This window comes from Uloborus diversus, chromosome 1 (genome assembly GCF_026930045.1).
Source record: "Uloborus diversus isolate 005 chromosome 1, Udiv.v.3.1, whole genome shotgun sequence".
NCBI classification, from domain to species: Eukaryota; Metazoa; Arthropoda; class Arachnida; order Araneae; family Uloboridae; genus Uloborus; species Uloborus diversus.
The window spans coordinates 230,615,836-230,760,014 of NC_072731.1; the positions used below are offsets into that span (position 1 = coordinate 230,615,836).

A 144,179-nucleotide genomic window follows, 5' to 3' on the forward strand; every position below is an offset into this window, starting at 1 on the left:
CTGACGGACGGACGGACTGACAGACTCTCTGACTGAGATTAATTGACTGACTGACGCACTGACTGACTGACTGCAAACTGACTGACTGACTGACTGAGACTGACTGACTGACTAAGACTGACAGACTGAGAGTGACTGACTGATTGAGACTGACTGACTGACAGACTGAGACTGACTGACTGACTGAGTGACTGACTTACGGACTGAGACTGACTGACTGACTGACTCAGTGACTGAATGACTGACAGACTGATTGACGGACGGACTGGCAGACTGTCTGACTGAGACTGACTGACTGACTGACAGAGACTGAGTGACTGACTGACTGAGACTGACTGACTGACTAACTGACAGACTGACTGACTGACTGAATGACTGACTGAGACTGACTGAATGACTGACTGAGACTGACTGAATGACTGAATGAGACTGACTGAATGACTGAGACTGACTAACTGACTGACTGACTGACAGACTGACTGATGGACGTACAATTTGACCGAGACTGACTGACTGATTGACTGAGTGACTGAGACTGATTGACTGAGTGACTGACTGACTGACTGACTGACGGAGACTGATTGACTGACAAACTGCCTGACGGACTGACAGAGGGACTGACTGAGACTGACTGTCTGACTGACTGATTGACTGACAAACTGCCTGACGGACTGACAGAGTGACTGACTGAGACTTACTGTCTGACTGACTGATTGACTGACAAACTGCCTGACGGACTGACAGAGTGACTGACTGAGACTGACTGAGACTGACTAACTGATTGACTGAGACTGATTGACTGGCTGACTGACTTGCTGACTGACTGAGACTGTTTGACTGACTGACTGACTGAGACTGACTGACTGAGATTGACAGACTGAGACTGACTGACTGAGATTGACAGACTGAGACTGACTGTCTGACCGACTATTCGACTGACTGACAGACTGACTGACTGACTGACTGACAAACGGACTGACTGACTGACGAGGACTGACTGAGACTGTTTGACTGACTGAGACTGACTGACTGAGATTGACAGACTGAGACTGACTGTCTGACCGACTATTCGACTGACTCACTGACCGACTGACTGACTGACTGACTGAGACTGACTGACTGAGACTGACCGAATGACTGAGACTGACTAACTGACTGACTGACTGACTGACTGACTGAGACTGACTGACTGACTAAGACTGATTGACTGACCGACTGACTGACTGTCTGACTGACAGACTGAGACTGACTGACTGACTGAATGACTGACTGACTGAGACTGACTGACTGACTGAATGACTGACAGACTGAGACTGACTGACAGACTGAGACTGACTGACTGACTGAATGACTGACAGACTGAGACTGACTGACTGAGACTGACTGACTGACTGACTGATGGACTGACTGACTGACTGACAGAGACTGACTGACTGACTAACTGACAGACTGACTGACTGACTGACTGACGACGGACTGATATTGACTAAATGACTGACTGACTGACTGACAGACTGACTGACGGACTGACAAACTGACTGACTGAAACTGACTGACTGACTGAGACTGACTGACTGACTGACATACTGAGTGACTGAGACTGATTGACTGACTGAGACTGACTGACTGACAAACGGACTGACTGATTGTCTGACTGACTAACAGACTGACTGACTAACAGACTGACTGACTGACTGAGACTAAATGTCTGACTGACTACCTGACTGACTGACGGACTGACAGACTGACAGACTGAGACAGGCTGACTGACTGACTGAGACAGAGTGACTGACTGACTGACTGAATGATTGACTGACTGATTGACTGCCGGAATTTTGTCTGTAATTTTGTTTTTGTTTTGAATATTGCTTCCTCGTCAAGCATGGGGAGGGATCAGAATCATACGAAAGATGTAGAAGAAAGGCCACAACATACTAGTTTCTTTTTCTTTTCTTTTTTTTTTTTCACCTTCAAATCTGCGTGACTTTATTTTTTAATTATTTTAGAACCTGGTCGCCGTTTCTTTTTTTGCTCCCTCTGCGCAATTTTTGCTGTTTGTTTTCGCCCTCGAATCTATGCTTACGAGCGCTGGTCAGGGGGTACTTGCAAGAGTGTACTTTTAACCCCTAGCTTAAAAAAATTTAATAAATTGAAAATTGAAAAGCTAATAGGAATAATTTAAAAACTACAAAATACATCATAAAAATTACTAAACTTATGTTCATGTCTACGAGCGCCAGCAACGGGTGCATTCTCACTCCCGTTGACTTTTAACAATAAAATAAAATTAATGAAACAAGGTCTACAAAATACTTAAGAAAAACTACAAAATACATCAAGGGAAATATGGTTCTCTTTCATGCCCATGAGCATCGGCAGTAGGCTGCTTAAAGAAAGTGCACTTTCAACCCTTGGCTTTTAAAAATAAAATTAGTTGATTTTAAAAAGTAATATCACTTTTAGACTTTTTTAATATTAAATTCCTATTATTTATTTTTTACTTTTTGCTAATCTTTCCTTTACTTAACTTAACTTTCTTCACTGAATAGTTTCAACAAAGATAAAAATACAACTCACTGTTCGCTTTAAAGAAGCCCAATGGTTCTAGCGCTTAGCGCTTCCACGCCACAGGTCCGGGTTCGATTCGGGGGGGGGGGGGGGGCTTGGTCGACACAGCCGTTCATCCCTTCAGTTGGTTGATAAAATGAGTAGCAAGCATGCTTGAGAACTAAACACTGGGGTGCCTACGTTATAGGCTGACCACCTAACCGGAACATCTGCTCTTGCAATGGCAAATTAACTAAGGGTCGGTAGGGGCAACCGCCCCTTCCGTGACCGTCATTTTCTGAAACTAATCGTAATAGAATTGAAAGAAATATACTAGCAATCGCTACTAATTTTAATCAAGTACATTCCACAAATTTGCTTTAAATAAATTTTAGAAAGTTAGTGTAGTCGAGGATGGACAGCGTTACCCACTTTTTAATTTGAACCTAAACTCACCTCTTCCCCTTTTTTCGAATTTTGATCATTTTTATATTTCCATATGTGTGTTTTCAACTTTTTTTTTTTCCAGGACTACACTATACTGGTATGATAAGACATTACTATGATTCAGAACAGATGTTTCCAATCCTGGTGGTGATCGCTTCCAAAGAGGCGATTTGACACTAAAAGGGGGTGAAAATTCGTTAAAGGCGATTAGTATTTGAAAGACAGGATAAGGGGGAGGGCATTTGACTCCTTGTCCCTCCACATGACGGGTCTAGGGGGGGGGGGCGGTTTTCAACCGCCACTCCCTTGAATAGACTAAATTTACCTACAGCCCTTGATCAGGAAAACTGAGATGGGCACATTAGTCCTAGGCCCTCATGGGCTGTCGTCGTTTTACTGACCAGGAAACATCCACGATCAAGGAAATTCAAAAAAATTCCAAATTGGTGGCATTCGAAAGAGCATTGGAAAACATATTTATGGCACTGAAACTACGTGCCCTCGTGACCACGTTATCAAAATATGATGTCTTAAAAATTGCCGAAATTTTTAGTAAAGTCGCCAAATTTAGCGAGTTTTGTTCAGAAATGGAAGGTACGGCGCGAATTCAACATCTGCATCTGACAAGACATTTCACTTCCATATTTGGTCACCACCAAAGCGCGTGAGAAATATCGCATTAATTCTTTACTCGGGGTGACTACCCAGCTAGCACACGAACATTGGCCCAACGTTATCATATTACATTGGACCAGCGTCGGCATCTTACGTCGGAACGTACCTTAAAACGGTACGTCGGAAAACGGTTATCCAGCGGTTGGTTATTGGTAAGTTTCAAACGTTATTCTAATGTAAAATACAACTGTAAACTAACCATTTACAAACGTAATTTCGATGTAAAATACAACGTTCAACCAATGTTATTCCAATGTAAAATACTACAGTAAACTAACCATTTAAAAACGTAATTTCGATGTAAAAAGCAACGCTGAACCAACATTTTCTAATGTTGTTCCAATGTAAAACACAACAATAAACTAACAATTTCCAAACGTAATTTCGATGTAAAAAACAACGCTTAACCTACTTTTTCTAACGTTATTCCACTATGAATTTCAACGCTAAACCAACTATTTTCCAATGTTATCTATAACTGTAGCATTTCATTAATAAAATAAGTATTACGAGGTGCTCTTAAAAGAGCTAGTGTAAAGAATAATTTTTCAGTCATATTAACATAAAATGATAAAATGGCTGAATTTGACGTACAATTTATCATTTCTCTATCATTTACAAACGTTTCAATAAAATATGAACAAAAATTTCAGATATTGAAAATTCTTACCTTTTATTTTTCTGAATAATTACTCGAAAATTATCTTCATAAGCATACATTAGTTTCTTTTTTTCTTTTTCAGGAAATATTAATTACCAGCAAGGTTATTCTTAAGACAGAATAAAATTTTTACTTTAAAATTCTGCCATGAAAAATAACCTAGCTTGTTTGAAGGTTCAATTTTGCTTTGACCTGAAATAGGAATTTAAAAAAAAAAAAAACAACATACACATACACATTCAGTTAGTAAATCTTCATAACAATTAAAATGACGTGGGTTAAACTTGAATATCATGAAAAGTACTTATTTTATTGTTTTGCCGAACTATTATACTCTCCAATATCATTCAAAAGTTCATGTTCATTGATTTTTTTTTTCATTTTATTATTAGGGAAGGAATTTTAATGTATTTTATCCATCAAAGAGAAAAGTTCATTCAAAGACACAATTTTATTTCTATGGTAAATTGCACGTGTAATTTGTATGATTAGCAAACTATTTTTAAATATTGTGCGTTTAAAATTACCGAAGTTAAACAAAGGAACAACACGAAATTCTGAAACGAATTCTAAGCATTCACAAAATTCTCTAGAAAAGCTAGATAAAGCATCTATCAAAAAAAAAAAAAAAGTTCGAATGCGCAAAAATTTTAAGAATTTCGATTCATCGAAGACCCTCCCCCCCCCCCCAAAAAAAGAGAAAATACCCCTAGAAACAATCTCCCCCTAAAAACCCCTGCCAAAACGAATTTGTAGAAAAAATTCAAGCAGTTTAAAACGAAAAAATCTGGGCCTGCACAGCCACAATGATTTGTCGTGCTTGGAAAACAAATTAAAGTAGAATACTTTTAATAATCACACACACACACACACACACAAATGTTTTTAGTTTTAAATTTATTGAAAGGAAGAAAAATAGTTGGAAAAACTAATTGATTTACTTTGGAAGACTTGAGTACTTGCGAGGACTGAACACCCGCCGTGAGCAAGTACGACACGTGTGCTTGTGTATGTGACCCTGGAATGAAAAAGAAAATGGCTATATATGCCCCCGGCGCACTCCTCCCTCACCCCTTTCAAGTCCTGGGTCTCAACAAGACTGCAGAGGCGGGGGGGGGGTATGGGACGCATTACGCACGCTTCGCAGAACGCGCAAATCAGCAACGATCTTGCAATAAATGGGCGTAAATGTGAAACAGGTTCGAAGGTTAGAAATAAGTTAGGAATGCGTTTAGTCGGATATAGGTTGGTTTTAAACCATCCTCCGATGCTTCGAACGATCGGATGAGCGTATGAAAAAAACCAATATCTAACCAAAACATATTTTCAACCATTGCGATGCATTTTCAACCTTTCTCCAACGTAAATCCGATGGTTTGTGCTACCTGGGTACCAAGGCGCGGGGTGTCGTGGCACAGATTGCGGCATTGAAATTTTTAGGGGCTTGTGTTCCGGGATATTAACGTGCAACTGTATAGGGGAAAACGCCACAGCCCGAAATATTTGTTTTATTTTATTGTAAAAACAATGGAATTTTTTGGTATTCTTAAGACTGTCTGTTAAAAAACTGATGTTTAAAACTTTTATGCTTCTGCGGGTGAAATATTTCCACTGAAAGAGTTTATTCGATGATGAAACTGTTTTGAAAAAAATATGATAACCGTACAGAAACGGTAAACACACTTTAAAGTCTTTTTTTTTTTTTGAAAAGTCGTAAATCTGAAGTTTTCAACAGTATCTAAATACGAAGAAAACGACATTTTTAAAGATTTCAAACCATGTTCTCAAATTAAAAAAAAAACGATTTCTGTCAGTTATTTCCAGTGTGTTTTTCGTTATGTGTATCGTTTTCAAGTTATGTGTAAACCCTCTAACAAGTCAAATAAAAAAATAAAAAAAACTGTATTGATTTTTATTTTGCTCGTATTTGAATTCCCTTTTAACGTGAAACATAATTGGTAAAAGTGACTTCAGTATTTTTAAAAATGATTAAATAACATGCAATATGATGTGCATTTACGTTATAGCGACTTTCAGTTGCAGTGACAGACTTTTTCGAACTACAGGGGTTGTTGTAATGAACGTCGACTATAAAATTTTTGACAAGAATCTGTTATGAAGTAATTTCCGACATCGTTAGTTTTGCTGTGCAAATTTTTGACATTTACTATCCGTTGTTTTCTTTTTTTTAATTATTATTTTTTTCGATTTTAAATTAAACATTTTCGCTAGCAGTGGTCAGACAATAAAACTACATGAATGATAATAACTTTTGAAAAAATAAATAAGAGCTGGGATACTACAATCCATGATCATGTTCTTTCAACATCAAAAACTATCCATTTTATTTTCAATATATAAGCTTTAATAAGCATGTTTTTTTTTACTTATTCATATTAATTCTCGTACATACTTATTAGTTACTTACAGCACATTTCATTACAAGAGTACAAACTTAAATTAGTTAAGTAAAACACACTTGAAATGCACTTAAATTCTGAAATGCATTATTATCACGATTACAAAGTTAAATCCTACGTTCAATTTCGTTATAAAGTTGTAGCTCCTCTGGATAAAGCTCACTAGTTTCCATTTCACAGGCTTCATAGTTACTTTTTAATTTTACCCGCACAAGTAATGGGTTAATTCGAAACATCGTTTACGCGCTTTGCAGATGACCAGAAATGGAAATGAGAGTCTTGCTAGACGCAGGCGATGAAATCACGTGGTATTTTCCATTTCTTGCCAAGTCTTTAAATTTGGCGAATTTTCGTAAGATTTCGACAGACTTTGACCCCCCATATCTCAAAAACAAAAGGACGAGGGCACACAATATTTGGGTCAAATTTTTTTCTAAAGATACTCTTTCGAATGCGACCATTTTTAACTTTTTTCATGATTACTGAACTCGTGATGTTTCCCTGGTGAGTTTGGTTTGGTTTATTAGCCTTTAAAGTAAATAAATTTATCTATATAAATAAAACAAAGAATATATGTATAATATAGTATATGTGTATGTATATATCTTTGTATGTTCTCTATACAAATCAACAGTTTACATCGGATCTCGACCAAATTTGGCAGGGAGGTATTTGGGCACCCGAGAAAGAACATAGGGGGGGGGGGGGGAGGGGGGGCTCAAACGCCAAAAAGGGACTGAACTGTTCGGATTTTAATTTTAAAGCCCGAAAATGGCATTAAATGGTTCTTTCTACCCAAAATAATTATCTGATTTCTTTGATTCAGGTCCCATTCGAAAGTCCGCGAAAAACACCCATAGAGTTCCTTCATTCCCTTCGAGTTTCAAAAAAAAAAAAAAAGCTATAAAATCACCGGAAAAAAATTTAAAAAGCACTGCGAAGCGTAATGGAACAGAAATTTTAAATCGGAAAATTATCGTTTGCGCGATCTCATTTTAAATTAGCGTTCAGAAGGTTGCCACTTTTTTTTCTCAGTTGTGAGTCACTTAATATTTTTTTTTTTCTGAGGTAAAATTTTCCCTTTTTGATTATTATTTAGCGACTTATCTTCTTTCTTTTTTGGATTTAGTTGTATTTCCGGGGGGTTGCTTTTAATTTTTTCGGGAACTTTTGATTTGCCGTTTTCTTCCTTTGAGAATGCAATTTGACGGGAAATTTCGTATTAATTTCTTTTTTCTCTAATTGAAGAATGATTGTTGAACACGCGTCACTTTGCACATTTTTCTTCAAGATCTATAAGCACAAATCTCAATTTGATGAGGAATTTTTTTGAGCAATCACGATTGCCTATTGCTTTCATTTGACTGTTTTGATGTGCTATCATTTTATTTTCCCGTCAGCACCCTCTGCAGCATCACCGTCGACCGACTCCTCACGATGCTGCTCCTTTAGCGAAAACCGTCTCCAGGTTGCGTCAATATCCTATACTTACACTCATACATACACGCACGTACAAACAAACACATACACAAACAACTACCCACACACTCATGCCTGCACACAGACACCAACACGTATGCCTACACACAGACACAAACACGTATGCCTACACACACATAGACATTACCCCCCCCCCCCCCACAACAAACACTCATACACACAACTACCCACACACTCACACCTGCACACACACACTCGTGATTGCGAAAAAACATAATTTGAATTCCACATGTCAAAATTCAAATTAATTTTTATTTTTTCATTATGATTTAAGTATTCGTGGAAACAAGGGAGAGCGATCGCCCCTCCCTTGAGGGATCCTGAACCGGCAATTTTTCCGAATTAAGGTTTTAAAGCGCCGGTGCATGGCCAGTGTGGATAGATCAATTTGATGATGATAAGGAAAGGCATGAGGTCAAAAGTTTCCCCCTGGAAGTTTTTCCGAATCGAAATTTTAAATAGACAATTTTAAACAATCTTTGGCATGTTAGGAGGAGGTATTTTGAGGCCTTCTTCCGGGCATTTTTCAAAATTTAAGTCTTAGCTGTAGGCATCTCAGGCAGTTTTACAGGAAAAATGGATTCAATGACTTGTGAACCTGAAGTTTCAAAAAATGCAGTTTTAGAGCTCGATTATATATTAGGAGAAGGGAGTTTCGAAACATCCCCCTTGAATTATTACGAAATTGTAGTTCTAAAACGCAATTTTAGAGCACCGCTTTCAGCGGGAAAAAAGAGGAAATAGGCTTGGGGACCCCCCTTGGCTAAATCACTATATTTTAGTTCTTTTAGATAAAATACTGCGCTCCCCCCCCCCCCCCAAGGCTGTGTAATAAGATACGTAGTAAAATATAAGTTACAAAATCAACCGCCTCACAGTGGAGTATTTGACTGAAAATCCTGGCCAAAAGTCCAAAATTAAAAATTTACCCGATTTTTATGAATATTTATTCTATGATAGTTGACTAACTGGTGCAACGATTGGCCCCTGTTTTGTAAACTTGAGTCACGTACAATTGCTCATAGCCTCGGTGAAAGATGAGATTTCTATAAGAATTTTCGCTTTTTTGTTACGTGTCAGCTTAATTATTACGTTTCAATGTATATTTTTTTGTGGCTTTCTAAATGAATGGAATTGAAGCAAACCAATTTTACGGTGTAAAGAAATGTCAGGGCTTAGTGCTACTTATAAATCAAAGTAAATATTTTTGTTTTCTTTTTGTGAAAAAAATAAGGAAAACTTGGTACGTGGGATTTTTAAAGGCTTTTCGCCTTAATTTATAACTAGAGAAAGTTTTTTAAATGGGTGTCGGGCTTGGTCGGGCTGTTTTGAAAGTTGCATCGTATTTGGCAAAGTCTCTAGTGCTTATTTCAGCAAAAAAATCTTCCGCCTACAACTGACCTTTTTTAAAATGATTTTTTTAAAAAAAAGTGCATAATCCGATTTTTTTGTGACAAGTCATGATTTTAAACTGGATTTACCTACAAAGATTTAATAAATTTGTAAAAAGTTATCATAAGTACTACTGAATGAAGGGATCTACATATTTGAGCGCACAAACAACAATAAAATTTCAGACACGAGTTTCAGGTTTACGAGAAACCGCTTCATCAATGTATAAAGATGAAAGCTGTGGAATGAGAATCATCCAATTAATTTCGAAAACGTTTACCTTTATGCATCGCAAAAGAGATTCATTGCACCCTAAAACATGTTTGCGTTCATTCTCATGCACGTTAGTGAGTTAATAAATTAAATTATTTTGTGATCTCGCTAAGAAAATTTGCCCTTCCTTGAAATTGAGATAGATTTTAGATAAAATAAATAAATATTTATATTTTTTCAGATCATTGCTGCAAATAATATGCCGGGGGAGGAGGGTCTTTTCCCCCTTATACGTAGCAAAAGGGGGAAAATCCCCGCCCCCATTTGCTAGCGTTAGGAGACAATTGTAATTGTCTCCTAACGCTAGCGAGCTATCCACATTTAAGACATTTTACCTACTCATTGTGAAATTGAAGTTATATAAAATTTTAGTTCCTAGTTTTTGTTCGTACAATTTTTAGCGGGACACATCACGCTATGTAAAACTAAGGATCGACCCAAGGAACGAGTACAATATATATAATTCAAAAACAAAGAGCTTTTGAATATCCATTTTCGAGTGTTTTTACAGTTATAACATCCTAGTTCATTTATTTATTTTTTTACATCAGAAAAAAGGTTCTTTGTAACCCCGAAACCTTTGTCTTTTTGTGTATGATTAACTCAGGGTTTTAATGATTGAAATCGAACGGAAAGAATAAAATAGATTAATTTTTTGGTTTCAAATTTGTGTTTTGTACAGAATACTAAGATTTTTAAACCGCTTTTTGTTTTTTTTCCCCCCCTCGAACAGAGTGCACTTAATTACATATCTTCAAAGGAAACAGCCATTCGCATCGAACATGTTCACTTATCACTTGCCTAAGCATTATTGGCAAGGAGCCAACCGTGGTATCCATTCCGGATCGAGTGAAAATTATTGAAAATTTTTATTTCTACTCATTGAAAATAAATTCATTATAAATCAGTGAAACTACATAACTTCACCTTTTTTGCTGTAAATAAAGGCAAGGTGTTTATATTATTTCCTTAAAAAGTTTCAGAGCCATAACGTTATTAGAATATTGGATGCAGGAATTTTAGTTAACATTGATTGAATAATTGAAAAAAGTCGAAAAAGTGACCTCCCTTTGTAAATTCTTAGAAATTCGGTTAATTACGTTAGAACTTCAAACAAACCATATTCTTGAAGAAAATTATTTTTCCTATCTAGTGATGCATTGTGTTTTTTTCTACGTTTACTACTATCGTTTTTACGGTCGTAAACATACAAAAGTCTAAACAGTGGATAAAATATTAAATATTTCATTTTCTAATTCAAATTTAAAAAATCGAGTTTCAAATTGTAATATCAAACCTTTCAGACAACTCTGATAGTTTCGCTGTACAGCGCACAAACGCACACAAGAAGGAGCACGACCGAGAGCGACCGGTTAGTTAATCACGTGACAACTAATGATCACGTGCTCCAATCAACTGCTTAGAATAATAACCGCTGCAGTAACCGGTTGATCATAGAACGACGCGGGCGGTTAGTAACTGGTTACTTACCGGTTGACCGGTGAGGTTCGTCGAACGCAACCATGGGTGTCGCCTTCGGAAGAGTGAAAATTTCAAACTAGTTTTTGCCAGGATTTTCAGTCAAATACTCCACTGTGCGCCTCCTCCTTGAACTGCCTTTTACCAGACGCGGTTCGAAAGCCCAATTGTCACTCCAGATGTCCTTTGAAGCTCATTGATGTAACTCATTCTTAAAGCATATTATTATCGAAGTTTTGGCAATTACACATGTCTTGTTTACATTTTACTCTTCTACGTAAGGAGGTAAACTAGGATTTTTAATAAGATCTATGTTTCATTTCGTTCATTGAAAAATGTTTTTGTTACAAACAATTGACCTAACTTTTATTTGAATAATTTTCTTGATGTTTTCCGTATTTATTTGCTTTTCTATCGAAACAAACCATAAATATGTTACAGCATCTTAACTTTATCTTCACGATAATATCCATATGAAGTTTATTAATGAAATTTTCTTTAAAATTTCCATAACATTTTTATTGGTTTTGTCACAAAACATTTGTGAAAAGATGCATTTGATTTTATCGTAGTATTTATTCTTAAATATAATCTTAATATACACTCTAAAATAAAATCTTAAGTTGTGAATATTATGTAAGGAAATAAGTAATTCCATGACATTACAGCAAAAGCAACCCAAAAGGTGTTATTCAGTTAGTTAGGTAAAAAGTTGGTTTTATTAAATTATTATATACAGGCAGGCAATACACGGACAGACTGGTTATGACATCCAGATACTACTGTTTCAATCATTGTTATGGACTCATCAGTCTGGAGTAGTTAAAAACTAGTAGAGGCATTAGCTGCTTAGAGGCCTTCTCATTGTATCTGAGATTACCTTGAAACTGGTGGCTAAAATGAAATTAGCACTCTCAAAGAGAGTCCACAAGCAATAGTGCGGTTAAACTCAAAAAATTGAAGCAAAAGCTCAGGTAATAAGCAGTAAGTATCCACCCTTAAGCCACAGCTAAGGAAGAATTGCATGTAATATACCTGCAGCCCAGTTATGACACCCAGAGGCTGTAGTTTTGTCCCTGTTTTGCACACATCAGCCTGGAATACAGTCAAATTATGATATACTCATTCGAACGCATATTTTACAAAATTAATCATTGAATTTTGTTTGAAATTCCGCCATTAAAGGAATGGATGGTAATCTTTTAGTGATTATTCATTTTGTTAAAAGATTTTGGCCATATAATCATGAATTCATTGGAATTAAACATTTATTTATCTTTTTCCATAGAGAGTCAAGTGCCAAGTTGTATGTTCAAGATGGGATAGCTAATGAGCAAACAAGTACCATTGTGCAATGATAGTAATGTTCAACTGAGATTCTTATGCCCAGATGATGTGCCAGAAGTAAAGAAACTATGCACAGAATGGTTCCCTATCGAGTAATGTATATGTTGTTTTATGTACATACACACACGTTAAAAAAGAAATGTTTCTCCTTCATTACCGACAAAACTAATTTGTAACCTAAAACTGAATGAAAATACAATCTTAACTGGTCTTAAGTCTGAAATAGTATAATTTTTGTTGAAAACAAAATGTTTATGAAAAAGAAATACTTATTTGAACTGTATGTTTCAAAAACCAGTAAAACATCAAGCTCTAAAATTTTGAAAAAATATTTTTAGCATCGTGTTAAAACTTTAACGTGAGGATTACAATATTTTAACTGGAAGAGATATTTAGGTATATTTCTTCTCATAAAAACTGTTATAAACACTATTTAATTATTTAATATAATGGTATAATTATAACTTCTATATCTAATATATAGAAGAAAGTATTGGATTTGTGAAACATTTCTATTTTTAAACTTTGATTGCCGGATTTGCCCTGTTTGAGGAGCATCGAGTACATTTGGAACATTTTTGGAAAATGTCTGTTTGTATATGAGTCGGGGGTTTTTTGTGATCGTCTTAGAGCAAAAACTATTGCATTAAATCGAACGAAATTTGATACACATTTGGACACCTTTGTGAATTGTTGCCCATTAGTTTTTAGCGTCAATTCCTTCAAGGAGGGTAGAACAATCATAAGTTTTCTCCATTTTGCATACCTGCTATATCTCAGGAAGTAACAAGGCAGAATCAAGCAAAATTTGTTCCATATGTTGACCTTAAAGGGTACAGTTGCTGATTCAGTTTTGCTGCCAATAGCTCAAGAGGGGGTTGAGTGTTCGAACATTTTATCTTGTTACTTATGCCTTAGTGAGTGAAAGTGTTATTAACTCAAAACATATTTTATTACTACAAATGGAATTTTCTCACAAGTAAATCTAGTTGTATCACTCCTTGGTTTAATAAGGATTAGCTCTTGTTGAAGTCATCCAGTATATGTCTTGAACAAAAATAAGTAATGTAAACTGTTTTTTAACTATTCATACACTGGTGGACAAAATTAAGAGATGGAAGGTATTTTCCCAAGTATCTCGAGAAATACTGGAAAAAAATTAATGAAATTTGGTATGGATATAACTTATAGTAAGACAATAGTGTGTGCAAAGCAAAAATTAAATTGTCATTCATCGGCAAGAGTTATTGCCAAATGTCCAATGTAAACTGAACTTCAGGATGAAAGATGGCAATGGAAGTGAGGCTTGTATGGAGTGTGGTCACCTCTAGTATGGTGTATGGTCATCTCTAACAGATAGATAGCATGCACAACGAGTATACGTGCTGTTAATGAGAGAGTTAAGGAGTGCTTGTGGAGACCCTCCCACTCATCCACCAGCATGATTTTTAACTCTGGAATGGTTCTGGGTGAGGGTTGGCGTATCGCAATAGCCCTCCCAAGAGCATCCCAAGCATGTTCATCACGGTTAAGGACAGGAGATTTGGCTGGCCAATCCATTGGATGAATATCTTCGCCAGGGCCGATCCTAGCAGGTGTGCAGAGTGTGCGCCGCACAAGGGCGGCCAAAGCAAGGGGCGGCCGCAGGCCGCATCATATAGTTCTTATAATCAAGACAAATTCCTCAAGAATTTCTCACAAAATAACTTATAATAAGTAGAATAAATATGCTGATTTTTAAATGTTCAATTGTCAAAGTATGTGTCGATTTCCCGACAGCATAGCATAGTTTAAGAAAAATAAAATGTTAGGGAACATTGTGTTGGTTTATTGTCCATTAATATCTGGGTCATTCCAAAATTAATGCAACATTTGGTGTCCAAGACTTTAAGTTGTAACCCTTTCCCAAATTTTATTCCAAAGTTAAATGTAAACATTAAAAATGATAGGTCAGACATATTTTTCTTTAATACATTACTAAAATTTTAGAAAAAGTACATTATTTACTTTTAAAATTGGGTTATTGAAATCGAGTCCTATAAAAAAGCCATGTCCCAACAGCACTTCTTTAATTTTAAACCTAATTTTTTTCATGTTATTAGTGTTTTAAAAATATGATTTTTTTTCTTTTCAACTCTTTGTGAACTTGATATTATACTAACATGTTTTTAAGGTAAAATTTCAAATTTAATTTTATTTTATGGAGGAAAATCTTGTGTCCCCTAATTTTTTGTCTCCTGTGTTACTGCCTCCTTATTCTTAATATTATAATAAGAATTTGTTACTTAAATATTGGCAACAATAGCTATACATGCACTTCTACAAGTTATTATTCATGTTTAGTAGCCATTTTTTTCACATGTGCTTTTTTGAAGAATTCCAGGTGAAGAAAAGAGAACTTTAGAGGTAGGTGTCTTTTTGATGTGTCCCCTGTGTTACTATTAAATATTATTAATGTTTAATTATTTTTTAGTTTAATCCATGTTAAAACTTTGAGGTTGAGTTAAAAGAAAGAAAATCATATACTTTTGCATTGTTTCCATGAAAACATTGTTACAGGGGGAACTTTTAATACAATTTTGTCCCCTGTGTTACTAGTCCCCTGTGTTACCATGATCTTGGTAACACAGGAGACAACAAAGTAACATAGGGGACTTAATTGTTTCTGAGCTTGTTTTGTAGTTAAATTTTAAAAGAAAAAAAATATTTAGGTTGAAAGAACATTCAGTATTTATTTTTAATTATATGAATATTATGTATGTTTAATAGAATTCAATTAAAAACTTTTTTCTTTGGTTATATCCAAATTTTGTCAGAGATTGTGATAAAAAGAAACAAAGGAGGGCTAAAAGGAACGTTTTTCTTCTCTTAGACTCTATTTTAGTTTCTGTAGTAAGAAGTTTAAATCTTTTTTTTTTTTTTTTAAGTTATCATTAAATGAGTTCAGTTTTGGTACTTAAAAATGTTTTTAATGGAAAAGAGCACTAGTTTTTTTTTTTTTCGTTTGTTTTGTTTAAATTTCAAGAAGTGTAGTTTTTAAAATAAGCAGCAGGATTTTAATTTAATGTATCTGTCTTAAATAATGTATCTTAATCTACAATAATGAAATTTTTAGTAAATTTGCCCCTTTTTGTTGCAGATAATGGCATTAACAGCTGCTGAAAAGCAGCGTCGTTATAGAGAACGAAGGAAAATAAATAAAGTAAGGAAGAAAAGTCGAAACAAAAAGCACGTGATAGATATCATGCAACAAAACGGTTAAAGTCTGATATGTCTGCTAGAGAACTTCGATTAAATAGAAGAAAATGGCGTACAAATAAGGCCAAACAAAGGAGGGGGAAAAAGCTTGAATCTACATTAATATTTTCACCAGATGAAGGCATAAATAAGCGCAGTTGCACTGGTAGGAAGAAAATTAGACGAAACAGAACAAAGCTTTATAAGGATAATTTACATCTTAAAATAGAAAATAAAAAATTAACACAAAAGATAGGAAAATTAAGGAAACAAGTATATAGAAAGAGCATACCAGATAAAAATAAAAAAGAAGTTTTGAGTCCTCGTTCAAAAACTAAACAGTTTATGAGAGCAAATTTCCCTGGGAAAAACTCGCCTGCAACTCAAAAAGTTTCAAAGCAACTCCTTAAATATAACTGTTTAACTTATTCAATGACAAAACAATATAAAAATTTGCAGGAAAGAAAGAAGAAATCACTCTTTAAAAAAATTGTAACAGGCAAAGTGATTAAAAAGTACCGTATTATGAGAGAAATCGGTTTTGAAGCCATAGGTTTGAAATCTAGGATTCAAAGAGCTATTGAGAGAGAGAAACGGACCGTAAAAAATGGAAGTGTTCAGGATTTCTTTTTAAGAGATGATGTAAGCAGAGCAACAGCCGGCAAAAAAGAAACTGTTACAAAACATTCAGAAAAAAAACAAAAGAGGTACTTACTTGACACTATGAAAAATTTACATAAAAACTTTCTTAACGAAGGTGGAAGATGCTCTTATTCTTCTTTTGCTGCAAGACGCCCATTTTACGTGGTAGCCCCCTCTATTGAGACCCGAAATACGTTTTTGTGTAAATTACATTCCAATATTAAATTCAAAGTAAATGCTCTTAAGAAAATGAAAATTTTGAAAACAGATAATTATAATAGCTTAATAGAGTTGACAGTGTGCAGCACAAACTCAAAAGACTGCATGTATAGGGAATGCCCATCATGTGACAAAAAATGTGTTCCTTTAAACATTATAAATTCTGACACTCTAGTTGAATGGTATGAATGGGTTTACCAAAATGAGTCCTACGAAAAAAATAAGAAAACTATAACTGTGAAAAAAGTTACGAAGGAAAAGATGACTACTCCAATTTCTGTGTTGGTGGACAAATTCCAAGCTGAAATAGTTGATTTCAAGAAACATGTCCATAACATTCGAGAGCAGTATAAAGCTTATAGAAGTTGCATTGACAATCTGCAAAATAATGAAGCTACTTTGCATATAGATTTCAGTGAGAATTATAATTTAAAATTAGCTGAAGAAATTCAAGCACATCATTACGGAGCGTCTCAAAATCAGATAACTTTGCACACTGGAGTATTACATTGTGGTAGTGCAAAACAAGCAATATCTTTTTGTACTGTATCCTCTTGCAACAAACATGATCCTAGTGCAATTTGGGCTCATTTAGCACCCATCATGAAAATGATTAAAGTAATTGAGCCCAATATTGATACTGTACATATTTTTTCCGATGGTCCCTCCACACAATATAAACAAAAAAATAATTTTTATTTATTCAGTAAGAAAATTTTCAAATTTGGATTCAAACGAGGAACATGGTCCTTTTTCGAATCAGGACATGGTAAAGGTGCCGCTGATGGCATAGGCGGAACACTTAAGAGAATAGCTGATCGAATAACCTCATGCGGCACAGATATATCTGATGTGTACAGATTCATTCATTTTCTGAGCAAGGCAACGAAAATAAAATTATACGTTGTTACAAAAGAAGAAATTGAAGCTGTTCTCCAAACGCTTCCTAAAAATATTCCTGTTCTCAATGGAACAAGGCGTTTACATCAACTAATTGTTGAAACAGAAGAATTTCTTCATTATAGAGATCTCAGTTGCTTCTGTGGGATAGAAAGCAAACGAGGATTTTGCAGTTGCTACGGCCCTAAAAAATTCGTTTTGCGTGTGACTCAAGGAAAAGTCGGAAACAATTTGGGATTGCCGCAAACATCACATCAGAACCCTACTAAAAAAAAATTAAAGGTATCTGATGTCTATTCTTCAAGTAGTAGCAATGATTCTTCCGAGGGTAGTGATGCTGAGTCGAACACTTCAACTAATTCTTCTACTGTTGAACCGAAACATATAGAGGAACCGTCTGTGAAGAGGATCACAACTGGGACGTATTTGTTAATTCGAATAATTGGAGGGCGAAAATTAAAGTCATGTTATAAATACATAGGAATTGCCCAAAGTGATGTAGAGGAAGATGGGGAAATTCAAGTTATGTTCCTAAGGTCAACTGACGACAGTGGGAAAAACTTTATAGTGAAAGAAAATGACATATCGTATATCAATTTTGATGATGTTTTAGGCATTCTTAAAAATCCAACTTTGAAGATGAACGGGAATAGATTGTATTATGAATTTAATGTACCCATTGATGTATATGAAAAATAAATTGTTAGTTCGATTAAAACCCCACTTTTCAGAGTGTTGCATTCAATATGTCCACTTGGTTACTTTGATGTCTCCCGTGTTACCGAATGTCCCCTGTGTTACCAACATGTTTTTTTAATCTGGACAAAAGGGAAAAATTTTTTTTGAAAATCAAATTAAAACATATGCAATAACTTATTAGTCCAAGTAAATATTAATATATTTTTACTGTATTGATGTGCTTTTTACTGAGCTGCATAAAGTTTTACATTGGGAAAATACAATAAAGGTAACACAGGGGACATAAAAATCCCATTTAAAGAGGAAAAATATTTCACAAACAAAAAATTATAAGGCAGAGTAATAGTGCATTTATATCAATGTCTTAGAACCTTAGAGATAGTTCTTTACTTTCATATGAAAGCATGAAAAGAATTATTTAATAATGGTAACACAGGAGACATTTTTCAGATTACATGGTTACATTTCTAAGTTTTATGACTAATATTTTTTAAAAAGTGTGCGGCCAATATTCAAACTGTACTCATGTATATATTTACAAACCTCTCAAGCATTATTTTGATTCTATTTAAAAATTTTTTTTTTCTTTTTCCAATTCTTGAAAGAGACCTTTATTTTTGGAATGACCCATCTACTTTTTACACACATTCGTCATTTGGTTGCAAAGTTTGTGACAGAATCGGCAATCAGGCATGGATACAGGAGAGGGGAAAGGCCCCCTTCTGAAGCATGAAATGGTAGAGTCTAAAAGGAGCACCGAGGGCGGCCACTAATGTTTGCCCCCCCCCCCCCCAAGCTTTTATAGACCTAAACAATGAAGACATATTTTATTTATTAAAAAAAAAGCTATACGGATTAGATACTCTCGCAAGCATTTCAAACAGCAAACTATGTAACAAACTCTGTTTAACAATCGTGGATGCGTGGAGAGAAAGTGGAAAATTGCGACTCCCTTGAGAGTAACATATATGAATGACGAACTAAAATGTTTTACTTTTCCCCCTTTACGACAATTTTTCTGATTAAAATCTTGAATGAACTGCTCGGTTTCAGATAAGGTAGGAGGACAGAGCCCTTGCCCCGGGAAGCAAATTTAAATGTAGCTCCAAAACGAAGATCCAAAAGGATGCCATGACCTCCTTGACAAACTAAAGAAGGCTTAAAATTGCGTTTCTAGGACTTTACTTTCGGAAAATTTCGCTGGTTGAACCATCGACCTTAAGGACCAAATTAAGTCTCTGATTCAGCTCTTCCACCTTAACTTAATCAAACATAGCCTAAAAATGTTGGCTCCAAAATCCAAAACGTATTTTCAGACGACAGCCCTTCCTATCATCAAACGTCACATAAAATTGCTTTGGCATTTTTCGAAATTTTTGCAGTGGAGGACCCCGAAATCCATTCGCAAACATTACTACCAAAGACAGTCTCAATTAGCGTCTTTAGAGAAGCCCCTAATTCCACCCCCTCTTACTTTACGTATTGAAAAACAAACTAAAATTGCGTTTTTCAAACATCAGTTTCAAGAACTTTTGGGGAAAGACCCCGGATCCCCCTTTTCTCCAACGCAATCACTATACCTGAAAATTTCGTTTTTAGACGGTTCCGTGGAGCCAGAGCTTCCTGCCTAAACTAGCCTGAAATTGACTTCAGTTTCAAAAACACAGTTCGTGAAGGCACACTGAACCTCCGCCCGCTCTTAGTCCCATCGTTATCAAACAATGCTTAAAATACGATTTTGGAACTTATATTTCTAAAGAATTCCGGAAGAGAACTTCCAGGCTTATGTAACTTTTCACGGCGCTAGGGCATATCCATCAATCGTCAAGGTGAAGTGGACAAAAGTCTATAGTTATATATTTCAGATATTAATATTGAAAAATGTCCGAAAGATCCGTAGAAGTTTCCCAGTTTTGTTAACATCACCAAAGATAATATAAAATTGCGATTTTAGAAGTATCCGCTTAAGAGCCCCAAAATACTTCCTTCCCAAAAATAGCGTATAATGGATTTCGGTTCCGAAAAATATTTTGGTTCGGAATATTTTCACGTTTCCCCTATTTTTTTCAAATCTAGCCAAAAACGGGTTTTTGAAAAAATAGTGCCGAGGAATTACTGGAAGATAGCCGCCAGATCCCCTACCGTCACCAAAGACGGCCTAAATTTGCGTTTTTAAAATTATATTTCAAAATTTTTCGATGGGAGACGATTGAATCTCCCCTTGCAACGTCAACAAAAGTAATTCAAACTTGCGGGTTTAAAATTTCAGTTTCGGAGATTTTTCGGGAAGAACGCCGATCCTTCCTAAGCTACGGTCTTAAATAATAGCTTCAAATTGATTTCAATTTTGAAAGAATTTTAGGAAAGAACTGCAACATTACTTTCACCTAAACTCTCGAAAAAAGTTCCTAAATTGCGGTATTTGACGTCAATTTCGAAAATTTCTCCATGCACTTTGAATGTACTTGACTCTTTTGTCCTTGCAACCAAACACAACTAAAGATTAACTAAAAGTATTTTTCATACACCAATTTCGATAATTTTCTTGGAGCAATCCTCCTCCCCTGAACCCCTGACACCTCCCCCCGCTCTTCCCCTTCCTCCGTCCCTTCTCTGATGTCACCGAAGAAAGACTATAAAATGCGAAAAGTAACAACGTATAAAAAGCACAAATTCGCAGATGGCAATCTGCGAATTTGTGCTTTTTAAACGTTGTTACTTTTCGTTTCTTTACAACAGCATAAAGGTATTTATTTATCTTACTATAAAATGCGTTTTTACATCTAGTAAATTTTTGTATCTATTACTTTCTTCAAAGATATAAAATGTACCTAAGGACTTTCTTACTATAAAAAATTTCTTCCTTTTTATAAGATCATTCTTCTGTCCCCCCCCCCTTTTTTAAATTCGAACTTGGCACAGAAATTTAAAGAAAGATTTATACAGACGTTAAAGATTAGTCAAAATATGCAAATTACTCTTGAGGGGCGGTACATTAAGTTTGCACACGGGCGGCCGACACCCTAGGATCGGCCCTGATCTTCGCTTTCCAATACTTCTCAACCAGGTGTGGTCGGCATTGTCATCCATAAAAACAAATTGAGGGCCAACAGCACTCCTGAAAAGACACACATAGGGTTGTAGGATCTCCTGCCTTTACCTCTGGGCATTCACGGAATCAGTGTCAAACCCATGGAGTAGTGTGCAGGCATCTTGCATGATCCCTGCCCAAAGCAACAATCCTCCAACAGTATAATGGTCCCTTTCCATGATGTTACTGTGTTGGTATCAGATCACAGGTTCCCCCCATATAAATATCTGCCGGAAATCAGGTTGTAGACAGAATCTGGACTCATCTGAAAAGAACATTAGCCCATTGGAGCTGTGTCAACTGTTTGTGCTGTCTAGACCATTGTACACGCTCTTTTGTGGGAGGAAGCGAGTAGGATGCAAATGGCGGGCTTACTGGCTTACATTCCTCTTTCACCGAGCCTCCTGGCAACTGTCTTGCTTGAAACTAATGTTCCTGTGGCAGCAGCGAGGTCCCTAGACATGGTGTCGCAATAGACGTCCTCTGATGCTTAGCTTATAAGTAACAAATACTGGTTCTTATTGGACGTTGTTGCTCTCAGACAACTTTGTCCAGATCTTCTGGACACTCCCACTGTTTTTAAACTGACTCTACAAATTCGAAACAACGTTTATAATTTCACTCAATTCCCTAGCAACCTGAGCTTGGAACTGCCCTACCTTAAGTCTACCCACAATTTTCCCCTCATACCTTCGACTAAACGATGATGTTCACTCATTTCACCCAAAAAAACAATAAGATTATTTAGGAAACACCATACAAATCATTACTGTGTCATAGAGTGGAATGAGCTTAGAAGCTGGCTGCGGACTTTTATACCTCATGCTGCCTTAGCAACGCCCACAAGAATATGTAAACCCATCTCTGCGACACCAGCGCCATAGTGCTATTATATGACAACCAACTATCCAGCTATATTCCAGATATTTTCCGAGAAATGTGTTAAAATGCCTTCCATCTCTTAATTTTGTCCACCAGTGTATTATTATAAGAAATTGACTTTCATACTTATTTCCTGCGTAAGTGTTTTTGTGTCTTGAGTTGACCCTCTCTCATCTCATCATATGTATTTTACTCATTAAGATATCCTGACAGTTGGTATAAAGACATAACATCCAGCAACAAGTTTTTTTCCTTAGCTGCTGTCTACAGGGTACAAATTATTGGACTAGTTGTTGCAGAAATAAAGGCTCAATCAAAATGCAATAAAGAGGTAAGCATTAAAGAATTTATGCATGTATACATAATGCAAAAAGGATGTACATTTCTAAACATAAATGCATTTTTTTATTATGCAACTGTCAATAATTTTAAATATTTACCTAACTGCTTAAATGCAGAAAAAAATAACAAATTAATTTTTAAAAAGTTCAGTGGACTGAAAAAACATAGAGCTCACATAAAATATTATTTATTATTATTTTGTGGTGTCTTAAAAGTGTATCAAATATGTAGCATGAGTTTGCAGTTGTAGTAGCTGCTAGAAAGTTTGCATAACCTTTTTCAAAAAATATTCTAAGGGAATTCCAATTTAAAAAAAAATCCCTTTAACCCTTTGGGTGCGATATGTATTGTATTGCCATGAATGACTGGCCACTTAAAAGTGTTGAGAAAAAAAAATATTTGAAAATTTTTCACGAAACTTCAAACATACAGGAAACCACAACAAAGAACGTATACGAGATGTGATCAAAAAAACACAGTGAATAATTTTTATTTAAATAAGTAATAAGGTTACATAAAATTTGATTTATTTTCCTTCAAAGTAGTGTGCTTTCTGGAAGGCGTCTTTCGGAAGGGCTTTTAGCTGCTCTGTCGTGGCCCTCTCAATGTCAACGATGGTGTCAAAACGTTTTCCTTTAAGCACAGTTTTCATTTTTGGAAAGAGCCAGAAGTTGAGTGGTGCTAAATCCGTTGAGTATAGTGAATGCGGACAGACAGAAACACCTTTTCCGGCCAAAAACTTGCAAAGACAATCTTCCTTCGGTTCATCACTCAAAAGTCTGGGACAAATTCTGCCCTCACTTGTCTCATTTGCAACTCATCAGTTAAAATACTTTGAACAGAATCATATGAGATGTTAAGGTCACCTGGTAGCTCTTAAATAGTCATTCGAATGTTTGAACGAATCCCTGTTTTCGCTTTTTGCACATTTTCTTCTGTTTTTGAGGTTACTGGACGTCTTGCACATTGCTCGTCGTCAACAGGCTCATTTCCGTTTTTAAATCGGTCATACCACTAGTACACAGTCTTCGGAGTTATCGCCGTGCATTATTACCGTGCAATTTTAACATTTCATGAGTTCTTTTGCAACTAAAAACAAAACTTATTGTTAATGCATTGTTCGAAATCCCAGACAGGATAAACTTAACCTCACTCTGGTGGCTCTGGCAGCTGACTGACAACTTTGAACGTGTTACAACTTGTCCCTGTTAGTCTCAGATGATTACGTTACTGGACAAATTACAGCATATGGATGTAGCTTCAGCTGTTGCAGCTATAAAAATTCATTCACCATAATTTTTGATCACACCTCGTAAGATTATGTTTTTGCTCCAAAGGGAGGATTGGGGAAACCAGCAGCCGATTTAAGAGAAGTTAATGCTTGGGACCACCACTTTAAAAAAAAGCTTGATTTCAATTTAGCTAGTATATGATACCATTCTTTAGAATTATCTGTGTTTATTTTTACGAGAAAAGAAAGACATGTAGATTTCTTTAAAAAAGTGGAAAAGTTTTTCTTAGTGACGTACCAAGCACTTTGTACTTATCCAAATTTTGATCAGATACTCGGCCAATACCGAGTAGTTGTAAAACATTTAATATTTTTCAAAACATATCTTACAAATAATAAAAAAGTGCAAGCATATAATATGTTGCAATTATTTACAAGTCAAATTTAAATTTTGAGAATAATGAAGTTTGTTATGCTTCAAAGGATTAAATATTTATTTTAATGTCCCCTAAGTTAGTAAAACATATTTATTAAAAATGGGGCGAAAAAGGTAAGCATAGAATATATGAAATTTTTATATTATTAAATGGATTTTTCTACAAGCAAAAACTTATAAGAAATATAAAAATAGCTTTGTTTAAAAAATAAAAGCAAATAAAACAACATTAAAAGCACAAAGGTGCAGGAACACTGCAGACACCTGTTCTGTCGTTACAAGGAATGTCTTTTTCAATGCAAAAAATGTGAGCTTATGGGTTTAAAGACATCTGACAAAAGTCTATTTTTTTGTTGGATGTCTTTACATTTATTAGCTCACATTCTATGCACTGAATAAGATGTTCTTTGTAATGCAGAAATATGTGTCAACAGTGCTCCTGCACGTTTGTGCTTTTAACGCTGTTTTTTTTTTTTGTTCTCTTTTTTTTATTTAAAAAAATATTTATGTTTGTCAGCTAGAACTATAATAAATTAATGTTTTAATTCCAACTTGATTAATCATACCTTTTATTTGTGTTTATTTTTAATTTTAAAAATAACTTTTTTGTAAAGTTTTTGACACAGTTAAAATCTTTTAAATAATGCATAATTAAATTTTATCTGGAATTTTGTTTTAAGAATTATTATAAATTATATTTTATTATGAGGAGGTCTATACTACTATTCCAATAAGTTCAAAATTTATGGTGTGTGTGTCGGTGGTTCTTCTTAAAACATAATTGGTACTCGGTAACTCCGTATTTGGCCAAGTTCTCGGTACTAGGCCAAAGTGCTACTCGGTATGTCTCTAGTTTTTCTTCATAACTTTTCAGTATGAGTCAACAAATGACTTGCAGCTCAAATGTTTCTTTAAAATGCATTTCATCCTAAGTTCTGCTCTAAAATGCTAGTACAGTAGAAGACTGTTATAATGCACAGTGCACACCTTGGGACCAGAGGTTGTGCGTTATACAGGTTTTGGTATTATATATATCATTTCACAAATTTTGAAACTAATATTCAGAATACATGAATATATTTGCAAATTAGAACAAGTTTTTATTGCAATGAGTATTAAAGCCCAAATTATGCACTTTAACATATAGTATCATTCACGTATAAGATGTTTCATAACTAAAAAAGAAAGTGCATTATCGTCCACTTTTACTGGCTTCATGATTTGCATAACAGCTGCATTTACAAGAGCAATCTGGTACTTATGTATTGTGAATACTAATTATCATTTAAAAGCTTTGAATTAATACGGGAAGTTCTATGAAAAATTAGTTTGCCAAAGAATTAGGTTTAAAAGGCAAAATAGAGTACTTGTTTTTTAACTGAAATACTTATTGTTTACTTCTGAAAAGATGTGGGTTTTATAGAAAATTGCGTTTTAAAGGTTGGCATTATGAAGGTATTCTACTGCAATAAAGTTTGTTCTTATATATTTGTAGCATAACTCTCTCTCTCTCTTTTAATACTCAATGTCATCACTCTATTTATAGGACCAAGGATTACTTTCGTCACACTTTGCTAAAAACACAAAAGTAGCTTACATTCTCACTTTGGGAGTTGTTGAAGAGTTTAGGCGAAATGGCATTGGTATGTAATAAAATTACTTTATTTAGTTCTGTTTCAACATTTTCCTCCCTTCTTGCAGTAATTTTTAACAAAATTGTACAGTCCTTTTTAACGAGAGCGAAGGGGCAGCAATATTTGCTCATTATAACCAAATGCTAGTAAAAAATAGATTCGTGAAAAAAAAATCATACATACTTTTGCTTGTTGGTTTTTTAATGTCTTATTGTAGTTTTCTTGTATCATTGTTTTTCGAGAAGTTATGCTCATTACCGAAAAAACATTGCCTGATTTTGAAAAAAAATTTCTGAACATCAAATGCCATTGAAGTTTAAATCCCGAGTGTAGTTCAACTTCAAACTCTTCACATTTGTTATTATAGTTGTTGCTTTCTTTTCTTTTTTTTTAATCAGCTTTAGTTTGAATTTGGACTGCAATGTTATCAGAAGTTTCTCAAAAATGATAGCATTGGCGTCAACAAATATATAACGTTCAAATGTTTCTCTACTCACAAATAAAAAAAAAAGAGATGTTAAAGGAATTTTTTGTAGAAAAGAAAATTTAAAGTAGAAGTGGAAATTTTATGAATCACAAAGATATTGCTCGTTTTAAGCAGAGTTTGTTTGTTAAAAGCAAGTTATGCTCCCAAAGGCGTAATATTTTGCCAACAGAGTATTTCTGATTTCCTCATTAAGTCAGTTCTGGTTATAAGCAAGTTCTAACTGTTTATATTTGGGAGAGAAGTGCATTGTATAATTTAAAATCTTATCAGGTCGTATTTTTCTTTCCAAGTACAAACATACCTTGATATGCATCATCTTATGTTAGTACATATTTGCCAGATGCAGGTAGAAGATGTTGGGTTTGGGAAAATTTAAATTCTACCAAAATCAATTCATCACCAAAATATATTTTTTATAATTTTGAATGGTTGTAACTCTACTTCCATTCATATTATATGTATCTGCATCACTAAAGCTACAAATAATAAAACTTAAAAGGTCTTTCAATGAATGTTTTTCAAGTACTTGAGTAATAATTTCTGAATTAATGCTTATTGATTTTTATTCTGCTTTTACTTGAATAAGTAATCCAAGCATGTATTCATATCACACCCTGGCAACAAAAGCAACACAACTCAAAATTTTGGAAAAACATACTAACTATTGTTTTAAAATCTTTATTTAATGCTCTTGCTTGCCATAAAACTCGCACTAAGTTAGCTTACGTAACTGGTGGGTGGAGGCGTTAAAACCATAAAAATAGTGACATATCATTAAAATTTCGTAATTGAAAAGAAACGTTCATAAATAAACTCGAAATATGCATTATTAATTTAGATAGCAAAAATTAACCAGTTAACATCACATCATAAATTTTTTACACTTATTGTAATATTTAGAACTCAATCACTTAAAACTACTTTTGGGTAAAACCTTGATTTTCTTCAACGCTATTTTTTTTTTCATTGCTAGGCTATGCTAAACTTTGTTAAATTAGATATTAGTAAGCATTAAAACTCCCTTATTATTTACTCAGTTTAATATCATGATAATGAATACACCCAACCTGTTTTATGCGGTGGATAGGGACTGCATTAAAATTTTTTTTTTCGAAATTTACGAGTAGCTTTAAAAAGTTGTTTTCGCAACACAGTTAAAAAATATTTTTTTAATGCAGTGGATAGGGACCGCATAAAAAAAAGTCTCACATAGAAAATAATCCAAAAACTTACAAAATTGTAATCTTTAAAGAAATCAAAACAAACCAAGTGATGATAATTTTTGGCGAGTAGTCAGACAAAATTTCCCAAGTAAGGAAATTTTTGGGAGGTCACCCTGACTTCCCATCGGAGTGCTTGTGTCGTCACTTGAAGATATACTACCTCGCACTCATTTAAAAAATAATTTGAACCATTGAATCCCAATCTGATTCAAATTTTAATATACCCCACAAAAAAAAAAAAAAAACACATAAGAACAGGTTTGGGTGTATATGCAAACAAATACTTTTTCTAGAAGCAAAAGAAGTTAAATCATTTGGATTAACTTGTGAGTAAAATAAGACAACATAAATAAAAGGAAATAAGTTTTTAAAAAAGTTTGAGTCATCAAACAGCTGTTTCCTTGACGGTTGGGTTTTTGTGAACCATTCTTCTTTGCACTGATGAAGAGGCTTGTTTTGGTGCTCTAAAACAGCTGTTTGCTGAGCTTTTAAAAAGCTTTTACTTGTTCTTTTATTTTTACATACAATGTCAACCTATTTTATGTGTAATATTTTTGAATGTAACATTTTGTTTTAAATTCTAACTCATAAATTAATGGCACTAGTCAGCTAAAATATGTGATTAAAAAAATCATGATGAAATTAAGTTATTCTGAATGCTACTCTGTACTTTTCTCTTAGCCACTTTGTTACTAAACAGCTTAGTCGACCACCTGACCAAAAACCCAGAAGGTAATAGCTGTAAAGCAATCTACTTACATGTTCTGACTTCAAATACGACTGCTATCCAATTTTATGAACGAAGAAGTTTTTCTCTTCATTCCTATTTGCCTTTATATTACTCAGTACATGGAGTTGCTAAAGATGGCTATTCGTATGTTTTATATGTGAATGGAGGCCACCCACCCTGGACAGTTCTATATCCTTTTTATATGTATATTGTGTATCTTTGTTTGACATAACTAATTTTACTGTAGTATGTTTCAAATAATTTATTTATATTGGCAACTTATTCTCTGTGTAATTTATTTAGTATGTGTTATGTTTTGTTGTGTTATGTATAACTTTTATTTCTACTTCAATTTTTGTTAACAATTATTTCTGACAGTAAAAAGTAACACTAAATGGAATAAAATGTTTATTTTTGTTTGGTAAATGAATATAGTAATAATAATGTTACAATGTACAAACAAGAAAAAATTTAATTGAATATTTATCATGTTTGTACTTTGTAATGCTGTAGGGCTGCAACTTCAACGTCAATGTTTAAAAACATGAATGCTTTTGTTAACACCTCAATGTAGAAGGTCCTGAATTTTTGCGGTGTCTATGTTTCATATTTGAAAACGTATTGTCCCAAAAAGTAACATTTATGAAAGTACTTACAGTTATGATGAAAGTTAATGCATCAGTCAGTGTTTAAGATGTTTATCACTTTTCCAAAAGGTTTTTTTTTTGCTTGCAAGGGTCTGGCCAGAGAAAATTTGGGTGTGTTTACTGACCCTTCACAAAGTTCAAATAAATTAAAAAGTAATTAATTAAAAGATTTCGCAAAATTCTGATCAACCAAAAAGCACCCTACACAAAAAACTGACTTACCAAATCAGACTTTTCATAAACTTATTAATTAAATAAAGTGGAAAAGCAAATCAGATCTCACTACTATTATTAATGCAAATGTTTGTAAGTATGGATGTTTGTTACTAATTCTTTCACACAAAATTACTGAATGGATTTTTATGAAACTTTACAATAATATAGCTTATGCATCAGAAAAACGCATAGAATAGTTTCCATCCTATTATGGAGAGGGGGACCCCCCCCCCCCATTGAGGACAATAAAACAAGATTTTCATAAAAAATCTCTTATGATTTTTTTGCTGAAGATGGCACCTGTTCGAAATTTCTGAGTAGAATAAAAACAAGTTATAAGTTTTTAATTCCATGCTCAAAAGCTTTCCTCAACTCAATGCAGTATTTAGTATATTATCTCAACTCCTTGTCGATAGCTACAATTGTTGTATTGTTGAATATTTTTGCTTTTGATCTGACTGTTCCAAGACTTTTCTCAGATCAAATCTTAAAGTAACATTTTTGCACAAGATTGGCAATTAATAAATAGATTTGGATTATTATTTTCCATTTTGATGTAACTTTGATGCAATTAATGTTTTTTTTATTTATTTGTTAATTGGACACTTATTCATTATCCAATCGACCAACAGAAATCTTGCCAAACTTTTTTGCGGAAAGATTTCAAAGACTAAGGCATTTCGCAATTTTTTTCAACTGTTGCTGTTTTTAAAGCTAAAGACTATGTAATACTGTTTCTCGGTTTTCACCATGTAAGTAAAATATCGCAGTTAAAAGAATCTTTAAAACTTTTCTTAAAATGTAAAAAAATCTGCCAACTAAAACAGCAAAAAAAACTTCTATTAATTTGTCTTTGCATGCAGTAACAAATAATGGCCAAATTTTACTACTTATTTTGGGAAACAATTCAGATGAAAATGTTTAGCATCATTTCATGGTTGTCAGAAGTATCTCAGTATTTGGCAACAATATCTCTTCGACAAAAATTATTAACAGACAGTTTACAAAGTAATGAGGAAGAGTCCTATCCAAGGTATCCAAAAATGATTACTGCAAATTTGGTAACACTTTAAATCACAGTTAGAACCCACATTAATTGAAATTTCCCCCAAAATTACAGGGGTATTACCAGCTGTTAATTTTTTAAAAAAGTTTGTACTGTTATAGCCATATGGAGATGGTTTTATACTATGTTAAAAAAAAGATAAATCTTTTTAAACAAGTGAAATTTAATTTCATATTTTGGAAATGCGTCAAATTCGTATATATGCTTAAACGTAGTTTTTTCATTTCTAAAATAATACTATTTTGTTATAAATACTTATTGTCATTTTAATTTATGGGTAAGGAAGAAGCTCCATTTTTAATCATGTCAAAGCGATGTGTTTTGAGTTCATTCATTCAGTTAAAGCAGAAAACGAATGAATGTAGCAATTTTTTCTCATAATTATTACTGACCCTGGCAATGCTGTGTACTTTTTGCTAGTCTAATATATATTAATGCATTACTTTTGATTTAAATTTTTAAAATTTCAAATTATTTGATTTTTTAATTTTTTAAAAAAATTCAAAGACAGGACCAGTGAAAAATCCTGGACAGACCCCTGTTTAGTCATCTAAATAAAGACTATATATATTATTCTTTAAAATATAGATAGAAAGTATAAAATTGAAACTACTAAATACAGTTTTCCCAATTACCTGATGCAATAACTGAAATAATAAGTATTGTTTTTACTTCCCCTTACTTTCAGTGGTATATACAGGGGGATTCAGAATTAATCGTTTAAAATCCGCGCATAAGTCAAAGCAAGAGTTATATAGGAACATATGGTTGCTATGTTGACATGCTGCATGCACACTAAGTTGGAAAGTGACAGATGCAAAACAGGTCAAATTTATTGCACTAAAATCCATCACACCATTATATTTCACCTATTTCATACCACACTTTAGTTATTAAGAAAGGCTTTAAGTGATTGTTGAAATTCGCGGCCTTTTGATGTGCATTGCAATGACAATGTTCTGACCATCGTAATGATACACTATTCTGATAAGTTTTCATCAGTTACTGCATTGGTGTTGCAATGCTTGTACAGTGAAACCCGTGAAGTTGACCACCTTTGTAAGTTGAAGACCTGTCGAAGTTGACCGCTTTTTTCAGGCATGGAATTAGCCCTATATCATATAAATCAACCTCTGTAAGTTGACCACTCAAGTAGTGCACCGCAAGTGGTCAATTTACACAGGTTTCACTGTATTAGCGCAGCAGGCCAAAACTTGAAACAACCCCTTAAAACTCGACAATAAATCAAATATGTTAATGTATAATTTCAGGATATGATTAAACTGCAAGTTTTGTATTGATTTCATTTGGAGATTGTATTAATTTCAATTGTATAAAAGAAAAAATTAAAAAATACTTGCTTTTTTTTATTTATGCATGCACGTTTTAAAGTTTTTTAAAGAATTGATGCTTGTGACAGCATTAATTTAACTTCCTTTTTTCATTTTACAGTTTCTACATCATTGCCTCAGAGCAACAGTAGGATATCTTAGTGTTATTAATGGGATTAGATGTCTTACTGCTGCTTTAAGGCGACAATATATGCAATATAGAAACAAATCTCATATGTGATACTTTTTGCCGCACCATACAATTTGCTGTAGTGCTTTGTGTTATTGTTTTCATTAAAATGTACCTGATAATAAAGTGGCTTAAATGTCAATTGGGTGTTGCTAGGGTAGGGAGGAGAGAGCGGTTCGCCCTGGGCAGCAATTGAGCGCCTTTGATGTCGGAGAAAAAAAGGGAGACATACTTAAAATCTATTACTGGAGGCAAAGAAAAAAACCTTCAACATGTAAGATTTTTGTATGACTACAACTGAGGCAGTGAGAAACAAAAAATGTAGTGCCAAAATTTTAAAATTCGAGATAATCAGTACAAATGGTAATAGAATTTCATCTCTGTTTTAGAGCAGGATCTGGCATTAGTAGCTCTGATGGATGCTTCTATACAATATGATTTTTAGAAAAAAACGTCAATGAAAGCCTATCAAGGGTCTGAACTTGAAACGCATTTTTCTAGAAACTTTAAAAATTCCACTTAAACCCCTTTGTTTCTTACTGCGTCAGTTGTGCTTCTCAGAGCTCAAAATTAAAAAAATTCCATAGTGAGCCCCTGAACCTTCCTCATTTCCTTAACTTCCTCTAAAAAATAGACTAAAATGGTATCTTCAAAACATAAATTTCGGAAAATATTCTAGAAAAAACCTTGACCTCCCAACGTCACGAAAGGCTAAAACCAACTTCAATTTTGAAGAAGATTCAGAAAAAAACCTTCCCTCGAATGTTATTAATTTTTGGCATAAGTTTAGGTGGTTTTTGACGTAAATTTAGAGCATTTTTTGGGAGAGGGGCCGCTTCTCCCTCCCTCTTTTTGTAGGAAGAATATGGATTAAATTAGTTTGTCTTTTTCCTTAAATAAAGTTCAATAATTTTCGATCTTTTTATTGGATTAATATGTGTTAATGAAAGGGCAGCAAAAAGAGGAGCCACCCTGGGCGGCCAAAACAGTAGCTATGCCACTGATTGGACCTTAACTAAAAATTTTAATTTACAAGTCTTGTGTTTGCCATTTCACATGCCAGTTTGCAAGACGTAAACAATATAAGTTAACAAGACTAGTAAAAAAAGTTTGAATCAATTTCAGTGGGATTTTCTTTTTTTTTCTGCAAAATAATGGAATTTCAGGACAAAATTTTAGGGTAGTTTTTAAAAAGTTAGGAATTTTAAGAAAATTGGAACTTCTACCTCTGTATTAACTGGGGGACAAAATTGTTGAAAGTAATATATTTTCTACAGCTCGAGTATGCAGAAGCTAATTTGATTTTTTTCCCATCATAACAAATTAAAGACTTGATTTAAAATATAATAATATTCAAGAAATTTGATTTTTACATCAACAGTACTCATTTTACTCTAAATGAAAGATTTCATGTTTGCAAGTTTTAACAACAGCTATGCCATATATTTATTCAATGTGCTCAGATCCAGATGGTACTTGAGTTCCAAACATAAGCCAAGCGTTTCATACAACTTAAATCGGCCAGTATTAATATCTTCAACAGGCTATTCAGAAATCTGATTACAAATTTGCATATTTTCTTTTGGACAAAAAAGATCATCAATCATGCACAATTCAACAAAATCACAATAAGCCTACATTTGCAGTTCCTTGCATACAACTTGTCAATTTTAAACAAAGCGTAAGAAGCAAGATTATCTGATTCAAATATGAAGCAGTGAGAAGCAAAGGGATATAAGTGGACAATTTCAAGTAAAATATGTTTAAAAATGTGGTCCTAGGTAGGCTTTCATTAAAGTTTTTTTTTAAATCATGCTATATAGCAGCACCTACCAGGGCTAATAGTACTATCTTACCCCAAGACAGAGGAGAGGTTCCCCTGCGATTTGTAGTGTTTTTCCAAATTTTTAATTTTGGCATTTACAGCCCTATTGCTTCTTACTTCCTCATATGTAAAAATTGTACATCATCAGTAAATTAGTATTCAAGACGTTTAAAAAGCATCAAATGGCATGCAAAGAAATTATAATCGCGGTACACCAGTATCAACAAAATACTGCTTACAGATTACAATCTTAAATGAAAAAATATGCGCTTTTTTCGAATATCAAATAACTTTTTATTCTAATACTAGAGATCACAAGCAAGAATGGCACTACTAGGAATACAAAGCTGCTCCTTGAGACTTTAACATGCAGACTATTTTAAATCTAGGACTATAAATTAAAAAAAAAATATTTGCACCAGCACTTTTCCTTAAAAAATGTATATAACATTATCTTAGAAAATTTTAAATATAAATTACTGCCTTAAAAATACTTATTCATATGCAAAACTTACATTTGAATTAACCTGTTAACCTTTAATGGAAAATGTGAACATTTGTAGTAAACAATTTTTACTAAGTAGCATATGTATGTTTTTAGAATCTAGCAAATTTCAATTATTTTTGAAAAAATTCACCTTTAAATTTTACTATCATGTCAAACAAAGGTTTAATCTTCATAACCAATTTCTTATTTAAAAAAAATTTACATTTTCATTATTTCCCCCTGTATGTAATGTACCACAACAATTAGATTCTTCTTGACAAAAGAATCGTGATATTACTTGAGTGAGTTTATTTTCATTGGATTGCAAGAAAAAAAAAAGAATGAAAAGCAAATATATTCTTGAATTATTTTTCAAATAGTAATTTCAATGCAGTCATTACTTGTACCAGTTTGAACTTAACAATGTGAAGTGAAATAAAATAATGTTGTTGAAGTTGAAATTAAAAGACTAAACATTTTTGGACATTTATTTTGAAAGTTCAAAATATGCTCGAGTTTTTGCTAAATTTTAAATATTGTGCAGTTTTAGTAAATATGAATTAATTCTACGTTTTTTTTTTTTTTTTTTTTTGACTTTGATGCATATTGCTCATTTTTTAGTTCTTGAAAATTTTATACTAATTGGGTAAAATTTAACGAGTTGCACGAACTTTTTATGAAATATTTCCTGAGAGAAAATCAATGTGCTGAAATAAGACGAGAAAAAAATGCTTTAAAAAAAAAAAAGAAAAAAACGTAATTTATTTTTAATAAAATTGTTCTTCCACCTCAGTTGAAAAACATAATTTATTTTAATAAGTAAAAATATGGAGATTTGATTAATTTTTAATTTAGCCAATCCTATTTCCTTTGTAATTCTTTTTTTCATCTTATAAACAAGTATCAATCTAAAATAAAATTACGTACAAATCATTTATATGGGGTTATTCCATTGTTCGAAATATTGAACACAAATTTTTAAAAAAATCACAGTAAATCCCATTGTTATAAAAATTTACAAGGCTCTCATCTGCTCAAAGGTAAATAACAGAAAATATGCTATTATTTACCTTTAAGCACTTAATACAATAAAATAGTCGAATTTCTAAAAATTCTCTTATACACTCGCCTCGGGGCAATACAATTGATGCTCGTTATAATGACCCCTGTCATCCAAACGAAATTGGTCACTACAACAGGAGGTCCTTATAACGTATTGCATGTTATTTAGCCTTTTTATTTAATGCAGGAATAGTATTCAAAGTTATGCTTCGTCTCAAAAGAGAATCGAGGAACGAACAAAGTAATATAATCATTACATTTAAAACATAATTTTGCTAGTTTCTTTCTCGTTTTAAATTTATGCTGAAATAGTATCCATAAATTACACATATACCTGAAAAATTTGAGATTTTTTCCCAAGTACAGTGGATGCCGTTTATATGAATCACATTTGTTCAAATCAGTGTTGATTCCATAAAGCAGCTATTTCAATAAAGCTTGGTTTTGTTTTGTCTTTGACAATTTGATTCATTAAAGCGGTTGATTCAATTAACCACTGATTCAACTAACCGGCGTCCACTGTATATCTTCTTCTCTTGCACAGATATTATAGAAACTTTTCACTTTCTTGACTTTTTCCAAAAAATATATATTCGTAAATATAATTTCTACTCTTAGTGCACGGTTTTAATCGTTTATGTTTCTTTCATCCTATGTCACCCTTTAAACAATTTCAAATGAAATATTTTAAATTTAAAAATACAAAATGTTTAAACATTAGTTTTCGAATAGTTATTGTTCAGGATAACGGGGGAAAAAAAAACTTAATTTTGGACGTTATATTGGAATGAAGGGTTCAGTTTGGACGCTGTAATGGACGTTAAAATAACATTGTACCTGTTATGTTCCCATCTATTTTTCTGAGGGTATACTCCCAGTAATCCATTACGCACAATATGTGTATGCGATCATATACGTAATATGTCATTATGTGAAAACGTTTGAAGCTTGAAGGTATACATTATAGGCTAAAAAAATGTTTGAGAGTATGCGGCATATGTGGAGTATACCCTATGGGAACACCACTGCATTGCACTAGAGATCCTATATACGGAGAGATTGGACAATGGCGCGCTTCTGTCCGCCATGTTTAGTCCAAGTGTTGTTAGTCATGGGTGCAAGACCTTCCGTCTCAGGACGGATTTCCGTCTTGCACAAAATTTCTGAGACGGAGGTCGGGACGGAAAGAAATTCGATGACGTTCTTTTAATTTTTACTTAAAAAAGAAAAATTGAGTGTTTGAAATATATGCTTTGATTACTGGATTGTTCCATAACCACAAATTCACATCGACATTCTCTCGATTTTCCGCCATGGGCTTGTTTTGTTTGCAACATGCTTTTGGAGGAGTGACTTGTAGACTCGCGCCGTTTGACTTATTTTAGGTATAGTTCTGTTATTTCCAACTTACTGCATAGCAGACCGGGGAGTGTCTCGCTATTCTCCCTGATTTTTCGAAATAATCGGCTCTAATTGAAAGTTTAGCCTTTTCTCATGCTATTTTCGATCATCCTTTCGTTTTTTTTTCCATTTGCAGGTATTTTTTTCCCCTGCAAACCTTATAGGCATAAATGAAAATTATGTAAGTTCTTAAAATGTCTTAAGAGTTGAATCTGAATCACCAATTGAAATCCAGTCCTCAGATGGAATACCTGAGCTGGCGGTGTATTTTAAGTAAGTTCATGTTGTTAGAAAAAGAAAAAAGCTTAAAATTCAAATCAAACATAGATTCCAAAACTGGCATAGTTAAAATCTACAACATTTATACACATAAACTTTTCCTTAAGCAAGCATGCTTGGGGGGGGGGGGCTGAAAATATTTTCCGTCTTGAACACATAACCAAACTTGCACCCATGTTGTTAGTTCGAAATGCTGCGCTGTGTGAATTTCTAGATTTCCCACGGAATATAGGACATGAAATCTTTGAAGACTAGACTGATTTTTCTTCTCCTTGTATTTTCATCAAAAGGAGTGAGCGCCAAGTCTGGCAATCCGGTGCCGATCATTTCGTATCGTCATAGCACTTACAAAGAAAAAAATTTTTCGCAAAAGTTTGTTCATAAAGATAGAAAACAAACATATATTTTTGATCTGCACATTTCATTTCATAATATCATAACTAGCTTCTAATTTTTTCGATACAATGTACAGTGATATTTGTGGGAGAAGATGCATTACGGTCTATGGGGAGTGAGCATTTTGGACATAAGGTGGCCGCCGCTCTGAAGTTGTCTAATCTCTCCGTATTTAGGATCTCTACATTGAACCTATGAAATAGTGAACAGGACTTCCTGCATCGGTCGCTATAACGAAAGGTCGCAGTAATAAGTGGTCGTTCTAAAGAGAGTTGATTGTAGTAGGATATCTTATTGTTATTAGATATCTTATTGTTGCACTGAGGTAACAATATGTAAAAATTTGCTAAGGAGAGTTTCTTTTTAATTCTCTGGATATAGTAATAATGATTAAAAAGAATAACAGAAATCAGGTAATCTTTTCATTCTCCAAATAGACTTTCTAAGTACAGCTATTAACAATTGAAGGGAAAGGGTTCTTTTTACAACATTTCTTTTTGAACTGCAAACCTATATATAGCATTAAGAATCTAGTCAAACTAATTAATTCATTTGAGTTGATATCAAAGTAAATATATAAACACTAGGAAGTATGATCCTTTGTCGGCTTGGTAAAAACATGCTATCAAAACTAGCGAAAAGTAATAATAAAATAAGTGTGCATAAAATAATGCGTTCTGTACTGGGCATTTTTTTTTTACCACATATTGGTGAAATTAAATTGCATATTTCACTAAGCTTGCACACTTGGCTGAAAGTTACAGTTTCTCTAGCCCAAACAGTGGCGCAATATACTAGACAGACCGGCTATCATATCCAGAGACTGCAGTTTTGTTCTTATTAGAACTCTTCAGTCTTGAATAGTGAATAGCGAGGCTGTCACCTAATTGAAGCTGTGAGTGCTAATAAACTGGTAGATAAAGTGAATTTCTCTCACCAGCAAGTGTCTGCAGCATGGTGCAGTTTGACTCGTGAATTGAAGACAATAACTTGGGTATTTATAGCACTAAGTTACCATTTACTTTACTCACAAGTTTGTTGGCACTGGCTTCAATAAGATGACATCTGCCTCCAGCTCAGTTATTCACTTTTCAGACTGAGGAGTTCTAATAAGAATGAAACTACAGTCTCTGGGTGTAATAACCGGGCTGTCTGGTATAATGCATGTAGTTCTGCTTTAGCCTTGGCTTAGGAACAGTAACTTATTGCTACACAGCAGTGGTCAAAACTTTTTATGTTGACAACCAAAAAATAAAAAAATACACCAAAGCGCACTCAAATTCCACTGTTACTCAATGATTGTTATTGTAACAAATTGTGAGATCGAGATGTGCTTTGCAAAGAAGGTTTGAACATACTTTAAGAGCTATATTTCAGTCTGAATTGAGCATTTTTTACTCATTTTCTAGCTTTGTTATGGGAATAACTTCAACTAAAAGAATGTATATTTTCTTTGGAAAGAATGTAAAAATAGAGTATCTAAATTTACACAGAAGAGCGATGATGTGATACGACTTTGGAATCTGTAATTTCTTCATTCATATTAACATTTCAGAATGAATTACATACATTTCACAATCCAGGACCTACTTTTTAAAAGCAAAATAAAAAATAGCTCAAAAGTAAGATTTAGAACTTACTTACTAGTAGACAGACTACTAGACATTCTTGTGTGTGTATGTGTTTCTTATTGAAAGGAAAACATTTTAAGTTTTTCCATTGTGACACTAGATTTTCTCCCTCTTTTTTTACATAAGAAAGCTGATTTCATCATCCCCCCCCCCCCTCATGGGTAATAATGTTCTTTGTTAAAAATTACATTGAACTCAAAAAGTTTATGTTCCTGTTGGATTTTATTATAAAGCTAAATCACCAAAATATTTTTCTTTAAAAAGTTAAAATAAATAAATAAATCAGAACATGAAAATGAAAAGAAATGTTTTCATTAACATAATGTTAAGATGATTTAACTAATATAAAATTTTGTTTATATTTAGAGTAGTTCTACCTCATGAGTTAAACCAGGGGTTCTCAAACCGGGTGCCACAGGGAGAGGCGGGATGTGCCGCGAAATGTCCACAATATCAATACTTATAATACAACAGAGCTATACTACGGTGCCGTAAGAAAATTCCAATTTTTCAAAGGGTGCCGTGAAACCAAAAAGTTTGAAAACCCCTGTGCTAAACAGATGGCACTGTCATATGGGAACTGCAGCTTATTCACACAACTACGTTTTAAAATTTTATAACTACACATTAAAATGTTTTACTTTGATTCTTTATTAAAACTAAAATTTCAAAAGAACACTATTTAGTCATTTCAAAAGTCCTCAAGAATATTATGCTTTTTACTTCCTTTTACAAAAAAGGAAGTATTGTATTCGCAAAAAAATGTTCACTCAAAAATCGGCCTTAATTTCCATTTTTCTCACCCCCGAATGAATGTTGAGTTTTTTTTCGATCCAACCACACGTGGATATATGCCGAGGAACCTACAGGCACCATAAATATCCATTTTAACGACCCCCAAGTTAATTACAATGAATTTTCTCGTGACATCTGTATGTGTGTATGTATCTTGCATAACTCAAAAACGGTATGTCCTAGAAAGTTGAAATTTAGTATGTAGACTCCTAGTGGGGCCTAGTTGTGCACCTTTTCTTTTGGCTGCATTCGGATATTCCTAAGGGGGTCTTTTGCCCCTTTTAGGGGGGAAAAGTGTTAATTTCAATGTAAACTCAAGTTATAATTTGTCCTACACTTGGCGATATATCGCCAGTCTTTTGGTCGCCAACTTGGCAACAAATTTGGTGGGGTTTTTTTTTTTTTAAATTTTAAATTTGGTTTCAAGTTGGCCACTGTTGGTGATATTTAGAGAGTAAACAATTGAATCACATTAAAATTGCCAATAATGGGGAAATGACTTTAAATTGGAGTAAAAGGAAGTCATGTGATGCACACATCAGCGCTCGTTTTTAAATACTAAAATACATAAAAGGTATCTTTTTATAAAAGTACAAGATTTAAATTTTAACATAACTTTGACTGGGAATAATCGAATGTTCCCAACTGAAGACATCAAGTCTCTTTTCATATGTTTCCATGTAATTGCCGAAATTTAGAGAGAGCAATATCATTATTGGAATTAATTTACAGTATGCAAATTATTGTTGATTCAATTTTTATGCCATATACTTCCAATTTAAAATATTACTGCATTGACAATGAATCACTTCCTTAACTAAAATTACAGATTATTTAAAACATTGTGGGACAGTTTTTTCTTTCATTTTCAAGTTTGTATGTTGCCAAAGAAAATGTATCGTTTAGTACAAAGATTTATGATGAAGCTATGGCCAGAAAGTTGGAGATTCCATTGAACAATTAGAAATTTTTACGTAATCTCTTACATATCTTCACCTTTAAGAGTTTTCATAATGAGATGATCAAGTATTAAATTATGTATTATATATATATATATATCCTACTATTTATAACATTTAAGTCATCCTTCATAAGTTTATTAATTATTCATACATGTTTATATATGTTTATTATGCATTGAACAAATTTTATACAGAACGTATCCTTAAAGTATTAAATTTCTTTATATCATTGTAATTTTGTAGCTTTGTAGTAAATATTTCTACTAATATGTAACATATATAACACAAGCAATAAAAATGTTACTGTTGTTTACATGTTTGTATTTTTATATGGGAGTAATCAAACGTTGTTTGCTTTTAAAAAAGAGTTCTATATAGAAACTTTGAAGCAGTTAAATTAACATTCCTGTATGTTTCTTATTGAAACAAAAGAGAAAAATTAAGTGTTTATTTATTGTAAAACAATTGGAAAACGTTTACTGAATGTTCATACAATTCAATTTACTAGGTATATTTTTGAATAGGATTTAGCTTTCGATTTCAATAGGAGGGGGGGAAAATGCCCTATGAAACAAAAATAGAAGTTTAGTTTTACTCTGAAATGCACTTATCATACGAAACGTCAATGCCAAATTTTGGTAGCATTAGGTTCTATGGTCTGTTCTGTAGACAGCATACAGACAGACATAGAACTTTATTATTATGTACTTGAAATTATTGTGATAGCATTAATGACATGGTTTATATTGCACTGTTTTAGTGTCTCTGAGCAAGTGCAAATTGTATTTTACTGTATTGAGAAATTAAAAAAACGTATTGTTACATTTTTAACTTATTTGATAGCAATGTAAAAATGAATTAGATGTTTGAGTATTGATCTCCTTTTGATATTTAGTTCAACAAAATAACTTGAGGTAAAAATTGACTCATGGTGAGGATTTTGATCAGTGTAAGACATTGTGAAGCTATATCATTTCTGCCATTATCAGTATATTATTCACTTTTCTTTCCCTTAAAAAATAATGAGCATGAGAAGAGAGATTTTGTTTATGTATATTCTATTTTAACTGCTTACAAATAAAAAAGATCGAAAACATTAATTTATATTTCAGAGCTTGTTTTATTTTGAAAACAATTTTATTTGTTCTAACTAAGCTCAAATCATTTTTTTTTCTGTTAAAATGCTAGTAAGACAAATGCTTTCATTTCCAAAAAACGACATAAATAGTTTCGTTTACCTGTAAAAGTAAAGCTTGTTAATTTTTTTGAAAACAAAACATGTTAAAATTATCTAATTTACATATACATAATAACCAGGGTGGCCACTCACTCTGGAAACCTGGAAAACAGGGAATTTTAAAATACCTCTGGAAAACAGGGAAAACTCAGGGAAAATTTGTGATCTTCTCTGGAAATTACTACAGGCAAAGCTTTCGTTTTTACCGCATAACATAGTCGGGTAATTTTTCTGCAATTGGCTTTTTGTGTGCTGCATTAGGAAAGTTTGTTTTATACTTTAATGCTGGCGTACTCGCTTGAAAGTTTGATCCTTCTATTTTAAGAGAAAGGATAAATTCATGAAAGTCCACTCCATACTTTCAAATAAAAAATGGAAATGTTTTGCTGCATGTTTGCATCAAGATTTTTGTTACAAATTTTACTCTTAGTTGATATCAATAAAATTTTCTTTTTAATTTTTTGTAATTGAGGTCATTATTTTTTCAATGAGCTCTAATTTCTGTACAGTTAATTATACGAAACACTAGGGAGTCTCGGTCTGGCAGATATTTAATTTTTTTTTTTTTTTTTTTATAGTTTTTATCAGGGGTGATTGTGTTCCGGTATTTTACCGAATTTCCGGTATTTTTATGTCCGAAAATACCGGAATTATGTGTTTTTTTTTTGTTATGCTTTTATCTCCCTACCTCCGCAATCTTTTAAAATTATATAATACTCATCAAATATACCTGCAAGAGCCTTAAGATGGACAACCTATCCCTTAAGATGAACAAATGTAAAGATAATTTGTATAACACCAGCTCAAAAGTAACTTTGTAACCCATTAAAAATTTAACCAAATGTTCACACAATATTTTGACTCAGAACTATTTAATACATTTAATACTATGGCAAAGGTGCAACTTAAGTAAATAGGGGCCCAAAGATTACACCCCCACCCCCGTTCTCGCTTTTAAAACTTTCAGGTATTTTTTGATGAACTCACAATCACCCCTGTTTTATCAATATATGACTAAATCTGGCAAAAGATGGTTTTTTAGGGAGAGAAGTTTGGAATTTGTTTTTATTATCACTTTTTTTTTTGGCCTTTTGCCCTGCTAATATTGTTATTGAATATTAATATAAATTATAAAATTGTTAATGAAGAAAATTTACTTTAATTGAGGTTAAAAACCCTTTTTTTATTTTTGAAACATGCTCACGGTGAACATATGCTTTGGAGAAATTTCTTTTAGTCTACTTTTTGTTTAAACAGCTATGAATAAAGTGTAGGGAAATGAACTTAGCAAAATGACTGTAAAATGCTATTTAAATAAATCTGAAGAACAAATTCTAAATGACAATCCTTCATGATATTTCAAATTTTTACCTAAATAGTATATAGGAGAAAGAGGGACACAGGTGAGTAATTTTTAATGAGAATACAAAGCATGAAAAATGCTAGTAGGGGTGCTACACATAGTTGTGTATGTTAATGTGCATATATAGATATAAGAGTTTCCCAAACTGTTGCCCACGGACCTCCGGGGGACCGCAGCGCTATTCAACGAAAACGCTAAATATAATTGAGATTGAAGAACGAGACTATTTTTCATTTCAAAAATAAAGCACATTTATGAGGAATATAACAGTTTTTGCTTAAATACATGCAGGACTCAGCCCACCCCCCCCCCCCCCCCCCCCCCCCCCCGGGAACTCTCCAAAGAAAAAACACTACATATTAATTTTTTGTACATGACGAAGTTCATATTGTTACAAAACTATATTAAGTAAAATGCAAACATTAAGGCCCATTTTTACAGCTGGGATATTATACTTTGCTGAAATAGATCAAATGCTATAGTTAGCAATCAATTTTAATACTTATGGAGTATAACTGTTTTATGAATTTGTTGCATAACATGCTTGATTTATTCAGCAAAATCATTTGAAGTGAAAGTAAACACTTGAGATTTTCATACAGTCACCAAATTTTGGGCAATCATCCTTTCATTCGAGCTAGATTGTCAAGGTCTAAAATATTTAGTGCTCAGAATATGTTGATATTATCAGCAGACTTCGTACTATACTGAACCTGCACCTGCTGGCCTCTGTTGATGTAGTTAATATGTGGTGAACTGATGAAAAAGAGCGGTGAGCAAGGTTGCAGCACTGGTGCAAGTGGAATTAGTTGATGTTTTTCTGTATTAACGGTAAGCATACTTTTTTTACTAGTATAATTACATTTAAAGCATTTATAGTGCATTGATTGAGATGAATAAAACCGCTTTACAGTTTCTGGGAACTGGTGACCCGATAAGGAGCAAAGGGCTGTGGCTCCCTATAATTGAGGCAAACTTAAGCAGGCAGCATTGTGAAGGCTACACAGATTTTTATCACAACATTATGATGCTACGAGGGTAGGTTTTCCAGAACCAGTAAATAATTAAAATCCTAATATGCTATAAAAATACAACTCATATGAAAAATCAACACACCTCAACTAGGCTAACAGTGTTTTGTTCACCGACTTCAAAAATTCATTTTTATTAGTAAACTTATTGTAGAAATTTGGTGATAACATTTTAATTATTAATTGAATTTCAAACAGAATTTTACTTTCATAACTCAAAATAATAATGTAAGAAAAGAAAACCAGACAAGTGCTCGGAAAATACAGAGCGATAAATAAGTAAATTTAAAGGAAAAAAAGGGTAAAAATTTTTTTTTCTTGCGTTGGGCAGCAAAGTTCGTCATTTTTCCAGAGAGGGTTCGTGGAGGTCTGAAGTTTGGGAATCTCTGTTGTATAATATAGCGGTTTAATTATTTTCCAAAATCAAATTAAAAAGTCAGAAATACGTTTCGTGGTGTCTGGAATTTCAGAAATTTTACTCTGGAAAACCTGGAAATCTCAGGGAATTTGAGTCTGTCTGGAGAGTAGCCACCCAGATAACTTAATTAACACTTTATTTAAATAAATAGATTTGTTTAGAAGATAACAATTTTAACAGTCAGCATATATTATGACAAGAACATGATGCTAAAACTGGTACAAACTAGAACACAATTCACACAAACAAAAGTAATAAAAACAATGCGCATGTTTCTTCCAAGTGATTTCATGTAGGTCATTTGACAGGAGCAATCATCTTTCTCTCCTTTACAAGAAAGAGACTGTTAGGAAGCAAATTACTAGGAAACATTTTAGATGGTCCTATTAAATAGGGTACCACAAGAACAGCTGCATTTGACTAATGAGCAGCAGCAGTTCTAAGGGGAGGAGGTATATAGTTATATTAATTTTATCTTCCCTTAAAAGATAAATTAAGTTAAATATTTCATATATATATATATATTAATTGACTTCTCAACAACTTTTTCAACAAATAACTTTTTTTACAGTTATTAAAAAAGAACACAAAGCATATTTGAATAAAAGTATTTTGTTTGCTTTAGAAGTAATATTGCAAGCAGATGCCAAAGTGGCAGAAATCATTTAACTCACTGGTTATGAGTTCAAAGGAATGTAATATTGCAATCGGGTCGATTGATTCTTCTTTGATAGAATCAACAATTAGCATTTAAAAAAAAGAAGAAATATGTAGACCTACATACAATACATGTACCCAGAAGCCAGAAGAGTAATTTCGATCCAGGAAGCCAATTACAAAACAATTGATTTTTTTACTATATTTTCTTTTATTATTATTATATTTTCTTTTGTTATAAGAAATGCAAAATGAAAGAAATCACATGCTAGTTTGACAAAACCAGGCATGTAGTACCAAAATGATATCTCAACTGTGTTATGGCTTGAAGCCATACATCAGCTTTAAATTGTGTAGGGTTTAATATTTAAAGGCTTGAAATGTCAAAGATATTTCACACCCACATTTAAAGTGTATTTGTGTATAATAATTATGTGCTTAAAAGTAGATTAATTGGCTTTATGGGATCCTGAAAAAACATTTAAAAATAAAGTCATGAAAACTTTGTTATGAAACATTGTATGGGGTGGGGGGGGGGTTGCTTTTTTCAATTTCCACTGCCCTCTCCAAAAGTTGTTTCTGTATCCACCCCTGCTAATGGGGATGATGTACCCCACTGAAGTGAAGAAAAAAAAGAGGCAAGTCTAGTTATATAAAGAGAGAAGAGAAGATAAACAGATTATTGGAGTATAACTCGCCATATACGAGGGCAATTTGGAAAGTAACCTCCGAATTGCCTGTAACCAGCACAGAGGAAAAACATTTATTTACATATCAAAGGTTCAACTCTCCTTTATTTTTCAGCGTAGTTTCCACCATTATTTAGGCACTTGTACCGTTTTACCAATTTATCAATTCCATCTGCATAAAAAGTGACCCCCTGCGATTCAAGCCAATGTGTCACTGCGCTTTTAAGTTCCTCGTCGTCAGCAAAATGCTGTCCCCCAAAGCCACTTCTTCATTGCAGTGAACAGATGGTAATCAGAAGGAGCCAAGTCTGGGCTACAGACGGCCTTCCACTTCGTGATTCGTCATGGATGTCTGTTCTTCCGTCCTTGAAAAAGCGTACCCACTGATGCACTACACCTTCACTCATAATGTTTGGGCCATATACGGAACACAATTCACGATGGATATCCGTTGCTGACATTTTTTTGGCCAAAAGAAATCTTATCACTCCTTGCACCTCACATTTCGCGGGACTTTCAATGGCGGCACTCATTTTGTCACGCTATAACTAGCAAACGTTTGGTCCTACAACACTCTCATTCTCCCACTGGAAGCTTACTGAATCACAGATTGCTCATGCATTCGATTGAGGGCGCTCCAAAACCATACTTCCAGCACCACGCCCCAAACGGCGGTTACTTTCCGATTTGCCCTCGTAATGTCTCAGATGTGCAAGATTTTACATTTTTGATGAGAAAAAAAAGTTTTGTAAAAAAAAAACAGTTGACATCTTTGTACTATTCCTGTGTTTCTTGTTCACATGACCATTGATTGGGTTTTTTATGAACCATTCTTTTTTTTACGCACTGATGAATAGGTTTATTTCGACGTCCTTGAAACAGCTGTTTGTTGAGGTTTTAATTTTTTTTAATGCCTTTATTTTTACTTTTAGTTTAGTTGATTTTTTTCACTAGGTAAAAGAACACACGTTTTTCCGGGGGAAAAAAAAGCTTTTTACATACCACTCCAGAAACTTTTTTGGGGGCTATCCCAGAAATTTGGGTGTTTTCAATTCATGAATCTGATATTTCCATGATTTTTTTTAATTAAAAAATACCTATGCCAGTAAAAAAAAAAAAAAAAAACTTTTCCATTGTTTCCCAAAATTTATTGACGAACATCGAAGCAGTCATTCACAAAGACAAATTTTAATACTTTTATTATTGCTGCAGGGGAGTCAACCCCCAAGACACTTTGGCTTTGCCACATATTGCCAATCCCAGTATGGTTTTATGTACAAGTCTATGATCCCACCCCCTGAAATTCTGGCTGAGCTAGTGTGCATCAGAGATATATTACTAACACTTATTCTTGTTTAATAGCAATATTGTTTTTTCAATAAAGGTGCTTAATTTTTTTTTCTTCTTAAGTTACAGAAGAGCAAGATTTATCTGAAACCTTTTAACTAGCTGAATTGCATCATTTTGGTAGATAGAAAAACTATAAAGGAACACAACCAGGCATTTCTTTTTATACATTGAAGTACTACAATAACTAAAAAAAATTAAATCAATAAAGGCACTTTACTTTTAATTCTATGAAAAAACTGAATTATGAAATGCAGTAAATAAAATAATTCATATATAGCTAAAAATAACTTGCAAAAAGACATATTTTAAATGTTTACTCACCAACTCTAATTAATGATGTTTTTATTAGGTAAAATATGAATATCTGGGACTATCACAGCACTAGGTGAAGATATTTTAGTAAAATTTATGTATAATCCACCACTTGAAATAATACGTTTAGCATCACCTATTGGAAAATATAAAACACAATGCCACCATTTTGAATTTTGTCTCTTTATAAAATTAGATTAAATCCAATTATAACTGTCTTTGCTTACCTTCTGATATGAAGCACCCAACTTTCATTGACAGATCTAAAAATGATATTCCAGGCTCATATGGAATGTATGAGACAGTAGATGAAGGAAATATAAGTCTTAATTCTTCAATATTTAGCTTTGCTAAAGCCGCTAAGTCAGACTGATATAACACTTTTGTAGCGGTCTCTGCTAGTGCCAATCCTTGTTCTGAAAATAAGTTTTTTTTTCTCAAAAAGTTAAAATCAATAAAAAATTTCCAAGTCAATAAATATTAAGGGGGGTATTCTAGCCTAGAAACTCAAAAAAAATTGATTTTTTCCCCCTTCATATTCTCAAAGTTTAGACAATTTAAGAATCGCAACTTCAGAGCTTGAATACGATACCTTGCGATGATTAATACTACTAAAGAAAAAAGTTAAAACATTCCATTCCACGTGTTTTCTTTGGGGGTAAATTACAGGCTTCAGGACAGTTTATGATGTAATGTAATTTCAGAAGAATAGAAAAGAAAGCTTCCCACAAACACGATGAAAAATTACTGTCATCCACTAAGCGTCAAAGCAAGTTTCAAGTTACAGCAATTTGTTTGTTTTACCTTTTTCATCCGCCATTAGACAGTGACTGCAGCGCCCGCCTACAGTTTATTGGAGTTGCAAATAAGTTTCTGAGAGGATTTATGGAAATTCAAATTATTTTTGGATGTTTCAGTAAATTTTGTTAAAATAAACTCTTTTGCTCTCAATATATACCTGACGAAGGAGCATCTCAAAGGTTCTGTAAGCCTCTTGTGTACTGTGTATTTCTTCAGTGTTAAATTCAAATTTTTAATATAAAATGGATAAATTAAGTCAAAAAGGAAGTAATTTGCATCCAGATGGACAAAGAAAACGCCAGCAAAAGAGATCAAGAACGTATCAAACGCTCTGAGGTACGAGCTTCCGAAGCTTCAAAAGAAAACAGAACTGCTCTTGTGGCAGAAAGATTGGTCAAAAATGTAGATTTTGAGGTGAAGTAAGGAACACTGAATAAGGCAGGGATGGGCTGATTGAAAAAATGTACGTATAACATACCATTAAACCACTCAGACTGCCCGAAATGAGACTGCAAACTTTAAATGCATTTTTCTTGAAACTAGTTTTTTTGATATGGTTGACAAGATACCTCAAGTTCTATTGCACCAATTTACTTGAAATTTGGTATAGACTATTTATACTATCAAAATTGTCTCCACATAGGGGGTTTTTGTAATTTTTGATTATTATTATACAAAAAATAATTTTATACAAAATATTATACAAATTTTGTAAATATTATTTAATATTATACAAAAAATAAACTTTTGTTTCAAAAAGACCCCTTGTTGTGTGTGTGTTTTTTTTTTTCCAAATCGGCTACATCCAGATAATTCTACAACTTTGTTTAATAAGAATTAACCTAAACTATATGTTTCAGATCACATGGAGGATTGGAATCGCGTCAACCAGGAGATCCCTCCTTTTTTTAGAGTCCCCACTTTGCCAGCCTCCACCAAGTTAAATTTTGAAATTTTTTTCAACTATTATGCATTTTTATACTTTTAAATTACCAAACTGATAAAAATGGATAGGGGAAAATAGCTACTGTTTATTTCTTTTATTAAGCCAGTGAAATCCAGCTTCTAGACTAGAATACCCCTTAACAAAAAGTTAGTAAAAATTAAGAAACAGTTTTAATGGAAAAACTAATATTCAAGACCAAAATAATAAATTAAACTTGTAAAATTTTATTTACCATCAAACATTTTCATTATTAATAAAAAATAATTCAATCAAATATTCTCATTCTAAGAAACATCTTTAATGAAAACAAAACAGGAAGTACCTCCATGGACTAATAACGTTACTTCTTCAGCAAGTATTCTTTGAGCTCTCCGAGCATCAGGATTTTTCTAAAATATAATAAAGTATTAAAAAAAATGACAGGTCTTTCTTCTGAGAAGGAAAACAGTGCACAGGAAACTCACAATATTTAGCTTAACTCAAAGCTATAATTATAACAGTTAAGGGATCATTCCTCTATCTCTCTCTCTCTCAAAATAAAAAAAAAAAAAAAACTCACATTTCTAGAGGAGAGCGAGGTAAACGTCACAATCAACAAACATTAGATACACATAAAACAATACTCATGTATCGTCGCCTCAGAGCAACAGTAGGATATCTTAGTGTTATTCCTGGGATTAGAAGTCATAGTGTTGCTCTAGAACCCTTTGAAAAGGACAGGCCGATTATCGGACATTTTGGTTCCAAGACTGCTTTGGATCCAACCTTATTTCCAGTATTTCTAAATATGTTATTATATTCTCAGGTTGCTATGTTGTTAAGCAGTTGATGATAAGTTGATTAAAAGGTCCCTTCATGTAAATCTAAAAAGATAACTTAGTTCACAAACTCTACAAAAATGTATCGAGAAATGTTTATAGTAATGAACCTCATTTTCACTTTATTTGTTTTTTAATTTGTATTAATTAAATCTTCTTCATTTGCAAAATAAAATAATCAAACATCAAACCCATCTAAAGCTTGGGCACTAGTTTTCTGCAACGAGGCTTTTGTATAAATATTAATTTTGTCCCCCGACAATTTTGGAACAAAAATGTCAAATGAGTCAGCTCTCCTTATATGCTCCTTATGACCTTATGTTGCTCTGAGGCGACAATATATGAAGTATTTAGTGTTAAAACCAGATCAATACTCTTTTTAAAATTTGATAAGAGATATGAAAAATATTCAGGGTTTGAGCTGTTTTTCAAAGAAATCTTTCTTTGGACACAGTTTTTGACTTGTAAAGCACAATGTGTTTCAAATCACTTTGTAGCACAATGGTATCCACCAAGAATGAAAGTATGAAACAGAAGAACATTTAAAAATTTAAGGATTGAGTTTGATACTAAAAACCCTCGTGTTTTGTGTTTTAAGAATGAGAAAAACCATAAAAGTCAACACAGATGATTTTGAAGGGTTCCAGCTTCCTTGCAGGATATTAAATCATTTGAAAATTAAGGTTGAATATTCTTCACATTTTCATGAGTTTTCATATGATAACACTGCCATGCTAAGCACAAAAGTTGCAACTGCAGCCCAGCTCAAAGCAAGATTTTTCATTTTAAAGTTTTAGGCCTCCACATACTTGATCCCAATACTACTTTTTCAAAAGTTTTAAATTTTATGCCCGGTGAATATATATATATATTTTTTAGTACAAATTTGATCTGGATTATCTTGAGATCCATATCAAAATGAGCCAGATAAACTAGGTTCCTTTGCACTACTGTTATTTTTTGGAAATTTTGAAGCTATTTCAAATTTCTGTAAATGATATATTAAACTAGATATGTTATTCAAACATTTTTAAATATTCCAATAGAATAATTTAATAAACTTTCAAGACACCAGCCACACAAGATGTTTTAGAATGCAAGACAGTAAGAGTTCTGACAGGAGCAACAAAGTCACCCATCGTTCAATTTGAATCAACAGTCTAGACAACTAGGAGACATTTAGTTGTTAATTGAGATGAAACAACTAAACATGGCATATCTTACTTTAACTTATATTCGTAGTTGAAAGTAAGATATGCTATTAGAGTTTTGTATCCGACCAGAAAGCAATCAGTATGGATGTTGACTAGTGTCCTGACTATAGCTTCAGTTTGGTGTAGTGACTATTCGAAACTTTCATGATAACTGTAGAAATTATGGGACTTTTTCATACTTTTGGTGATTAATTTTCAACTTGGTTCATTTTTTGGACATGTAGAGATAGTAAACAACAAACACACACACACAAAAAACTCAATTACATATTTTTTTTCAATTACATTAAACATGATCATTTGCATTTAGAATTTGATTCAAAATATTATAAAAATGTCATTGTTCAACACAACAATTGCATGCTAACTTAAAAAAAATAATTGTTATTTTTTTAGTGCTTTTAAACATGTCATGAATTACCATGTGATTCTGAATTATATCTTCTATTTCATTTAAACTCAAAAAGGTGAAAAGTTTTAAGTATTTGTCGATGCCAGCATCAGGAAGCCTTAAAAAGAACTGAAAGAAAAATTAACATGAATTAAAATCAATCTAACCCAGAAATTAATTTAGACTGACACTTAAAGAAAGAGAGAAAACACAAACGAACAATACCGCCCATAACAATAAACCTGTAAATATTTTTTTTTGGTCTCGGCAAAATTCTCATTTAAATAAAATTTGGTTACAGCTGTAATATCTTTATAAAAAGTTGAATAAGATGCAGTAAAAGGTGAAGAAGTATTGAAGCTACAGTAAAGTCTCGAAAATCCGAGTCTCAAAAGTCCCAGGTTCCGCTTAATTTGAGCTATCAAACAGTTTGATTTTTTCCTCGCTAGGTAGGAATGATTTTTTTCCCTCCTTTTTTTTTTCTTTGATGGAGCAAATACATTTTGGAACCACATTGTATGTTATTTATGTTATTTTTGTATATCCCCTTTCATAAAAGATGTCTTAAAAGAAAAAGACAGCAAAACAATTTAGTAACTATGAGATTCCCTACACATTTTTAGAGTAAAAGAAAATGATTTGATGTGTAATTTACATCAGGTTCTTCCTTGTACGCCAATTAAGTAACTAACATTTTTAATAGCGAAAGATGACTTTTGCTGTCAATAAATTAATGGCTTTTACCTGTCATAAAACTTCTTTAATTGCTTATACAGTAAAAATAATAAAGAACGATTGCAACAGCTATGGCGCCAGCCAGCACTCTTCAGGAGACGTGAAACTTTAACTTGACTAAAGTCAAAATAATTCAACAAAATCAAACTGAACCCAGGGGTAGACTAATTGAAATTTTTTAGTAGCTCACATGTTTAGTAGACATCTTGGATGACTTTTGAAAACAGATTTAAGGGAGATTAAAATGGAAATTTAAGTGAGATCTTTTCATCCCTACAATATTCCCTATAGTACTTTGTGCGGGGAACTGAAAGATATGTATGCCCTTTTGTAGTCCAAATAATGTAAAATTGTAATTGCTGAGGATTTTCCGGGTAATCCAAGTTTTCAGTAATCTGAGGTGGCGTCAGCCCCAATTGCCTCGGATTTTCGAGACTCTACTGTATTACCTTATGGTCATAAATCCACTATATAAAGCTTCTTTATAAACCAAATAAACATAACATAAAATCAATGTTCCTGCTGCAAAAATATGGCACATAAATATATTTTTGTGTTATGAAGACTTTAAAACATGTATGACACATTTTTGCTAATTGTGTGCTGTAACTACATTGATTAAATCATACATTTTTTTTTTAAATCAACATTCATGGCAATATGCAAATTTATCAAAAATTGCTGAACTAAACAGCTTAGAAATAACTAAAACATTAATAAGGTTTATTATTTAGTAACAAATTATGCACTCTCATGTTTAAAAATTGCAACATTATGAAATAATCGTCTGAATGAAATTTATTACCACTCTTTTTGTGACTAATTATGATAAATACTTTATACTGAACCTTTTGCATTCAAAGGCTATCAGTTTCATTTTGTAAACAATTGTGGTCAAATTATTAGATTCATTGGTATCACTAAGAAACTTATGGAGCGATATAAAAGAACTAAAGGTTTTGTAATCAAGAAATTTGGCTAGTATCAAATCTCAACAGTAAATGAAAAATGAATTTTTACAATCATGATTTCTGTAAAAGGTTTCCACATGCCATAGCAATTTTTGATAATTGTCGCTTTTATTCTGAAAGGATAACATCAAGGTTTTATTTTTGAATTTCTTTTAGCCCTGATATATAAATGAGCTTGAATTTTCATGGATGCTAACATCCAGAGCATTCATTAGCTCTGCTATTTTCAACAGTCAAGTTTTTTACTACATAAATTGTTGGCAAACCCAATATATTCCTTCAATAGAAATAGATTACTAACTTGGTAAAAATCAAAAAATGATGTCCTTTGTTGAGAAATATAAACAGCATTTCCGGCCGATTTTCCAAATTTGTCTCCAGATTCTGATTGTATGAGTGGAAGTAAGCATCCTGAAAATTTTAACACACTTAATCATGTATATGTTTTAAGAAATGCACAGGTGTGGAAGTACTTATGGTAATTATACAGAATTGTACCATACACATGCTGATACTGGCATCCAGAAATTAAATTATATCCAGAAACAATGTTTCCTAGTTGATCGCTGCCACCAATCTAAAAATGAAAGTATCATAATTGTAATACCGAAGAAAAGCTTTTGGAAAAAATACATACAAATATATTTGAGTGAATCAATATACAGTCGACGCTCATTATAACGACCACACATTATAAAGACCGTCCCATTATAACGACCAGTGGTAGAAGTCCCAACTTTGTCTCTATAAACTCTATGTTAATTTGCTTTCGTTATAACGACCGTTCTGTATCGTCTAATCCAATACAGCGACCGAATCAGCGGACGCTATTTCTTGTGTTCTTTCCAATAAAACAAATTTGTAGCTTAAAATGACATTGATTATTGTTTACGGACATCTGCCTGAAGTTTTCAATGTCAAATCCAACTTTAAGAGGGGTGGGAGGGAGATTACCATTCACCACAGCTAGCACAGAAAAAATAATGGGAGGAAAAATCGAGAAAATTCCAGATTCCTCAGAAAAGGGAGTTCACAGATGTATTGGTAGTTTGGTGTTTGAATCTAGTATTTTTAAAGATTTGGGGTTCTCGAGGGACTTTTAAATGTTTCTTTGGAAAGCAAGAGAAACACAATTTATCACCTATATCTGAAACAGAAAATAATGTTTTGCAAAAATCACGTCTGCTAAAAAGGCAGACCTCTGTTTCTGGTTTTATCTTCAGAAATTGTTGTGGTAGTAGTAGTAGTAGCAGATCTGAAAGTGTGTAACATTTTCCTCCCTATATTTTCTACTTTAAAACTTGTTTAATATTCTGTCATAATATTTTGCACACGACTTTTCTAAAAATTCCTATGATAAAAAACATTTGGGCATTTACTTGGGCATGCATGATGACGGTGTACATTTTTTAAATTTATATCTCTTATAACGACCACTCGTTATAAAGACCTTTTTCTCTGGGACGGAGATGGTCGTTATATCGAGCGTCGACTGTAAAACATTTACATACATTATAAATATTTATCTACCATCAAAACTTAAATTTAAAAATAGTTATGCTGTAGTATTGAAAAAAACTGATGATTTCTATTCATTGATTTATTTTTGTTATATTCCACTTAAAACTTAACATCATTTACACGTTGTGATGATGTTACGTTATTAACATTACTATTGATTTTGATACAGAATAGAAAAAATAGTAATTAGTGCATTAATTGTAAACAATAATTATTTTAATGAATGAAATGTTCGGAATGTATGAATTTACAATAAGAACACTTGGAAAAAGAAAGAGAGAGAGATAAAAAATAAATTAAAAATCAATAATGCCAACAACCTTTGTCACAGATTAGCCTAAAAAACTTAATAAAACTTTTTACAAAATATTATTGATGTTTTTGTTTTCTTTTCAAAAAAGATCGACCGATAATTTCTCTTTTTAAACTTAAGAAATCAATCAATTGATTTAAATCGACAATTTTAATCATGCTAAGTAGCTAAAACACTTATAAATTTCACTACTTCAGCCTTTTTAAAGTCAGTACAGCTTTTCGCCCTTATTTTTGATTGTTAATAAAGGGTTTGTCTTCAGGCCCAAATATTCCAATTTTTATAGGGCGGGGGGGGGGGGGGGGGGAGCAAAAGGTATGTGCTTAGCGTAAATTATCCCAAAAACATCAAAAACCACGCCGACTTACAAAAAACAGGGAAGTAAATCTATTTTTGTATTACTCAACCTGAAAATTCAAATGGTTAGTAGCCAGTGGCCAGCAGACACTTTTTCTATCACTAGAAGTTACATTTTTCAGAACCTAACTTTTTTAACTGAAAAAAATCAGGCAATCTTAAAGTGTTACGCCTAAAGGTGGGTCAGGGAGAAAAAATGTATTGGGAAAGTAGGCTTGTTGCTACATTGTATGCATATTTGTAAAAGTGGAGAAAAGGAAACGTAAAAATTAATCTTACTTCAATCATTATTTCCAGTTGAAAATTTAAAGAGTGTATGAATAAAAATGCAAGAGTTATTTTGAAAATATGTATTATAGATGAAAAAGAAGTTCTAAAATGTAAACTTCAAGTGCAAGTATCAACAATAAATAAATATATATATACTTTTGCTGGAAATGGGGGAAAATAAAAATGGACTGACGTCGATACCAGCTCTCAACATAAAGAGTAGTTATTATTACTATTTTTTTTTTATTAATACAAATTTTTAACCTGGGTCGAAAAAGTTCAATTAAAATGCAATATATATGGGTCGTTCCATGTGAAGTGTGACCTAGGGGTTCCCAATCGACCCTCTCCAATTTTTATGAAAATTTTAACGGATGTTCATAGAAGACGAATATGAAGCTATGTAAAATATCCATAAATTGTATAGAATCTGCCAATATCCATAGTTTGGCCTTTTCCGCGTTGCGATTGAAACGACAAAATCACCAAGTTTGTGCTTTCCTTACTCACGGCCTGAGATGGTTACAATACTGGTATTTGGTGATCCTGAACAACTTTTGCGGTATAACAGCCTAGTTATATAGCAAAAGATCGATGCATGGTAGATTTTTTAACAATTGCTGCGAAAGTAGGTTAAAAATCGCATTTTTACAAACTCTAACCATGTATCATCGGCTTGTATCTGCTGAGAGATAAGTTTTCTGAAGCTATTTGTTTCCTCGTTTGTAGCCTGTTATGTCCAAAAGGTATGCAAGTGGCATCTTGATAGCGCAATAATTGCTGAATTATTCCAGTTGAAAAACCAGTCAAAAAAGTTTGCGTCAATATTGTCTCAATTAAAAAGAGCAATTTCAAAATGTTCCTCTAATTTAATTTTTCTTCATATCATTAAAATGAGCACACTTTTAATTATGCAACATTAATTACTTACTTACAACATAAATTACTTTTTCGATTACAAATTCATGGCAATTCCAATAAAATCTACAGAATCTACTGCAACCTGTGTTTTGAAAGGAAAAAAAAATCAGATATTTTAGACCGTTTGTTTTTGTGGGAGCGCTCCCCAGGAAAACTTGAAAAATGTAAAAAGTTAAGTTTCGGTGCTTTTTTTCTCAGCTCCTATGAGGGCGAGAGTTTCCGACTAGGTAGGTTTTTTAAAACTCACGGGGGGGGGGGGGGGGATATGATTTAAAATTATATGTCACTTCGCAAGGTTATGCGACACTAATGTTTCAAAGTCCGAAAAAGCATTGCTTGATATTTTCAAAAAAAAAAAGAAAAAATAATAATAATTTGAATTCTGGTACAGTTTCAAGGATATATTTTAGAACAATTACGGAGCATTAAAATATCCTCCTGGAATACCTGCTAATTTTAGAAAAAAAAAAGTGCTACATTCGCCTGTTGAAACTGCAGGCTTGATGATGGGTTTAAGCTTTGTCTGTATCTGATTATTAATCAGACTAAATCGTTCAGATGTAGATTCATTCATCATTCAGATCATAATTTCATTCAGAATGAATGAATCTACGAAAGTTTTAAATTTAAAACTCTTTGGAGGTAACCGCAATAGGTACCTCGAAAACAATTGAATAACTTACAGCAAAATTACAAATAAACAATATGTATTAAAAAGATGGAGCAGGAAAATTGTACACAATCATTCTTATTATGAAAACTACATTTAAATTAAAAATATTAATTTCCTCAAATGGGGTCGTTTCCAAAATTTTAAAAGTATTTTTTCCCAAAAGAGCTGGTTTAAAAACATGGGAGCTGACCATTTTTTAAATAATTTGACTAAGTTTAATATTTTTAAAAAGATAATTTAATCGGAAGCTTTCATTGTTTATGCTTCTGCCGATGATATCACAAATGATGAAATGCCCATTCACTGTTGCCATTCACAGAGCAAAATATTTAATTCGCATCTTTACTCAAGTGTACTAGCAACGATATGGCTGAGAGTAAGCGTAGAGCGCAATATTTAATTTGTTTCTTGATTATCATAACGTGGAAACGCGGTAGACAGATGCGCCAAAGTACATCATTTGTGACGCCATAAAGTCCACGCCTTATTTTTAAAATTGGACATTTAAAATAATTAAATAAGAATTAAGCGTTGGGTAATGAAAGTTTTTCCTTGCTCCATGTTATTATTATTTGCTTATTCTATCAATTTCAGTAACTAAAAGTAGTACATACTTTTGACTGAAGGAAAGAACCCCATTATGTTTTTAAAACCAATAAATTTTGTAAAAAGTTTTTAAAAAATATTTTAAAAGCAAATTATTTATAAATTAAAAAAAAATAGTTTTTCAAGCACAAAGAGTTTTTTGGATCACTATCAAAAAGTCTTATTTCGTGTTCAAGCTGGCTACTGGTAACAACACTGAAAAGGTATGGCCAACAATGGAATCATTTCTCGACAAAGAAGATTTGAATGCCTCTTACATTCCATAATTCCCATTTTCGTATCTAATGCGTGTTTTTTTTTTTCCAATTTGTGATGCATCATACGTTACTTTATAAATAATTTATCGTTAAACTAGCTTTTAGTCTTGTAATATTTTGTGTAACATTTACTATACATTAACCTGTATTCAGTATTTATAATATAGTGTCATAATATAACTGATTATGAGCCTTTTCAATGTCTCATTGTACCTCATTCCAAATCGCCCTGTGTTCCCACGCGAGGCACCTCAGTTTCCTAATTGCTGTCCCCCCTAGCCATAATTCGGTAGTAAGAGACCCAAACTAGGGTAAAAAAACTATGACTATAAGCACTTAGTGGTGCATTATTTCCTGAACAGAACTTTTTAAATGACATAAGGCTTTTTTCGAACCATGAAGTTAGATTTTCAGCACGTGAAAATTAGTTCATTAGATCAATAGTGATTCAGGATAACGTATTAATGTGATGACTTTGAGTAAAAGCACTTATTTTCGCGAGGCTTTCATTTTCGCAATTTTCCAGAGCTCGTCGTAATCACGAAAATTTAAACCTCGCGAAATATTTTTTTACAGAATAATTCTGTTCATATAAAATTGGCAAAATTTGCAACTCACAAATTCGTAGATTTTTTTCTATTTCGCTAAAATTTAGGCTCGTAAGAATAAGTGCTTTCACAGTATTTCATCCTAGTTAACGCAACTGTTTATTTGCACAAAAGATTGTTGATGCTTTTCTTCAAAGTTCATTGTAATCACTTTCAATCGGCACATAATTATGACATCTTTTATTTTATTTGCATATTACACTTCTGATACATTTTTTCTGAACGAAAGTTTTTGTTTTGTATTAAAATATAGTTGATAATATGGCAATTACAGAAAGTTAAAATGCAAACCTATTGTCAGATAGTGTAATATGTTCGCTAAAAAAAAAGTTTCAAATTTACTTGAATTACTTGGGGGGTTCCCCTGCTAGGATATGTCTTTCCAAATCTGTATGTAAGCAAGGAAAAAGTTGCGTAGCGAAGCTCAAAAAATAGTCTACTCCAAGTTTAGACTCGAAGGAAATAAATGCTCTCGCTCATTCAACCCTTAATTGCTGTCATCCCCTCCCCTAAACACATGTTTTTTATTACCCTGATGACTGCCTGAAGATGATCTCCTTGCCCCACCCCAACAGATGATAAAGAAGCTGTCCCCTCTTTCTCTATTGTCACCGGCGGGAGGCGTGGTTAACACAGAAATTCGTCAATTTTTGCAAAATTTTTCAGTTTTTCCCTCCCAATTACTCTTATCCTAATTTAAGTATGATTAAAAGAAAGGTATCCTTGAAAAGCCCAAACTTTCAAGAATGACGCGTAGTTTTTCAATTTGAGCAAATGTTAGATCTTGAGCATTTATGAAGCGTTTAAACAGAAAGCATCTCTTATTTTTGTCAACTCACAAATTTAACAACCATTTAATATGAAATTTTAACAGAAAATGAAAAATTAAAATAGATGCGTCATTTGTACTGCTGTGAAGAATGTTATGCAGAAAAAAATATCTCAAAATATTGAAATGCGAATTAGCAATCGGGAGGAAACTTCCCCGTAGACTTAACATTGACTTCGAAACTTCTCTCCAGCGGCACCTTAAAGCTGTATGTCTCTCCTTATTCTTCACTCTCTACCAGACTTTCAGATATTATAATTCTAGGAAAACCCCAAAAGAATTTTTCCTTGAGATGAAAGACAATCCAAATTACTTTTTTCCTGGGTTTAAAATCTTGAACAGACTTTTTGTTTGTTCTGTTGGTGATGGTTAAAGAAGCTATCTCTAACTGTTGCTTGAAAATTTAAAATGTATCAAAAATTAGGATTTATTAAACAGTTATCTTATTTTGTCAGAACAAGTCAGAGGACAATAAGTTATTACATACAAGTTGGATGGTTTAAAGAAGGAAAAACTTTGTATTTTCAGGATGAATATGGTGATATAATTTTCCAAATAAGACATTTTGATGTAAAACATGATACTAAACTATGCAATTAGGCAAATTTTTATACAAAATACTATTATTTCCTTGAACATTTGTTAAAGTAAGAAAAACTAAAAAACCGATTGGTACTTCATTTCTAATGTAAGATTATTATATGAGCCATTTATTTTGAAAGTGAGGCTTTTTTTTTTTATTATTATGGGTAGAATTAAAGGTAAGGAGTATCAAAAGTTAGTGATATTAATGAAGAGCTAAAACTTTCATCACAAAAATATTAGGATTCTGAAATTTTTTTGCTCTAAAGTGTTACAAATAAAAATATCAAACTAAGTTTTATCTATAATTAACGTTATCTTCATTAATAATAAAAAACTGAACTTGCTCCTTTGAAAATTATATGTAATATCTTTACTCATATGTAATATGGTTTTAATATGCATATGTTAATATGTTTTTAATGTGCCTATGTTAATGTGTAATATGCTTAATAATTACTAATAAAATTTTTCATTTTATCTAGGTCTAGAAATAACTTTTAGTAAGAAACTTTTTCATTCATGTACATAACTTACTTGGAAACGACAATTGTAGTTTTTAAACAAATGCAGCCAATCATATGATTGAAAAGCTTGATAACTAAACTCTGCAAAATTGATTCCAGCACCAGACTCCATTCTACTTTTAACACTGTAAATAGTAAACTTAGAATGTGAACAGTTCTAAAAATAAAATAAAAAAATCCACGAAAATACAGCATAGTTTCTCTTATTTAAGCATTGATGATCATGCTGATACTGGAGAGTTATGTAATGTTTTAAACTAGTTCATCCCATCGAAAATATTTTGATTCATGGACAATAAAATTAACAAGTTTAGCGTTTTTTTTTTTTTTTTTTTTGTAACTAAGAAAGACTCAGATGTCATAAAATTATAAACATTTTATATTCTAACTAATTGAAGATTCAAAAGATTTTAGAAATAAACTTCATAATATTAAAAGCATGAAGAATGCATGGGCGCTCATATGGGGGGCAAGTGGGGGCTCAAGCATCCCCCCTTAGAAATTAGAACTTATTTGCTTTTAGTACTTTTTTCTCTGCAAAAATGTAAAAACATTTCTTTTCCAGCCATTAATGAATAATTTATAAAAAGTGCCTAACTTTAACAACTCTAATCTGAATTGAAATCGGTTTCTATGGGGAAAATTTCCTGCTAAACCATTGGGAAACTATCTGAGTCCCCAGCACTTAAAATTTGGCATATGGGCACCCATGGAAGAATGAAAACAAATTTCCAAGATTTGTTTCCATTTAATTAAATAGAAATCTTTTTGGCTTTATTTAAATACTAGTGGCATCCGCACGGCTTTGCCCATAGTAGAAAGTTAAAAGGTCTTTGGATTTCCCTGTATATTTACAAATATTGTATGATGAATTTCTCACCAATTGGCTTGCCTATGTTACGATTTCACGTTATGATAACTTGGTAATTTACTCCTCCATCTTACAATAATTTTGCTCAGGAAAATGTTCTTAAAATTGGAATAGAAAAAGAACAAAATCGAATTTTTGAAAAATCGCTTCGAGGTGCAGACCCCCATACTACAAGCTAATTTTGTGCCAAATTTCATGAAAATCAACCGAACAGTCTAGGCGCTATGCGCGTCAGAGATCTGGACAGAAAAATTTTCAGCTATTATTAATAAAGAAGAAACAATAAAACTGATCAGGTGGAAAAAATTCCTAGTTATAACTATTACAGATAAACATAATTTAGTACACACTATATAGTGCGTGCAGCCAGGGGCGTGCACAGAAATTTTGGGGCCCGTCATAAATGACTCTTCCAGGCCCCCTTCCAGATTGTTTACCCTTATATTTCATGCCTAGTTTTAAAAATATTGGGGCCCCCTTCAGGCTCGGGCCCGAACCAATAGTTGTCCCTTCTCCCCCCTCTCTTTTCCTGTCCCTTCGTGTCATCCTAATTTCATATTATTGCCAGTTTGTAAACTTTAGCAAACAAGCTAATAAGGCACCATGCCCACCAAAATTAAAGCATACTGTGAAATAACTACCAGTGATTTATTAATTAGATACTGAACGTTTATGTATTAAACACGGTTGAGCCCTAAGGATTGGAAAGCTACCAATTTTTTATTAACATCTCCAATATTTTTTCTCTATTTGCTGGAGAGCTAGTGGTCTTGTCCTCCACCTATGTAGACACTTCATGCCTTGCACTAATAAATTGCTTGCATTTTGTTGCTGCAACGTTTTGTCTGTTCAAGTGACAATATTAAATTAAAACTAACGAATATGTTTTCTGTTTCAGAGATACATTTAAAAATGATACTTTCTGACTTAAGAAAGGGACAAATAAATTTTTAAATTCATTTTGAACTGAAATATTAAAAAAGTTTTAAACTGAAATAAAAAGGGTATAAAATCACAAAAATGATTTGTATCAGTTAAACATTGTTTTTTGATTGCACACAATATAAAAAAAAATATATAAAAAATATTTGTTATTACATATTTCTTTTACAAATTAAATATTACCAACAAATTTATTACATCATGATAAATAATAAGTTTTCACTGTCTTAGAAATTTTAACTTTATTGAGTGCAACATTATCTATTCATAACAAATTAGGCATTATACAAGCATTTCTTCGGCTCATCCAAAAAACTTTAAAAACTATTTATGCCTTGCCTCCATTCTTTGGAATTAAGTGTTTTAAATACTTCTAATCAATTTAGTATTTTGAAAAAATAATCACACTACCCCCTCCCTCTCCCTCGACCCAGAGAAAAAAAAAATCAAGCCATCTATTTGGCTAAAATATGATACAGTCATCAACACCAAAAGTACCCATAGTAATATAAAACATTGTCGTTATTATTTTTTTAAGTCCAGTCAAACAAAGGGAAAAAGAACTCAAAAGATTACCTTGTTCTGGACAGCATTTCACCCACACGAATATGTCTGCCAACTCCACAAAAAAAATCTGTGATAGTAAGGTCCTTATACCATGAGCTATTTTTCAAGATCCTGTAAAAAAACGAATTTTTACTTTAAAAAATGAAATTATCTACAAAAAATTTGCAATGAATTTTATTTTAAACTTCCTTTTTTTTTTCTTTCAATAGTGCAAGATAAATTACAAAGACTGACACTATTTGCAAAAACCTTCAAGCAGGATGCACATTTCGATTTCATATAAATTTATTTAAAAAAAAATTGTAGCAAAATATTAAATTATTTTTTTTTTTTAAATTGTTATAAAATTGATAAGTTTCATTAAATTTTTCAGTTTAAAGAATCAAATAATTTTTCAAAATATCTAATTTTTCTGAATTTCTTTTCTTTTTTCTGATTAATTTTTTCAAAAGAAAAATACAGTCAATTCGCGATAACTCGAATATTACTATAACTCGAAGTTTTTATCAAGTCCCAACCCCTTTGTCTTTAATTTCATGCTAATTATTCCCAATATCTCGAAGTTAACTTCCTTTAACTGGAAGTTTTTTCCAAGATGACTCGAAAATTTTTTTTGGAAGACCGAAAAAAAAAAAGGAAAGAAACAAGTGACTATGAGAGAAAAATTAATTCACCTTCACTTCTAATTCCTGCACAATAGACCTCTAAAGCAAGAAGAGCACCTGTTGAGCCAATGTGTGATAAAGGGGTTACACATATAGAAATGAGTTAGCTTGTTTTCTTTTGTTGTGCTGTACTTTTTACACTTTGACATGTTGCTGGACTACAAACTTGCTTTTAAGCTGTCAAGTTGACGAGTCAACTGATTATACCTTTATTCAAAGGCTGACCTAAGTTAAGATGCGTTCTCCTTCATTCTTTAGTTCAATTATTTGCTGATAAGATCCTGAGAGACAGAGTGAGTTTTCTTTACAATTAAAGATGTCTAACCAAGTACTCTGTCAATGATATTTAAAAGAAAAAGAGAAACTTCTAAAGTGGTTGAATCCATGAAACCAAATTTGAAAGGAATGAAGATGTGCACCTTTCCTGAAGTAGAATCAGCTCTATTCAAGTGGTTCCAGCAGTATCAAAATCAAAACCATGCTTTTGATTTTTTTTCTCACAATATTTTTGATTAAACTAGCTGCGTGCCCGGCGTTGCACGGGCTACCTAAAAAATGTAAGAGCAGTCCAGTTGATGCTTTTGTAGTACACTGACACTAGTTTCTAACGCGTTAAGGAATAAATAAATGCGCGTAAAGCAAGGTTTAACTAAGGTTAGGTAACTAAAAATAAACTGCATGTAAATCACTCATTTACTTTACGACGTGCACGGTCCTCCTCGAAAATGAAAGTTATGTCATGTGACGCGTATTTAACAATCAGGCTTGAGCAAAAAAAAAAAAAACAGCAAAATTTTGCTGCAGATTACGGCAAAATAATCGAAAAGTAAACAACTTAAACACCCTGATTACAGGAAAAGCCTTAAAACAAAAGCCTAATTTTATTTCTTTATATTCGAGAAAAAGAAATGGCAACAGATGTTTCTTTTCAATGATTTTCTTCACGCTGTAAATTTTAATAAAAGCGTTCATCCGGAAAGTTGAGTTGAAGCACTGAATAATAATTTGAATGGAGGAAAGCCTTCGAAAAATATGGATTTTATTTTGAAATCTAAAAGTCATAATTAATAATTTTTAATTGATATCTCCGCTAATTATTATCGGAGGATTATGTTAAATAGCCAAACATGAAGGCGGGAAGATGACGAATCCATCGATACCTGGTTAGATGCTCAGTTCACTGTCGTTCGGGAGAAGAAGCTTGGACATAGATAGATAGATAGATAGATACTCAGATTTTATATGTATAAGATTGTGCACATTGTGCTTAAAAACTTAAGTTCTGTAACTTTCTCTGTTGTATGTACATATTAATTAAAATATTCGATGTTTTTTAATATTGAAAGTCGAAAACCGAAGCTAGCGGTAAGTCGAACTTCCGATAAGTTGAAGTTTTTCGTCAGTACTTTTAGGTTCGAGTTATTGTGAATTGACTGTAATAAAAAAAAAAAAAAAAAATATACTGGAAATAAAAACAAAGAAAAGGGAAAAAGAGCAAGATAAGTTTTTTTTTTAAGAAGGTGAGATTGGGTTACCTAAGTTCTCCTAATTTACAATTGCTCTTCTTCTTTGGAATTACATATTTCTTATGATTTTCAAATATTTGAACAATATTTTGTTCAATTGATGTAGCATTGATGCTAATGATATCTTCAGATAGAACATTTCTGTCTGCTTTATGTCCACTAGGATCTCCAACTTGAGCAGTAGTGTCACCTATCTTAAAATAAAAATATTAAACATGAAACTTCATTTAGTCAAGAATATTCTTCAAATATGTAGCATACATATTTTGTACAGATATTGTAGGATGTATTAATGCTTTTGTTGTTTTGTCCAGAGAGGTCTTTGTAGACACTGCAAACATCAGAACTTACTACTTAACCATTTCGAGATAATGCATCAATGACTTTCTGAGCAGGCCCGGACTGGCACGCTGGGCAACCGGCCACATGGCCGATGCGCCCCTACGCCAGAAAAATATTTTTTTTTTGTTTTGTTCAAAAATATTTTTTAAAAAAAATTATTCCCCCCCCCCCTTTCTTTTTGTTACTAAAAAAAAATTTTTTCCCCTTTAACTGACGATTTTTCTTCTCTTTTTCCTGACACCTCGAAATTATTAAGTACAAAAGTTTTACGGTAATAAGTCTTTTAGCTAATCACTGAAGAACCTGGAATTATTTTGCCTTTCTTTTCAAAACTTGTTCCTTTCTTTTCAATCATTGTCACTGCTCACTGGTGCGACTTTGAAGGTTATTTGGGGGTCAAAATCCTTGTTCCCCCATTGCCTTGAACAGGGGTCTTGACGAGTAAATCATAAATTCTAGGAACCGCTGATAGCTTACTCAATACGCAGAATCACCTGCGAAATTCTGGCGGAAATTTAATAGAGGCGATTTGGAGTGAGGAGAGCGGGTAGACATGAAAGAAGATTATTCAGCTTTTTTCTTGGGTGCTTGCTGAAAAGTAATAATCAGTTGTATATTACGCTACCATTTTTAATAGTAATTTATATTTTGCCTTCCTTTTTTTCTGAAATAAAAACTGTATAGCTTGTTTTGTTTCTGTAACAGTGTATCAGGACCGCAATATTTTCTACTGCAATTTTAATCATCAATTTTCTTGCTGTCGTATCTCCGATGGCATTAACACAGTTAACGAACATCTCGAGGTGACTCATCTTTATTTGGCAGAAAGCAACATCCTGTAGCGCCCTTTTGCCTTCTAAAGAGCCCTGCAGATTTTTTTTTCTTACACAGACAAACACCCCATACCTGTAATAATTGCTGTTTTAACGCCCGGGTGCGCCCTTTTGTCGTCATACTAAAGCGCCCAGCAGCCATACTGTGACCCCCCCTCTTTTTTTTCAGGTCTTTAAAAGAATAGTTTTTGAAGGGCCCGTTTTTGCGATCATGAATTTTAAAATCACTTAAAAAGACATTTTGAGACATTGAAAAAAAAAAAACATTTTCAGAGAAGAGAGCTCTTTAAATCTAGAATCAAGACAAACATTCCATACCTACAATCGTTAGTTAGTCTCAAAGTGCCCTGTTGCGTTTGTAGATGCGCCCTCAGTTTTTTCAATTCACGTTATCGCGACAACTCAACAAAAATGTCTTTTTTCCATGTTGCGGAGTCAGAGTCGAAGAGCAGAAGTTGGACTGATTTTGGGGTGAAGGAGTCGGATTCGGGAGTCGAAGGTTTAAAATTTCAAGAGTTGGAGTTGGAGAAATAGTCGTTCATTTTCCCCCTGAAGTCTGCAACTCTGCCAGAGCTTGCGGAGTCAATGTCGGAGTCAAACTGTTTTTGGGGTAAAGGAGTAGAAGTCGAAGGTTCTAAAGTTTCTGGAGTCGGAATCAGAGCCGTAGTCAATTTTTTTTATTCGACGCCGCAGCCCCGCTTTTTTCCCTTGAAAAACTCCCCCCCCCCCCCACCTCCGTTTTTCAGGTCTTTAATCCCATTTTTTATATACTGTCGTACGCTACAAGTTTCTTGAAGGGTCCATTTTTGCTATCTTGCCCCCAACTGTATAGTCCCCCCCCCCCCCCCCCCCGAATGACTATTCTGTTAAACGAGTGATTGTTTGTTTTTAACTGCTTCAATGTCTCTACCTTAATTATGAGTTCATTTGTTTAAATTGTTTAAATTTATTTGTAATTATAAGGTTTTGATCAGTTCTGAGGAAATTTTAATCCTGATTTTTATAATAATGTTGAAAATATTTTCAACTTTTTAATTTTGAGCACACATTTTTAATTTATTTTTTAAAAATATTCTTCTGTCACTCGAACCATAGGTTTTTCTGTTATGTCTCCCCCCCCCCCTACTGCAGCGTCTGCGGGTACGTAGATTTGGGTCTGCCCCAGAAGAGGACCTTTCTAGAAAGATCTGTTTTTGCCATCTTGAATTTTGAGACAACAGAAACTTCTTGCAATTTACAATGAAAAATATATTGACGAACTATGCGAAGTCAAGAAATGAGACAACTTTTATCATTGTGTGATAATTTATTAAATTATTCCTCCAAACTTTATATTTATAACCTTTTACATTTTTGAGGGAAATGTCCGTTTTTCCATTTTAATCATTATCTACATATATTATTAATTCATATCTTCTCTTACCTGATTCCACAATCTTCATTATTGATTTCAGCTCATTTATTTATTTTGTAAAATTTATTCACAATTATTTATAGATTTTCCGTTACTTGCAGATAGCATTATATTACATTCTTATGTTTAGCCATGTTACTTTAGCTTCGGATGTGGTCATAATTTTGACCAAAAGAACGATTTCTTGTAGACTTTGGTACGGTAATCACAATTTTTAAATTATACAGCCAAAAAAATCATATTTTCCTTTTATTATAATAAAATATTTAATACTAGCTGTACCCTACGTGCGTTGCTACGCCAACAAAAAAATACATCATTATACTGATTTTCATGACAATAGGTTGAACGGGACAGAAGTTGCTACTCTGCAGTGCCACCTGGTGGCGAGTGACTTTAATGAGCATATTATGCACCTTCTCCGTGGAAAAATACATATATATAGCAATTTTCATAATAATCGGTCCAGGTATCAAGTGAAGCCGTGACTATACTCAAATTTTGCACTCATGCAGTTTGCAAGAGCAATCAATCGCTAAAAATATCAAATAGAAAAACTTTTAAATCCCCCCGTTGCATGAAAAGCCATAAAACAATAAAGAAAGAATTTATTTGTTCAAACTCAAGAAGAATGGCAACAGCTAACTTCTTATCAATGAGATCTTTCACGCGAATTAATTTCTGCAGCCGATAATTTTATTCGTATTTATCCAATGGATTGTGACTTAAATTGGAATAAAAAAGGAACTATCGATCGGAGTTTTTTCGAACTGGTCTATAAACATCCCCAGTACCAAAAATAACAAACGGTGAAAGTTTCAGCCAAATCTGCCGGGTAGTTTTTGAGTTCATGGATGACATACAGACAAACATTCATTTTTATATATATAGATTGTCAGTGGTGTATCGGGAATCAATACTATTTTAATTCGTTCAAAAGAAGCAGGAAAGTCAATGAAATGTAATCAGTTGAAGTAAAAATGTCATAAAAGCTTTACAGGCTCCTTTTGCAAAATTTATATGAAATTATTAAAAGATTTTTGGTTGGAAGGCAGTGGCGCAACAGGAAGAGGGACCCACAGCCCCCCCCCCCCAGGATGCTGAGCTAATTTTTTTTTTTTTAACTATTCTTTATTATTGAAGAGGAAAAAAGAACACATATAATGGGAAAACAAAGTGTAAATTTTAATCAAAAAAATAATTCTGTTCGGGGGAAAATCTTAATTTCTTTTAAAGAAATCTTTGAATTAAAAATATTTAATAGTTGCAGCTTATTGGTCAAGTTCAAAAATCGCTAAAAGTTGCGTTTTGCGAGCTTTAATTTCGAAAAATTTCTCGCCCTAGTATACCAAGATATGGTTCTTCAATCGTGTTTTTAAGATTTGAATTTAAGAAAATATACGAGCAAGGGTTTCCGAACCGCCTTCCTCTAATATAAAAAAAATAGGTTCTTTAAAATCACACTCACCTTTTTACACACACACCGAAAGTTGATGTAAGCAAGAAACATAAGCATTTTTTTTTCTCCTCCCACGCTCTGCCGACTGCAATCATTGATTTGTATATTAGCAATATTTACTGTGTATTATCTTAATTTTCTAACGATTATATATATCTTTATGATATTTATCTTTTATAAGCTTTGTTTGTCTATTTTTTTCTGATATTTTTGTAGTTCCAATTTACCCTTAAAAGGCTTCAAAATGCAGAATTTTACATCATTTTTTCGAAATTTTTCCGGGGGAGAAAGCTTTGGACCGTAATTTTAGAGCATTGCATATCTCACTTAAAGGGAAACCCTGCACTACTCTCCTAATAAAGACCATTCCCCCTCTTAAGGTCAATAAAACATAAATAAATAAGTAAATAAATAAATAAATAAATAAAATAAAACAAAAAAAAAAGATCGCAGGCAAAACATTAGAATCCCAAGAACGAGGACTCCCCTCCCCCCGAAAATATCCCCAAAACACCCAAATAACAATTTTAATGCCCCTCTCATGGAATCATCTATGCAAGAAGTTTTGTAATTAGTAATGAGCAATGACACATGAAAATATTTTCACCCACCATTTACCCTCCTCGTTGTATACATCTACAATGAGTAGATAAGTACAGAAATATCTTGCGCCCCTCTGAAGTTCCAAGGTTTGCACCCCTCTGAGGGGTCCAGTCCGGCCCTGTTTCTGAGGATGTAGCTAAAAGAAAATTTTCAAAAAAAAAAAAAAAAAAGAAAAACTAAATTGTGACCCAGAAAACAAATTCCTAAAACTTGGCTCAAACATTTTACTCAAAAAAAAAATATCTTTGAGTCCCTCTTTAGTTAATTCTGAGAAAGATATTCAGAGCATTGTTTTCACACTATTAGTTCTTCAATATTTTTGAGTTGAGCCAGAACTTCAAACTACCACCCACACTCATCTTTCTTCAAGTTTTTATATTAAGTTTTAACAAAAAGAAAACACCAAAATGGGATGAATTGGTTGCCTCCCAGAAGTTGTTATATGGTGCAAGGGCATGGTTTGCTGATGCCATGGAGATCAGCAAACCAGGTCTTTATGAAGCACCCTCTTTATGTCTTTTTCAGAATAGATCAAGTGAAAGACTAAGAAATGGCGAAAATTTAAACATGGTGGGAACCAAAAAAAAAAAAAACAGTAATCTTCTTTTGAGGTCATAGGCATATTGTCAGTGCATGCACTTTTCAGTCTATACTGGAGGTATAGTTTTAAACTAACGTCATATTTTTTTTAAGTGCAAGCACAAACTGACTAAGAAATTCAGGCTGGCAAGAAAATGCCTGATTGTCTGTTAGCACTATTTGCTTTCAGGAATAGAAAATAATTAATTCAAGACCATTAAAGGAAATACATATTTTGGGATTAACATTTGAAAACATGCTTGAAATACTTACAACAATAAGAGTTCTATAACCAGCTCTTTGCCAATGAAGCAATGAGATGAGTACCAGCAAATTACCAATATGCAAACTATCAGCAGTAGCATCAAATCCACCATATGCACATGGAAGTCCTTGGCATGATATTTCACTAGATAAAAAAAATGTACAGTATAACCATCAATATATATACATATCAAGGACGGATACAAGGGAGGGGCGATGGGGGCGATCGCCCCCTCCTTGAGCCGAGAGACAGGAAATTTCTTCATGTATGTTTTCAATACTGAAGTTTCAAAACCGTACTTCTACATAATATTCGATGATGTTAGAAATAAGGGAGCTCTTTCCAGGAATTTTTCCGGAATTGAAGTCTTTAAAACGCAATCGTAGCACATCTCTTATTACTCTGGGGATAGGGGCACGAACTTTCTACAGGAATATTTTTGAAATTGAAGTTCCGAAATCTCAATTTTAGACGATAGATGATATTAGGGATAGGTAAACGAGGGGTTCAATGCACTCCTTCGAAAGTTTTTAGAAATTGAAGTTCTAAAGAGTAAAGAGTGGAAACAATCGCCCCCTCCTTGAACATTTTCTGGATCCGCCCTTGATACATATATACAATCAATTCGCAATAACTCGAATCTAAAGGGGCTGACGAATAACTTCGACTTATTGGAAATTCAACTTACCGCTAGTTTTGGTTTTCGACATTTTAATATGAAAAACCATCAAATATTTTAATTAATATGAACAAACAACAGACAAAATTACAGAACTTAAAAGTTTTTAAGCAGAATATGAACAGTTTAATCAAAAATATTCACAGAAAAATCAAAAGCATGGTTTTGACTTTGATGCTGCTGGAACTACTTAAATAGAGCTGATTCTGCTTCAGGAAAGGTGCACATCTTCATTCGTTTCAAATTCGGAATCGTGGATTCTACCGCTTTAGAAGTTTTACTTTTTCTTTTAATATAATTGACACAGTAATTGCTTAGACATGCTTAATAGTAAACAAAACTCACTCCGTCTCTCAGGAACTTATCAGCAAATGATGAAACTAAAGAATGAAGGGGAACGCATCTTAACATAGGTTAGGCTTTCAATAAAGGTACAATCAGTTGACTTGACAACTAGACAGCTTAAAAGCAAATTCATAGTCCAGCAACATGGCGAAGTGTAAACAGTACAGTACAACAAAAGAAAACAAGCTAACTCATTTCTGCACGTGTAACTCCTTTATCACACACTGGCTCAACAGGCTTCTTGCTTTAGAGGTCTATTGTGCAAGAATTGGAAGTGAAGGTGAATTAATTTTTCTATCATAGTCACTTGTTTCTTTTTTTTTTTTTTTTCGTTCTTTCGAAATAAATTTCGTGTCATCTTTGAAAAAACTTTGAGTTAAAGGAAGTTAACTTTGAGATATTGAGAATAATCAGCATGGATTTAAAGACAAAGGGGTCAGGGCTTGATAAAAACTTCGAATTATAAGAATATTCGAGTTATTGCGAATTGAATGTATATATATATTAGGGTTTCCCCCCCCCCCCCCAAAAAAAGGAAACGAAAATCGATGTTTTAAGTCGCACATGCTCTTATATTTTTCCTTTTAGGTCAAAACAATTGTAAAAAAAGTTTCTTATAATTTTAATAATGGCAACCTGTGCTGGCTTATGCCTGAAAGTGTGTGTCCTACGCTGCCGTGCTAAGTACATATGTGGTATCTACAGTCGAGCTCAAACTGAGAAATTGATGAGTAAAGTTTTACTACTCGTTTCTTTGATTTGGGGCTTAATTAAATGTTCAACTCGCGGTAGTCGTTTCGTAAGTAACTTATCTAAACTACGTAAAAGCATATTTTCATAAAAATCTTTATTTAAAATTAATGAATGTAGTTACAACAAATTTTCTCTACAAAAACTTTTCATATACTAGGTTAATTTTCACCGTAAGTGACTATTACTAGTCATTTTTAGGGTTATCTGCACAGATACGACAAAAATAGCTTAGTAAAAAGCGCTTAGTATAATATTAAATAATACTGAAAACATCTGCTTTATTTGGAGTTTGCTGTCGCTTTACTTTGTTAATACAAATCTAACAGAATCTGCTTTCTGAAAAATACCATTTTCAAGATTTCGGACATTTAAAACTATTAACCATAATAATTTTCTGTTCTTTATATTCAAAGAATGTGTTGATGCTATCATTTATGTTTTATTTTCTAGATTCAATTTTTACAGACCATTAAGATAATTTTGACAGCGGACGATACTTAAAACAAATATAAAACTGGCCATAGAACGAAATGTTTTTTCTTTTTTTGCATAAAAAGAATTAGTTATGAATATTTTGCACGCATTTTATTTTTAAGAATTTGCATTTTGAATAAAAATGTAAATAGAAAAAAATTAATATTTACATGAACATTTATGCAAAGTTGTATAAGTTTTCATTATTGACCTGTATCAACTATTCAAAGCTAATTAATTTTAGTACTCTGTTACAATCAACTGCTACATTATTAAATATGCTGCTTTTCTAAGGCGTAAAAGTTGTATCTACGCAATTACTAAAGAAAAAAGGATAACTGCTCAGATACCACTTTAAAAGCTTAGTATTTGTCACTCACATTCAAATTGCTTTAGCGAACTACCCAAAATATGCAGATACCACTTTTTGCTAAAGCTTTTTTAATATTTTGTGTTCACAAATCGCCACAAAACATTAGATTTAGGTAAATGTAATTACTAATGGACCACCCGATGACAATAATTCAATTTTGACAAAATGTGCAGATACCTCTGTATAGGCTTAGCATGGCAGCACACCAAATCAAATGTTTTTTTCTTCAGAAATTTGAAATTTCATGGTGATAAAACGTTGTCCTTATAGCCCCACGTGTACCACAAAAATACTTATCCAAATTAAAAAATACTTAGGTGTCCAGCAAGAGGCATAAAATTTGTAATTTTCTTTAAAAAAAAAAAAATTTTTTTTTTTTTTGATACATTTTTATGAAAATGTGAAATATATTTAAAAAATATATAAACAGTAAACTTGGTGATTAGCACTAAATAGACATTTTTGCTCTCTTGCAATAATCAAATATGTCATAGTACTCAAAATATGGATTTTTTTCAAGTTTAAGTTAATTGTTTCATTTTAAATGTATTATTTTTTTGATTATTCATTTGCAAATGTTGATTTGAAAATGTGTTCGCTAATAATTTTGGAACTTGATATTTTATAAGAAATGTATACGTAATTTTTTAAAAGACAAATCGAAAAAATCCATTTTTTGTAGAAACTTTAGATTTCCTGATCGACACTCAGGGTTCAAAAACATAACATTTTCAAAAATATCAAAAACATTCGATATTCTGATATATTTCGGATATACTGATACATATCCGATATTTTCAATCAGTGCAAATTTAAGTCATTAAATAGTAACTGCTTCCTCAAATCACCGTTGTTTATTTTCCTATGTCATTATTATAATGAATCAATTTTAAAATTAATGTTTTCTTTAATACTTACATTCATAAATATCCATTATATATAAAAATTTGAGTACTTTGAATGGCATTTAAGTATAAATGATATTTATAATCATTTGTAAAATTTGATAATTTAAGCTATCAGAAATAAAATATATAGCATAATTATACATTTCTATTAATTTTAATTGAATTACTTACGCATTAGATGCTTTACTCACTTTTCTTTGGTTAACTACTTTTACAAATTTTATATATTTCAGAAATAAAAAATAAGCATTAGTCGGTACACATCCATAAGGTTTTTTCTGACAAATTAAAATTGCTACATTACTAATAATTTTATGAACAGAAAATAAAGAAGGAATATAATAGTATTTACATTACATCATGATATATATCGACCAAAGTATTTCAAGCATTATCGACCATATGAAGATATGAATCGACTGATATATATCGGCGAACCCTGTGGACATCTAAATATTTTTGTATTATTTGGCGCTATAGGGTCAAGGTTTTATCGAAATAAAATTTAAGTTCAAAAAATTTTTTTTTTATTTATTCAGCCTAGTAAACAGGGCTGGTTTATATACTTGGGCACAAGTCGGCACAGGTTGCTGTCGTTCAAATTATATGAAACTTTTTTTTTATAATTATTTTGACCGAAAAGAAAAAATATTAGAGGGTGTGCGACTTGAAACATCGACTTCCATTTGTTTGGGATACCCTAATATATACAGTGTGTCCACGTTTAACCTCCATGACCCCTATTTTCACAACCGTTAGAACTAGATGCATACTTCCCATCACAAAAGTGGTCGTAATTAAATGCAGAGTTAAACTATGAAAAGCTTGAAGAGAAAAAAAATAAGTGAAAAAAATTTGAAATCTAAGTTTTTATATTGTCACCTCCAGGGGCGTGTGCAGAACTGCAGTAATGGGGGTACCACACTAAATCAGGGAGCCTGGAAATTAGGGTAACCACCAGAATGGGCAGGGCCATGGCAAGGTCAAAAAGTTAGGTAAGTGTATGAAACTGGTGGCATCTGAATATTTTCAAAAAGCAACTTAAATGAAAAGAGAGCTAGAGCATTTAGCTTCTGGTTTAAAATGGCATCACAGAGTCAAAACTAGATCTGAGAATTAGAAATATGAACCTAATTGTGAACAAAATATTCACTCAAAAATTGGGGGGACGGGGGGGGGAGGGATAGTTCTTCCCAGAGAATATTTTAAAATTGTAGTTTTGAAAATGCATTTTAGACTGTCCTTGATAATACTATGGAGAAAGGTTCAGGGGCGCTTCCCCTGTACATTTTTTTTAAATTAAAATTTTTAAAAGCACATTTGTTATCTCCAATCTATGTTGAGCAGTAGGGGTTAAGGGGCTCGCCTCCAGAAATTGCTCAGAATTGTAGCTCTAACAATGTAATTTTAGATGATCTTTGGTGGTGTGGGTGATGAAGAGAGATTCGGACGTGCTGCCACAGGAAAATTGGGACACGAAATTGATGGAAGATTTTGAAACAAAGTTTAAGACGATCTTCAATGATATTATGGCGAGAGAGGAACTCTCTCTCAGAAAAATTTCAAAGTTAGCTTTTAAAATGCAGTTTTTAGGGGATCTTTGGTAATGTCAGTGGGCAGAAAAATTCACGGACACTCCCTTGAAATTTTCCGAGATTGAAGTTCCAGAACTGTAATTGTAGATGATCTTTGATGATGTTATCAAATTTTTCGAAAGTGAAGTTCTAAAATAGAAATTTTAGAAGATCTTTGATGATATTGAGTTGAGAAGTGGTTTAGGGATCCCTGGAAAATTTTACAAATTGAGGTCTTAAACAAAATTTTAGAAGACAATCATAAATGATGAATAGGGTGCGTTTCTCGCGGATTCGAGTAGAGCTTTTTCTCGGGGATTTTAGTAGGAGCACTTATCTTGAAACTTTTCGGAATTGATATCTTAAATATACTATTGTAAGCCATCTCTAAAGAAGATAGTGAAAAAGATGGGGCTTGGTAACTCTCCCCCGGAATTCCTTCAAAATCAAAGTTTCAGGAACGATCTTCTAGGCTACCTTTATAATGTAAAATGAAGTGATAAGTTTCAGGGCCTTCCATCCCTTCCCTTTCTTTGCCATGTCCCTGTCTTCTTTTTTGTTTTAATTGTTGATAAAAATATTGTAGAGAGCTCTTCCTTATTTTTTTTTTCTTTTCCCCATTTGAGTGCTTTGGTTTTAAATGATGAAATTTTCAGTTTCCAGCCTGATATTTTTATTTGTTTGAAATACGAGCGTTTGCGGTCTCAGTAAAAATACTTTTAACATTTTAGACTTATGAGGTACCTTTTACCCTTGGCAAGGGCCACACCGTACAGGAGTCGCCCTTGCCAAGGGGGTGCAACAGGAAAAGAGGTCGTAATTAGCCAAGATTATTTCGCAAAAATATTATGAGTTTTAAGTTAATTACTTTAATGATTTTTTAAGAATATTATAACATAAATGAAATACGTGTACAAGAAGAAACGATGAAAGCTTGGTGCGTGATATGCAGAAGCTGGTTAGAAAAAGCTGCCTCCCCAGTTATCCGCAGTCACCTAAGTCTCATTTCAGTCGCTTGCACAGAACCACATTACAGCCTTACATTATGGTGCTTTAATCTCATTTTTTTTGAACTAATCGGGGTACCGCGGTACCCCTGGTGACGCCCGTGCGCACGCCTCTGGTCGCTTCAGAGCAACAGTAAGATATCTTAGTGTTATTTCTAGGATTAGATATCTTACTGTTGCTCTGAGGCAACGGTATGGTCTTAAAATCCTATATGTTGCATTTAAGGAAATCAAAGGCATGAAAAAACAATTCAAGTCATAAAGTTTGAAAAGGGGTCTGTCCAGGATTTTTCACAGGGTCCGTTTTTTGTGAAAAATCAAACAATTTTGTGAAAAATGAATTAATTTTGTGAAAAATCAAAACATTTTGCCAAAAAAAAAAAAAATTTTTTTTTTTGTTAAAACGAAATTTTAGAATTTATAGATGGCACAAACTGCATCAATTAAACTCTTAAAGTTGAACGTTTTCCTCTTCTACATCGAGAAAATCATTCTGGATTTTTTTCTGATATTTTGATATTTGGTGGGGGGGGGGGGCATCGCTCTTTCAAGTATCATTATTTATCTACTTTTCTACATTATGTTAAATTATACTAGATATATTTCTGTACAGTACTTAAAATAATTATAACAAAAATATAAATAAATAAAATAAAATTCAGAATAGGGTTCAGCATTCAACTTTTTGACCCAAGACACTCTTAAAAAGCACAGAATTTCGTTTAAAACTTATAAATTCCATGATTTTAAAAAAAATAAAAAGATATTTCAATTGTTTACCTCTTAACAAAGCGTAATAATCATCAAAAATTCGAAAAATCGGATTCCCATAGCAGATGCAAAGAGATCGCAATTCTCAAAGTGAAGACATCAAAAGTATAAAAACGGCTTGTAAAAGAAATATTTTTTAATGAAATTATTTTAAAATTGCATTTTACAGTCCTATGATAAACATATCATTAATATCTGTGGACACAGTTGACCCAAAAAATAAAATAAAATAAACCATCTATTCAGCATTTTAATTTGTGACTCATAACAGAAAATGGAATTTTGCTTTAAAAACTTGAAATGAGAGTTCTAACAGAAATAAAGAGACTTTTCATTTATTTGAATCCTAATAAAGCGAAGTTAGCTTGAAAAAAGAACAAAATATGATTCTCATATCGGATGTTAAAACACTGCATTTTTCAAAATGTAGACATCTAAAAAAAAAAAACGGTAATTAAAAGAGTTTATTTAAAGTTAATCATACTTGTGTTAGCATCGAAAAATCAAAACCCATATAATTTTCTCCCAGAATAACAATTAAACATCGCACCGCACCCTAAAAAACCCTAAAAATGCAAATATTGACAAGCTGGCTCTTTTCTAATCAAGTCATTATAAAGGTTCAACGCCAGACGCTAAGTGGTGATAATTTTGAAGTTGGTAACCCTATCTGAAGCGATCATATTTTTTCCTCATCCTTACTATCCCTTTGCAGTTCTAAGTTCATTTTGCAGATATATATTGTTTATTAAATCATGAGTGGAGAAAAGTGCTTACCAATGCCTTTTCAGAAAAGTTTACAACACCGCTGCTAATTAGCTGTGATAAAACAAACAACCATTATATTTATTTGGCAGTAGCAATTACTCATCGCTTGCAGGAGCTTCCCAAGAGTGCCGATTTTTTTTTTTTTTTTCAAAATTAGCCGATTTTGTAGAAGCTGATCCCTCTAATTTGACTTAAAAAAAGGTTCCAAAAATTATCGGTTTATATACAGAAATATGCGTTATTTTGCTTTCAGATTTGCTCTTTCAATAAACAACTTATGACCAATCCGATCTTGTTTATCAGAATTTTGTGAAGGGTTCGTTTTGTTTGATCGGGATTTTGTGAAAGGTCCGTTTTGGTTGATCGGATTTTTATGAAGGGTCCGCTAATGGACCCAAATATCCTCTGGCCAGGACCCCTGTTGACATTAGCCCGATCAATACTCACGAGATATGAAACACAGTGTTTTGTAACTTACACCACTGTACACTGGCAGTCAATAAAAATTTTTTGAAGGAAATATAGCAGCTAACAGGGGTTCAAAAGAGCATTTTTTCAAAGTGTATGAACTTTGCAGTGTGTTTTTAAATATCATAGCATATTATTTGCATTTAGTTTTGAATAGCAATGAAAAAAAATAAATACTTTGATTTTCTAATTTGACAACCTGCCATTCTTTTGGAATTACAATAAGTTCCAATACCATCTTTGTATGGTCCCTTACAATTATAAACTGGAATATCTCCTTGAGTTTTTTTCAAAAATGTTTCTAATATTTTAAGTCAAAAGTATTTTTTAAATGAAATACTTTCCCTAAGCATAAGTTAGGGGACCCAGAAACCATGTAAAAAGTTAGAATTCGTATTTTTCAGTTATTTTCTTTATGGCTTCAAACTTTCAACACCTTAACTTTATGCCACATTTTGACCATTTTTGCAAATAGAAATATGCATCTAGGAATAACGACTGCAAAAATAGAGGCCTTGCAGGCTAAGCGGGGAACTTGCTGTATTTCCTATTTCTTTTTTTAAAGGCATATAAGTAAGCATGCCCAACTGCTAAGTGTAAAAAATCCTTTTCAACTGTACTCTCCAACCAAATAAACTACATATTCTAAAAAAAAAAGGGAGGAGAAACAGAAATTTGCAAGCACATTGCAAATAATGAGAACTATATTTACTGATCTGCAGGAAATAGTTCCTTAATAAGTCCTCTTCTTAGCAGCTTATGAAGTAATTCTGATGAACTGTGGCGAGAATAGACATATTTCAGTGATTTCAACACCAGAAGCCTGCACAAAAATAAAATTATAATTAAAAATACATTCTTGTAAAAAATTCAGTAAAGATAACAGCATCATAAAACATTACTTTTAAAGCAGGATTGTGATAAGTTTGAAAATTTTACTCCCGATTTGATCAAGAATTTTCACTTTTATAAACTGCTGCTGCAAGGAATAAGAGTTTGGCTAGATAATTGAATATTGGTTAGCATATGATAACTGAATATTTTGTCTATCTTTATCTTAAATTCTATAAAGCTGGAGAAGGGCAATTTATCGCCTTAAATGAGGAGGCTGGTGAAAATCCAAGCTAATTTAAAAATATCAAGTGTGTAACATCCTATAAAAATTCGATGAAAAAAAAATTTATTCAGAAAAAATATATATAATAATGACAAACAAAAATCCTTATAAAACAAACTTTTGTGTTTTTCCATATTTACAGAAAATTGGACCATTCTCATATATGCGAGTACAAAACATGATGTAATCCAAACTGAAATTCATTGATAACATTTTATTTTTCATTATTTTCGAAAAATTTATTTCTAACACTTATACTTACTATTTTCAAAAATAACACATTTTTAAAATGAAGAGGGATATTTAGGACCCTCAACCTTTGAACTTCAAACAAAAATGGACAATCTGAAATGAAAAATTTTGCAAAAAAAGTAGTACAAAATAAAGTTTTTTTGCACCAAATTCAAGGGATTCATACAGTGAAGAGTTGGATAAATCTCTAAATTTTAGTTGCGTTAGATAAAAATGTGGAAGCATACCAGCTTTCCCCTTAAGCATGTGTGAATGAGATATGTAGTAAGAGGTAAATTGAAAAATCAACCGCCCCCTCCTTGAACAATTTCTAGATCCGCCCTTGTGGTTACTTTAATCTGGACAATCCCCTTGATGAATTTCTTGCTACCCCTCTGATACCTGTTTAAACTGATAGTAACAATAGTGTTTGTTTTTCTTTTGCAGTATTTTTTTGGAAGAAATGCTGGTGGTGTGATATACGGTTTAAACGAGACCAATTAAGGACTCTATAATGTCATGTAAAAGTTTAAAAGCACGTACTATAGTATTCCAGAGTTATTGTAAATACTTTAGATAATATTTTTGCCTTCAAAAATATAAAAGAAGGGCATACAAGAACAAAGTAAGGCATTTTCATAAAGTTTAAAATAGGATTTTACAAAGAAAGCAAACATTAGTTACAACATCTCCTACCTTAAGTTCAAACGGGAACATTTAAATAACGTAGGAGCCGCCATTACAAAAAGGTAAACACAGCTTAACTTTAAAGTTGTAGATAACAAACAGCAAACGAAGAGTTTTTAAAATAATTATTACTATCATAAGACATTCGAGGTTTCAAATCAAATTTATAAATAGCGAAAGGGGAGAAAAAAATGTTTGGTTGAAAAACTAGAAATGAGCAGAGAAGCTTGAACGGAAAATTTAAATTTAACTAATGTTTTGGCGTTTCTATCCCTTAAACAGACAGGATCCGATTACAGATTGGCCAACTAGGTCGTGGCCTAGTGCCCCCATTTTTTAGGGGCCCCGGGCCCCCAAATTGCTTTTACCGATGACTAAAATTATGGTTTGACTACAGGGGGTCAGAAGAACTGCTTGGCCTAGGGCCTCCCAATGTTTTACTCGGGCCCTGTTACTCTTAAATCTGAACATTTATTTTTCACAGATTAACTAAATATTTTTATAGAGAGAACGCTGTGCATTTGCCGTATTTTATAAGAAAAAACCCCATTAATTACTAAAATTATTTTGTCCATTCTCTGTTCCTCCATCACATTCAAATTCAAGATTGATTAGTCCTTGTTAATGATTATTTAGCAGAAAATACAACACATCCATTTAAAAAGCAAGTCAATATTTGATAATGATAAAACCTGAGTTTACCCCCATTTTTTTACGTTGCATTTCTTGAAAAATATTCTTTATTTTAGTGCATAAACACAAGAGAGTTCGTTTACGTAGTAGTGGATGAACCTCAAACCGTGTATAATATTTGGTGGTATCAGATGCCTGTAATTTGGAAATGTGTGTGTGTTGTGAATTAAATATTTATTTCAGTGTTCTTGGATTATAATGTGAATTATGTGTCCATAATGCTAAGTATTTCATATTCCATGAGTTCTGGATAAGTATTTCACATCAGCATGTAAATATTTGCTCTAGATGTATCTGAAAATCAAAACATAACATACTACTATTACGCCCCACTGAAATTAGTAAAGATGCTGGATATATGATTATTTATCATGTAAGACTTTACGTTGTGTGTTTACTAAGTGTAAATTAAAATGTAGGTGTTAGTTGGATACAAGCTATTCCACACAATAAATGTAAGTATATTTGTTCAATATTTTAGGCTTACTTTTGACATAATGGGCGAGTTATGAAGGCTTTTATTTACATTATAAAATTTGTAGGTCTTTTCGATAAAATGTTTCCTAATTAAGAACATGTTTAAAAATTCACTTGTGTGTTTAAAGAAGAGCATTTGAAGCATATTTCACTTATTTTTTAAAGTTTATAAACTGATTTTAGAAACGTAAACAAATGTTGCCAACAGTCCAACGCTGTGCATCATTTTTTTAGTGTTTGAACTGTAATGTGACATTTAAATCATTTCATATATGATGTAAAATCCTATTTATTCAACTTTCGCTTCAAGTATGGTTAATATTTAGGTTTCACGAATGATGTTTGCTTTCATTTTGTCAACAACAAGTCGTCAGTGAAGACGATTATAATGTTTGTTGATGTATTTTACTGTTTCACTGATAAATATAATCGACTTATCTTATTCGAATTCAAATTTCATGTATTCAAAAAGAAAAAAATCATTATAATTTTTAGGATGTACTCGTTCTTTTCTTCGGCATAAGGTTATCTTTTACATAATTTATAGCGTAATGCTTACGACATGTAATAATTACTTTGCTACTGTATTATCATAACTGATTAAAATGCATTATATTTTTTAAAGTGCATTTTTTAGCAGTGTTTTTTTTTTTAAATTCCATTTGTGCATCGTCATTTTTAAAACTGTTTTATGCAAGTTTGAAAATTCCCATGTTTACCTGCTATATCGAAAAATCAAAATATTGTGCAAATTGTTTTATTCAAGTATCAGAAGGCAGAATTTCTCCTATTTTGCTGTTTACAAACATTTAAGTAATGCATTATTAAAATAATCCGCTAAAAGTCTTAAAGCAAAAAATTTCTATTATTGTTAGAGTTATTTTCTTTACTTTTTTAACTCAAGCAAAATAACTGAAATTTAGCTTTTAAAAAACTTTACTGCATCAAAAGTTTCTGATTGAAAGTTTTCAAACAAAGGTTTACAAGGTTTCGTTAGATGGGTGTGTTTTATACAAATTTTAACTTGATTATTTAACTTTTTTTTAAGAATCAAGATTTCATTTTTTTTATTAAAAAAAATCAGAATAATAATTTTCTTCTATCAGCTTCAAAAGATTTTTGCTGTTCATGAAAAAAAAAATCTCAAGGAATTTTTAGTAGCAGTCTAGTTTTTTCGATTTGCAGATTTAAACAATAGAATACTATCAGATTGAAGCTACAATTTGAATGAATAACTAATTTAGTTTAGATAATTTAAAGTTATGAGAAGAGCCAAACTATGATAGTTACAAATACAAATGTGACGACCAGCAATAGGCCCCGTGCCCAGCTAGGCTGGTCCTAGTCCAGTTTATTAGACCCCAATAAAGATCAATGCCCCTCTAATGGGCGCCCATATGAGGGGGGGGGGCAAGTGGGGGCTCATGCTCCCTATAGAAATTAGAATTTCCTTGCTTTTTGTAGTTTTTTCTTTGCAAAAATGTAAAAAACATTTCTTTTCCAGCCATCAATGAATATGTTTTTAAAAATGTCAAATTTTAATAACTCTAATCTGTACTGAAATTGGTTTCCATGGGATAAGTATCCTACTAAACCATGGGAAAAATATCTGAGCCTCTCCCCCCCCCCTAAAATTTTGCATATGGGTGCTAATGGGCCCTCTTAAGGCTATCTACCCTCTTAATCGTTACAGCCTCTTCTGGTTAGCTGTTCCAAGTGCCCACAACCCTACTAAAGTAATTTTTCTTAATTTCCAGATTAGCCGGAGTATTGAATAGCTTAAAACTGATCCCTCGCTTGCTTCCGTGCAAAAATCTAAGCCATTAATATTTAAATTTTGATATATTTAAACAACTGAACCATGTCCCCACTGACTCTCCTTTGTTCCAGGCTATACATATTAAGACTTTTAAATATTAAAGTAATTACACAGTAAAGTTTCGTTATATTAAAAAAAAGTCTATGTATGCTTCCCCTTTCCCTTAGCAATTGTTAAGAAAAAAGGTGTGATGCTGAAACGTGATTATTTCAAACTATACATAAAGTGAAAAAAAGATAATGAATTGCAGTGGATTGCTTCACCCACTCAACTCACCTGATATTTTACCACCTGATTTTTCTTTAAACCAATCACTACAACACTTCTTTCTTATGGGGCGAATTTCGCTGATAACCGAAATGTCCACCAGATCTTTTTCTCCAAAACCAATTGGATTTTTATCGATCTTAAATTGAAACTTTGCACACTAGATGGCAAAAGATTGTTAATGAGGGTAGTAATTATAGAATTAATTAAAAATATAAAAAAATTTGTTGGAAAAAAACTATTACCAGTAGTACCCTTTTTAAACTTGAATTTTAAGACTTAGTAATTTCATGAAAACTTCATGCCATTGAAATTATGTTTCAACTGCTCTATCGTTGTCCTTCTTGTTGCACAATTTAGCTATTATTAGTTTCATAGTGAAATTTACATGTGTCGAGGGAGTGAGGAGGGAGAGAATAATCTTGATAAAATTTGTTCCATATTAATAAAATGTCAGCATTTCATTTTCACAAAAATATGAAGAAAATGTAATCATATTTTCTTTTACCTTTAATTCATTTTTCTTAAAGGGGGAAACCAGTTTAGGCAGGTCAAAAAATCAATTTTTTTTAATGTCATAAAATGTTAGTAGAACTATTCAAGAATATGTTGCAAACTTTCAATTCAAAATTCTGTTTAGTTCTCCAATGCTATGAGCTCTTAAAAAACTGAAGATTTGAAAATGTTCACAGCAGTTTTTTTCAATCGCGTTTTTCTCGAAAGTACTTTTTTTCAACTGGTGTGCATTCTAACCAGGGTTGGCTTTCTGCCGGCAGAAACTAGTTTTTGCCGTGCCAATGGCAGAAACTGGTTATAACCGGTAAAAACCGGCAGAAACTGGCAAAAACTTAAAAGCATCTTTAATTACTTAAGTGATTGCTAAATGATATTCATTTAAGTAAACTAAAAAATTAAGCTTCATTTCATCATTTAAAAAAATAAAATCCTATGCTAATGCCGTTGATTTAGTTTGAGAAGGGAACTTTTCAATTGCAGATGCTCGTAATGTTTGGATTAATCTAACAAAGGACGAAAAATCATATAGGTGCTCAGGAAAGAGGAGCGAAATACAAATTTAAAAGGCATTTCTGATTTTAATTTGCTCACTCATATGCTTCATTTTAATTGTTTGTGATCGAAATTATCACGTGCTTCAAGAAGAAAATGCCAGAATTTTACTTGCCAATAAATATTAAGATAGATTTTGTACCTAATGTCACAGTTTTGCAAAAAAAAAAAATTGGCCCTATTTCTCGAAACTTATTTTTCCAGTTAAATTTCTCTCACTACCCCAGTTACTACATGGTGGACCAGTTAAAAAAATATATATAATCGATGAAAGTTTCACGAACATTGCTTGTTCCTTCATGCATTGCCTGCTAGCTCTTCTGTTGAAGGAATATTCTAAAGTTTCTCATTTGTACATATTAGATTGAGAAACTGTTTAGATTTTAGAAACCACCTTTACTAAGAAGCAACTGCAGGGTCCAAACAATGTAACATTTGATTTTAAATTGTGGTAATATCTTAATTAAATTGTGCTTTGGTTAATAATTTTTTCCATGCACTTCCTATTGCATGTCAATAATTTAATTTTTTTTTATTTTGTGAGTTTTTGCCAGTTTCTGCCGCAAATGTGGCAGAAAGTAGTTTTTGCCATGCCAGTTTTAACCGGTTTCTACCAGTGGTTTTAACCGCCTCGGCAGAAACTTGCCAGCCCTGATTCTAACACTAAACATTATTGGCCAATTGTTCTGACATTTCGTGTGAATTTTCTTTATTCAATTACACTCTATACGAACCTATTTCTGGGATTATATTATTAAAAATATTTTTAATGCAAAAAATGTGAACAACAATGGTAGAGAACGTGAATTTTGTGATCAGACACCTCAAAAGCATGAAATGTTTTATTTTTTTAACCAGAATTAGGCGAGAAACTAGTTTTTGCCGTGCCAGTGGCAGAAACTGGTTATAACCGGTAAAAACCGGCAGAAACTGGCAAAAACTTAAAAGCATCTTTAATTACTTAAGTGATTGCTAAATGATATTCATTTAAGTAAACTAAAAAATTAAGCTTCATTTCATCATTTAAAAAAATAAAATCCTATGCTAATGCCCTTGATTTAGTTTGAGAAGGGAACTTTTCAATTGCAGATGCATTGATCACAACATTAACAACATATTTTGAGAAAATATGTTGTTAATGATAAAAAAAAATTGTAAGGATTACAGATAAAAATTGTGACTTCAGGAATGCACACCAGCAACATGCTCCGATGGCGACCATCCATGGACATCAGCTTCAAACTCTTCTATTTCTGGCAGAAATGACTTGAAAAAATTACGAAGTGTACTTCAATAATGAATAAAAGATCCTTCAAGTTTGAGCAAATTGTAATTATTCCTTCCCTGTTGAAAAAATTCACAAAAACACTAAAATTTCTGCCTCATAAACTGGTTTCCCCCGTTAAATACTTATACTAAAATAATTTTACCGTTATTTTCCAGAAAAGTTATAAGTATTTCTTTCTGTTTTTAATCTGTTTTCCTGTATGCAAAATCATTTAATTTTACAGTCTTTAAAAAGTTATATTTTCAGTATGATCCTTAAAATTTGTTTTCCCTTTTAAATGCAAAAGAAATTCAATATTCATCAATATTTGTCTCTAATTTTTTTGCTGAAGCTTTTAATGTAATGTGGTTCAATGTGTGGAGCACATTACTGAAGCATTTAGAGCAAAATGGGATGCGATTTTGGAGCAAATTTGGAGAAAAAAGGAGTGGAGCAAATCTCTGCCTAAAATTATAAGAAAGAAGAAAAAAAAAAAGAAGTATTGGAGTAACGTCCTGCTTAAAATTAAAAGAAAAAAAAATGAGCCGAACATGTTTTTAAAAAAATCCTGGGTGATGAAAAACATGCTATTAATCTTAGGTTAAATATCAAACCTACTGGTATAATTTTATTGTTTAATAAGATAAAATTAAAAGTGGAAAATAGGTCTGACTTGACATTGTTGTGTAATAAAAGCGGAAAGTCAAGTTATGCTTTTTTTTCTTTTTCAAATACAGTGAAGCACCGTTTATACGTTTCTCTTTTATAGGTTTTTATCAATTACACATTTTTTAAATTGGTCCCTGCAGAGTCTAATACACATTGGCATCACACCTATTATACGTTTTTTCATTTATACGCTTTTTTCATACGGTCCCTTCAAAAACGTTTTAAACGGTGCTTCAATGTATTTCATTTGGATTTTAATCTATGATTTATTTAAAGTGATCTATATTGAAACACATAATTTTTTTTTTAATTGGAAATAATTAAACTTGCCCAATTTTCATTTCATTTTTAATTTTATTGATTTTACTGTATGTTGCAAATATTATTCAATTTTGCAGGTGCCAACATTTTGTGAGAAGTATTTTTGTGTTGGATATCTGGACTGTGTTGTGTAACAGGTGCAGCTGTACAGCCACAAAGTTCTTTATGTAAGTAACATCTGGGGAAATTTTTAAAAGTTAATGCTTAAAACAAGTTAATATCAAGAAGGCTGTAATTCTTCCACTTCAAGGGTTAAATTATTTTGTTGTTGTTATTATTATTGTTATTTTTTCTTTTTGGATTTGTATAGTGATGTAAAATACCCGGGTATTTATTTTTAGGGGTAAAATACCCAGGGTATATACCCGGGTTAATACCCAAAATGGGTAAATACCCGGGTATTTATTTCAAAAATGTATATTCATCTAAAATACTTTTCTGTATGTATTCCATTATGTATATATACAACCAACCATATACAAAACAATAAATTTTTGCCCAAAAATTGTATTTTTATCACATATTTAAAGAATTATTGTGTGAAACAGCTTAGCAGGAACTGATGTGATATACCCCACCCTTGGCGACTTTTTCCTGTTGGCGCCAAGAAAGCGTCGCCAAGAAAACGATGTATGACGACATATGTCATACATCGTTCTTAGCGATGCTTTTTTAGCGCCAACAGGAAAAAATCAGATAAAAAAACATGATCAAAGCACTTCAGAACACAATATATATAAAAACAACATAAAAGCACAACAAAAAACATCACGAATATATGCTTCAAAAATGTACAGGGCCGGGGTTTTTTGTAAACATATTAAAATACAATGAAATAAATTATTGTATTAATTACAAGTCGAAATTAATGCATTAATTGTTTTTTCATCATTTCTCCGGGATACAAGCCCTCGGTCTCATAGTACTTTCGTAATGAGACCTCGGCTCGCCGGCCCTGCCTCGGTCTCATTACGAAAGTACTATGAGACCTCTGGCTCGCCAGAGGTTATCCCTCCGACTGTTAATATACATTACAGTCGGAGTATGGTCACAGTTATGTATATTTATGTATATTATTCATGTGTATGTACACCCAAGGGTGGCTCCTTCCGTTCAGTGTACAATAATGACACAGTTTTAAGTGTGAAATATGCACCATTATTGTGCAGATTTATTAATAAAATTCAGCATTTTTAAGAGTACAACCGAAAGAACTTTCAATTGTTAACATAAAATTCAGTACCTAAAGGAGGCACGTTAATGTCTAAATAATTCGTGGCATCGATAAGAATTAACTTTTAGAACAAAATAACCGAACTATTTTTGTAAAATTAATTAACATACAGTAAAAATAAAGTTAAAAGCTACAAGAACCCCTCAAGGATTTGTAAAAAACAAAGAATTTCCGAAGTGAGAATTTTTATGTGAATTCTAAAATAAAGAACTTACCTTTTTATGGTATAAATCCTCACACTCGGTCCAAAACAAAACATCATCTGACAATGGCGCGTTACAGATACACACCACGTTGGAGTTAACTTTTAATTAACCTTCAAGTTTGAAGAAACTGGCATTTTCTAATGTTTTTACTTCAAAACACAACTACTGAATCTAAACTAACACAAAATAAGCATTCCTGTAAGGTATATTGCACAAAACAACACGTATCTCTCCTGCGTAAAACCAAGAACCCAAGTAAACAAGTTCGAACAAGTTTGCCTTCGCGTTGCCAACCACAGGTTAGTTTCACCAGGGATGCCATGCTTAAAAATTTATCGCCTCATTGGCGAGAAAAATATTTCAATTTTGTGCAAAAAATCGGATGTCGCCAAATGGGGGGGGGGGGGGGTATATCACATCTGTACCGCTTAGCAATCTAATATGATATTCACATTAAATGTGTTGTATATGCCTAATCAATGTTGATAGCCAAATTTCAGATATAAAAAGCCATTCTACAAAAAGAAAAAAGCTTAACTGGTAACAAAAAAAAGCAAACATCAATTTTTTAAGGTCCTAGTCTTTTATAACCTAGTAATATGTCCCTGCATGACATCAAAATGTAACGAAATGTCGCTCAATTTATTATTACAATTTATTTACTTATATCTTATGCAGAAATTTCCTCCAAACTTAGTTCAATTGTTCAGGTGTATTCTGTATCACACACACACATATATATAAACACACACACATAATATACATAAACATTTAAAATTCATTTAAAATTTTTAATCTTTTATTTTAGGGTTTATGTTTAAAAAAGATAATAGTCACCTTTTAATACTATCTAAAAAATTTTTGCAAAATGCGCAATTACTAGGGGATTTATCCTGCCTTCGGATAAATACCCAAAAAAATATTTACCTTCCCACCTACAATGGAGCAAATGCAAATGAGCAAGGCAACAGAAAAGAAAATTTTGCTCTTTTTTGAGCAATCACGATTGCTTATTGTTCTCACTTGACAGTCCTTGACGTTACGGTTCCTTTTTCAGCTTGGACCAGGACTGCAGCACCACCGTCCACCGGCGACGGCGCGGCTGGTTCTGAGCACTGTCCACCGGAATCCACTTTTACTGGGCGGTGGCGTCCATGTCCCACACACGCATGCTCATACACACTCCCCTACGCGCGCACGCCTTTACACACATACACACGCCTACGTGTACACACGTAAGCGAACACACACGCACACACGTAAGCACCCAGGAGGAGGGAATGCTTGGGAGGGGGGAGCCATTTCTGGAAACAATAACTCTAATCAGTAGGGTCTTGTCGCAACTCGTGATTGCGAAAAACATAATTTGAATTGAAAGTTTCGGAATTCAAATTAGAGTTAATTGGGGGAAGTGGGTCACATTTTTTTTTTTTTTTTTTTTTTTGTTTATTAATGTGAAAACTGTTTCTATATTTTCCATGATATCACTTAAATATCAATAAAATAAATAACACCATAGTTTCTTAATAACTTCTCAGTTTATTCTTTCAAACGTCCCTCATGCTTCCTTTTTTTTTTCATTTTGGATGTGACTAACCTAGATTGATTTTGAAATCCTGAAGTTCATAATGAATTGCTTATACTTCTCCAATTATGACATTGAAAAGAAAGGTTCTTTGGTTCACGATATGTTTCTTTCATGATTTCATCAAGTCTTCCTATAAAAAATATTATAAACTGTGTAATACATATGTATATATCAGTTTTACCAATTATTTCATATTTAGATTAAAAAAAAAAATTTCATTCGTTTTTTTTGCATTTTTTATTAAGTACCCAGTTTTTGGGTGTTTACCCAGGCCTTGGGTAAATACCCAAAAAATATTTACCTACCCGCTGGGTATTTACCCGATCCACATCACTAGATTTGTATAGTTAAAAGTGAAAAATCAAGATTGAAAAAGACTTCAAATAAAAGCTACTACTATTATTATTATTTTTAACTATAGCATAACCTTGTTTATAGTATTAGCTTTGACCACTCCGCTCTGGATAATCAGGGCAAAGCAAAACAAATCCTCAATAGGCCGATTTACCATTCATTTTTGTTTAAATTTATTGATTGATCTTTATTGATTTGTTTTACAAATAAAAATACAAAAGTGACGACCAGCAACAAGCTCTGGGCCCAGCTAGACTGGTCCTAGTCAATTTACAATCCCCAGTGAAGATCAATGGCCCTCTTAAAACTATCTACTCCCTTGCTCATTACCACCTCTTCTGGTAAACTGTTCCAAGGTTCCACTACCCTGCTAAAATAATAATTTTTCCTAACATCCATGTTAGCCTGAGATTTAAATAACTTAAGACAATGACCCCTTGTCCTGTTTTCAGTGCTTAACTTCAGCCCTGTAACATCTTTCATTTTAATAAATTTAAACAACTGAATCATGTCCCCTCGGTCTCTTCTTTGCTCAAGACTGTACATTTTTAGCCTTCTAAGCCTGGAATCATAATCTAAGTGGGAAAGTCCACTTATTAGCCTTGTAGCCCGCCTTTGAACCCTTTCCAATACATTAATGTCTTTCTTAAGATAAGGAGACCAAAACTGAACAGCATACTCCAAATGAGGTCTTACCAAACTTCTATATAAGGGCAGAAGAACTTCTTTAGATTTGTTCGAAAGAGATCTATTGATAAACCCAAGCATCTTATTGGCCTTGTTACTAGCAATGCTGCACTGTTGGCTAAACTTTAAATCCTGACTTATTAAGACCCCCAGATCAGTAACTTTGTCAGCCTGACTAATGACTGAACCTTGCAAATAATAATTTGTACACTTATTTCCATACCCTAAATGTAGCACTTGACATTTCCCAACATTAACAGCCATACCCCATTTATCAGCCCACTCTGTAATATGATTTAGATCCTCTTGCAACTGTTTTGCTTGTTCTTCATTTTCTACAGTCCCCATAACTTTGACATCATCAGCAAAACAATTCATGTTCCCAGAAATATTTTTGTGAATATCGTTCATAAAACCAATGAACAAAACAGGCCCTAACACTGATCCTTGAGGAACCCCGCTTAAAACCTCACTCCAATTAGAATAATTTCCCCTTACAACTACCTTTTGTTTCCTTCCGGTCAGCCAGTTTTATACCCAAATGAAAGTTTTCCCTCCTATTCCTATATCAGCTAATTTGCTAGGTAGAGCAACATGCGGTACCTTATCGAAAGCTTTTTGAAAATCAATGTAAACAACATCTACAGGCTTCTTATTGTCCAAAGCCATGGTAACTTTGTCATAGAAATGTAATAAATTAGTTGCACAAGATTTACCTTTCCTGAAACCGTACTGAAAACTAGTCAATAGATTATTAGTCTCTAGAAAATTTACTATCTTAATTTTTATCAATGTTTCAAAAATTTTGCAAACCACCAAAGTTAGACTCACAGGTCTATAATTTCCCGCACTCCCTTTAGACCCTTTCTTGAAGAGCGGTGTAATGTTAGCCAGCTTCCAATCCTCTGGCACTGTCCCCGAGTTATAAGAAGCATTGAAAATATTTACGATTACATCTGCTAATTCCTCCGCACATTCAACTAAAATTTTTGGATAAATATTATCAGATCCCGAAGCCTTAGTCTCTTTAATTTTTTTTCAAATGAATTAAAACGTCATCCCTGGAAAATACAAAGTCCTCAAGCTGTACTATAGCTTGTGTCTTGTTGGTGTCAACTGTTGAGATACAGTTATCGTTAAAAACACTCAAAAAAAAGTTATTAAGAACATTAGCAATATCACTATGGTCCTGAATTAAAATTCCGTGCTCATCAACCAGTGGCCCAATATGACTATTTCGAACTTTCCCCGAATTAGCGTATGCAAAAAACCTCTTGGGATTCCTGTTTATGTTATCTGCCAGTCTTTGCTCCAACTCTCTTTTCTGAATCCGTACCAAATACTTAAATTTACGCCTTGCCTTACAATATTGGAGCCTATCTGCACTGTCATGTTTTAATTTATCAAAATGAATGATGTTAATGGATTAAATTTTTACACCGAAAGCAGAACGAGAGGTCATTATTTTACGCTATTCAAATCGCAGGCTAACCTTGAAATAAGGAAAAATTACTACTTAAGTAGGGTTGTGGGCACTTGGAACAGCTTATACCAGAAGAGGTGGTAATGAGCAAGGGGGGTAAATAGCTTTAAGAGGGCCATTGATCTTGATTGAGGACTAATAAATTGACTAGGACCAGCCTAGTTGGGCCAAGAGCCTGTTGCTGGTCGTCACATTTGTATTTGTATAATTCACAGTATTTTGATCAAAAAGTGTCCATAACAAAGGTGATAGATGATACATTTTAAAATAGACATCAGAAGTCAAATGTTTAATTCATGAAAATTATTGCTGTCTCTAAAGTAAAGAACCGCCTGGGCAGGGTTGGGTTTTTGGACATCTGAAACTGATTTTGGACAGGACATGCAGTTTTTAGATAAAACTAGGTAGTTTTTACTATCTAAAACTGTCTAAAATTGTCCAAAAGTGACAAACTATCAAAGTCTAATCCACTCAATTCTTATTTACTGCAGTATTAGTAATGCTTCAATAATTAATGACCCTTTTTGATAATATTTTTCTCTCAGATTTTCATTTTAAAAGTATTTCACATAAAGAAAGCAAATTACTCTATTGCATCCTTATGCAAGAGTTGATATTGTAATAAAAAGTAATTCACAGCACTAAATAATTTCAATTTCGTTTATAAATGAAAGAAAGGAATGCTATTAAATATCTAATATTTAGAAGCAAAAGAGGTAATTTTAAAAAAATCGTTTTTAATGTTTTACATACGATATTTTAACAAAAAATTCTTTTTAAATTATGGATTAAAGAGTAATTAATTGATGATAAAATACAAGCACTTATATTTTTAAACCAAAATGCAATTTGTATTTTTAATTTAAATGTTTTTAATGTAATGCATTCTGTAGTAATTATAATAAACAAAAAAAAAAAAAAAAAAAAAAAAGTTGATAATTTTTAGAAAAAACTATGAATATATTCCTAGAACAGATTGGTGGTAATTTAGTTTCACAGATCATGAAATGGTGCTATAGTCATTTCATCATTTTATTATTTTTAAAAAAAAAAAAAAAAAACTTAAAAGCTGTAAGAGAGTATGTATTTTTATTCTTCAGTTTAAAATTTCATTTATTGCATTTCAGTATGTTTTCTGATGAATTTCTTATAGTTTATCGTCATGTTGGCAAGAACTCTTAAGCTTTATTATAATGTCTTACTATCATGGATAGAATTTAATAGCAGAAAAAAAAAGTATGTTACCTTTGACTCCAACCTTTTTAATGCAATTCTCTGTAAAACACACAACTTCTCAGAAATAAACAAGTTTTTTAGTTTGAAAAAGCCCATAATCCTGCCTTGCAGACATAACAATTCTTTGACTAATTAAATTTTGAAAAAATACCAGATTATTCTTGAAAATTCAACTGTTATGCAAAGCATGAAGCTAGAAAAAGGGTCAATGCATCTTCTTTTGATTGTGAAACATACCAGTGGGGACTTGTGGCTTAATTTAGCAGGTGGACCCGCTGTATAAACTTTTCACAATAATATTTATACAGATAAAATGAAGAGAACTATAGTTAGTGATACTGAACAACATAAAATATTCCTTATTGCAGTCCTTTATTTTTAGCTTCTCTTCAAGCATCAAAGTTGAAACTGGTGGTTTTAGAAAATAATCTACTTGATTATTTTTTTAAATTTCAAGGAAAATAACCTAAATATACTTTTAATATTTCAAGATACCCAACCCATGCAACTAGTAATAAACAACACACTACTACATTAATCCAACTACTAGTACACTCTTGATACCAACACGATCACTTGATCATACAGCAGCATTAACTTTTGCTTTAGCATGCTTCCTTATATTAAATTATGAAATCAGTAACTATTTTTTCTAGAAATGCAAACATTTTCCTTAATTGCCAGTATATTGTTCTTATATCAAAATTATAATTACCTTCAATTTTTATTGTGTGAAACCATATCATAATACCAAGTCACATCACATTCATAATATTGTAACGTGTTCAATGCAACCTCAAACTTTCTTTAAATGACAACACAATTCTTGAGAAAACACAGGAGATTTATTTACAACTATGTACAAGAAATATCGTTAACAACTGCTAAATCAACCATAGCAATTACGCAAATATCAATTAACACCGTAAACTCAATGGTAAAACACACGTATTTACATAGCAAAAACTGAGTGCAAAGGCTAATACATGCTTCCAGCGGAACAACGCTGAAAACGACAAAACGACTCCACAGTTAGAAAGCAAACTGACTCCCTATTCACAAGAGGCCCAGCATTTTATACCGAGCAAAGAAATGGTTAGAAAATCCTACAAAGTTCTACAAATTTCTCATTTTTTCTTTTTATTCGATTCACAAATCTTATGGTTCAGAAATGGGGGGGGGGGGAACCATATAACTTCAATCGAATGTTAGGGTGTTGTATATACATTACAAGAAACTATTTACAGATTACGTTGCTAAGATAATTTTGGATGAAAGATAATGGAATAAACACCAAATTTAGCTAGGTTACAACAAATTAATCACAAAAATAATTACTATTTACAGAATTTGTTACAATATTTGTTTTTTCTTTTAAATAAAATAGGTAATTCTTCACTAACTATATGTACTCTAATACTATATGTTTACTTATATGTATTCTTAAGTAACTAAACTTACTCTAGGAAAAAAGTTCAATTTTTTTTGTGATCTAAATGAAACCCATTAAAAAAAAAATAAGCTGCAGTTTTCTGAAAATTACTCAGAAAATTACTACTAAAATAACACTTTGGAATAAAATTTACTCAATATGTGATTTCATTACGGGATTTGTAGGACCATAGGTGCTTTTTGTTAGTCATAAATAAAATATATAAATAGTATTGAAATAATTCAACGTACCCCATCTCTCCCTATTTGTGAATAATAATTCAATTGCATAGTTAGAGCTTTAATACTCTTTACAATTAAAGTTTATTTTGATTTGTTTTGATACATTCTGAACAAAATTCCTAAATTTGTGAGTTGATCTATATAATGCCAAAATCTATTTAAAGCAAGACATCTGGCCCAAGAAAGATGTGAATTGCAATGATCTTCTACTGTATCATTCTTTTGTGTTTGGCCTAGACTTTAACTTGTGTGTTTGGTTTGACTTTTTTAAAGGTACGCCTATCATCACAATGCAAACAGGGACCACCAGTCTTCATCATGATGCAGCTGGTTCTCGAAAATCTACTGAATGTTCTTCACAAGCACTTGGTGTAATCGAAAATCCTCTGTTCGAAAGGAGTGGTGAGAGAAATGTCTCTTCTGCTTCTGGCCATTCCAGAATATTAAAAGAAATGTCGGAGAATCAGCGAGATCGAAGAAGGACTTTTGTTCAACGAAGCCTGCAACGGTCCAAAACTGTCAAAGAGTATGTTTTTTGGTTTTGCTTGATACTTACGGTCAGTATCATTAATTTGAAGTTATTTCAAGGTTGCTAAAAGCACCAATGTCCACAAATGTAGTTCAAAAGATTTTAATTTTTGAGTGTATCTTAAAAACACCACACAATGTGATATAGATCATTATGTCTAAAAATGTTCAACTTTTGTTTATTGCGCACTAGTGTACAAGGTTATGGTTTCTAATAAAGAAATGAATTTGAAGAGGTGACTGACAGGTTTAATATCTTACGATGTAATCTATGCTACTATGCTCTATACTTGTATCTGATTTTAACAATGCATCATTTATTTTAACAAATGATAAATCTTCTGTGTCAGACAAAATGATATTTCACTATTTGGAGATCAAGGTTAAATTTTTCTCATCAATATATCAAGAAAAAAAGAAATATGCTGTAGTAAAAATAATTTGGATTCACTTGTTCAGGGTCTGGGAGTCAAAAAAGTTTGGACAGTCAAGCTTTAGCTTGAGCTCTTCCTCCCAGATAGTAAGCTATGACTCCAGATATGTTCAGATTCCAGTAGTTTTACTATACAGGGTGTTCTGTTTTAACCTGCAAGACCTCTATTTTCGCAACCGTTAGTCCTAGATGCATACTTCCAACTGCAAAAATCTTCTAAATCAGATGCGGAGTTAAGATATTAAATGTTTGAAGCAAAAATAAAAATGAGTAAAAAAAAATACAAAATTTAAGTTTTCATATGTGCCCTAGGTCTCAAGGGCGCCCATATAGAGGGGCAAGGGGGACTCAAGCCTCCCCTTAGAAATGAGAACTTCCTTGCTTTTAGTGCTTTTTTCTTTGCAAAAATGTATTAAAATTACTTTTCCAGCCATTAATGAAAAAGTTATTAAGAATGTCAAATTTTAATATCGCTAATATGTACTGAAATCGGTTTCAATGGGGAAAATATCCTGCTAAACTATGGGGAAAATTTTTGAGACCCCCCTTAAAATTTTGCATATGGGCACCCTTGCTAGGTCTCCTAACATATATTTAGAGAAATAATCTCCATTGAAAACTATTACTGACACAAAAAACTTGGCATTTGTGCGACCAAAACTCAAGGAGATATTCCAGTTAAAAATTTTAAGGGACCATAGAGAAGTTAAGATTGGAACTTATTGCTCTTTCAGAAGAATGACATGTTGTCAAAGTAAAAGAACAAGGTACAGTGGAACCTGTGTAAGTTGACCACATGCGGTGCACTATTGTAGTGGTCAACTTTAGCAGGTGGCCAACTTATAGAGATTGAATTATATGCTAAGATCTAATTCTGTGCCTGAAAATAGCGATCACCTTAGACAGGTGGTCAACTTACAAGGGTGGTCAACTTTACAGGTTTTACTGTTGTTATATTTTTCATTGCTATTCAAAAATTCATGCAAATTTTATGCTGTGATACATAAAAATGCACTGCAAAACCTCAAACAATTTGAAAAACCACACCTCTGCACATATAATTTTAAGCACTTGTTAACTGCTATATTTTCCCTTAAAAGGTGTTATTGACGGCAAGTGTAAAGAGGTGTAAGTCACAAAACGCTGCGTTTCATATCTCTATGAATATTGGTCGAACTAATTTCAAACTTTGGAGTTGTTTTTCAATGGAGATTATTTCCCTAAATATAGATTAGGGGCCTGTATAAAAAGATAATTTTTTTTTACTTATTTTTATTTTTACTTCAAATTTTCAATATTTTAGCACTGCATCTGATTTCTAACATTTTTACAATTGGAAGTATGCATCTAGGAGTAACGGTTTCAAAAATAGAGGTCTTGCAGGTTAAAACAAAACACCCTTTATATTTATGCAAACTTTTCAGTGAGTTTGGTTTGAATTTGTAATTTTAATTGTAAAAAAGAACATTAAAATTATGTTGCCTTTAGTTCATACAAAAAGATACAATTTGAATTCACATTTAAGTTTTTAGTTCATTCATATGAGTAAAATCTAATAAATTAATTCAATTTAATAATCAAAACCATGTAATGAAAATACAAATTAATGACATTTTCACTAATTAGCATTTATCATAAAGATAAAAATGGAGTTCCATAAATTCAATAGTACCATTACCCTAACCTTGTTTTTCAAAGTTGTGCAAGTAAAAATTTCTGGTCTAATCTCTTTTTCTTTGACATAGAAGAAATATAAATCTGTTTAGGGCCTTGATTAACCTAAAAGAAAGCCTTCACGAAATTGATAGCATTTATCAGCATAAAATTAATTTACTTAAATGCTTAAATAATCTCTTTGTATTGCTGTAATAGGCAAATAGTTTCTCCACATTTCTGTATTTTAAATAATGGGCCATTCCACAGAAAACTATAATTTGTCATGCATGTGACGCCTCATATATTTCATTAAAAATAATAATTTAAAAGGGAATTGATAAAAGTTTTATTGCTTCACTCATTACAAACAAATGTGTGATTCTTTAAGAAAAAGATTTCGTCATTGCTTTTTTAATAAATTAATTTTTAATGAAATATATCAACCGTCACGTGTGGGACAATGTGACTACTTTTTCATGGAATGGCCCAATACATAATTTTTTTCATTGGTTTAAACTGTTGTTTCTCAACAAATAAGGTATGTTTTCTTTACATTCGAACCTTTGCTCTCAAAATCTACAATTTATTTTAACATTAATATATTAATAGAGCAAAAGTATTACTAATTCGGAAGCAAGTTACAAGAGGTTGACTTAGGATGTCCCGGACATGATGCATACAAATAAATTAAATTTTAAAAAGCAAAATTGTTTAACAAAAATATAACTGTGTCAGGAGTATCTTTGTATCAAATGTAAAGATTTTAAAAAAATCTTACCCCTGTTTAATTAAAATATTAAGAGATATGGCAAAATGTTGAAGAAATTTAAGCTTTTTGTCTCGCACGTCACGGTTCATTGGCTATATTTCATTTATTAATTTTTTACTCCATGAATAATATAAAAAAGTTATCACTGATTTATGAAAATAGTTTAAAATATTCTTAAGACCCTATCAAAAGTTTCTAGACACACACTGAAGATGATGTACTGTAAAGAATTTAATTATATTTTATTATCTTTTCTTGCTCTCAAGAGATTCTTGTGTCATTACTGCAGTCTTAGAATAGTTGTCTGCGAATTTCCGATTCATAAGATTTTCATTTCATTACATTTTAAAATTTATATTCACTGACTTCAGTTTGTTTTTTTAGTTTAACATAAAACTTTTGTATTGTGTATTGCTTTTACCATGTTATTAATGCATTGAAATGTTTAATCAATGTCATAGGTATGTTGCGAAAAGCACAGCATCTTTTTTTGGTCTTGATGAAGAAACGGAGCATAACAGTTATCAACGATGGGCAGAAAGAAGACGAAGATTACTGAGTAAGAAATGGGGTGAAATGAAGGTGAGTAAGCTCTCAAAATGTAAAATATTTTTCAAAATTTGAACAAGAAATGCAATAAATACCATAGTTTGCAGAATACTAAATATTCAGTTAAAATTCTATCCAAATATCTGGAAGAATACCAAATATACATAATTTATCATTATTAAATTTTAATAACAATGATTAATGTCAAGAATTTATTTTTGATATATCATATGCTGTGAAACTTTAGAAATAAAAATACTGCAAAAGTTTATATCCATCATATAATATTAATCACCTTTTAAAATGTTTAAAATGATAATTGTTTTCTTTTAAGCTGCTTATTTAATTTTAACAGATAGAAATTGACTGGGCGTATTATGAACACTTAATATTATGAGTTACTGTTTCATATTTAAATGACAATATTAGTAAGTAACAATTTGAATTAAATTTGTATTATGGTGCTATACCTTAACTTTCACAATTGTCAAATCCTTAAATTTGTTTACTATTTGGTCTTCAAATATTAAATGATTTAATGGAACCGAATTGCTACCAAGTATTCGGTGCATCCAACCCACCTTTTTAGAAGCACGGTCTAAAACAACCTACTTCAACCCCAGGGCGTTAAATTTTTCAGAGGTGACCAGGCATTTAAGTAAATTTTTATTTGTCAGTTTTTTAACCCCACCTTCATTTTAATGTTGCTTACTCAGCATCATTCCAGTGAAGAAAGCACTTTTCTTCTGTAGTTTAAAACAATGTCAAATATTTTCTTTTAAAAGTTAAAAATCTCATGCTTTTTCTAACAATGCTGTACACAGTCCAAACTGTCATACAATGAGAAAATTAAATTTGGAGCTTTATTTTATTTTTTTTCCGATGCTATTTTGAAAGTGAAATTAATTTCTGAAACAGTGCTCTGAAGTTAAATCTGAGTAAACAGATCATTAAGCTGCAGCTAAATAGATCATCACTCACCAAAAATTGATTTTTGATGCACATTGGAATGTTCCAGTTTAAATAATTTTGATATGATGATATTTGCAACTGCACATAGCTAAGCTAAAAAAGTTCTTTGTTATTGAATTAGTCTCTTAATCTTGAATTCAGTTTACTTGAAAACTTAAATAGAAAAATTTACCTTGTTTTTTCTTTTTTGTTTCATTAACAGTCTCCTAAAAAAATGTATCTATCAAACTACTGCTGCACAACTAACTTTTTAAAATAATAAGCAACATTTTTAGAATATAGACAAATTTTCATTTGTAGAATAATTTCATAGTCTTCAACGCCCATTGTAGCAATTATGACATGTGATAGTATTTTTAAAGTATTGTCATTTAGATTAAATAACAAAAAATATTTTGTTTTTAGGATGAAGATTCGCAAAATCTTGAAGATGTTAGTAGCTATCCTGCTGTGCCTCAGCAGACGCATACTTTGTCTGAACATCAACCAGCGTCTGCTTCAAGACTACAACCTGCTGTAGCAACAGACACCATTGATAGACCTCGGAGGACTGAAAGTGCAACATCTCATAATTCACAGTTGTTTCAAAAACATAGAAGAAAAGATTCTGCATATAGGATTATTGTCGATGGCCTTGGGCTAATTTCAACGGTATGTTAGTTTTGGATTTACATTTCTGTTGCCTTCATATTTCAGTATACTTTGCCTAGACTCAGTTATTATTATGTACAAAAACCGGTAGCAGAATTGTTTTTCAGCAATCAGTTTAAAAGTTGAAAAATAGTCGTCAAGATGAATCATTAAATTAACTGTAAAATCTTAATTGGCCCTGAGAAATGCTTAAAAAGAAGGTGCTTACACGAGTAGATGCACCTTGTAGATTATAAAACAGAAAACACTGTATGAATCTTTATTAGCTGGAAATTTGTTCTTTTCTCTTTAAAAAATGTCAGTCTTTTTTCTCTCCCTCTTAAGAAATTAATGTGCAGAATTCTGCAAGTTTTTGGAGATGCTCGTCACAGTTTCTGCTGCTGGGATACTAAACTCTGCTCATAAATTGGTTTATGATTTGTTCATGTGTTTTCAGATAGCTGATATGTATTTATATTACTTGAATTTTCAGTAATATGGCATATTTAAAACCTTACTGATCTTGGGTAATTAAAATTGGTCACTAGAAATGTTTTATTAGTTGTAAGTATACTAAGAAAGTAGTGTATATCTAATGATTGAACTTAGGGAAAAAAATGAAACCTAATATTTCTTTTCAACTGATAATTAGATTCAAGAAATTGAATTAAAAAAAAGGATAGGAAACAAAACACAGAAAAAAGCTAGTAATAAATTCCTGTAGCTTATTTATTTTATAATGTTAAATAGTATCGTATATAAACAATGCTTTAAACCCATTATGTCTGAATTTCTGCTTCATATTCTTATTTTTGTTTTCAATACAGATTATTTGTATCTTGTTTGTTAATTATAATGGTTCAGTTTTTTGAAATAAAAATCACCTTACAAGTGAAAAAAAGATGCATTTTTGATGCATATTTTCCGATCAAGCATACCCCTCTTTCCTTTTTCCTTTTTTGCCATGTTTATTAGGGTGGAGTGAAAAAAAAAATGAATTTTTGATTTTCTCAAATGGTACTAATCAATTACTGTGTATGAGGTTTAATAGCAAATCTGTAAAATATTTCATTTTTAGGACGTCATCTTAAATCTGCGCATTTCATTTAAAATTTTGAAATTTTTGATGTTTTTTTAGTTTTTTTAAAATATTTTTCAAGTATTAGAAATAAAAAAAATGATGATGGGTGGTTATTAAATAGCAGAACAAGGCTTAAAATATCCCAAAAAGTTCTTTTAACCATTTTAGATTATAGTTACAGTTTGCGTGTTACGCCCAAAGTTGATCAAATCTCTCGAAATGTCCGATATTTTCACCGTATTGGACCAACATGAAGTTGTCAACAGCAGACAAGCTTGGAGTCCTGTAATATACAAACAATATACATTGATAAAAGACTTGATGACACCCTGCGTTTTAACAAGACAGAAGATGGCAAAATGCACAGAACAACTATTAAAGAAGACCACATTTCTCGAAAAGAGGGGCCTGAATCATAGTTTATTGATTACATAGTACTGTTGTCTGGGAAAGTCATTGACATTAAAAATTCTATATTAGCATACTTTTTAGAAAACAACCTCACAATGTCTGAAATTGTTTGCATTGTTTATGATGGATGCAATACAAACACAGGAAAATAGAAAGGTGTAATTAGGAAACTGGAAGAAAAACTTGGTGGACCTCTGCAGTGGGTCCTATGCCAATTGCAATCAAATGAACTTCCTTTGCTGCAAAGACTGCTTAAAAACAAGATGCTTGTTTATAAAAAAAAAAAAAAAATGTGAAATCTCTGCCAGCACCTGTCTCTTTAAATTTTGTAGAGTATTTTTGACAAAATTTTCATTTTGTTTTAAGAGAAAGCTTCAATGATCTATATTTTATGACAAGCTCTCCAAACTATTGACAAAGCACTTTGCCAATGAATTTCCACTAACAACAAAACGTGGGAAGATTCAGCCGCTATTAATGTTAAAAAAAAAGTTATATTTAAAATATTTGAATGCAGGTAATTATGCAAAAAAAAAAAGATAAATTAACCCTGCCTGGATTCAAAATTTAAACTTCTTACTAAAATCAGAATTTTACGTTATTTCAACACTATATTTTTAGCAGAATTTGTTATTGAAAAAAAGACTTTTCAGAAATTTAAAAAAAGAAATAAAATTTTTACAGGATCCTTCCATTGATACATCACCATCTTGTTAAAAATTTTGAGGAATGCGGATTGAATGTTACTTGGATGTAAATTAATTCACTTTGGAAAAATACTTCGTAATGATAAAAATTGATCAGCTTTCTAGATGCAAATACTTAAGTTTTTTAGTAGTGAAAGTCTTTAGCACCTTTTATAAGATGTAGCATCAGTTGAAAGAGGTTTTTCTCGCAAAACAAAAAGATACTGACATAAGAAGGATCATCTCAAAGCATTGACTCTAAATTAAGAGTTTTAAGGTTAATTAAGGTACTGCAATTGGGAAATCAATAAATTATGCATGCATTACCAAGGAAAGAGTTCCATTTTATCATGATTTATCATTAAATACAAAATTCATAAAGAAATGGGAAATTCTTGCAGAGATGCATAACAATCAGAGGCAAAAGAAAAGGTTCATGTACCTTCCAAAAAAAAAAAATAGTGAAACTTAGAGAAAAAATTGATTTTGCACAGTCTGGTTAATGTAGGCAGTCAAGGCATAGGAAATGGCCTTAAACGTAAATACATATGTATCTATAAACTTTTTTTTTCTCTGAAGCTATTCAATCAAGAACTGCAGACTCATTCTAAGTAAAAGTTATAACTTTTATTTGGGTTTTTTAACTGTATGCAGTATGATTAATTAAAATCATTGATAATAATTTATGCAAGAATATCTAGATTATATATACTATGTAGTGTTTATTTTTTCATATCAGTATTATTCATAAAACGTGTCCTACATTTGTCCTATGTTTTTCGTGGAAAATGTCCTATGTATTAAAAGTTGACCACTTCTGCCCCTGTTTGCAGCATTTGTAGAAAAGTGAATGGACCTACTGGAGGACCAAAAGGATTTTTGTTCCTGTTGGTCGAAGTTTAAGAGCATGCCATACTTTGAAATCAGTTCAGTTTGACCCCATAGAGTTTGTTATTAATCAGATCAATCCTGGCAATAAAAATTATTGAGTACTGAACCAACAGTATCTTTATGATGTGTGCAAGGCAGTTTCAACTAGGAAAATGTCCCAAGAATTAGGAAACAGAAGTCCAGGAAAGCTTTCCCTTGCCAGATGGTTGACTACAGCAAACAGAATTTTAAGACTGTATGTAAGCACTACTACTCCAACTGAAACTTTAAAAGATATCCCTACTTTCATTGTAAAAGTGTACAGTCAACCCTCGTTTATTTCGGTTAGTTTGTTCCAGACTTCACCGCAATAACTGAATTTCCACGAAGTAGGATTCTGTATTTATAAACCATATATTTTCCTAATTGGAGCGCGTAAAACTTACTTGAGATGATTTAAATAGGTTTTTAACATAGGTAGAGCCCCCTAGACATGAAATGTAGCCACCATTGCATTTGCATTACTTAAAAAATTGCACAAAATATTAGAAAATAAGATATGTTAGACGTAATAAGTATCACATTGTTACTTATTGGGAAATAAACTACACACACATATGCAGTTCGTACACACTACTACTAATCTATGAAAATAGCTCAACTTGTTTGATGATGAACTAATTGCCAGGTTAGTGACCGTATATGCCCTTGTTCTTCCTCTACATTTATCCTCATTTAAGGTATTACGTATACAACTTAAAAATCTAGTACATTGTTGAACACCATTTACAATTACAGATGTAATAATACAGTGATTTATACTTTTCAGTTAGTGTTTAACGATTAAAATGAGATAGCGATTCCCAACTCTTTCTTCGACGATTTTATACCGCCACTCCCTCAACTAGTACAACTACAGCCCTCAGAAGAGCTTACCTTACTTAAAAGACATACTTTGTTATTCTTATGTAGGAAGCAGTTTACACGAGCGCATAAAAAAAGCTAATTACTATATTTGAAGAAAAAATACCGCGATGTATTGATGCCGCGAAAGTCGAACTGCAAAGTAGTGAAGGGCGACTGTATACTCCTGATGGCTGGTTCAGGATTAAGTACAATCCAAAAAGTTACTAATGGAGATACGAACTTGTAGGAGACAGTCAAGAGTTGCACTTATCTCTCTGTGGAAAATCAGAAAATTGTATTCAAATCCATCCAAAACAATGCATATTTTGCTCATCCTGAAAACATACTGTTATCCATGTTAGTTCATAAGAGAGATTAGATAACGAAACTAGCTTTAAGTTGCATTATCAACGTTCGATCTAGAAAACAAACCAGCAAACAAGTGAGAATGTTTCAGATCCCAAAAACTGATTTCAGAGCTTCGGAATACATTGATATTATTTCTTGGCATGGTGTGTAAGTTACAGAGTCACCTTTTACACATAATTTGACAACATAGGATTTACAGAGCTTGCTGGAAGCTGAGGCTTTAAATATCATTTCCGAATGCACTCTTTTTGAGCTTCCATCCATCACTCACTCAAGCGGTTGAAAGAGCTGTCAAAGAGTCTCTTCTAAATTACTCTGTAACCACAAGAAAAGATTAAGCTTAGTAAAAACAAAGCTGTTTGATAGAAATATCTGGTCAATCTACGACACAGAGAAGCAATTTAACTATTGAAGACTAATCTAAGAAATGTAAGTGTGTGCTTTCATCAGTTGGAAGGAAGGGAGCGCACGGGTGGGACTAGGAACTGCTACCATCTTCTCGTGGTGAGTCCTGGGCAGTTTTAAATGAGTTACCAAAGAGTTGCACATTATGAGGTAATAACGAAAGAATTAAGAAAAAATGTTGAATTCAGTTTAAGTAAATATTGAAAAAAAAAAAAAAAAATTATAAACATTTAGGAAACTTGATGAACTTTGGATGAAATGCACAGACAGAAACCATAATTTGAAACGTTTTTTAAAAAATTCTTTGTATATTTATCACCTGTCATCATTTTTTTCTTTTTTAATACTTGAAAATAAAAAATTGAAAAATGTAAAAAAATCAAAATTTTTAAAATTTTAAGTCATACGCAGACTCAAGATGAGGTCATAAAAATGAAACATTTCAGATTCGTTACTAAGCCTCATACACAGTATTTGAAACGTCCCCCCCCTTTTCCAAAAATCAAAAATTCATTTTTTCACTCCACCCTAATTTTTACACTATTTTTTGTTCCCAATCAAAATGTTTCATTTACAAGAGAACGAAATTTTTATTTTGTCTTTTCTTTTTAGACAATAGTAAGAAGATGTTCAACACGTCAGTTTTGGCCAATTCGTTCTAGTCATGCAGCTAGTAATTATGCAGCTACAAATGTAGATGGCGCATTTAATGATGACCAGCAGGATAATGGGCTTCCATCACAGCAGGTACTAAACATTTTCGCATTTTAGTAGAGTTAATGGTATTTTTGTACCTGTGCTGTTTCCGTTTGTGAGCACAGAATTTATTTAGGTGTGTTAGTCATTTCATGATCTTCAGTCTACCATAGAACTTATCTAAATTTTGCATAGATATACAATAGATGTTGAGTTTGTACTCTTTAATTCTCTTTTCATTTTGTTCCACATGATTCATTCATTTGAAGCAAAATTTTCATGTATGCACCCAAAAGAAACATTTTGTATATTTAAACTTTTATGTCATTTCAAAACCTCAAATTTTTTACATGTGATTAATTTTACTAGAAACTTATTAGTTTATTAGAACAGAAATGTTTTTCTAACTTGCACAAATTCAAAGCTCAGCATGAAAGCAAGCAGGGATGGGACATCTGCTCCGATTGCATCCCTGTACCAAAGTAGAATCTCTACACCAAACAGCTCCAAGAATGAAAACTGCTTAAGGCCTTTCTGGCCGGTGACAGTGTGAAGAAATAACATTTACGAGCTTTTCGGCTGTGGTCGAAATGGAAAAGAAAACTCCTCCAGTCACTCTGGTATTTAAGCAAACTGCTGGTGGGTGCCGGTTCCTGATTGGATGGGGTTCTCAAACTGCTGATAGGTGCCAGTTTCTGATTGGATGGTGTTCTCCTCTGATTAGTGCTCTGATGAAAAATGAGAGTGGCTTCAGATTCGAAATGGGAGCGGACATCAATCTGTTTTGGACCATCGTGGTGAGCAGATCTAAGGGCAGACTGTTATGTTTTTGGTAAATTGAAGTTTGCTTGTTTTCTGTTGAAATGAAACGGATGTTTGAAGATTTCAATAGCTTCGCAATGAAGTCAGGCATAGTAATGGGATGTTGCGGCCAGGACTTCTGTGTCTTTAAATTTGATGTCATGGACTCTTTGTTGGCTTTGTTCAGCTACTGCTGACTGTTGGCAGTACCTGAACAAACTGACATCCGCTCCCATTTCGAATCCGATGCCTTTTCACTTTCCGTCCAAGCACCAATCAGAGGAGAACATCATCCAATCAGAAACCGGCACCCACCAGCAGTTTGAGAACGTCATCCAATCAGAAACCCGCACCCACCAGCAGTTTGCTTAATTACCACAGCGACTGGAGCAGCTCATCAGTTGTTTTAACTCAACCACTGAGGATGTCAGCCGCAGAGCTTGATAAAACGTCTGTGTTTTCTTTTCCATTTCGACCACGGCCAATAAACTTGGAAATATTATTTCTTTATATAGCTCCAATAATGCTTGCTTATTATGATGAAGACAGTTTTGTTGGGTTTGAAGAAACTTAAACTGAGGTGAATCATAGAAATTTTCACTAATTAAGGCCCTGAGTAAAATAGTCTCTTTGGAAAATTCCAAATCTTGACCCCTAATTCCCAACCGTTTTCAGATAGTGTTGCATATTGCAAACATACAAGCGTTTGTTTCAAAGATAGCTTTGAAAAAGGAACAGAATATTGTTTTCAATGCAAAGAAAGCAATTAACTTGTATAAAACAAAATGATGCCAAATCCAAAATGGTTCAATTATGCATTCAGAGTTGACTAAGCATGCTCTAGGATTTTTGTGCTATGTTAAAGTCTAAGTTTGTTTTTGAATCTGGAAAGAATTTTCAGACTTTTCTTATCTTGCAGTTTTTTGTTTCAATTAGAGGTAGATTAGAAGAAAAGATATTTTTTGAAGTAGTGGATAGATTACTGCATATTGTAAATTGCTGTGTTCAAAAGTTTCTCCAACCATATAAATTTTTCAATTGATATTTATATTTTTAGAGAATTGTTTTTAAAGTTTTCTTTTCCTTAATAGTTATTTTCAGATGCTAATCAATTGGTGGACGATGTCTTTTTTGAACAGCAACCTCCAAACTCCAATGAAGTTCAGATGCAAAATGAAAAACTGTTGGCAAAAAGGTTGTACTTACCACCTTCACAAGGTTCACCTGGAGTTGATTCTGTGGATTCTGGCAGGTATGTATTTCAACTAAGTTTTTAAATTCTTTTCCTTGGTTTCTGGCAAATGTGATCATGCAGTCGCTTTCATTTACAATGTTACTTAAATGTTCTAGTAATTGAAATTTTTACAATTTCAGGTCTAACACTCAAGCATGGCAGCAGTCTTCTCCACAAGCAGAACTTCCTAGCTCTAATGTTGGAATGAAAAGGATATGGAATAAAGTAATTGGTTTTAAAAGAAATATTTGGATTTTGATAACATGCATTTTTACAAATTATGTGAATTCTTATATGTCTAATTCTGATAAGATTCAAATCTTAAAGTTGTTTTCAATTGTCATTCAATTCATGAAAGTACCTAATCAAATGATGCAGAGTATAAAAGGATGAATCCTGCTTAATATTGTGCAAATTAAATAAAATGGAGCTAAACCCACAAAAAAAAAAAAAAAAAAAAAAAATGATATTGGAGAGAAGGCTTTCTGCTTGCTACATGTACCTTCTTCAAAAACTTTTCTGCAACTGCCTATCTGATCACATGCTAGAGTAATGTGACTATTCAGGCACACATGAAAATGGAGAAAGCAAACCAAATATTACGAGAACTTTTCAATTTACAATCAATCCCCCCGACCTTCCTAAATAACAGACCTGTGCACAATCCTCACTGGAAAACTCATCAACACAGTTTACAAAATGTCATCATTATGGCTTTACATGATGCAAATTTTCATACATCATTCACGGAAAAATAGACTAGATGTACAGGACCGTAACCAGAAAATAATTTCAGTGAGGGTTTGAAAACTTTCATTCGGAGCTTTGTGGAAGGTAGTACATTATTGAAAACCAGCCTTGACTCACTCAGGTCTATAAATGGTATATACAAATTTATTTTGTAATGTTCTTCACAAGTTAAAAGAATGCTATCTTTATGAATTTGCTTTGTTTTTCTGGGAAAATCCATCACTTAACCATCTTGCATCTGCATTAAAGAAGCAGATTCAAATAAACTTTTAAATTCATCATCTGCGTTTGAACGAAAATTACTGAGAACATGTATGACTATTTACGTATTCGTATTCTTCAAAAAGATCTGCCTCGACCTCTTGTAGAGATTGACATAGTGGCAAAGTACAAGCAAAAACTTTTTCTGTGACAAATAATGGTAATATAAATTTATTACTTCTAATGGAACATAATTGAAAAGCACGATTTGCAGTATCAGCATTGGTAGAAATTTCTAAATTTTCGAGAGCAAGTGTGGATAAAACTCCTTGAATCGAATAATGCTTTCATGTTTATAAACCCAACATGTCGCACAAAATGACATCAAGGTTTGATGTTTTGATTCAGGGAGAATTTCAGTTAGTGCATCCTTCAATACTTGAGTACGTTGAGCAGAGTAGTCAAAAAATTTATTGTTGATTAGAGCTCTCCTAAAAAATTTTGAATCAAAGGCAATGTGGATGAGTTGCTGAAAGCAAGATTAAAAGAATGAGCGCTACAATGAACATAGAGTCATTAGATGTTCTTTTTGTACATAGGCTTGAGCTCCGTGCAAATAACCACTCATTGCAGCAGCACCATCATAACCCTGGCCAATTAAATAATCACAGTTTATATTGTTACTTTTTAACGAAGTAACAATTGTTTTGGCCAATCCCTTTCCACTCATATCTGTAGTTGGCACAGACTCTAAAAAATCTTCTCTTAGTCCCTTTTGCTCTTCATCTAAATATCTTATGCATACAGAAACTTGTTCTATGTTTGAAACGTCAGTTGTTTCATCTGCCATTACGGTAAAACATGCAGCAGCATTTACTCTCTTCACAATATTTCTTGAAACAACTTTCCACAAGTTTTTATGAATTGATTTTGTATCAAAGGACTCGTATACTGCTCATTTTCTGGCACGAATTCGAGATGTTTCTTTGATCTCGAGTCCCCGCCAGAAACTCTGTATCGAAGTAAAGCCTGAAAAGTCCCATCTTAGACATCAGGATTTTCTCTCAACACTTTACAAAAGTCATGAGTTCCCCTTAAAGCAAATTCCTGCCTCCCACAAAAAATAATCGTTTCTATGACGGATCAAAGTTTTTCTCTGTTTTCTGCAGCCTGCTACCTTGCCTTCAGCTACTGATAAAAAGAACCCTACCTGTTGACAGAAGTTTTTATGGTAGGTTGTAATGGCATGTTTGGAGAAATCTTCATGCGTGTTTTTCGAATTTGTGTATGCTTTACTAATTAAGGCACTAACTTTGCTGATGATTTCCTTTCTCCACTAAATTAGAAGAAAATAAAATGCAAACTTTGCGCAAAGCTCCTTCAAGTTTTTGGGAATACACTAACCATGAAAGTTTTGACAGTAAAGACCTTTGAAATTTTAACTTATGTTTTGTTGTTAGAGGAAAACTGTGGAGGGGTAGTCCATGGACTCTTCAGTAATCTTTCTTTTTGAATCTCGTCAGCATTTTTTTCTAAAAAACATCCAATGTCGTTTTCATAAAAAATGTCATCATTGTTTTCGGCGTGCTTTTGAGCTAAAGATATATCCAGGGTGACACATATTGCACTAGTATTAGAATATTCTCCTTGGGGGTCTGAATCAACTTTAGGCAGTTTATTAAAAAAGTTTCAATAGAAAGTTGCCGCTTCACTTTGATATTTCATATTACAATTGTTTTGGCCAATCCCTTTCCACTCATATCTGTAGTTGGCACAGACTCTAAAAAATCTTCTCTTAGTCCCTTTTGCTCTTCATCTAAATATCTTATGCATACAGAAACTTGTTCTATGTTTGAAACGTCAGTTGTTTCATCTGCCATTACGGTAAAACATGCAGCAGCATTTACTCTCTTCACAATATTTCTTGAAACAACTTTCCGCAAGTTTTTATGAATTGATTTTGTATCAAAGGACTCGTATACTGCTCATTTTCTGGCCCGAATTCGAGATGTTTCTTTGATCTCGAGTCCCCGCCAGAAACTCTATCGAAGTAAAGCCTGAAAAGTCCCATCTTAGACATCAGGATTTTCTCTCAACACTTTACAAAAGTCATGAGTTCCCCTTAAAGCAAATTCCTGCCTCCCACAAAAAATAATCGTTTCTATGACGGATCAAAGTTTTTCTCTGTTTTCTGCAGCCTGCTACCTTGCCTTCAGCTACTGATAAAAAGAACCCTACCTGTTGACAGAAGTTTTTATGGTAGGTTGTAATGGCATGTTTGGAGAAATCTTCATGCGTGTTTTTCGAATTTGTGTATGCTTTACTAATTAAGGCACTAACTTTGCTGATGATTTCCTTTCTCCACTAAATCAGAAGAAAATAAAATGCAAACTTTGCGCAAAGCTCCTTCAAGTTTTTGGGAATACACTAACCATGAAAGTTTTGACAGTAAAGACCTTTGAAATTTTAACTTATGTTTTGTTGTTAGAGGAAAACTGTGGATGTGTAGTCCATGGACTCTTCAGTAATCTTTCTTTTTGAATCTCGTCAGCATTTTTTTCTAAAAAACATCCAATGTCGTTTTCATAAAAAATGTCATCATTGTTTTCGGCGTGCTTTTGAGCTAAAGATATATCCAGGGTGACACATATTGCACTAGTATTAGAATATTCTCCTTGGGGGTCTGAATCAACTTTAGGCAGTTTATTAAAAAAGTTTCAATAGAAAGTTGCCGCTTCACTTTGATATTTCATATTACAAGAATATTTAAATTAAATTAAGCTAACTCAAGTTTTAGAGTGAGATAGTACTGTAAATATACTAACTGATCCTTGTTTAAGACTGATTGCACCTCGAACTTGTGCAAACCAAAAAAAAATCTACTAGAAAAAAAAGTTTTGCCTCAGATAGCCTCGACTATTTCAGATGGAAATTCTTGAACACATTTATTTGTTTTTGTTTTCAATGCTTTAGAAGCAATTTAGGCACAAGACCGCTTGCTTCAATTACCTTCCGCTGCCTAGATTGAGATCCTGATACTAGGGTAGTCTGTATCACAAATACAAATGCCAGACATTTGACCAGCAATCCATCCTTATATTTTTATGGCTAGAAAGAAATTTGTGCTAATGTTCAAGTCGTCGGGTTATCTATTATGAAAGCGTTTTATGCAATTAATATACATATGAAAGATATTTGAGTTTTAGAACAATATTTTTTTGGAAATTTTTAAGTATAAACAAACATTTAAATGTCAAACCAACTTTTGGGAGGAAGGGGGTGTTGAACCCTAAGACGCCTCCCCCCCCCCTTGTATATGGCCCTGAGGTGTAAACAAAGAACCATGATGTTTGTCTGCCTCAATCACATGCTTTGCTTTGACAAGAACAAATTAGTAGCAAACCTTCTGGAAATCTTTTTGTTTACTTTTGTCCTATGTATTCCGTGAACAGAGTGTAGTTATACTATGTTAAAGATAACTTTGAACTTTTCATAATACTTGTTTAAATATCTTTACTTCAGAAGAGAAATTTAGTTAGTGTCAGTTTTTAGATTTGTATTAATGTGTTTATTCTTTTGTAGGCTATTGCACAAGAATTTCAAAATTTTGATCGCAGACAATATGGAATGGGGGTCATAGGGAAGTTTTTACACAGAAAAATAAAGCAAGATCATATAACATCTGATGTAAAAGAACAGTTGGAAGATATTGATGATCACAGGTAAGATGCTTAACTTTCATTCTTGCTCAGATTTGGTGAAGAAATTTTTATTCTTTGAAAGAAAGGAAAGTTTTTTTGAGCAATCACAACTTGCTTAGTATCCTCACATGGTTTTTTTTTTTTTTTTTTCAAGGCAGGATTAGGTTTTTCTCAAGCAGATTTTCTGTTATTATTATTATTATTTTTTTTTTGTGTGTGTGTGTGTGTAAAATTGCCTTTCTTCAGGAATAAAAACCTGTGTAGATGAACTTAAACATCAAAAAGTCATCTAAATACGAAATTTCCAGATTACTGATTCCTATCATTTAAGATTGATTAGAGATAAAAATGCATTACCTTTATACGCTGTAAAAAGTCTTTATCATAAGTGTACTGGTGGATATCGACCATAAAATCTTTATTAACATATCATAATCAACATTTCCTTTTTTATGGATATGCCTCGTATTACCTATTCTAGAAAATCACCAGTCTTAATACCACGTATGCAAATTTCTTTTCCATTCGATTTGTAGAAACAAGAAACCCAACAAGTTGAATCCTTTTGCAATTTGTGATTGGAAAAAACATAATTTGGATTCAAGACTTCAAAATTCAAATGAATATTTTTTTTTAATTTTTTTTTTATTTTTTAGTTTAATCTTTTCAGACTTGAAGCTACAGAAACTATTCAAATACCTTTTTATGTCTTTTGTTCTGATATAATCGCATCGTAGACCAGGTCCATAACATACGGCCCTCAAAAAGATATTTTTCTGCTTGCAGGAAGCTTACAAATTGAAAAAAAACCTTTTAAATTTGTTAATTTGTGTCCTTTTAGCATTTTTATAAAAAGCTAAGTGCATCAAAAACCACCACCAAGTGCTTTATTAATAAAAGAATATTCTTGGGTATATGAGAGGAGGAAGGGGACTAATACTAATTTGCCCATCTGAATTGAAATATTGTTGGATTGTTGGCTTACCTTGCCTCCAAAAATTTACAATGCCACCCTTGAGTAAAAAAGGTTAGAAACTTCTAGCATAGACTACAGAAAGGAAAATTTATATGAAATGGATATTTTAGAAAGCTAGTAATTTAATGTTAACATGTATTGACCTTGCATCTCACTGAAGTGAAATTTCAACTATACAAATGATTACAAGTTTGCAAAAAAATGACTCTTAATATGAGCACTAACATGTTAAATGTAATATTACTTAATTAACAATATAATATCAGTTATATTTTTATATTTTTTAAAAGATGTGATTGAGTCAAATACAAATAAAATATGTCTTTTCTTACTTATGGTAAAGCTATATTATTTTCATGATGATACGAAATAATGCAAATAGAAAATAGAAATGTTTAATGGGAAAGGGAAAAAATCGTGGTATTTAAATATAAGAAATGTAATTGAAAGCTCATATTTTCCAAAATAAATTTGAATTGTATGAAATACATCAAAAGGAAAAAAGAAGCTGTAAATTGACAAAATTATGAACTTCTCTGATACTATTACAGTCAAACCTTACTGATGAAAAATTGCTTAACGTGAAATATTGCTTTACAGGAAATACTTGTTAGGTCCTGTGAGTTAACCGTTTCACCGCCGAACTATTGACGGAAGATCAAATTTGAGTAATTTTTAGAAATTATGTCTATTTATGTCTAGTAAATACAGAAATAAAATAAAATTTCCAGAAAAAAAATTTTTGCTATGTTTTTCAGTGTGTTCCATTTTTGGAACATTGGCGCTTTGCATGAAGTTTTTTTTTTCAGAGAATTTTTTTAAACTAAGAGGTTTTGAATGCGATTTTTATCTTAGCATACTTTATTACGGAAAAAATAATATTTTAAATTGCATTTATGTATATACCAGAATTCAGAAAATCCAATACATAAATATCTAATGCCCATGATATGAAAGGAAGCATTGCTGGTGAAGTCGTTTGTCGCCATGGAAACATTTGTTAGTCGTATTTTTTTTGTACACCGCACAACGTCCTTGGGATGCAGATACAATATAATGTCCATCAGACATTCTTGATTGTTTATGTAAATGACAACGAGGCCGTGGATAACTTTCCACTTGTACTTTTCTTCTTAGGAGGTGAGTTGTTATTTCTCTTCGGAACTCTAAATGCTTCATCTTGACTTTGTGTAACTGACAATGAAGTAACCAACTAGCTACAACTGAAATATTCAGAGCATTACTAAAAAGATTCCAACACCATTTTTTATTCCTCAAATGAGGTCTGTAGCTCCCTAAAAGTTTATCCAAGACGTCCACACACCCCATTCCTTCATTGTATCTCTTGAGGTTGAGGCACATCTATCTTGCATTTCTGCACATTTGAGTAATGTTTTACAGATGCAAGTGACTCATGTGTATAACAATTAGATGCTGCTGTAACCAATGCATTATCATTTCAGCTGCACACGTACACTGATCCATCAAATCGATAGTCAAAATTTCCTCGATCTTCTTTAGAAAGGTTTTTTTGGATTTCAGTGGACAATGGTCAGCTCGGTTTTCACGAATTGTTCCTGTTGCTCATACACCTTTTTTGATAGCTGAGAAATTAAGTCATATGATGTAAAAAATTTATCAAGTTCATGCTTAGACGTCTCAGTCAAAACTGATAACAGATCATTTACATCTAATGGATCCTAATTGCACATCAGGGGATCCTTCTTTTTTGCCTGAATAAATCTCCAAGGAATATGGGTATCCACTTGAAGAGCACAGCATCCAAATTTTGAAGCCGAATCTTACTGGTTTTCCTCTAATAAACATTTTACATGAATGCCGACTGTAGTAGGGAACCCTAGATTCATCTATGCTCAATTTTTCATGAAATACACCAAATTGTTGAAGGTTTTTACACAATTCTTCGTAAATAGGGTATACTTTTCCAAGTTTGTCATTTTGTTTTAATTCATGGTTGTCCATCAAATGAAAGTTGTTTTTTATTTTTCGAAAACTATTTCAAGGCATAACTGTTTTTACAATTGGCACAGATGTATCTTCTGCGCTGCTCTAATACATATCTTCAGAAGGAACGGAATGGTACCCACTCAATAGCAGAAAACCAAAAAATTGTACGATTTCATCTCTGTCAACATCTATTGATTCTCCTTTTTTGCAATGCATACAAGTTTGTCATATTTGCTCAAAGGTAAAATTTTAAAAAATAAATCAATTGGAGATAAATCCACTATATTCGGAAATGCGTGTCGAAGCGGTTCAATACTTTCTGACGAAATCAGTTTCTGAAAATTAGCTTTCTTCTCCCAAGTTAAATCCATTTTCATTCTTTTTCTACTTTTATTTCCTGATAATTCCAACTTTTTCTTTTTTCCGTTTTCATTCGCTTTTTACTTTTATTACTTAATGATTTTAGACTTTGTTCTTCCTCCGATTTTTTTTGTTAAATTTTCACGAGAGTTGGCGGAAAAAATGTCCACCTGTCCACATACATCAATTGGTGTAGTATGTTTTAACTCGTCTTCTAGAATGTCTTCTTCCTCAATGATATTGCCTGGTTCATTAGGGGGTAACTGGCATATATCTACATCTGACAAATCCGAATCTGACAATGTCTCTAAATAAGCCACAGCTTGTTCTACAGTAAGAAATCTTGTAGACATTTTTTAACATTTATGAACATTTGGTATATGTCCAACAGAATTTCGTTACGCTCAAAAACAAAGCTAGCGAATTATTGAACTGCATTTAAAATATGAAGAATAAAACGCTCACTAATATTTTTTATTATCACGTGACAATGCAGCTGTCTGAGCAGGTTGGATTCGGAGCCATATAGTCCATCAAACAGTAGACTGTTATTATTTTCTTTGCTAACGAAACGTCATATCCTTTCAAAATATAAACTTACTTGGTTTCGCCAACATCTACACCAGAGTACATTCAAAATGAGAAGAATAAAGAAACATATATTACGAAAAATGAAATTTCCCTTTTGAAGTCGAACGATTTACTTCTTGGAAATTTGACTCCCTAAAAGCGCCAATGTTCCAAAATTGGAACATGCTATTTTGAAGGGTTACACCTTTTGGAAATATCATTGTACATTTCTACAAGCATTTTAAAATCATACATTGAAGTATTTTTCACAACTATAATAAATATCATCACATTTTCGGAAAAAGCCAATTTTTGGTAAATTTTATAAGAAAAAGTTGCAGAAAGCTAAAAAAAAACTCTCATCTTTGAAAAATCGCAATAAATAATTGAAAATATATAAACAATCAAGCAGGAAATCAAAAAATACTTTGAAATAAGACTAAACTGTGTTAAAAAAAAAACTTTTTTATTTTAACGTTATTTCTTGGGAAAATTTTCAGTTAAATATGATGTTCCATTTTTGGAACATTGGCGGGTAAACGGTTAATTATCATTTAATAATTTATAGGTTAACATGTAATAATTATCATAGTTCTGTGAAACCATTTTGAGAAATTAGAAAACTTGAGTATTAATTTCGTAAAAAAAATTCAGTTTGTTTCTGATGCCATTTGGTATTTTTTAAAGCAACATTTTTCAGCATTCAAGAAGTGCAGTTAAAAATCTTGAAATAATAATAATATTTAAATTTTGTGCATTTGAAAAGATAGGTCTATGTATGTGGTTCTCAGAACTAAAGAGGTTAAGTTTAAATATGAATAAGGAAGTCGATAAGTGTCAATTATCATTTTAACAAACTTTAAAAGTTTTCTATTTAAATGGAGGAGTCGTATATATTGTATATTTTATTTTCCGTACGTTTTCAATTTCCAAATATCATGGTTTTTTTTTCCTTAGGCCTTTCTTTACATATTGGGTTACAACTGTCCAGATACTAGTCACTGTGATTTCTCTTGCGGTGTATGGATTTGGACCATTTGGGGTTAGAAAAACACAGCGTTCTGGTGAGGTAAAGTCATTTTCAATCTTAATTTTGTGTTACTGAGTGCATTTGTGAGATTTATTATGTTTTAATGAATAAAATAAATTCATGCTATTTAAGTTCTTTTTTTTTTATGTATTTAGCTCCTTCAGCTAAATGAATTCTTTAATTTTTGATGTTTCATTTTTGGTCTCATCTGTTGTCTTCAGATAGGATTTTCTTAAAAATCATTCATCAATAATCTCATTAAAATAAATAAATAAATAATAAATAAATAAATTATTTACTTAATATTATTTTTTACTTTATTGCTTGAACTTATTATTTTAATTTACCCTAATATTCCTTAATTTGTGTGAGTGAAAAATTTGAATTTACTTTTCTGTTAGTTTATAAATGTTTAATGTTGAAAACAAAATATGATTTCTATGTTTGTATTATAAATGTGTATATTTGTTTCACCAGGTTATGGTTACTAGTCTTCATTTGCAACAAGTTGATTATTTAGAGCCAGATAACTTTTGGCTTGGTCCAAGAGCGGTAAGTTAATTTTATTTATTACTTACTTAAAAAGTTTTAAAGTTATCAGTCAGTAAAATTTTATTTTTATTCATTTATTTATTTATTTGTGTGATGTAATTTTTTTAATAAATAAAAATAAATTAGTGTTTTAATTAAACATAACTACATTTTATTCATTAGTAGCATGGGAATACCTACTATTCTTTAGTAAGGTATTTATGTATTTTCTACATTGAGTTTGTTATCTCCCGTACTAAAATCAATAATTGTACAATTTTCAGGCTGATCTGGTGCATTTAGGGGCCAAATTTACACCATGTATGCGGAAAGATAAAAGTATTTTTGATTCTATATATAAAGACAGGGAAAGAGAAAGAGACACTGCATGTTGTGTTCGGAATGATCAGTCAGGATGTGTGCAGACTTCTCGAGATAAATGCTCGGTGAGTTATCATAAATTTTACATGTTTATATATAAAATAAATTTGGTTTTTGATTTGAGGGGGGAAAAACAAATGTGGTATGTATGAGGTAATACAATAAAAATAGCAAATTAGGTTTTAAAGTGTTATATTTAATTTTATATCTGTTTAATACTTGCAGTGTACAAAACAAACAAGCAAGAAAGTAAAATTAAATTTAGCTATTTGATCAATAAGTAATGTACCAAACCTTCTTGAATGAAATTACTTTTTATTTCAAGAAAATGTTATTGCCCTTCTAATTAGGCCTGTGGATCATGTAAAAATGCGAGAAGACACCCTTTGTACTAGAAGTAAACAATGAAATTTTGCATGGTACCGTAATTCTATGAACCTGAACCATAGTGAACCATTTTTTTAATACTTAGAACACGAAATGGTGAATGCCAATACAGTAGATGCCGGTTAATTGAATCAACCGCTTTACTGAATCAAATCATCAAAAACAGAACGAAATCCAGGTTTTTTGGATTAGCCGCTTTATTGTATCAACTGCTTTATGGAATCAAAACTGTTCAGAATAAACATGATCCATATAAGCGGCCTCCACTGTAGTTATCCTCAAAATTTAAACAAAAATGAAATTTTTATCTGAAATTCACATTTAAAAGTAATGCATAACTCAATTTTATTTTGATTAAAAAAGCATTTATAATGTCAATATTTCTGTTGATTCTTGCACTTAAGTACATTTTAAATTAAGTTTCTCTGTATATTAAAACATCTTTTCTGTGTTAGCTTTTTTTTACTCTAACAGCATAGAAAAAAAGCACAGCAAAAAAGTGCATATCAATAGATATTGAAATGCATTATTTTTTCCCTGCTATATCTTGAACAAATTTTTTTTTATCGAAATGGTGCTTAATACGTGACCAAAGTATTGAAGCTTAAGTTTTAATCTTGTTTTTATTTCATGTTATAAATAAAAAAATTTTGTATTTTAATCCTGAGGCAGAGTAACAATAAACTCGAGCCACCTAGTGTATAGGTAGAACAGATCTTCTGGTACAAGTCTTGTAGCACAATGGTGTAGTACAGGTTATCTCAAGAAGTTGACTTAATGAAGTTGTTGACATTTGATTTCAGCTGACCAAATTATGAATGCATTGGTCTCCATGGTAGTTTTGAGTTGTCCATCCATATCAGTGTTCACTATGTACCTTTACTTTCATGATTGTTTGTCTACAAATATTTGCGTCTTTAAAAGTGAGAATATAAATATTCTCCATGTTTCTAGTTTTTTAATGACCAGTTTTTGCAATTTGGAATATTTATTAATATATTTTTAAGAATACAATTTATTTTGAAAGGAAAATATTGAACTGAAGTGTCTAAAATTGTCAAGGAAAAAATATTTTTCAAAGTATCGTGTTTATATATATATATATATATATATATATATATATATATATATATATATATATATATATATGTATATGTATTCAAAAGGTGGTTAAATTTTTTTTCCGAAGTTAATTTTACTTGTTTCATTTTTCTTACTGATATGAAACAAATTCTAATCAAATATGTAATGCAACTGTTTTTGTACTTGACATTAGATTATGAAATTCTTATCACATAAAAATGTTATTTAAATTTCTGAATTATTTCATCCATGATTTATTGTCATAAATACTGTTGAAATTAGATTTTAGATTCATATGAAACATTTCTATTGACTTTCTTAATATTTATTCTCTTAATGAAAATTAAATTTTCATTTTCTTTTATTCTCTTTGCTTCTAAAGTTGGCTCAAGGACTTCATTCAGGGGTAGGAACTTGCTTTTTACTCTATGCATGATTTTCTGAATGCATTGCCTCAAAATTCCTGAATGTTTCTTTGGACAATTATTTAATATGTTTTTCAATATCACAAATGTACATATATTGTAATTTTATGAACCAAATCATTAATTTAGTCATATTTTAATAAAATGTTCTTTTATTTATGCTTGTATTATGTATAGATATTTGTATGTTTACCATTAACATGTAATTTCTATATTTATCTATATTGATTTATAAATTCAAGCATGATGAAATAGATTTTGTTTAGTAAGTATACTACTTCAGTGCACATCTGGACAGGGCTGGCCTTAGCAAATGCAAGGCTCAATTGGAGAATTCTTGGCCCTATCACTCATGTTCTTTCAGGTTTCTATATCCCAGAATTGTTAAAAATAATGAAAGAGTAAATTAAATAACTCCCAACAAATGGAGGGGATTCAAAACGCATGAAATAAGTTTTAACACTGAGATTTTTTTCTCTGCTATTTATTGTGTTGTACGAAAGGTAAAAACCAAAGTTACAAGTACTGAAAGTGCAATTTTAAACTAGCTTTGGTAACACTAGAAGTAAGATGGAGCTAGGTGAACGCAGGAGCTCCGAGTGGAAGATTTTCGTTATTGAAGTCTTAAAGCAGTTTCATTTAGGAGAAAAGATTCTGGGGAAGGGAACTTTTCCTCCTGCACTCTGAGAAATTTTCAAAACTGATATTAAAAATTGTAAGTGTATGTATATTTTGGTAAAATTAAAAGAAACAGGGTTTGGGTTTGCTAAAGAATTATTACCTAAATCAAAGTCAAATTTAGTCTAACTTTGTTAAATAATTAATGGGAAACACTATAAATGGTATACGCCCAAAATGTCGCGGCCAAAATGTCGCGGGCCAAAATGTCGCGGGCCAAAATGTCGCGGCCAAAATGTCGCCGTCCCAAAATGTCGCCGTCCGAAAATGTCGCCGGTCCAAAATGTCGCCGTCCCAAAATGTCGCCGTCCCAAAATGTCGCCGTCCCAAAATGTCGCCAGTCCAAAATGTCGCCGGTCCAAAATGTCGCCGGTCCAAAATGTCGCCGGTCCAAAATGTCGCCGGTCCAAAATGTCGCCGGTCCAAAATGTCGCCGGTTCAAAATGTCGCCTGTCCAAAATGTCGCCGGTCCGAAATGTCGCCGGTCCAAAATGTCGCCGGCCCAAAATGTCGCCAGTCCAAAATGTCGCCAGTCCACAATGTTGCCGGCCCAAAATATCGCCGGTTCAAAATGTCGCCAGTCCAAAATATCGCCGGTTCAAAATGTCGCCAGTCCAAAATGTCGCCGGTCCAAAATGTCGCCGGCCCAAAATTCTATAGTTCAATTGGTACGAAAAATTTAAATGTACGTCGATGCTTTTCAGCATAAAAGTTGCGAAAGAATATTAATTGCCTTTCAAAGTAAGTTCCTTCAAAAATTCCAAACGTTTTCTCCTGTCTTAATTCGTAAGCATCAGATTAATTCCAGAAAATTAATAGTTTTCAGAAAAACATACGTTTTTCTGTATACTATTAAGAACGTAAACATGCGAAAGGCTGCTGCAACGGATTTCTCTTTCTCGTTTAATCTGATTAATAATAATACTCAAGATGTAAAGCAAAGGATCAAGATGTAACGCAAGGATTCAGACAAAAAATTGGTATGGAAGTAAAACTAAACTGTTCTAAAGGCGAATGAAAGAATATTGAGGCGCTATGTGAATATGGCAAGAGAATAGGCGGTTTGTATTTTTTGGCGTAATGAAGTAAAAACAAATAACTTCTTCACTCTAGCATATTATTACCTTAGCGACAAGTCAGTAATTTAGGGGATCAGGCGGAATGGCCCCCGACTTTGAATTTTTTTTATATATATACAAGTGGAAGTGCTTTTTATAGCAATCCTATGAAATTTGCATTGGTTATATGCCCGTTATCCTCCCTCTCCCCTTTCACTAGAAAAATTCGAAATCACGGGCCAGGGTGGAAATCAAGTAGAAAGGTATCTTAATGAAATTTAATTTTCTCATAGATTTTTTAACATCACCCTAAGAACTGTAAAAAAAACTGTACGTTTTCAGTGAGATATACGTTGGTTAAAGTAAGATCAAAACTGTTCTGAGACTTTTTCTGGAAATGAAACTGAAGAAGTTTAACAAGACTGCTCGAGACCTTCCTCTGAGAGGACATTTGTATGTCCTTTGCGACCGGGATTTTGGGACAGCAAAACAAATGTTTAACAGAGATGACAGATTATTGCCGTGGAAACTCTGTCTTATGAGTAAAATTCTGAAATTACGTCGAAATCTTCACCGTCAAATCTTTTGAAATCAATGAAACCCGTAATTGCTAAAACAGGTGTCTTTCACTCAGATTTTTGAAAAACGACTCTACGCGATGACAAATATTTTCAATTCTCAACATTCATGAAATTTATATATTCGATAGAACATCAAGGGGGACAATTTCAGAACAGCTATTTTATTAGAGGTTTTCAAGAGGATACTTTCATGCTTGCGAAGTAGCGCTTGTCAGCTGAATCACATTTTCCAATTTTAAATAGAAAAGAAAAAATTTCACAATGTAGGGTGAAATAACTGATATCAATGAGATTATTCAGATCAATTTTGACCTAGACATATTTTTAAAATGAGTTTCAAAAAGTAATAGTTCTAGCTCAATATAGCTTGGTAATTCAGAAAGAAAAGAATACTGATAATAATAATAATAAACAAATAAGTTTTTCCCTCTCTGAAAAAAATGCTGTTTTAATTATTGAATTTTTACTACGCAAATTGTATGAGAATGCGAACTCAGTTTTTATTTAACACCCACGCTAGTTAAAGTGCTACAAAAATGAGAGGAATACACGGCTAATTTAGATTTTATTGATATCTTGCTCAACCTCTCATATTTAAATTCAGTATATTTTTCATTGTTTATTTAATTACACTGACTCACGTAAACGATTACGAAACTCAACTTAGAACGAAAATAAGGCTTGTTTTCGTTTAATTTCACTTGCATACTACATTTTTGTATGAATCCTCGCATTACTTCTTAAGATATAGCAGTCACATAAAACGATTAAAAATATTCGGTGATCCATCCTTTTGGGATGACTGAAGCCAAAAATAAATGAGCAACTCGCCCTTTAAGATATACCTGTAGACCAAATTTTGTCTTAACCCTTGTACAGTAGACCCTCGTTTTACGCGGGTGTTATGTTCCACGGAAATGCTGCGTAAATCGAAACCACGTAAATTGAGACCTAATATAAAAAATAGGGAATGGGTTCAAAATAGGGATTAGGTTCCGTAGATAAAAAAATACTTCATTCTAGTGATGACTAATTGTATGAAAAGTTTAATGTGTACTTATATCGATTTTTATGCATAATATGCATAAAGAAAACAAACTAATTTCGTGTTCTGTTTATGAAGAAGAGCTGGCTATGATAGTCTTTTGGTAGTCATTAAGAATTTTTCCTCTAATTCTTTGCTGAGCATTAACGCATTCATGACCACTTGCGTCATTTCCTTGATAAAATCTTCCTTTACTAACAAATCAGAAAAAAGATTATTTCTATTGTCTACGAATGGTTCAAAATTTTCAATGTGAGCGTTTTTGGTTGTGTGTCACCGGAGTCGGTATCCTCGTTGGTTTTGACCTCCTTTGTCACTCCTAAAAGCTCTTCTTCCAGTGAGTTCTGAACTGTGTGAGTTTAATCACTTTACTTCTATAATGGAAAAAGCTCTGGAACCAATCGCATAAAATGTCTCCAAAGACCCAAGTTCGATTATTAGCACGCCAAAATGCAGTTAGTTACGAGTAATCTGCAATCTATATGAGCTTGGCTTTTGAAAGAGAGGAAAATGTTACCTGTTTGCATTGCCGCATCAGCGTAAAACCGAAACTCATCTGCGTAAATAAAATAAAGGTGTCAAATCTTCAACCGCGTATAATCGAAACCGCGTAAAATAAACCTGCTGAAAACGAGGGTCTACCGTATTACTTTTTGAGATATATCAGTCACAGATAAAAAAAAAGAAAGGAAAAAAAACATTCGATTGCTCCACCCTCTGGTGTTATTGGCCCCAAAATCTGTCCCCCTGCTGCTTCCTAACATTTTATTTGATTCCGTTCATCATTTTTTGAGCAATGACAGTCACGCATATAGATGAAAACGTTCAGTTACTCCACTATCTTGAACGAATTGACGCAAAAAAACCACGCAGCCCTAAATCATATATGGGTACTTGCGGGTATCGTTCGAATTCTTACCACAGGTTTTGACGTAGAATGGCCCCAAAAAATCGTTCACATACAAACGCACACTATTCTTGAAGAAAAGTTTTAAAAAATTTATCGAACGTCGGAACTGAACGCCGTCAGAACGTTTTACAGTTGGTAGATAGCGAGTCACAAGAAATAAGATAACGTAACGCTTGTATTCTATTTGTTTGCTGAAAAACAGCCGAGAGTTGCGAATCAAAACGGAATAATCTTTTTAGAATTCATCAAGAAACTCAGTTAGTTTAGTCCCATTTTTAACGAAGACATTCATTAAAGGCAGTAATCATTTATTCTGCAAATTTGGTGTTAAACAGCATTTTTGTACATTTGCATTTTTCTTACCAACTGAATGAGCGAATTTTGGTTCTACGACATTTTGGCCCGGCGACATTTTGGCCCGGCGACATTTTGGACAGGCGACATTTTGGCCCGGCGACATTTTGGCCCGGCGACATTTTGGCCCGGCGACATTTTGGACAGGCGACATTTTGGCCCAGCGACATTTTGGGCCGGCGACATTTTGGATCGGCGACATTTTGGACAGGCGACATTTTGGACCAGCGACATTTTGGCCCGGCGACATTTTGGGCCGGCGACATTTTGGATCGGCGACATTTTGGACAAGCGACATTTTGGACCGGCGACATTTTGGCCTGGCGACATTTTGGACAAGCGACATTTCGGCCCGGCGACATTTTGGACCGGCGACATTTTGGCCGCGACATTTTGTTCCGCGACATTTCGGTGGCGACATTTTGACCCCAAACCCTATAAATTGACTAGGACCTGACAAACCGTGCCCAGAGCCTTTTCTTGATCACTTTTGCATTTATTTTTTAATGTACTTTGAATACTTTGACCCCTCTGAAGTTATCTGCTTTTTCTCTTCGTGAAACTTACTGGTTATTTATTTATTATACTTTCTTTTGAGTTTTTTCACTCTATTTTCATAGCAAACATATTTTGTGAAATAAAACTTATATTTGAGATTTTTTTTTTTTTTTTTTTTTTTTTTTTTTTTTTTTTTTTTTTTTTTTTTTTTGCAATTGAAGCACATTTTTCTTAAAACCACTTTCCCATGTTATAATTTTGCTTGCCATTTTTGAAGTTCTTATTTCGTAGTAGTAGCAAATGAATTTCCTATTTTCATAGTATCATTATTTATTATGTATGTACTATGTACTTTTATCATTGACCATGGAAACATGAAACATATATTTTTATTTTAAGGAGTTGATATCATCTTGGAAAAAATGGGACACAGTAAAACCTGGTCCTCCGAGATGGACATCTAATCCAACATCTATAGCAAGGGATAGGTTAGGAACTCATAAAAGACTTTCTGGATCTGTCTGTGGTCAAGATCCAAGGTAAGCTCCAACGTTTTTTTCAACTGACTTATGTGTAGCCATACATATAAATATGTTACATGTGTTCCCGGTAGCAGAAACAGTGTGATGTGCATCGCAGTTTCTGGAGAAAGTCTGCAGACTATTTCATAGTTTTGAGCAAAAATCCCGTAACATTTTTGAAAAGTCTTAAAATTTCAGCTAATAAACATTTGTACTGTATTTTCTGGTATGTAATGTATTTATCAGAGCTGATTTGGATTTTATAATTAATTGAACAGGGGTTGAACTTTATAAAAATTAAGTCACAGGTCCTTACCAGTGACTGCAAGATTTCATCGGTCCGCTCTTGCTCCCTGATTTAAAAAAATAAATAAATAATAAAGAAAACAGGCAAAAATAAGTTAAACAAGATACAGTAATATGACAAATTGAGTCAATTAGCAGTTTTCAATTGACAACAGACATCTTGCTGTTCTCCAATACTGGTAAAGGAATTAAGGGACAATTTTCCTATCTTCATTTGCCAACTTTCAAATGTAGATGGCGCGGATTTTCACTCGGTTTATAGGGGGGGGGGGAATAAAGTGCCCTCTCTAAACAGCTTCACACAGAGGGGAGTAATTAGGCGCTAATAGCTGTCACGAGAACCGAACCCCTCTCTCCCTTCAGGCAAATGCAAAGCTGAAGACTGGTTTGCTCTTTCAACATTTCTCAGGATGTAGTTGAAGAGCAACAAATGGTCAAATTTTAGCTTTCAAGTGATTTTTGTGATGCAGTAGTGGGAATTAGTTTTTCTGAAAGGTATTGACATCAGGGCCCAATTTCCCAATAGGCCTAAGGATGCCAAAATTTTCAGGGGCGGCAAATTTTGCTTTAAGCACATTTTTCTTTAAATTCTTTTTTAATTCTTATTTTTTTGGTCTTAAAAGTAAAATATTAGCATTTTTTCATTTTTCAAAGTTACAATTTTTTCTTGTCATTTAATAATGATTACTTTCACACATCATATGAAAATCAAATGTGTTTCAATCAGGGTAATTGATCAGCGTAAAACAGTAAATGAAGTCGAAAAGAGGGTGTCAATTTCAGAAAGTGTCGTTGCGTTTATCGAGAAGTCGAAACAAGATTGGAGTTTGACAAAGGATTTTAGTACTATACTTAAGTTTATTCAATGCTGGTTTCTTGAATGATTGACGTTTATTTTCTTTTTTACATTATTAATATTTAAAAATTGTATTCTGTTAATATTAAGTCTCGAAGATAAATAAAAATGAATGACGAATGAAAAAGGCTGATTGCTTTTAACTAAAGGAAACATGCTAAATTAAAAACCGAAGAACAAAAAAGTCATCAAAACTTTTTTAAACATTTTTTTTTTCAAATATGCAGTTTTCAAAAGCGGAAACTTTAGACTCTTTGCAATGTATTCCAGTTACAATTTACTAATGAAATACCATTGAACAGTGAGGAGTTGTAAGAACACAAGTGAGTTAACGTAATAACAGAGTAAATTATTCAAATCGTGGATTCGTAGATGAAAAAAATAATAGGATAAAGATTCTGCTAAAAATAAAGATGACGACTGGTAAAATGGTTAACGCACAAGACATTAAAGTTCAGTGCTCATCAAAGATTCAGCGATATAGATATTAAATAATTAAACTGGGTTTGATTCCAAAACACAGTTTTGTTCAAAAGAGCACGTAAACGTAACTTTTTTTTCAAAAAGTAACAGAATTCATTCGGAATGTAATCGTGTTTTTTTTTCCCCTCTAAATTCAAAATGTCTTTTTGAGAAAACAATGAAACAACAAAGAAGTTATTTTTTTTTCTTCTGAAAATAAAGATGCTGTCTTATGTGAAACATACTAACATGCGTAGCATTCGAGAAAAATCTCGGTTACTCTTTATCTCCCCATTTGTCATCATTATATTTTCTCTTATAGATCTAACTCAAGTCTACATAGGCGTAGGAAGCGGGGGAGCTTGAGCTCCCTCTATAATATTTCAGACCGGCTCAGCTCCCCCTAAAAAATTCTCACAGTATAGCTTTTTGCAGTACATTGTCTACCTCAAATCTGATTTCAAAAATGCGATCTAACCGACAAAGAAAGGGGAGAGATGGAGTGGTTAGTATGATCAGTACATTTGGGTTTCCCTCTTTTCAAACCTTTCGATTCCCGGAAGAAAAAAAGTATTAAAGACAAGTTATCTACATAGGGCTGTTTTCCGCCCTCTCCACTTCGAGCTCGTCTTTCGCACGTGTATTACACATTACACTGTAGCGTAGCTCAGTTTAAATGTTCTTAGTTTTGCATGCCATTTGTATCTCACACTTTCGCTAAAAAGAGATAATTGTGAGTCAGTTTGGCATTGAAATATGAAGGTGCTCCAGACATGTATCAAAAAGAAGGTTTCTAAGGTAAACTTACTCAATTTTAGCTTTACAGAAACTTATCTCATTTTAAGTTATCTGACCTCCCGGACGCTATTTAAAGATTTTCCAGCGAATCCTTTTAGATTCGTTGATTAAAATAAACTTGCAAAATATAACACGAAAGTGAAACTAAAATACCGAGTGGTCATACAATATTTTTATGTATTGCAATTATTAAAAAAAAAAAGGAAAGGAAAAAAAAGAAAAGAAAAACAATGCAGAGAGAGAGAGAGAAGAGGGGGGAGAAAAGAAAAAAGCCCAATGTACAAACATATTTATTTAGCATTTTTTAATCCATCGTTTCTTTCTCTTTTTTATTTTTTTCATTTCTTCATAAGAAGTCCAGCCCCAACCAAAGAAAATTCTTTAGCGAGTTCTCAAAAGATTAACAATGTAGTTTTAGAACAAAAAATAGTTCAAAACTAATTTTCGAGGGATTATGATCGTATGTTTCGGGTGTTAAATTCCATGTTTCGATCAAAAGATACGATCAGATAGCGAAAATATCATTGTTCGATAGTCTATCGAAACCAAAAGTGATCTTCTGACAGGGGGCATAGACTAAAAGTCTGAGATACAAATTCTTCGAACAAATTTTTAAAATTCTATAAAAGTTACATTTATTATTTTTGATTGTAAATATTGTCAGAAGAAACAACCTAAATAAGTGACATACCCAGAAATTACTTTTGCGGATACATATCATTACTGTGATTTAAAAAAAAAAAAAAAAAACAATTTCCAGAACTATTCCACGGTAAAAACTAAAAAAAAAAAACTTTTTATCCATTATTTTGTTATATCTAAAAGCCTGAGGGATTAATTTTTTCATGAAGTTAAAAATTTGCAAAGATAAATATAATTTAAAGAATTCTAAGGTACTACGACACAGAAACAAAAATTCTCACTAATCAAAATCGGTGAAATCTTCATTAGAATATTTTAAAAAAAAAAACTTGTAACACTAATAAATAATTGTAAACACTGTTACGATGTTAAAAACAGTGCGAGTTTATTGAAAACAAAATTTTTTTGAACATTTAGACTTTATGAAGTTACATTTATTCTTCTTTTTTGCTTTCTCAAAATTAAGGATTTTTTTTGTCACAGCTATGTTTTCATGCTAAAAAAAATGCATGTGGAAGAGGGCACTCGAGCACCCCTCAAAATATTTGAGGTTCTGGGAAACTTTTTCATATCCATTTTTACGATTAAAAATTTTCCTTTTCACTTATTATTGTTAGAAAAAAGCACCAACAATATTTCATAGTTTTTCTGAAGTACTTTTACTAACCTTTATCTGAACTATACAACGAACATTTTATTTAAACACATTTCAGGCGCACTGTTTCTCAACTTATTCCTCTGTTTCTAGTTCTCATAAAAGAAAATCTTCTAAATGCTACGCTGCAGAAGCCCTCCCCTACCTCCTAAAATTTTAAAAAGCCTTGCAACATTTGTTTTTAGAGAGCGATTTCCTGAAAATTCCCGGAAGAGAACCCATGACTGAATACCTTGACCTCCACAATATGATAGATTATATAATATTCCCTTCAATTTCAAAACATTGCTATGCCTATAACATTAACAAATATGATCTATCTCGAATAATTTTCGGAGAGCGACACCCGAAACTCTTCTTTCTGATATCAAAAAAGAAGGATGAAAATTCAGTTTTTAAAACTACAATTTCTAAAACTTTAAGGAGAAGGAATCTTTTCCAATAACCTCATTGAGGAACGCTCTCTAAGACTTCAGTTTCTAAAAAATTTCAGAGAGCCTTAGAACCTCCCCCTTTCCCTGACATCATTCAAGACTGTCTTCAATTGCGTTTTTAGAACTTCAATTTTGAAATATTGGGAAAGAGATGTAAATCGATCGAGGACAATTTTAAGCGTAAATTTTAAGCGTAACGCGTTTTAAAGACATAAATTCGAAAATTTTCCAGGGAGGGCATTCCAACTTTTTCTCTCCTTAACACTACCAAAGACCGTCTAAAACTACGTTTTTAGAACTAAGATTTCAGAAATTTTCTGGGGCTAAAGCCCCAGGACCCCCCTATTGATACGTGCGCATCTTCGAGAACTGACCGACCCCCTTCCAAAAACCAGAAGTTTTATTACCTCATTCTCTCCATATACAATTGAGGCAGTGAGAAGCAAAAAGATGTAAGTGGCAAAATTAAAAATTTGGAGATAACCAGTTCAAACAGTAGAGGGACCTCTCCTCTGTCTTGGGGCAAGAGATTGTACTAATAGCCCTGGTAGGTGCTGCTGTACAGCATGATTTAGAAAAAAAATCAATGAAGGCTTACTTGATACGTTTTACTCAAAACTTGAAGTCCACTTACATCCCTTTGCTTCTGACTGCCTGAATTTATATATTAGATATGATTGGAAACATAACTGGAAAAGAGAGAGGAAGACGAAAGGATCGACAATCATTTCAAATAAGAAAATTTTTTTCAAGTGCTCCAACCCCCAAAAAAATCTGGTGGTGCTACTGCTTCTGTCCCTTGGATCCCTATCATGAGCCTCAGCTCCCCCTACTTTTATATAGTTCCTACGCCTCTGCCAGTCTATATCATGTTTCAATAATTCATCTGCGTGCCATTACAAGGAAATGTTTTAAAACTTCAAAGAATGATAGAAAACATGTTTTATGAAACTATAGGGCCATGAAAAATAAATAAATAAATAGATAACCATGCTGTAATTAATTGATAATTGCAAACAGCGGCGTAGCGTAGGTTTCTGCCGCCCGTGGCAGGCACCAAATTTGCCGTCCCTCTTAAATTTCTTTGCTGAATGCCCCCCCCCCCCCAAAAAAAGACATTTTTAACATTTTATAGAACGAAAACAGGATTTTATTATCCAAAATACGTTTTCCATTTTAATATAATATTACGTCAAACAGGAAAAATTGGTTGAAATATTTTTCAAAAATTATTGCATTATGAGCGATAATATTTTCCTTAAATTAAAACATTTAAAGCGTGATCAAAAACTGTACATACTGGTATGCTGGTAGTAATTCTGAAACCTCTTATTGAAAAGAAAAAGAAACAAAAATATGATTACAAATTACCTGTGAGATACACATATTTATACTTGAAAATTTTTTTTCTTAACCTAAACTATTAATTTTCTACTTTTCATCAACGGAAAATCTTTAACAACACTATCAATGTCGATTATATCAGTCTGTTCTGTAAAATGTTTTATGAAATGTCATTACATAAAATAACCCCTTGAATCCAAATATGACCACCGTTTCCCCCTACCTATCCCATTTTGGAGTTTTGGTGATAGTGATACTTCCTCCCCCTCCCAATTTTTTCTGTTTTTGACTGTTTTAAAACCGTTGTTATTATTTGAGTGGGAGAGGGCATAGAGAAAAGAAAAGTTTAAAAACATGAACATTTGTCGCAGGGTGGGACCTTCAAGGTGGAACTCCCCCCCCCCTAAAATATTTAAAAAATCATCAAAACGATCTTTTTTCTTTTTTACCACAATTTTTTGTCGATTGTACTTCTCGATGAAAACTCAAAGTATCGGCTTAACTTCTATGAGCGCCATGTCTGAAAAAATGTGCACGTTAAAAATAAATTAATAAAATAAAACAAATACATATTAAAAAAAAAAAAAAAATCTTGAAGCACCGTATCATGAGTCGCATCACAGATCTTTAGTCACAAACCTTCCCAAATTATTTATATTTACTAAAGTTACAATCACACATATAATATAGATTTCGAATGAAATTAAATCATGCCTATAATTCAGCATTAGTATCTTTATATAAATAAAACGCAAACTCTAAATTTATATGTCCGGGGTAAACTCAGAAAATACCTGACCGATTTCGTTAAAATTTTTAGTTTGCCTAGGTTAGTGCCTGGAAGGTTTATAGACCTTTTCGAAAAAAAGTCGATGAATAATTCTTTTTTTATTCGAAATTGACGTTTTGAACCCAAAAACGGATATTTCTACCCCGTTTCTTTAAAATTATCGAAGATCATCTAAAATTGCGTTTTGAGTAGTGATGTTCTGGATATCGGTATCCGTATCCGTGGATATCCGATTGAAAATAATAATCTGTATCCGTATCCGTTACTTTTTTGACGGATCTAAAACGGATCTTTTCTATTCTAAAAATTCTTAGTAAAAGACTTAAATTCCGTTCAAATTAGGTTATATTCCATACATAAATTATAAGGTATCGTTTCAGAAGCCAATTAGTACCCCCCGTCGTGAAAAGGAAGGAGTAATATAAGTTTTAAAAGTGTGTTTCTGTGTGTCAATTTGTGGCATCGTAGCTCTGAAACATGTGAACCGATTTGGATATGTTCTTTTTTCGTTCAAGAACTGACTTTTTTGAAAGTGTTCTTAGCTTGGCCTCGATTTTTTCGAACTTTAATTACCGGAGATATTAATTAAAAACCGACTTAACGTTTTTCACAATTAGGGTTGTAAAAACTTACCCGTACGTTAAAAATATTGGCATAATTGAAAGAACGAGTTTTCTGCGTTTAATATTAGTTTGGAACTTCCAAGTTATACAGTAAGGACCTACTATAATCTTGTTAAGTAAATTTTAAATGCAATTCTAAGCCTTTAAACGCGCGATTGGTAGCGATTTCATAGTCTGAAGATTAGGAGAAAAAGCTCAATGATTTAAAATTTCTATCTGCTATCAGTTCATATTTATTAATAATGTGTGTTCTGACCTGCGAAATTTATCTTCATATGAGGTTCTTTTTTATAATGTTTAATTTAATATTAGTTTTTTTATTGATTTGGGGTTTCTGCTATTCTTCATTTTGGTTTTTCTCAGCATCCTTCAAAAAAAGTGAGACTAAATACTCTATTTACTGTTAGTAAAGGTGTTCCTGTCTCTGTTATATCGTCGGTCGGAGTAAGTTGGGTGGAATGGGTCAGAACTGCATTTATGCTGATGCGATAAAATGCGAAAAATATTATTTCTAGCCTATCTAGTAGCAGCTTTACCACTCTTGTTCCTGTATCCTACATCTACCGAGCAAGCTAGAAATAATTTTCAACATTCTATTTAAACATTAAAGCAGAACTGATCCATTCCTTCTAGCTCTCCCTCAGTTTTTGCGGAGATTTTTTAAGGAGTAAATCATAGTCTTAACTATATTTTCGCCGTAACCGACATTTTTTGAAGAAACAGTGCCATTATTCTGACGGGAATACCTTTTGTAACGAATTTTACACTTGGATAGTTGAATTGTGTAAAAAAAATTTGAGATCCGTATCCGTATCCGCGAATCTTGCCACTAATGATCCGGATCCGTATCCGCGGATCTACTTTTTTAACGATCCGGCACATCACTAGTTTTGAGAGCTTCGATATCCAAAAAAATTCTGAAGTCTTATATTTCACCCTCTTCCCTTGATATAACACCGTAAAAACTCATTTATGCACCACTTTCAATGCTGTTAAGGCAACAGATGAGGGGGTTTTCGAACTTTGCTCCGAAATCGAAGATTCAAAAAGGTAACTTGCTGCATAAACTGCAGAGTTCCTCGTGTACAATCCCTCTGAGGCGCTCATCAACAAAATGTAGCCGTTTATTTCGTGTATGAATGTTTATTTATAGTTACCGCCACATTTTTCATTATATCATTAGTCATCAAATTGCATGTAAAAAATTGTCAATAAAAAGTGAATTATGTTTCTGATTTTATATTAACTTTATATCCAATGAACCGTTTTTAAGAGAATGAATTTCGAGAATTATTTAACTACCAATTCCAGTTGAGTGAAACATTTTCCGCTTTGTAATGATATGTATATATTCATCTTGTGAGCTGTGATGCATATTGACTGCATAAACTGCAGAGTTCCTTATGTACAATCGATTTGAGGCGCGCCTTAGCAAAATGTAGCAATTTATTTCGAGTATGAATATTTATTTATAATCACCGCAACTTTATTCATTATCATTAGTTATCAAATCGCATGTAAAAAAATGTCAATATTAAGTTGATTATGTTTCTGATTTTATATTTACTTTATAACGGATGAACCGTTTCCTTATTGAAGAAAATGAATTTCGAGAAATATTTAATTATCAATTCCAGTTGAGTGAAACATTTTCGCTTTGTATGATATGTATATATTTATCTTGTGAGCTGTGATGCATATTGAGTGCATAAACTGCAGAGCTCCTCGTGTACAATCCATTTGAGGCGCTCATCAACAAAATGTAGCCGTTTATTTCGTGTATAAATGTTTATTTATAGTCACCGCCACATTTTTCATTATATCATTAGTCATCAAATTGCATGTAAAAAATTGTCAATAATAAGTGAATCATGTTTCTGATTTTATATTTACTTTATATCCAGTGAACCGTTTCTAAGAGAATGAATTTCGAGTATTATTTAATTATCAATTCCAGTTAAGTGAAATCTTCCTGGAACAAAGTAATCTGTATTTGATTGATTTAATTTGAAGGTAATAACTTCAGATAAAAATGCCTTGATCGCAGAAATAAATTACTTTCTCCAAGCCTTTCCGTACCATTGCAGATGACTTTTTAGTCTCTTGTAAGTTTTGACTACCTAGGAGAAGCCCCCCCCCCCACACTAAAATTTACTGTTATGTGCTGAGTAGGTATTTATTACGGAAATACTGAACAAAAAGGAGTCATAAATGTTGAAGAAATTAAATTAATGATCAATTTCCATGAGGGAAAATCAAAAAGAAAATGAAAAGGAAGACAAGAATAAATTTAACAGTATCAAATTCTTATCCAAACCATTATTGAAAGGAGATTCCTCATTTTCTTGAAAAATAGTCACAACCCTAAAACTTTCAAAACAGGAAAGATTCTTGGAGTTGGTCTGCACATTTTTTCCTCTTTCGTTTTTCTCTTTTATTGCTCATATACGATGTTTGTGTTTGTCTAAATCATATTCTTTTTCTCATTGAGATATTAAGTCAAGAATGTTTAGGAAAACTATGATAAAAAGTTGAAATTTCAGAAATTATTCTGAGTGTTGATCGAACAAGACATATAATTTGATGGCGCCTGCTTTTTCCTGAGAAGAAATCCCTTTCTTAAGTGACTAAACCGAAGCAATCGTTAAACCGGTAACTTCAAACCAAACTCTACAATACAGCAAACGTGACAAGTTTAGATAAATTTAAAATTTTTGCTCACATATAGTTAAACGCACTATGATTTATCATTTATCTCATAAATAAAAAAAACATATATAAATGCTTTTCGTTTCAAAATAGCCAAAAAATCGCTTTTATTTTTTTTCATTTTATTAATGAATGGCATTCACAATAACAAAATACAGACCGACAAAATTAAAAATTGCGAAATGCCTCAGTGAAAAGCTGAAATTAGCAAAAGGAACGCATTCAACCACTGATGGGTGGATGGGGAGTCAATTCCCTGGGCCCTCGGGAAACATCGTTATCAGACTTTAAAGAAAGGCGGAGCTCGCAAGTGGCTCGCGTTGGGAAAAAGGGGGGAAAAGCTTAAGTGATTTATGGTAGTATTTTAGGAAAAGAGCAACAGAGCGCTATTTTTCAGATTTCTTACTTCAGCGACATCTGCATGAGAAAATTGAAACTAAATGTCCGGAGATTGAACAAGTTTTTTAAAACATCCACACTTTAAAATATAAAAATTGATGAAAATGAAATTTAAAAATTATCATTAAGACCCTCAAAGTCTTATGAATCATCGATAACTTTTTTCCCCAAATATTATTACGGGATTTGTAGTAGGACGCAAAGTTGCTCACTTTTTAGTGCGTGTATGGTTGCTATTCTGAAACCGTCGCCAAGCGAGATTTTCATTTAAAATTAATTTAAATTATAAAAACGCAAAATTTTTCTACAATATTATCTCAATCGATTCTAGAGTGAAAATCCCGTCGTATGCAACAAAGATCGGGAGACTATTTGCTGTTGATTTTCATTACTTGAGTAGATTAATTTTCCCTTGGCGCCAATCTCTTGGGACAACAGCCTTAAGCGAACAAAATTTTATCTTTTTAGTAGCTTTAGGAGGAACACAAAAGGGTTTTAAAAAATGCTATAATGCTGCAGAAGTACCTAATATCTTTTCTTCCTAAATATTGTAAATAAAATTGCAAACTTTTAACAGACTTAAAACATTCTGATGTTTTACATTTTTGATAAGAAAAAGGGAATAAAATTTCACTGGTCTCATGCACCACTAATATTTATATTCTGCCGGTCCAATGGATGTGTTTGCAGTTTGGGATCAGTGGACCACTGTTAATTTCGAGCCCTGAATCTAATGTTAGTTCATCTTGCAGAGTTTTTTTTATTTGCGTCGGAGACTGTTGAAAAATATTCTGCTTCCAGTCATGTATGTACTAATTATGTAACTTCTATAATAATTAGTAGAGTAAAAAACATTTCTTTTTTAAAAATATCAATATTCATTGCAGTTGTGAATTGTAAAATAATTCTATTGTGACATCAGGCTGTACAATTCACTACAAAATAAAAAACAAGCCTGACAGTCTTAGAAAGAAAACGTCCTCAATTTAAAAAATATTACATGAAACTTTTAAAGAAACCCAACAATATATCCAAAATTTAGCTATACTACAGTGTATTTTCATATTTGAATTGAAATACAAATATTTTTGAGCTCTACTAAAGAGGTTTTATTTAATTTCATAATTACTTTAACTTGTGTGAAAACATTTAGTTGAATTTTCAATTTCCAAAGGCTTGTATTTCCTGTAGTCATTAGAATAACAAGATAATTTTTGTTTTGTAATTATAGGTCAGTGTAAGACCTTCTTACTTTTCATTTTCACTTACTTTGGCATTTTCATTTTTATCACCTGTCCTACTGAACTTTTTTTTTTAAAGTTCAGGAAGCAAATGTTTTCACTTTTTCTTAAATTTCATCAATTGTTTCATAATTTTTTTTCTGTGCTTCTAGTATATATATAGAGTGCAACAATAAAATTTAACTTTTTTATGAAAAGCGATCAAAACAGCAGTTTTTTGACCCTGAAGTCTAGTTAGTCTTATATTAAATCCTTTTCTTGCAGCTGTACAATAATCAAACTTCCTACTAACATAGATAAATGTATTAGAGCTTTCAGATAATGAGTCAAAAGTGACAAATTTTACCCATTTGTGAACAAATAAAATGGCTTTATCTCGATTTTTTTTTTTTTTTTTTCTTTCTTTCAAGAAATAATAGGAAAAAATATTTTGGAGTACAGAATATTAGTACATATTACCTATGAAATTTAATTGTCCTCTTTTGACAACTTTTTGCAAAATTTTGTGCTCAATACTCTCTGCACAAAATTCATCATCATTAAAGTGACTTTTTCCTAAAATTTTATATTTAAAAGTGACTCCTTTCATAAAATTTTGCATTTTAAAATGAGTTGTTTTGCAAAATTTCATTTGTAAAAATTGTTCTTTCATAAATAAGCCTCAATCAAATAAATAAAATAAAATGAAAAATTCATGAACATAGTTTTTGTTTGCAAAAAAAATCACTTTTTTTTAAACAAGATGCAGATGAAGAAATAAAAACTTTTACTACCCTCACACTTTTTAGAGGCCTATCTTCTGAAGTGTCATCACATTTTGAAGTTTTCAAATTATTAAATTTGGTGTTACATATTTCACACTTATTATTTTTAGATACTGCCATGAGCCTGCATCAGTATTTCCATATGAATGGCCTGATGACATCACGAAGTGGCCTGTAAGTTAAGTTATTCAGTTTTCTCTTTGTGTTGTTATGTTGTTATTAAAACCTCCATAAACCTAAACATTTGTAATAATTTTCCCTTGTATGCATATTAATTTTATATTATAATTATTTCTACATAACTGTTTTATGTTATTGACTTGAAATTTGAGTGTATTTACGCTATGCTGATAGTAAATATTCAGAGTTTTTTCTTCCTTGTATTCACACATCTGTGTGCATGATAAAAAATTTTGGTCTAATTTTCAATTCAAAAGTGAACGCATTTGAAGTATTATCATGTATACTGTTTCGTAAAAATGATTAATTTTTTTAAGTGACCCCTTCTGGGAACAACATAATTTCTTTAATCAAATTTCATAAGTAAAGCATCATTTTAGGGATTTTTTTCACCACTTTCGGAGAAAAATTAACAAATCATGTTTGAGCTCTTTTATTGGAAAACAACAAATATTTTTTTCTTACACATTGCTATAGCATCTCAAAATAGAGAAATTGCTTAAAGCGTCATTTTAATGATGCAAAGCCTATGAGTTTGAATAACATATACTAACAAATGTCGTTTTGATGACTTATTTTCTTAAACAGGAGTCTGGTCGAAATTTTCATGAACATATAATTTTAACTCATTGCAGGATTATGTACACAGTTCTGTTGTTGAAATCTGGAAACAAAATACTAATTTTAACTTCGTAAATTGGAGTGTATCATTTAAAAAATATTTTAAGAAGAGGAATCGATTTCCATTTATTTTGTTACTTTATTAAGCATTGCTTTAGTGTATAACATCCCGAGATGATAAACTGCGGTATCATCTATATTATTTCCCTAGGTGTTGGTTTTTTTTTTGAGGGGGGGGGGGGGAAGAGGGGGTGAACACCATTACTTCCATCAAACTTTTTAAGTAGGCCTGTCATTCATGGGGATCAGGAGAGTGAACTGCTTTGAAAAATTAAGTATTTTAAAATATAAAGGTGTGAGTAATATTTGTTGTTTTCCGATAAAATTCGCATTGAGTCTACAAATTTTTTTGTTCCCTCCCTGGAAAAATTCGCAAACAAGTCATCTTTTGGCTGTTATTTGGAAAAATATATGTGTGGTGGAATTCAGACCTAGGTACTTAAAAATTCATCTCGTCTGCATGATTTCACCTGTTTCCCCAATTCTGTAAATGTCACTTTTCTGTGATTTTTTTTTTTTCATCTTGGTGTTGCACTTCCAATGTCAGCGTATAACGACTGTAACTTAATCTTAATTTTGTTTTTTCATAGGTATGTAAAGCTATAGTTCCAGGGCACCAGGTTGCTGAGCCTCATATGTCTTGTGAAATTGTTGGTAGACCTTGTTGCATTGGAATCTATGGCCAGTGCCACATTACCACAAGAGAATACTGTGATTTTGTCAAGGGATTTTTTCATGAAGAAGCAGCCCTATGCTCCCAGGTAATGTTTTAAAATCATCTGATGTAAATTTTAAAATTTTGATTGCGATACAATTAGAAAAAAAAATCATGTATGCATATTATATGGTCTTTAAAATTTTCAATTTAGGTATCTTGCCTTGATGACATTTGTGGCATGATCCCTTTTCACAATCCAGAGGTGCCTGACCAATTCTATAGACTGTGGACTTCCCTTTTCCTACATGCAGGGTGAGTCGTTATGAAGGCAATATTTTATCACTCATTTCAAACATTTGTCTATAAAATAAGGTTTGCCGAATTAGCTTTAAAAAATTGTCAATAAAATACAAATTATTTTGCATGCATTCAAATTGTATTTTATTTTTGTATTCACCTTGCAGTTACTGATGATGTAAGAGTTTGGCTACTGGTAGAATATAAAATTTTCATCAATGAGTTTTAATCATTTTGTCAGCTCAGAATAGAAATACAGTAACTCTTCGTTACATTGCTCATTCTGATATATCGCACTTTTCCATTGCCTTGCAAAAATCAGAATTTTTTTTTTTAATTAATTGAACAAAACTGGTGTTTTTAATTCATCTAAATTTGCTGTAGTTTAAGTTGCAACTTAGATTCTTATTTAATCAAATGACAATAGAAATACTTTAAATTTATTTTCCTCTTTAAAAAAAATTGTAAACTTATGTTTGTGTTACTGTGTGTTAAGTCTTCCTAATATCATAACAAACAAATCTTTTTGTAGGTATACACAAAATTAAGCGTTTTGGTAAATGATGAGGTGCTTCTTATGATCTCCTACATTGGGGTTTTGGACATGTCATATTTTTTCTTGTCCTCAAACAAGCGCAATATAGCGAGGGGTTACTGTATTATTTTTTCTGAAAAACTGTTTCCTGTTTTCCCCAACAGCAGAATTTGATGCATGAAAGAAAATACTTATCCTTTTTCTACCTAGTCTACATCATGAACAATGCAATTTCTAATGACCTTGATTGCCCATGTCATTTTACTTAGTCAGTTGAACTTCAAATTCAGATGCAAGTATCAAAAATTGCCAACTTTGTCAATATATAATCTGGCAAAACCGCTACTTGAGCATCTAAACTTTTGTTTTATTTTTAAAAACCATTGTTATAGTGTTAAGATTTTTCCTTTTCAAGAAAAATTGTTAATATACAATACAATTTATCTCGATAAGAAAACTACCAAAATTAAGCTTAGTATTACTGCAAAATTAATGCCCTTTTTGGAGATTGAAGTGCATTATTTTTAATTACTTTGTATTTAAAAACTTTTACATAATTTTTGGGACAAAAGTGCAAATTAGATTAAAGTAAATAACATTTGAAAACTACCATATTAAAATATAAAAAATCAGCTCAATTTTAGAATAGTCATTAAAATGCCTTGAAAACTTCCCTCGATATTTGTGGCCGAAGTATGTTGTACTTTTGAACACCTAAAAATGCACCTTAAAAGCCACCTAAAGTGCATTGCCTAAAAATAGCTGTGTTTATCAATATGGTAACATGGCCAAGAAATTGGTCCTTTTGTGTGAATAATATTATCCTATTCAATATGAAAAATGATAATTTTTTGCATTTAAAATTATGATTTCCATAATTTTAAATCTGTTAAAAGTTATATTCATTACAAAAAGTCTTCATTAAAATGTTATTACAAAAATGTGTTTTCAGCACAGTTTAAAAAAATAATAATAATGGAAACTTCTTTCATTTCTGTAGCTTACCTGTTGTGTAATAAGTGTTTTATTTGGCTGTGAAGTTTGGTCCATTTTAATTTCATTTTTTATTTTATCAACAGCATCCTACACCTGCTAATAACTGTGATAATTCAATATTTAATTATGACTGACTTAGAAAAATTGGTAGGAGCATTGAGAATTAGCATCATTTATATTATGTCTGGAGTTGGAGGAAACCTTGCAAGTGCGATTTTTGTGCCATACAGAGCTGAGGTATGTAATATTTGATTGAAGCCCACTTTTTGAATTTTTAACATATTTCAAAAAATGTTATCAAAGAATATATGTGGAATTTTTCACTCTACAAGAAATAAAATAACTTATTATTTAAAAATCTTTTTGATTTACTGTTGGTAGTCATTTAATTTCAATTTCATGTTAGAAAAATGAAAATTGTTTAAAACCTTCTACTAGACTACCTGAAATGAAGGAAAAAATGAAAATCCTGCATGTTTCAAAATGTGTTCTTAGCACCTAAATTTTCGACTATCATAGTGAAAATTGTCAATACAATAACACTTCAATATAGGAGCCTTTAAATGTTCATATTTATAACAAACCTAATGTTTCAAGACAATGTTTGATCAGCACTCAGTATACTTTTGCTATCGACCTTTTTACCAATGTAGCTTATTAGTGCTTTAAATGAATGCCTTGTTTTATTTACCTGTCTCATTAGGGACTGTATTTTGATTACTTTACCTTTAAATTATATGGTATAATTTTTAAAATCCTTAATGGCATTAGGTAAATTAGCCACTGTCGGTATCAACATTTTCCTGATAAGAAATTTTGTTTTATTGAAAATAATGAAAAATATGCTAAGGATTGTATTTTTACGAGTTTTTTAAACATTTTTTATTCTCAATTAAATCCTTGATTGAAACAGTATTTTGTTTTTTAAGCTATTTTTTAATATTGTGTTAAATACATACCCACTAAATATGCAGTTTTTTTCTTTAGGAGATTAAATTCTTTCACACCTATCTTTCTTTGTCTTAAACTTTTTTTATGTTTAACAGTGAGCTTTATTAGTGCTGGGTTTAATAATATTCCGTAGAAGTACAACCTAAAAACGTAATAATCATCTTATTTTTATTTCATGAAGATCAGGAAGAGCCAAAGCTAAAAAATAACCTATTTATTTTGGCTATGATATTTGCAATGAAATGTAGAATGAAAAATAGAAAATAAGCTCTTTACAAAATGAGTAGCTCATAGCTAACAGGCAGTATGAAATAAATCTTCCCAGTCTGAAACGCCGATTTAAACATTCAGAGCTGCAAAATACATGTTAAGAGCAACAGCCCAAAACTATCGGCAAAATCAGGCAGACTC

General features: G+C 32.4%; 3 protein-coding genes across 4 annotated transcripts in view; 2 read left to right on the forward strand and 1 right to left on the reverse strand.

Moving 5' to 3' along the window:
- Nucleotides 1-11,563: 11,563 nt before the first annotated feature.
- On the forward strand, nt 11,564-41,075 carry LOC129225748 (N-alpha-acetyltransferase 60-like). The gene is made up of 6 exons (XM_054860250.1): nt 11,564-11,679; nt 12,683-12,833; nt 22,613-22,742; nt 25,967-26,063; nt 28,446-28,683; nt 40,648-41,075. The coding sequence occupies exons 2-6, from the start codon at nt 12,724-12,726 to the stop codon at nt 40,724-40,726; spliced, it is 654 nt and encodes a 217-aa protein (XP_054716225.1). The 5' UTR covers nt 11,564-11,679; nt 12,683-12,723; the 3' UTR covers nt 40,727-41,075.
- Nucleotides 41,076-47,813: 6,738 nt separating this feature from the next.
- On the reverse strand, nt 47,814-81,451 carry LOC129225758 (tyrosine--tRNA ligase, mitochondrial-like). Its single transcript, XM_054860262.1, has 11 exons — nt 81,410-81,451; nt 80,078-80,188; nt 71,254-71,389; nt 63,569-63,670; nt 61,190-61,304; nt 54,214-54,292; nt 54,017-54,126; nt 52,040-52,138; nt 49,909-49,975; nt 48,067-48,255; nt 47,814-47,975 (listed from the first exon to the last, which is right to left on the reverse strand). Coding segments are annotated over exons 2-11 (1,020 nt in total). The 5' UTR covers nt 80,079-80,188; nt 81,410-81,451; the 3' UTR covers nt 47,814-47,853.
- Nucleotides 81,452-82,237: 786 nt separating this feature from the next.
- LOC129234205 (inactive rhomboid protein 1-like) overlaps nt 82,238-144,179 on the forward strand; it is a 63,106-nt gene continuing 1,164 nt past the window's right edge. Inside the window, exons 1-18 of one of the 2 annotated variants that reach the window (XM_054868126.1) lie at nt 82,246-82,548; nt 88,059-88,148; nt 96,717-96,969; nt 100,291-100,411; nt 101,756-102,001; nt 107,321-107,455; nt 109,297-109,457; nt 109,580-109,664; nt 113,973-114,112; nt 118,923-119,034; nt 119,473-119,547; nt 119,811-119,972; nt 121,760-121,783; nt 127,326-127,465; nt 139,581-139,644; nt 140,922-141,092; nt 141,201-141,301; nt 142,901-143,054. In XM_054868126.1, the coding sequence (XP_054724101.1) occupies nt 96,734-96,969; nt 100,291-100,411; nt 101,756-102,001; nt 107,321-107,455; nt 109,297-109,457; nt 109,580-109,664; nt 113,973-114,112; nt 118,923-119,034; nt 119,473-119,547; nt 119,811-119,972; nt 121,760-121,783; nt 127,326-127,465; nt 139,581-139,644; nt 140,922-141,092; nt 141,201-141,301; nt 142,901-143,054 (2,127 nt within the window). In that variant the 5' untranslated portion in view covers nt 82,246-82,548; nt 88,059-88,148; nt 96,717-96,733. Of the gene's footprint in view, nt 82,549-88,058; nt 88,149-96,716; nt 96,970-100,290; nt 100,412-101,755; nt 102,002-107,320; nt 107,456-109,296; nt 109,458-109,579; nt 109,665-113,972; nt 114,113-118,922; nt 119,035-119,472; nt 119,548-119,810; nt 119,973-121,759; nt 121,784-127,325; nt 127,466-139,580; nt 139,645-140,921; nt 141,093-141,200; nt 141,302-142,900; nt 143,055-144,179 lie in introns of both variants that reach the window. The other variant, XM_054868127.1, reaches the window with a different exon arrangement.

Excerpts from the sequence above, each read along its gene's own strand:
- LOC129225758 (XM_054860262.1), bottom strand. Across the intron at positions 48,256-49,908 it reads AACGTTATTAGTCCATGGAG|AACAAGGATTGGCACTAGCA; the intron begins GTACTTCCTGTT and ends ACTTATTTTCAG. Across the intron at positions 47,976-48,066 it reads TGGGTGCTTCATATCAGAAG|GTGATGCTAAACGTATTATT; the intron begins GTAAGCAAAGAC and ends ATTTTCCAATAG.
- LOC129225748 (XM_054860250.1), top strand. The coding sequence starts at position 12,724 with ATGAGCAAACAAGTACCATTGTGCAATGATAGTAATGTTCAACTGAGA. Across the intron at positions 22,743-25,966 it reads AATCAAAATGCAATAAAGAG|GACCAAGGATTACTTTCGTC; the intron begins GTAAGCATTAAA and ends CTCTATTTATAG. Across the intron at positions 28,684-40,647 it reads CACCCACCCTGGACAGTTCT|AGATTATTTAAAACATTGTG; the intron begins ATATCCTTTTTA and ends AACTAAAATTAC.